Source organism: Opisthocomus hoazin, chromosome 3 (assembly GCF_030867145.1).
Source record: "Opisthocomus hoazin isolate bOpiHoa1 chromosome 3, bOpiHoa1.hap1, whole genome shotgun sequence".
In the NCBI taxonomy this organism is placed as follows: Eukaryota; Metazoa; Chordata; class Aves; order Opisthocomiformes; family Opisthocomidae; genus Opisthocomus; species Opisthocomus hoazin.
This window is the reverse complement of record NC_134416.1, coordinates 1,698,209-1,833,565: the sequence shown is the minus strand read 5'-3', so window position 1 is coordinate 1,833,565 and position 135,357 is coordinate 1,698,209. Positions and strand designations below refer to the sequence as shown.

The following is a 135,357-nucleotide window of genomic DNA, read 5'->3' as shown; positions in this document are numbered from 1 at the left end:
GCGACCCACGTGTAATTAGTTTTCCTGAACTTCGGAGCTTTACTGGAGACTGGTGTTGAGGCAGCTCTTGGAACACCAGGAGCTTTAGGGACTACGGAAAACCTGCTCTTCGTTAGAGTCATCCCAGCCCCCAAAGTCGCAGCCTGAGCAGGTCGAGAGCACGTCTCACCATTTCCAAACAGCTTCGGCTCTCTGAGAGCATCCCTGACTTGCTCACAACCAGACTGCCCTGGCGGTTCAGCCTTCCTCCGTACCAAGTGCCGAGCCGGCTCGCGATCTGGCAACGCCGAAGGCTGCTGCGGCTCCGATCTCAGCGCGACGGCGCTTTCGCCCGTGCTTCGGCGGGCGGCGAGGGAGCTCCCGGCCACGTCGTCGGCCAGACGCACCGTTCTGGGCTTATCCGACACGCTCACGTACGCTGAGCTCACGAGCCGGTGAGATGAACTAAACGAAACGGAGAGAGAGGGTCTTCTTTCTTCGTTTCGGTTCGCGTACGGAGATTTCTGCACATTTTTACTGTCACCCGCAGCAGCGACCACCGAAAACTCACAGTAAGAATCCACATCAGCAAAACCTTTTGTATCTACGAACGGGCCAGCCCTCTGCGGCAGCTGGATCCCCACAACTATGTTACCATCTGTGGTTAAGTCCACATGTCTCTCCGGGGAGGAATCCGGTGGCTCGGGTGCCTGGCTGTCCCCATGGCTTCCAAAAGCCTGAGACGTGCTGGCACTTCCACCGCGTCCATCGTCGCACGCCGATCCCGGCCGCCGGTTGACGAGGGAATATTTTTTTCTCCAGGAGTGGCCCTGGCGCAGCTGGAAATCCCTGGGAGGCTGCTGGGGGTACCTGGCCGAAAATGTCCCCCTCCTGCTGAAGGGAGGCTGGCGGGGGTTGTTCCACCTCGGCGGCGTGGATGGCAGCGGCCGCGGCGCGTCCCCATGCGCGTTTTTATGGTCATTTATGAGACCTAAGGAGAAGAAGACAGCGTCTGTCAATCACAGGTCCCACGGGAGTTTGACAGCATCACAACGCTGGTTTTCCTCGCGCTGCAACGAGGACGATCGCTCCACGCAGGCTCGCGCGGGTCACATTTCAGATTGATTGGTGCTGGAAGGAAAAACTCAGAACGAGCATCTCCCTCAATCCTCAGGAAAGTCAGTAAAAAAAACAATTTCACAGGACAGCTCAACACAGGTCTGAACCACGGACTCACCAACAGACCCTTAACACATCACACTAGTGCCGTCAGCCACGTTTTGCCTCTTTAGGCCCTTTTTTTATGTGCCAAAATGGACGCTCAAATTACTGGTTTTGGAGCTTAATTTTTAAAAGATGGTAATTTTTATTTCCAGATTATCTTTTCAGAGCAGTCTCTGAGGGTCTGCTCATGCACGTAGCCCAGCACAGCCACCACCAGCCCTAAACATAAAGCACAGAACCATTTAGGTCGGAAAAGACCTTTAAGATCATCAAGTCCAACCGTCAACCTAACACTGTCGAGTCCATCATTAAACCACATCCCTAAGCCGTCTTTCACAGAATCACAGAATGGTCAGGGTTGGAAGGGACCTCTGGGGATCATCTACTCCATCTCCCTCGCCAAAACAGGGTCACCCAGAGCAGGCTGCACAGGACCACATCCAGGTGGGTCTTGAATATCTCCAGAGAAGGAGACTCCACAAACCCCACAGGCAGCCTGTTCCAATGCTCCGTTACCCTCAGGGTGAAGAAGTTCTTCCTCATGTTCAGATGGAGCTTCCTCTGCTTCAGTTTGTGCCCGTTACCCCTTGTCCTGTCGCTGGGCACCACTGAAAAGAGTTTGGCCCCGTCCTCCTGACACCCACCCTTCAGATATTTATAGGCATTTCGAAGGTCCCCTCTCAGCCTTCTCTTCTCCAGGCTGAACAAGTCCAGCTCCCTCAGCCTTTCCTCACAGGAGAGATGCTCCAGTCCATTCCTCATCTTTGTAGCCCTATGAGGCTTCAAATACCTCCTGGGATGGGGACTCCACCACTTCCCTGAGCAGCCTGTTCCAGTGCTTGATAACCCTTTCAGTGAAGAAATTTTTCCCAATATCCAATCTAAACCTCCCCTGGTGCAACCTGAGGCCATTTCCTCTCATGCTATTGTTTGTTAATAGGGAGAAGAAACCAACCCCCACCTCGCTACACCCTCATTTCACATAGTTGTAGAGAGCAATAACATCTCCCCTCAGCCTCCTCTCCTCCAGGCTAAACAACCCCAGTTCCCTCAGCTGCTCCTCAAAGAACTTGTGCTCCAGAGCCTTCACCAGCTTTGAGGCTCTTCTCCTTTAAAGCAGCAGGCTCCCAGACGGCCCCAGCTTCGCTGTTGAGTCACTGCACATCCCTCTGCCAAGCCTCCACACCTGCCCGGTGCTTTGATCTGCTAACGAAGCCATTTGCATAACAAATACGTGTCAATTAGGGAGGGTCTGCGCTTGTTAAGCCTGGGTGTTTGGAAAACCTTTCCAATAAAAGGGATTACCAAAGGATTTTTTAGCCTTCTTCACTCTGAGGGTGACGGAGCCCTGGAACAGGCTGCCCAGGGAGGCTGTGGAGTCTCCTTCTCTGGAGATGTTCAAGCCCCGCCTGGACGCGGTGCTGTGCAGCCTGCTCTGGGTGACCCTGCTTCGGCAGGGGGTTGGACTGGGTGACCCCCAGAGGTCCCTTCCAACCCCGACCATTCTGTGATTTTAGGCATGTGTCAGCCTAGAAAAGCTTTTCCTGCACGAGGGGTCACAGAGCTGCCGGAAGCACAGCGTCAGCAGATCCTGCCTGGACTGCCTGGAGGAGTTGAGGACCACGTTCTCCTCCCTCTCATCACACCCTCGCCACGTAGGAGCTCCTGGACAGAGGCAGATCCCCCCCCTTCAAGGGCCAAGCAGAGTTTGTGGCCTTATTAATGCGGAAAAATTACCTTAGAGGGGGCTATAAATAGTGGTTAGTGCTACGAATAAGCACTGATTCTCTCCAGAGCTAGGAAAGGGCACGCAAATATATCATCCCTGCCATGCTGAGGGGTCAAGGGATGGAGGACGAGGGGCACAGCCCACCCCTGTGCCACCAGCCCCGGGGGCTGCGGAGCAGGGGACCCCTCCCTTCCGCCAAGCCAGGGGGATCAAGGCCCAGCAGCGCGGGGAATTCCCCCACACACACACCGTGGGGACACCTAAACCTCCCCCAGGGCGCTCTGCCCTCGGTTCCCTCCCTGCCTTGGCCCACCCAGGACTCCTGGGTCCTCTCCCGAGCACTCCCGGGTCCCCTTCAACTCCTCCTCGGGCCCTTCCCAGGCCTCGGGCCCCTCCCAGGCCTCAGGCTTCCCACCTCCCCCATCCCCTCCCCCCCCGCCATCCCCGGGCTCGCGGGTCCCCTCACAACCCGTCCTCCCCGGTCCCCGAGGAGCCGCCACCCCAGGCCCCGGTCTCCCGGCCCGACCGTACCCTGCAGCAGGCGGATCTGCCGCCACAGCCTCTCCCTCTCCTCCATCCCCGCAGCGGCCCCCGCACCCGCCCCGCGCTTTGACGTCATCACTCGGCGCCGGCCCGTTGGCCCGGTCACGTGAGCGCCCCGCCGTCACGTGGGCGGGCGCCGTCGCTTAGCAACCGAGGGCGGTTGCGGCCTGCGGGGCCCGGCGGAGCCTGAGGTCGGGTCCGGGGCCTGAGGCCGGGTCGGGGTCTGCGCTGAGCCCGGGTCGACCTGGGCTCCCTCCGCCCCTGTGCCCAGGCCGGGTTAGCCCGGCTGTTCCCTGGCCCCAGCCCAGACCGGTCCAGCTGTTCCCAGCCTTACCCATCCCCGCTGTCCCTTGTCCCTTGTCCCCAGCCCAGCCTGGCCCAGCTGTCCCCACCCCCGTCATAGAATCACGGAATGGGTTGGGTTGGAAGAGACTTTATAGATTATCCAGTTCCAACCCCCCTGCCATGCGCAGGGACCCCTTCCACCAGCCCAGGGTGCTCCAAGCTCCGTCCAACCCGTCCTTGAACACTGCCAGGGAGGGGGCAGCCGCAGCTTCTCTGGGCAACCTGGGCCAGGGCCTCACCACCCTCACCAGGAGGAATTTCTTCCTTAGATCCAGTCTAAATCTCCCCTCTTTCAGTTTAAAGCCGTTCCCCCTTGTCTTATCGCTCCATGCCCTTGTCACAGCCCCTCTCTAGCTCTCTTGCAGCATTCTTCAGGCACCGGCAGCTACTCTAAGGTCTCCCTTATATGCTTATAAATATCTGCAGGGTGGGTGTCAGGAGGACAGGGCCAGACTCCTTTCAGTGGTGCCCAGCGACAGGACAAGGGGCAACGGGCACAAACTGAAGCAGAGGAAGCTCCAGCTGAACATGAGGAAGAACTTCTTCCCTCTGAGGGTGACAGAGCCCTGGAACAGGCTGCCCAGGGAGGTTGTGGAGTCTCCTTCTCTGGAGATATCCAAGACCTGCCTGGACAAGGTCCTGTGCAGCCTGCTCTGGGTGACCCTGCTTCTGCAGGGGGTTGGACTGGGTGACCCACAGAGGTCCCTTCCAACCCCGAACATTCTGTGATTCTGTGATTCCCCGCAGCCGTCTCTTCCCCAGGCTGAGCAGCCCCAGCACTCCCAGCCTTTCCTCCCAGCAGAGGGGTTCCAGCCCTCGGATCGTTGCTGGGGCCTCCTCCGGCCCCACTCCACCAGCTCCAGCTCTGTCCTGTGCTGAGGGCTCCAGAGCTGGACGCAGGACTCCCGGGGGGGTCTCAGCAGAGCGGGGCAGAGGGGCAGAATCTCCTCCCTCGCCCTGTGCCCACGCTGCTGGGGATGCAGCCCAGGGTACCATTGGCTTTCTGGGCTGCAAGCACACACCAACAGGTCATGTTGGCCTTCTCGTCAACCAACACCCTGAAGTCCTTCTCCTCAGGGCTGCTCTCAGGCTGTCCCCAGCCTGCAGTATCCCAGCTATGCCCTGCCCAGCCTTATCCAGCTCTTCCTCTGTCCCCATCCCTTGTCGCCTGCCCAGCCAGATCCCCGTGCCCATCTCTGCCCTCTCCCACCCCCAGGGTCTGCCCACAGCCCACCACCACCCCAGCCTGCGCTTGCAGGCACGAGGGGAGGGATATCTTGGTGACCCTGGAGGACCATCTCCAGCAAGAAATCTTTAATTTCACACATCAGCCTTGAAAGCCCTTATTTCTCATACTTTGACTGCAATTGCTTAAAGCATTTTGCTGGAGGACCAGTCCTGAAGCTGAGCTGCAAAGGTTACTTCTGCTAGTGGAGAACACTGTAGATGTTTTCAGCTTCCTGCAAGAATGGGCAAGTTTCGCTCCTAATTTAACGTCTTTGTTCTGCGTTAGATGTGCTGGCAAGGCTTCAGCAGCAGCAGAGCAAAATAGCTGCTGCAGTCAGGGTAATTTTGAGACATCCTCCGAGCATGGGAACTTGCACCTTCTAATTAAGCAAGAGGAGGGGGTAAGCGGCTCTGCAAGTCGCGTTTTGTGACACATTTCATTGGCAGCTCTCAGAGCAGTTCATGTTCCTCCCAGTTTCCTGATTCCTCCTAGACACCAGGGGCAAATCTGGGAGCAAAAGGCAGTTTTCTTGGTCCGAGTCCCTAAAAAGACTCTCTTGGGGCCAAGCTCTTTTCAGTGGTGCCCAGCGACAGGACAAGGGGCAACGGGCACAAACTGAAGCAGAGGAAGTTCCGTCTGAACATGAGGAAGAACTTCTTCCCTCTGAGGGTGGCGGAGCACTGGAACAGGCTGTCCAGGGAGGTTGTGGAGTCTCCTTCTCTGGAGATATTCAAGACCTGCCTGGACAAGGTCCTCTACAGTCTACTGTAGGTGACCCTGCTTCGGCAGGAGGGTTGGACTGGGTGACCCACAGAGGTCCCTTCCAACCCCCACCATTCTGTGATTCTGTGAATCTGTGTGTGATCTGAACTGTACCACCGGAGCACGTCTCCCACGTCAGACGGCCTCGTGTTAGCAGCATAAATCAGGAGTATCCACGACGTGTATCCATCCAATTGAGAGCACAATCAGAGAACATAATTTATACAGACGTTATCCTTAAGGAGTTTGTTTTCTGAATACTTTCTTTCTTCCCTAAGAGAATAAAACCTGTAACTTTAAACAAAGCCCTAACAGAACTTCAAATCTGCAAAAGAGATAAAAAAATCTGAACTAAAATTATTTTTTAAACAATTTGGGGGAAAAAAAAGCTAAGCCAAGTAGCTGTAGCAGCACAACGCTGTTTCCTTCTGAACACTCCTATGATGGGAACTTTAAAAAAACAACCGAACATCAACCTCAAATCGTTCAAAACAGAAGCTGTCCCTTGGGACATGTGGCTTCCCGTCGCAGTTCGGGAGCTCTGCCTGTCCCAGCTCTGATCAAATAACGTCCCCGGGGCAAGGCCACGATTTGCCTGCTCAGAAAGGTAGATTTAGTAAATTATTTACGACGTCTTTAGTGGCTTTTTAAAGCCGTTCAGCGGTGGAATATGGGGAAGAGCCAGCCCGTAGGAATAAACCGCTTTGTGTGGATGGTAGGAAAGGCTTCAAAATACAAAGCAGACAGGGAGTCTGGCCCTCATCAGCCTCCCCTGAAGCCCTAAGACTGTAAAAAACCCCTCGCAGCCTCTCTTTTTGTGAACTCCTGCACCTATGGGAACAGGCTGGGGACCTATGGGAACAGGCTGGGGTCCAGGCGGGCAGAGATGGCAGATCTCCTCCCTTTCCAGGGCCTCAGATCAGCTTCGATCGATCATGAAGCCCCACCCAGAGTTTTGTAACCGCTTTAAACTGGCAGGAATTGGCACTTCTGCCAAAAGAAGCCTCCTCCGCTCCCAGCTGCTTGCTCCCTCCCTTGTGCTGGCACAAGGATTCGAGTGGCTTGCATAAGTGAGCTAGAACGGGCTGCTCTGAATTAAAATTAATTCAACGCACGCAGAGGAAAAGCTAATTTTTAACATAGGGAAGCCATGTATCCATCACTCCCACAAAACCCAACCTCAGGAAAGAGTGAGCTGAAAGCGGTGGGCCCTGTTTTGTCAATCTACGCCAAAATACGTAACAAGAAAATGCAAAGTACGGGGCAAGGCAGTGCTGGAGGGTCTTAAGCCACTTAGGATCTTCCTTGGATGCTCCTTGGGTGCTCCCCATTAGGAGAGCTTTGGTGGGGTGGGGGCATCCAGAGGAACAAGGGCACCATTTTAAGCATAAACTGGATCTTCTCCAGGGATAGGAGAGGAGGATCTTGCCTTGGGGCACAAAGTACTTGCACAGATCTCCCCTGAGATGCGTGCAGAGGGCAAAGGGGAGACAAAAATGCTGCATCACTAAAATAAATGCTTTTTTTTTCTTTTCAGCCCACTGTGAGGGAGCACTACCCATTCACAGAATCACAGAATAGTAGGGGTTGGAAGGGACCTCTGTGGGTCATCTAGTCCAACCCTCCTGCCCAAGCAGGGTCACCTACAGCAGGCTGCACAGGACCTTGTCCAGGCGGGTCTTGAATATCTCCAGAGAAGGAGACTCCACAACCTCCCTGGGCAGCCTGTTGCAGGGCTCCATCACCCTCAGAGGGAAGAAGTTCTTCCTCATGTTCAGACGGAACTTCCTCTGCTTCGGTTTGTGCCCATTGCCCCTTGTCCTGTCGCTGGGCACCACTGGAAAGAGCTTGGCCCCATCCTCCTGACACCCACCCTTCAGATATTTATAAGCATTTCTAAGGTCCCCTCTCAGCCTTTTCTTCTCCAGGCTGAACAAGCCCAGCTCCCTCAGCCTCTCCTAGTAGGGGAGATGTTCTAGTCCCCTCGCCATCCTTGTAGCCCTCCGCTGGACTCTCTCCAGTAGCTTTAGCTGCCTCACCGCTCTCGATGCCCTTTACAAGAAACACATCTGAAAGCTACAGGAATTCAGGGCACTTGTTCTTTGTTCCTAGCACCACGCTTGCAGGACACTTGTTTGTAAGTCTAATTTAATTAAAAAAACAGTAAAAAGCAAGTGCGGGTTTTTGACGCTTCGCTGGCAGGGTGTCTGCATGTGAGAAAACGCCCCAGGGAGGGTAGCACATTTAAGAGAAATTAAATTGTCTCATTCAGCCCAGAATAAACATGGTGCTAATCCCTCTAATGGCCTTAAACATCACCGGAATGGCGGATCCAGTGACAAACATGCAATAGGACCCAATTAAGCCGCTCGCACGTTTGAAATCATGGCCTCATCAGCTTGGGTTTAGTCTGGAGTCTCTCGATGGCTTCCCGTAAACTTGCTGAGACAAGCTAAAAGACCAAACTCCGTTTTAAGCGCTGCACCAGCAGATTGCAGAGACCTGATGACAGGGTGAGTGGGAGGCACTGGTGTTTCTGCCGCCTGCTCCCACGAGCGGGTTTACAAAGGCACAGGGATCTTGTAGGATCCCCGGATCCTCCAGCATTGCCTAAAACACCCTGCACTGCCTGGGGTCCGTTAGCAGGCACAGCATCAGGGCAGCAGAGTAATTATTCTCTCTGGGGACAGCTGTGAGTCTCAGCTGGAGAGTTGCATCAAGCTTTGGGGGAGACACATTAATAAAAACATAGAGAAATTGGCAAGAATCCAGAAGGAAGTGGGAAATCGAAAGAGTAAAGGTTTAAAAAACATCACCTATAAAGAAGCCGAAAGATTTTCAGGTTTTGATTAAAGAAAAAAAAAAAAAAGAAGAGAAATAATATTAGAAATAGGTATCTAATCAAGCATGCTTGATGTTCTCTGGTGGTAGTAAAGGAGGCATTAGCTTCATTTGCAGCAAAAGAGATTCAAGTGACAGCTCAGGAAAAGTTTTCCAGCTGTCCAGAGAAGAGGTTACCTGGTGAAGATGGGAAGCTTTAACGTAAGCGTGTTCCTGGGGTGGTCGAGATGTGCTGAACCCTGCTGGGGGCTCTGATTTAGATGTCCTCCTCAGCTTGTTTCCAGTCTCTGTTTCTACAGTCTTTGTCAGCTCCATGGTGTCTTCTGTGTGTCGTCCCAGTGTCAGTGGTTGTGTCCTGCCTCATTTTGCTGAAGAAAAGAGTCCTGAGCTGAGTGCCCAGTTCCCTCCTGCACCAGCACCGCGCTTGTACAGCCATGGCATGGACTCTTGGGATGTGATCTGGCTGCAGAGCAACTTCTCCTTCTCCTTTTCCTTCTGGTTTAATTTTCAGCTTGATCTGATCTCTAAAGAGGTTCACCACGCGGTCTCAGGAGTGCAAACGATGGGACAGAGGTCCGTGGGGGGACAACAGCATGGGGAGCTCCTTTCTAGGCAGTACCATGGACCTCTAACCCGACCATAAACCCACGCTGTTTCAGAATGCCCACAGCTCTGAGTCCAGCTGATGGCAAGACGTAAGCCCCTCATTTAGAAAGAAGACCTAAATCCAAGCTCCAGGTGCTGAGAAATCTCTGCCTCCCTCTTGGACCAGTCTCATGCCTGTCCAGATGCCTGTTTCTGGGAAATGCGTTGTTCAGGAGGCAGGGGCTCGCCCGGCCGAGGGAGCCAGTGGGAGCTGTGTAGGTGCTTAGGAGAAAGATGAGGCATCTGAATTAGCCGTGGAAGGAGACTAGGAACCAATGCAAAGCTTCAGGAGGAGGCATGACATGGACCAAGCATCAGGCAGAGGCGATAATTTTAGTAGCAGCAGCATCTTGCTGGCTAGACTCAAGTAATATAAAGATTAAAACAAGAAAAAAAAACAAACCACAACACAAAAGGAGAAAATTGACCGCAGAGAGGATTGTAGGACAGGTTTCCATTAGAGAAGAGGAACAAGTAACACCATTGTACAAGATAGTGGTGAAAACTAACACGCAACGGTGTGCAATGATGCCATGGCTGTGTTAGATAAAGAAATTCAGACTGGAAGAGGTGTGGGGAATGGTTGCTGAGATGCTCTGGGGAATGGAGAGCCTCTCACTAGAGGTGCCCAGAACAGCAGAGTTTTCTTAGCCTTGGGCACCAAGAGATGATACGGCTGCTCTTCACAAGCATGTCGGAGGAAGAAGGCAATATTGCAGGAAAAGGAAGACCTATTCAAGTAAGAATTGATGAATCATAGAATGGTTTGCGTTGGAAGGGACCTTCGAAAGTCATCTAGTCCAACTGCCCTACCACAGGCAGGGACATCTTCCACTAGAGCAGGTTGTTCAAAGCCCTGTCCAACCTGGCCTTGAACACTTCCACCAATGGAGCATCTACAACTTCTCTGGACAACCTGTGCCAAGGCCTCACCACCCCCACCCTCAGAGTAAAGAATTTCTTCCTTATATCTAATCTAAATCTCCCCTCTTTGAGTTTAAAGCTACCACCCCTTGTCCTGTCACTCCAGGCCCTGGTAGAAAAATCTCTCTTCATCTCTCTTCTAAGCCCCCTTTAAGTATGGACAGGCTTCAACAAGGTCTCCATGAACCCTTCTCCAGGCTGAGCAGCCCCAGCACTCCCAGCCTTTCCTCCCAGTAGAGGGGTTCCAGCCCTCGGATCGTTGCTGGGGCCTCCTCCGGCCCCACTCCACCAGCTCCAGCTCTGTCCTGTGCTGAGGGCTCCAGAGCTGGACTCAGGACTCCCGGGGGGGTCTCAGCAGAGCGGAGCAGAGCGGCAGAATCCCCTCCCTCACCCCGTGCCCACGCTGCTGGGGATGCAGCCCAGGGTACCATTGGCTTTCTGGGCTGTGAGTGCACAGACCCATCGGTCATATCCAGCTTTTCACCCACCAGCACCCCCAAGTCCTTCTCCTCAGGGCTGCTCTCCATCCCTGCATCCCCCAGTCTGTATTGATACCGGGTGACTGCCTCAACCCACGTGCAGGACTTTGCGACACAAGAAGATAGTATTGGTTGATTACATTTAAGCTTGAAATTAAATAGGCACCTCTCATCATCCTAAGAACCAGAGCACGAACCAAGTGGGCTTCTATGGAAGAGGTGAGCAGAGGACTGAGCTCAGGGTCCAAGGAGGTTGCACCCTGCATCCTGCAGCACCACAACCCTGCCATGCAGTGGAGACCTGACATAGATATAAACGCATGCAAATAAAGCACCTTGCCCATGGTCAAGCAGTTGGGCAGTATTTCCTCCCACGCTCACCATGCGAGAGCTTATTTTGTGTCTTTTTGTGTCCCACCTCGGTTTTTAATTTATTTGGGTGATCAGCTTATCAGTCTCAGCCCTTCCTGCCGTCATCTTGGGCTCTGTGTGCTGCTGCAATTTGGAGCACGAGCCCTGCTCGTACAGCAACCCACGGACACGCTCAACCTCCAGCTGCGAGAGGATCTCAGTGGCTATTTACCGCTGAAGAAAGTTACTTCTTCTCCAAAAAGATTTTCCTATTTGAGCTTGAGAGGAAAAAAAGTGCTTCCCAAGGGCAAACAAAGTAGAATCGCATTTTTGCTGATAATAGCAAGATTCAGGAGCGCGGGCTCGAGGGAAGGAGATGTCTCTTGGGTTGGATGGAAAACAGAGAGGAAAATGTCAGCAACAGGAAAAGAAACTGCTGCACGATCCTAAAGGAAAAGCCGCTGTCATTTATCAAGTGGGTGCTGGTTTTCTCCTGTGATGTCTACTTTTTGGCCCTCTTGCTTGCCTGCAGTCTCGCTGCCGGTGCACGAGTTGCATGCAGACCTAAATACACGCATATGGGGAAGGGGAGATTTCAGAGTGATGATCTGTGTGCTTCCCCGTCACTGTTATTGCCAGTCAGGGCGATTATTTTCGAAGATATTTAAAGTGTGGACAGAGAGCAAAGCCTCTTTTTTCTCCTCCATGTTCATCCACTGAAGTTGGGACGGTTTGACCTTGCATGGAGGTGGCAAGGACCGACCACAAACCATAAGCCTTTCTCAGCAGCAAGAGCAGCTACACCTCAGTTAATCCAATGACATCCCAAGCCCTCCAAGACCTCCCCAAGTTCCTCCTGCGGGCTAATGACACCTCACAGCAAAACGCATTTTTCTTTACGGAGTGAGGAGGTGTTTGTGACCACGCTGACTTGCGAGACTCCACCAGCTCCTGGCTTCCGTGGCCGTTTCCCTTGCAGTGAATGCCTCATTTCCAAGGGGTGCGACCAACCCGGCATGCGATCGTGGTGGCATCTCCACAAATATTTGTTCAGCGTGGAAAAATTCGTACTGGTCCAGCTTCAGTTGTGAAGCGGGGAGGACTTCGCTCCCCAAGCGCTCGGGTGTTGGACTTTTCCCTGCTTGGAAAGGCTAAAAATGAAATCCATACACTGACCACTATAAATATTTGCAGTAGAAACACGGTTTGCCCATTCAGCTTGCACCGCTGACCAACATTGCTTGGTGGAGCTCTGCCAGAGAGCGTGTTCGGCCAGGGATCTGCGCTTATCCCAGTCTAATCCAGTTGCAACACCAGCTGCCATTGCAACATTCCCGGGTTGCACACCCTGCAGCTCAGAGGTTCATTGCTAAAGAACGTTTGCAAATCCTTTCAGCACAACGAGCTTTCAGGAGATCCACGATACCGCCAAAGAGAGGGGAAGGAAACTGTTCCTCACAAATATTGAGTTGTGAGTTAGTGACTGAGCAGTGGCGTTTGGTGAATCTTACAGCAGCTATCAGAGGAAAAGCAGCGTCGCCTGTTCCTTTGCAAGCCCTGGCAGAGAAGAATCACAGAATCACAGAATGGCAGGGGTTGGAAGGGACCTCTGGGGGTCACCCAGTCCAACCCTCCTGCCCAAGCAGGGTCACCCAGAGCAGGCTGCACAGGACCTTGTCCAGGTGGGGTTTGAATATCTCCAGAGAAGGAGACTCCACAACCCCTCTGGGCAGCCTGTTCCAGTGCTCCGTCACCCTCAGAGGGAGGAAGTTCTTCCCCATGTTCAGCTGGAGCTTCCTCTGCTTCAGTTTGTGCCCGTTGCCCCTTGTCCTGTCACTGGGCACCACTGAAAAGAGTCTGGCCCCGTCCTCCTGACCCCCATCCTTAAGATATTTAGAAGCATTGATAAGGTCCCCTCTCAGCCTTCTCTTCTTCAGGCTGAACAAGCCCAGCTCCCTCAGCCTCTCCTAATAGGAGAGATGCTCCAGTCCCCTCATCATCCTCGTAGCCCTCCACTGGACTCTGTCCAGTAGCTCCTCATCTTTCTTGAAGTGGGGAGCCCAGAACTGGACACAGTGCTGCAGATGGGGCCTCACTAGGGCAGAGTAGAGGGGGAGGAGAACCTCCCTCTACTAAGAGCTAATGAAAGATTCTAAGAATCTAAGAGGGAATGAAAGCATCTAAGAAAGGATGCTCAGGAAGAAAGCAGTGAAATTCTGAGACCTTTCTTGGTTTGTTTTGACGTGGCTGCTCTCCTGACAGTGGTTTGGGAGCTCTGTGGGCTGCACCGACCCACTAGAACATCGGAGAGCCGCGAGTGAAGCACGGCCTGAAGCTCACGTCCAGCAGTAACTATCAACCATGGAAAGATGCAGAGCAAATTAAACTTTCTTGATTCCTCCTGGGATCATTTTCTTTCCTGCTGTACACACAAATTACACCCGCTGAAGCTCCTCCGTGTTTTAGGGGGTGGTTTATTGTCACCTCTTGATGGAGCTTTGCTCTTGCAAAATGAAGGTCCTTTGGTGCATTCATGGCTCCTCCTTGAGCCTAGCTCTGCCGTCCCAGCATCAGCACTGGCAGCTCCACGATGTCCCAACACCTCCTCTGACCCGCGTGCATGAGTCACGTCAGGGTTTTTAAGAAGGACACATGGGTTTTGGGTGCTCAGCATCACCAGTTTGGGGAGGGCACCCCAGTACCCCTGGGGACGGCGTGTGGGCGAGCAGGGAGGCTCCAGTTCCTCTGCCCCTTCCAGCCTCCGTAGGGTGCTTTGCTTTGGTAACGGCTTGCTTACAGCTTTGCTCTGGAGAAACTAAAATTAAAACAGTGACTCCATTGCAGTCTGAAAACAGAGCATTCCTTCTCCGCCCGCGTGCTTTGGATGGACATCAGAAGCCAAACCCAGGCTGTTAAATCCCCTGTGTAAAACCGATCTTCTATTCTGATGCTCAGTCCACCGCAGCTCGTTGCGGTCGGGATGTTCAGTTCCCAGACTAGTGTTCAGGGGGCTCTGAAATGGGATTCGCCTGGAAATGGAAAACATAAACACTAGAAGTCTCTATCTCTGCAGCTTATTGCCTTAAACAAAAGCTTATTCTGCTTCGGTGAAGGAGGAAAACAGAAGTTAATTCATGGATAAAGAAATCAAAAAAACCCTTCAGGATTTCATTTTCATCACGTATGTCCCCTAATTCTTTGGGAAAGGAGAGTTTTGCAGTCAGCCAGTGCGAAGATGGAGACCTTTTCCTGCTCCCCAATCAGTCAAGACCCTCAGTGTGGGACCAACCCTCATGGGGCTAAAAGCCTAGATGCCCCAATCCTTGTTGAGCCACTGCCAGGTGGCACAAAGCTGCTCCCCAGATGTCCAGCCCCGCTGAAGTCATAGAATCACAGAATAACAGAATATTTTGGGTTGGAAGGGACCTTTGAAGGTCATCTAGTCCAAACCCCCTGCCATGGGCAGGGACACCTTGCACTAGACCAGTTTGCTCACAGCCCCATCCAACCTGACCTTCAACGCTTCCAATGATGGAGCATCTACAACTTCTTGGTCAACCTGGTCCAATGTCTCACAACCCTCACTGTAGAACATTTCCTTATGTCATATCTAAACCTTCCTCTTCCATTTAAAATCCATCACCCCTTATCCTGTCACCACATGCCCTTTTCAAAAGTCATGGGCACAAACAGAAGCATAGGAAGTTCCGTCAGAACGTGAGGAAGAACTTCTTCCCTCTGAGGGTGACGGAGCACTGGAACAGGCTGCCCAGGGAGGTTGTGGAGTCTCCTTCTCTGGAGATATTCAAGACCCACCTGCACAAGGTCCTGTGCAACCTGCTGTAGGTGACCCTGCTTCGGCAGGGGGGTTGGACTAGATGACCCACAGAGGTCCCTTCCAACCCCGACCATTCTGTGATTCTGTGAAAGTCCCTCTCCAGCTCTCTTGCAGGATTCTTCAGGTACAGGAAGGCTGCTCTAAGGTCTCCCCGCAGCCTTCTCTCCTCCAGGCTGAGCAGCCCCAGCTCTTCCAGCCTTTCCTCCCAGTAGAGGGGTTCCAGCCCTTGCATCATTGCTGGGGCCTCCTCTGGCCCCGCTCCACCAGCTCCAGCTCTGTCCTGCGCTGCGGGCTCCAGAGCTGGACACAGGATTCCAGGGGGCTCTCAGGAGAGCAGGGCAGAATCCCCTCCCTCACCCTGTGCCCACGCTGCTGGGGATGTAGCCCAGGGTATGGTTGGCCTTCGGGGCTGCAAGCGCACACTGCCAGGTCGCGTCCAGCTTTTCACCTGTCAGTATCCCCAAGTCCTTCTCCTCAGGGCTGCTCTCCATCCCTTCATCCCCCAGCCCGTATTGATGCTGGGGATTGCCCCAACCCGGGTGCGGGACCTTGCACTTGGCCTTGTTGAACTTCATGAGGTTTACACAAGCTAAGTCGTGCCAGGGCTGCCAAAATCTCCGTCCCTTCAATGGCAACTGGAGACAGCACTGCCAAAACCCAGCGAGACGGTGCTTTGCTCTGAAGTACCCATCCCACCACTGTATTTTTGGAGGGGTGAAGGTGCAAACTGCTTTAATTTGCAGCCTCTCGTACGTGTGAGTATCAAGATGTGTTGGCACACCCTATGCCATGACACTGGGGACCCAAGTGGTTCCCCGTGGGTCCATACATCCCACCATCATAGGGGCCATTGCTGCTCCTCAGCTCTTGTTGATGCAGTTCGGATGAGTGTGCACGTGGATGGAACATTTCTCCTGACCCTGAATCCCCCCCTCAATGCCAGGACATGTCCCTTGCCTGGTGGCCTTCTCTCCTACGAGGAGGGGCTGAGGGAGCTGGGCTTGTTCAGCCTGAAGAAGAGAGGGCTGAGAGGGGACCTTAGAAATGCTTATAAATATCTCAAGGGTGGGGGTCAGGAGGACGGGGCCAGACTCTTCTCAGTGGTGCCCAGCAACAGGACAAGGGGCAACGGGCACAAACTGAAGCACAGGAAGTTCCGTCTGAACACGAGGAAGAACTTCTTCCCTCTGAGGGTGACGGAGCCCTAGAACAGGCTGCCCAGGGGGGTTGTGGAGTCTCCTTCTCTGGAGATATTCAAGACCCACCTGGACAAGGTCCTGTGCAGCCTGCTGTAGGTGACCCTGCTTCGGCAGGGGGTTGGACTAGATGACCCACAGAAGTCCCTTCCAACACCTACTGTTCTGTGATTCTGTGATTCTGTGTGGCTCCTACTTTGCTGCGGGGCTCTGAGCTTGTCTGGGACAAGAAGACTGGATATGGCTGGAGGAGAGCAAGGGGAAAGGCAGCATTTCCAGCAAGTTGAGAGCTAAAATAAAGGTAAGACTTCTCCATGGAGGACAGAAATTAATGGATCCCATAAGCAGGGGGTGAAACCACAAGCCAGGAGGATCTTGGCAGCCTCGGGAAAGGAATAAGGGTTTCAGAGGTCTCAGACCAGCTCTAAATGTGTCCCATATTTAATGAATAAAATGTTTTTTCAGGGATTTTAGGCCTAAAATGGGCTGCACAGCTCCCCATTCACAGCAGCTCCTGTGTCCTCTCTCCCACTAGGGCTGGTGGCAAGCCCTGGCTTTGCTGACCCTCCATCACCAGGAACCTCCAGTTGCCTGAGCCTCCATCACCGGGATGCTCCCAGAGTCTCAGAGCACCAGCACCGCAAGATCCCCTCCCGGACCAAATCCGTGAAGCGTGGGGCTGGGGAGGAAATCCCTGCCCACCCCCTGCACCCCTGGTCCCACCTCGCACCCCTGCCTCTCCCGAATCCTTGCACAAAGCATCTACCCCCACAGCACCCGGTGGGTCTTTGCCCATCCAGCACCCATCAGACGGCCAAAACAGGGGCTGTGGCACCAAGCCCTGTCCCTCGCTGCCTTCCCCCCTCTGTGTTTCTTTCCCCCCCCTCCACTGCAGTCCCCAGCCCCTTTCTTCCCATAGATTTGAGGCAGGACAAAACTCATCACAGCAGTGACTCCACTCACGGTCACTCACGGGGCTTCAGGACAGCCAGGAGCTCAACTCACCGCAAGCCGCTTTCCTTCTCTTTAACCCTTTTTTGCCAACCAACCCCATTTCCACCCAGACGACCCCATCCCCGTCCCGGGGTGCTCCCCAGCCAGCAGCGAGGCCTGGGGTACCCCCATAAAGCCGATCCCCATCTTGAGTTCCTCTAGATGTCACCCTCAACCGTTTTTTCCCTCGCTCGCATTTTCCTTTCCCCAAGATCCTGCCTTTTTTTTTTTTTTTAAATTCCTTTCTGATCTCTTTCCGGCCATGTGTGATTGCAGTTTCCTCTGGGCGTCCATTTCATCAGCCTGAAAATTAAGGAGCGGAGGAGAGGGGCGGCGGGCGGCTGGCTAGAGCCCCCCTTCCCCCCCTCCTTCCCACCCGCCACCACCCCAACCCCGCATCCCGCATCTCGCCCCGCCGCTCCCGGGCTTGGCTGAGCAACCCCTCGGCACCCCCTCAGCGCACCCCTCTTCCAACCCCGGCCCCGCTTGGCCCAGAGGCCGGGGTGGGATCCACCGCTTAACGCAGCCACCATCAGCTTCGGGGTGACTTTGCGGTTTTTTTCGGCTGGGGTTTCCCCCCCAACGCCACCTTCTTCCCCCCCAAACGTGTCCCCGCCATCCTTCAGTGGCCGGATGATTTTTCTTCCCCCCAGCTCTGAACCGCAAGGCCGTCTCCACCGGCGCTGCCCATCTTCTCCCACCACTGCTGGATGCCAACGCCGGGGCCAGATTCAGCCTTGGCGAGAAGGTCACGGTACCTCCAGCCCACCGTCTTCCTCCCCACCGCGGCCAAGCGCAGCTCCGTGCCGTGGCCGTGGTGCAACGAAGGGGACGTCGGTCGTAGAGGAAACCCGTGCCCGGGGCGAGCGGAGAAAATCCCTGGGGAGGTTTCGGCTCTTTGGTTCATCCTCTCCTGCATGAGACAACCCCGGCTCTGCGGCTCCGCCGGGCGATGGCCGCGCAGTGAAGATGTCTGTGGCCAGGCTCAACAGCGTCAATGGCTTTCTGGAGGACGGCAGGATGGAGGCAGGGGACATGGGCAGGATCCTCCGCTGCCTGGAGATGGGCACCGTCCTCACCTTGTTCTATCAGAAGAAGTCACAGAGGCCAGAGCGAAGGACCTTCCAGGTGAAGTTGGAGACCCGGCAGATCATCTGGAGTCGGACGCCCGAGAAGGTGGAGGGGGACAGTGAGTATCGGTGGCAGTGGCGCTGGGGGCTGGGGATGTGCCGGTGGGATGCCCACTCACGGTGGGGTGCCTAGCTGTGGGGTGCCCAGACGTGGTGGAGTGCCCTGCTGTGGTCAGATGTCCAGCTGCAGTGGGGTGCCTGGCTATGGGGTGCCCAGCCATGATGGGGTGCCTGGCTGTGGTGGGATGCCATACTGTGGTGGGGTGCCTGGCTGTGGGGTGCCATACTGTGGTGGGATGCCCTACCATGGTGGGGTGACTGGTTGTGGGGTGCCTGGTCATGGTAGAGTGCACGGATGTGGGGTTCCTGGCTGTGGTGGGATGTCCTACTGTGGTGGGGTGACTGGTTTTGGGGTGCCCAGTCATGGTAGAGTGCACGGATGTGGGGCCCCTGGCTGTGGTGGGATGTCTTACCATGGTGGGGTGACTGTTTGTGGGGTGCCCGGTCATGGTAGAGTGCCCGGGTGTGGGGTTCCTGGTTGTGGTGGGATGTTCTACTGTGGTGGGGTGACTGGTTGTGGGGTGCCCAGACGTGGTGGAGTGCCCTACTGTGGTCGGATGTCCAGCTGCAGTGGGATGCCTGGCTACGGGGTGCCCAGCCATGATGGGGTGCCTGGCAGTGAAGGTGCCTGGCTGTGGTGGGATGCCATACTGTGGTGGGGTGCCTGGCTGTGGGGTGCCTGGCTGTGGTGGGATGCCCTACCATGGTGGGGTGACTGGTTTTGGGGTACCTGGTCATGGTAGAGTACACGGATGTGGGGCCCCTGGCTGTGGTGGGATGTCCTACCATGGTGGGGTGACTGGTTGTGGGGTGCCCAGTCATGGTAGAGTGCCCGGGTGTGGGGTTCCTGGCTGTGGTGGGATGCCATACTGTGGTGGGGTGACTGTTTGTGGGGTGCCCGGTCATGGTAGAGTGCCCGGGTGTGGGGTTCCTGGTTGTGGTGGGATGTTCTACTGTGGTGGGGTGACTGGTTGTGAGGTGCCCAGACGTGGTGGAGTGCCCTACTGTGGTCGGATGTCCAGCTGCAGTGGGGTGCCTGGCTATGGGGTGCCCAGCCATGATGAGGTGCCTGGCAGTGGGATGCCTGGTTGTGGTGGGATGTCCTACTGTGGTGGGGTGCCTGGATGTGGGGTACCCGGTCGTGGTGGGATGTCCTACTGTGGTGGGGTGCCTGATTGTGGTATGCCCGGTCGTGGTAGAGAGGCCGGATGTGGGGTGCCTGGCTGTGGTGGGAGGTCCTACTGTGATGGGGTGACTGGTTGTGGGGTGCCCAGACGTTTTGGAGTGCTCTGCTGTGGTCGGATGTCCAGCTGCAGTGGGGTGCCTGGCTATGGGGTGCCCAGCCATGATGGGGTGCCTGGCAATGGGGTGCCTGGCTGTGGTGGGATGCCATACTGTGGTGGGATGTGTGGCCATGGTGGAGCACCTAGCCACAGCGAGGTGCCCAGCCGTAGTGGGGTTCCTGGCCATGATGGGGTGCCTGGAAATAGTGGGGTGCTTGGACACAGTGGGGTGCCTGGCTGCAGTGGGATGTCTCACCACAGTGGGGTGCCCAGCGATGGCAGGCAGTCTGGCCATAGTGAGGTCCTGGCCATATTTGCATGCCCTACCATGGTGGGATAACTGACCACGATGGAGTGCCCAGCCTTGGAGAGGCACGCAGCCATGGTTGGGTGCCCAGATGCAGTGGGGTGCCTGGAAATAGTAGGGTGCCCAGCTGCAGTGGGGTGCCCTACCATGGTGGGGTTTCTGGCCATGGCAGTGTGCCCAGATGCGGTGGGGTGCCCTGCCGTGGTGGAATACCCAGCCGTGGTGGAATACCCTGCCGTGGTGGGATGCCCTTCTGCGGTAGAATGCCCAGCCGTGGTGGGGGTTTGTGTGGCCCATAAGTTGCTGTGGGGTTCAAGCTGCTGCCATTTCATCCCCAGGGTTTTATACCCTCCCTGGCAAGGAGGTAAAGGAGCCAACCACCACCTTACCTGCTTGCAGTGCTTTTAACCCCAAAAATGGGGTGCTGAGGCTGCCAGGGCAGGCAACAGCATGGGGTGGAGCGTGGTGGTGGCCCCACGCAGCCCAGAGAGGACTTGGCCAGCTGGGCTCTGCCCCACATGCATTAATGACATCAATGCAAAGTTTGGACGGCACCTGAACTGGTGGGAACTGGTTGGCACTGGGGTCCGGCACAGGAGATGTTCCCACTGGAGCATCCATAAAAATCACCCTGCCTTATGGATTCGCTGATGGCTAATATGCTGTTGGGTCACACTCCTGCTGTTGGGCATCAGTGTGGCTCCATGCCTTCGTGCTCGTTACCTGATTGCTCATTACCTCAAGATTTGCACCTCTTCTTAAATTTAGCAACAGCCAATGCATGAAAACATGGGGATGGGGTGACACAGAGCCATACCCTCAGCTCACCCCGCAGCCCCACACAGTGAGGAACTCAGTTGTGGTGTATCATCCCACCTGGATGATGGCAAAGCCCACGCTGGACGTTTGGGAGATGACAGGTGCCTTTTGCCTAGGAGGGCTCAGGGGATGTCCTTAAAAATCACCCAGTTACTCACCCCAAAATCACCACCCATTGCTAATTTTGCACAAGATCACAGAATCACAGAATCACAGAATGGTAGGGGTTGGAAGGGACCTCTGTGGGTCATCTAGTCCAACCCCCCTGCCGAAGCAGGGTCACCCAGAACAGGCTGCACAGGACCTTGTCCAGGCGGGTCTTGAATATCTCCAGAGAAGGAGACTCCACAACCAGCCTGGGCCAGGGCTCCGTCACCCTCAGAGGGAAGAAGTTCTTCCTCATGTTCAGACAGAACTTCCTCTGCTTCAGTTTGTGCCCATTGCCCCTTGTCCTGTCACTGGGCACCACTGAAAAGAGTCTGGCCCCATCCTCCTGACACCCACCCTGCAGATATTTAGAGGCATTTCTAAGGTCCTCTCTCAGCCTTCTTCAGGCTGAACAAGCCCAGCTCCCTCAGCCTTTCCTCCTAGGAGAGATGCTCCAGTCCCCTCACCATCCTCGTAGCCCTCCGCTGGACTCTCTCCAGTAGCTCCTCATCTTTCTTGAACTGGGGAGCCCAGAACTGGACAGTGTACTCCAGATGGGGCCTTACTAGGGCAGAGCAGAGAGCAAGGAGAACCTCCCTCGACCTGCTGGCCACACTCCTCGTAATGCACCCCAGGATCCCATTGGCTTTCTTGGCACCCAGGGCAGACTGCTGGCTCATGGTCAACCTGTCGTCCACCAGGACACCCAGATGCCTCTCCACAGAGCTGCTCTCCAATAGGTCCACCCCAAGCCTGTACTGGATGGAGCAAAATCCCCAGGAGGGTTCAGCTCCCACTCAGAGAGGCCAACTCCGAGCTGGACTGCTGGCCATAGCAAGGCTTTGAGCCAGGAAGGAGGGTGGCACCCGGAGATGAGCATCAGCGCAACCAAGATCTGTGCTTGTCCGGTGCAGGAGCAGATTTATGGGAGAAGGAGGAGGAGCGATGAGCAAGGGGAGCAAGGGCACCCATTTTTGGAGAGGTGGTTTTGGTCCTCACGGGGAAGAGCTCATTCTCTGCTCAAGGAAATAATGACTTTCTGGCTCCTTGGGATTTTTTGGGAGCATCACGTGCCACCAGGTCGGGGTCTCAGTTTCCCCACTTGTGCCTTGGGATCTGGCTTCTCCCATGCAACGGCCCAAAATCCACCATGGGAATGAGTGGACATCCTCTGAGGTCATCCAGAACAGGGGAAAAAAATGGAAAATCCCTCTGGAAACGGTACAACCCTGCCATCCAACCCCACCACCCGCTTCCCCCAGCCCTGGGTGGGAGCAATCCCGCTCTTGGTGCTGGGCTGGAGCATCTTCACCCCCTGGTCCAGCCCTGCTCTGTGCTCGCACATCCTCCCACTCGCCGTGTTTTTATGGAAGCACCAGGATCTCCTGTTCATCCCTGGGGTCTCGCCCCCACCCCACGCTTGACCTCACGCCTGCCCGGGCCATTTTAAATCCCCTTTTCAACCAGGCTCCCCGCTTGCCGGGGGATTAGCTGGGACAACTGACAGCACTGATGTCTCTGTTATGGACTGGCAGGGCCAGGACACGGATCCTGGCTCTCCCCGAGATGCCTCACGCCATGTAGGCTAATCACACGCTTCGTTAAGCAGCCAATGGATGTGTGTCCACGCCGATGGGGTCGCCTGTAGCATCGCCTCCAAAATTAACCTCGTCCTGGAGGGTTTCCAGCTCATCGCCCTCGGCAGACCCCAGTCCCCAGCGCAAGGATGAAATCGAGCAGTGAACAGCACAAAAAGGGATCTTTGTAAGAAATGTAAAGAAATATGGGTGAAGGCAGCTTGGCAAACCCAAGAGCATTTTGGAGGGGTTGGTTTGCCACGACAACGGCTCGTCAGGATCACACCTTCGTTAGCCTCTCTAATGCCAAATAATTCAAAATAGGACCGTTTGGGGAGGAGAAAATCCAGATGGGGCTTAACGTCGCTAGACCGGCAGTAAACCTTTTATTTCAGGTTTTAAAACAGCTTCACAACAGCATGAGGAGCCCTGGGGGATGTGGCCACCTGGTTCTCCCCATCCAGGAGGGTCTGAGCTGCCCCATTGTCCTGTGAGAAGGAAGGACCAAGGCAAACACGAGGGGACACAACCTGTGCCACCACAGCTCTGCCCATGCCAGAAGGATTTCCCAGCACATCCATCTCCTCCGACCGTTTCGCTTTGTTTTTCTCCTAATGCATTAAGAAAACTCCCAGGCTCTCTGCATCCCTAAAAGTCAGACCCAGGTCCTACATCATATTCCCACCATTCCTATATTTAAAACCTTCCTTATACCACGCTGCTCGTTTTGCATTACAAAAGAAAAGGGATTTTCGCAGCTGGAACCGACTTCCAGAGTGTTTTAATCGCCCGGGACCCCTGAGACAATGCAGGGAGGAGTTTGGAGACATAGTTCTGACATGATCGCTGCAAATCCGCTGCAGATGTGGTTTCCAGGAAGCCGCCGGCTGCGTATGCATTGTGCAGCGCCGCGCCACTCCCTGTTCCCTCGGCTCTTTGCGGGGTCGGGCTGTTTGCCCTGCGGAGAAGGACTTGGGGGTGCTGGTGGGTGAAAAGCTGGACATGACCCATCAGTGTGTGCTCACAACCCAGAAAGCCAACCATGCCCTGGGCTGCATCCCCAGCAGCGTGGGCACAGGGTGAGGGAGGGGATTCTGCCCCTCTGCCCCACTCTGCTGAGACCCCCCTGGGAGTCCTGCATCCAGCTCTGGAGCCCTCAGCACAGGGCAGAGCTGGAGCTGTGGGAGCGGGGCCGGAGGAGGCCCCAGCAATGATGCGAGGGCTGGAACCCCTCTGCTGGGAGGAAAGGCTGGGGGAGATGGGGCTGCTCAGCCTGGGGAGGAGAAGGCTGCGGGGACACCTTACAGCAGCCTGCCAGTACTTAAAGGCGGCTTGGGGTGGACGTGCTGGAGAGCAGCTCTGCGGAGAGGGACGTGGGTGTCCTGGTGGATGACAGGTTAACCATGAGCCAGCAGTGTGCCCTGGGTGCCCAGAAAGCCAATGGGATCCTGGGATGCATCAAGAAGAGTGTGGACAGCAGGTCGAGGGAGGTTCTCCTTCCCTTCTACACTGCCCTAGTGAGGCTCCATCTGGAGTCCTGTGTCCAGTTCTGGGCTCCCCAGTTCAAGAAAGATGAGGAGCTACTGGAGAGAGTCCAGCGGAGGGCTACAAGGATGGTGAGGGGACTGGAACATCTCTCCTACAAGGAGAGGCTGAGGGAGCTGGGCTTGTTCAGCCTGGAGGAGAGAAGGCTGCGAGGGGACCTAATATATACTTACAAATATGTGAAGGGTGGGTGTCAGGCGGATGGGGCCAAGCTCTTTTCAGTGGTGCCCAGTGACAGGACAAGGGGCAATGGGCACAAACTGAAGCAGAGGAAGCTCCAGCTGAACATGAGGAAGAACTTCTTCCCTCTGAGGGTGACAGAGCACTGGAACAGGCTGCCCAGGGAGGTTGTGGAGTCTCCTTCTCTGGAGATATTCAAGACCCGCCTGGACAAGGTCCTGTGCAGCCTGCTCTGGGTGACCCTGCTTCGGCGGGGAGGTTGGACTGGGTGACCCACAGAGGTCCCTTCCAACCCCTACCGTTCTGTGATTCTGTGATTCTATGAGAAAGATGGGTGCAGGCTGTAGCAATAGAGCAAGGGGCAGCAGTTTTAAACTAAAGAAGGGTAGATTCAGCCTAGAAATAAGGACGAGATTTTCTGTGATCAGGGTGGTGAAACACTGGCCTGGGTTTTCCAGACAGGTGGTCGATGCCCCATCCCTGGAAACATTCCAGGCCAGGATGGACGGGGCTCTGAGCAACCTGATCCAGCTGAAGATGTCCCTGCCCATGGCAGAGGGGTTGGACTAGATGACCTTTGAAGGTCCCTTCCAACCCAGACCATTCTGTGATTCTATGATTGTCAGTGCCTGGACGTCAGGTCCAAGGCCGGATCCTGGAGGCTTTGAATCGCGGGGTTGGCTACACTGTGACTTGTTGGCAAAGCCCTGGTAGCCACCGGCTTCTTGCCCTTCTCTGGCACCCAGATGATCAGCAGGTTTGGGGATGAGAAGTTGGCTTTTAACCTGTTAACCCATTTTTACCCCGTTAACCCATTTTTACCCCCAAATATCTGCCTGTTTGTACCAAAGTAGGTTTTCTCCGAGCCATGGGGGCTGCACAGACCCAGCAACGGGGTTTCATTTCTTGAGATCTAGTCACAAAACAAAGCACATGCAGCGGTGCAGACCACCCCCTGCATCACTTGTGCCACAATTCCACCACCGTCCGTGAAATCTGCCTTGCAGTCATCCAGCGAGGGAAGGCTGGATAAAGCCTCCAGTGTTTTCCAGAGCTTTTCCGCCAAGAAAAACTATTCTGCATCTCTTTTCTTGCTTAATCAGCCCGATTTCTCCCTCATCCCCTATTCCTCCTTCCACTTGGCTTTTCTTTTCCCACTTTGGATTAGACTGAGGGTTTCTGTCGAGGCATCAGCACGTCTGCACCCTTCCCCACCGCTGCATCGGAAACGTGGCCGGGCTGGAAATTGGCCGGGCTGGAAATTCTCCGGGAAATGACCCATTTCCTCGGCAGGACAATACCCCGGCGCGGTGGTCCGGCCGCACAAAGCTCTTTCCGGTGGCCCCAGATGGCAAAGCTGCCCAGAGGTGATGCTCATGGTATCAAGAACAACTTTGGGTGTTATTACTAATATCATCATATTATTATATTTCTGCTCCTGACAGGACGTGTCCACTCGGCAAAACCAGGGCTTGGAAATCCCCCCCCCCCCCACCCCCAGCAGCATAGTAGTGAGGAAGACTGCGGTCCGGAAACCCAGCCCTCCCGCCGCCGGCGGGGCTTTATATAGTGAGATAATGAGAGAGCAGCGTGGCAGGAAAGAAACGCCCTGTGGTCTGGGCTGCCAGGGCTCCAAATTGCCACCTTTGGGCAGACATCTTCAATTAAAAGATGAGCTCAGCCTGCCCCAGATCAGGGTCCGTCTTGGGGAGGAGATGGCAGGGGAGAGGTGGCTGGAGATGTGCTGGCTGGGATGGGGCTGGTGGAGCCCGGAGGACACGTGGCACCCACAAAGCAGGGAAACGTGTGGGGATGCCTTGTCTTGGGGACATGGGCCTCTGGAGGACACACAGCAGTGGGGTGCCATCACACACTCAGGGGCAGAGCTGAAAAGACCTGGGGATGTGGCTCCCTGGAGGACACATGGCCATGACACCCATGGTGCTGTCACACAGCTGCAGCAGCGCTGCAGGAGCACCCTGTCTTGGGGACACGGCTCCCTGGAGGACACATGGCCAGGGTACTCATGGTGCTGTCACACAGCTGCAGCAGCGCTGCAGGAGCACCCTGTCTTGGGGACACGGCTCCCTGGAGGACACATGGCCAGGGTACTCATGGTGCTGTCACACAGCTGCAGCAGCGCTGCAGGAGCACCCTGTCTTGGGGACACGGCTCCCTGGAGGACACATGGCCAGGGTACTCATGGTGCTGTCACACAGCTGCAGCAGCGCTGCAGGAGCACCCTGCCTTGGGGGCACGGCTCCCTGGAGGACACATGGCCATGGCACCCATGATGCTGTCACACAGCTGCAACAGTGGTTCAGGGACACTCTGTCCTGGGGGTATGGATCCCTGTAGGACACATGGCCATGGCACCTATGACACCACCATGCACCACCAGGCAGTGCCTCAGAGGGACAAGGCTCCCCAGAGGACATGTGATCTCCTGGCAGTCCCACCTCCTACAGCCTTGCTGAGACCCACACTTGGGTCTGTGGTAGCAGGGTGGCTGGGGACAGTCCCATGCCCCTCTCTCCCCGCAGTCGACATTCGGGAGATCAAGGAGATTCGCCTGGGGAAGAACTCGCGGGACTTCGAGCGCTACCCCGAGGATGCTCGCAAGCTCGACTTCACCATGTGCTTCATCATCCTCTATGGGATGGACTTCAGGTTGCGGACACTCAGTGTGGCTGGTACGTGGGGTCCTTCCCCGCTCCCCCGGCCGCTCTTGGGCTCTCACCCCCTCCCCAGCATCCCATCTCCCCTATCCCAATCTCACCATCCTCCTCTTCCTCCTCCAGCTTTCTGTGAGGAGGACATCAACCTGTGGATAACAGGCCTCAACTGGCTGGTGGCGGACACCCAGAAAGCCCAGACCCCGCTGCAGATCGAGAGGTGAGGAAGGACCAGCGAATCCCATTTCTCAGTCCTCATTGAGAGTCAGGGGGAGAAAATCCCCCTGGGTTTGGTCCCCCTCTGGGGCTGAGCATCATCTGTCCGTCCCTCCTTCCCAGGTGGCTGCGGAAACAGTTTGATGGGATGGACAGGTCACGGGAAGGCAGGTGAGCACCGGCATGGCCCCATGCCGGGAAGTGGCCGGCGAGTTTGACTGGACAGAGCCGTATCCCCCTCAGCTGCACCCCAAATCTGGAGGCTGAGCCAGGCTGGGAGCAGGGTTTGTGGGACAGGGCAGTACCAGGTTATTTGGGGTTCCTGAAGGCACCAAAACCCAGAGACTTAAGTACAAGTCCCCTCCTCGATGCTGTAGGAACCATGGGGACCCCGATGCCCCCATGCCTGCTACTGCATTGCCACCAGCGCCAGGAGGGGCTGGGCTGTTGATGCAGCTCATAAATATCTCAAGAAGACAGGAAAAACCCCAAATCAAGTTAATTTGGACATAAACAATTATGGAGATGGGGATGGGGATCACGTCCAGATGGGATGATGGCTTAGAGTGTCCAATTGGTTCTTGGACACGTTCCCTCTCCTCAACCCTCTGCTCACACTCATGCCAGACCCTGTGCAAATAGGGGTCCTGTGCCACTGCAGGGGTCCACAGCCCGGTAGGGTGGGAGTCCCACACCAGAGATTATGCTGGCACCAGGATTTGGGGTGGGACCCTCGGTGTCAGGCGCTGAGACCCATCTGGGTGTTGTCCATTCTCTGTGGGGTCTGGCCAGTGCCCTGACGCTGGCTTGACCTCCTGCAGCATCACAGTGAAGGACCTGAAGGCCATGCTGCCCCAGGTGAACTACCGTGTCCCAAACATGAGGTTCCTAAGGGACAAGCTCGTGGTAAGGATCACCTGGGCACCCCAACTATGCAGGGAGAGGGTCTTCAAACCCCTGCACCTGGGCCGGAGCCGGTCCTGGTATCACTGGCTCCACCGGTTGGGTGGCCCTGCTCTCATTCATCACCATCTCCCACAGGAGGTGGAAGCCAGGAACGAGATGACTTTCTCCCACTTCATCCAGTTCTACAAAAACCTGATGTTTGACGCACAGAAGTCGGTAAGAGCCATGGCTTGTCCTCCCAAGCATCCCCTGCCCAGTGCGGTGTGTCCCCGGCCACCTAAACCTGGTCTCCTCCTTCACCTTGCAGGTCATCGAGCAGCTGGAGCTCTCCTTCCCCTTGCGGTGAGTACCCAGAAGCCCCCCAGCTCCCATCCCAGCCAAGCCTCCGAGGGTCGGATCCATTGGGTGGGCAATGCAGCTGGGCTGTGGGGCAGAGCCAGGAGAGAGAGGAGGGTCCGGGTGGTGAGCGTGGCCCGAGAGCATCTCCCAGTGTCAGGGTGGGCATGGAGCGGAGGGGGTGGTGAGGACAGCAAGGGTGATCTGAGGGGCAGTGATGGGAGAGGGAGTAGGAGCAGGGATGGGAGAAGGGATGAGCAAGGATGGGAGAGGGGTTGGTAGTGGGGATGGGACAGGGGATGGGAACATGGATGGGAGTGGAGATGGGAGCAGGGATGGCCTCCATCCCTGGAGACATTCAAGGTCAGGATGGATGGGGGTCTGAACAAACTGATCCAGTTGAAGATATCCCTGCTTATTGCAGGGGGCTTGGACTAGATGGCCTTCAAAGGTCCCTTCCAACCCAAACAATTGGATGATTCTGTGGTTGTGTGGCGGTAGGGATGGGAGCAGAGATGAGCAGGGATGGGAGCGGGAATGGGAGCGGGAATGGGAGCAGGGATCAGAGCAGGGATAGGAGCCAGGAAGGGAGCAGGGATGAGCAGAAATGAGCAAGGATGGGAGTGGGAATGGGAGCAGGGATGGGTGCGGGGATGGGTGCGGGGACAGGAGCACGGATGGGTGCCTGGGACACAGGGACATGTCGCACTGCCCTCCTTCCCACATCCTTGGGCAATGCTTCATGCTATGGCTGGGTGCCTGCCCTCTCCCAGGTCACAGGGTGACGCTTGGAGTGCGTTCTCTAGCAGCACCCAGCAGCTAGAGGTGCCCCTTGCGCCCCCGTAGCCTGTGCTTTCCCCAAGCCCCTTGCCAGCTCCCCCCAACCAGGGGGCTGAACCACAGGTGGACACTGGTGGCCTCAGCTCCCCCATGGGGTCTACCCAAACTCCTGCTCCCAATCCTCACTGATGGCTGCTCCATGTCTCAGGAACGTGGACCGCCCCGAGCTGTGCCAAGTCTCCCTTTATGACTTCCAGAAGTTCCTGCTGCACGACCAGAAGGTGGGTGCCCTTAGAGACACCTGTGGCATCCCTCTCAGCCCCAACCTCAGGAACTCCTATGGGATGCCCCAACCCGGTTCGCCCGGTAACAGCAGCCATGTTTGTACCACAGGAACCCTGGGCCAGCGACGTGGGCGTGGTGCGGGACTACATGTGCACTTACCTCAAAGAGGGCTCCAATGAGGCGGTGGACCCCTCCTTCCAGCTGGATGAGGTGGGTGGCCCCATGTGGCACCCACCCAGGGGTGTGTCCCCAGCCCTGGCAGGCTCTGACCTCTCTTCTTCCCCTCTAGTTCCTCACGTACCTCTTCTCGAAGGAGAACGTGCTGATGGATGCCAAGTATGAGCGTGTGGTGCCTGAGGAGATGAACCACCCTCTGTCCCAGTACTGGATATCCTCCTCCCACAACACGTAAGGACAGGGTGGGGTCTCCTCAGGGACCTCTGTGAGCATCCCATCACCCCGGCTGGGGCAGCCCTGGCTGCTGATGGTCCTTCTTGTTCTCCACAGGTACCTGACAGGGGACCAGTTCTCCAGTGAGTCTTCCTTGGAGGCGTATGCCCGTTGCTTGCGCATGGGCTGCCGCTGCATTGAGTGTGAGTCCCCCCAGCACCTCACAAAGATGCTGAGCGCCCCCCAGCACCCTGTGTCATGTCAGATGACCATCCCATGTACCCATCCCATGGCACTGGGGTGTGGGGATCTTCCATGTCCTTTGGGGACTCAAAAACATGGTCCTTGGTGCACAGTTGATGACCAGCATGTGTTAATCAAGGTATCTCCCCACTCAGTGGACTGCTGGGATGGCCCAGACGATCTCCCTATCATCTACCATGGCCACACACTCACCTCCAAGATCAAGTTCCTGGATGTGCTGCACACCATCAAGGAGCATGCATTCATCACCTCCGAGTAAGACCCAGCCCCGCAACGACACCCCAGTTCTGAGCCAGGCAGGCAACCTTTCCTTTGTCTTCATCCCAAGTCACCATTCCCACCTGCTTCCTCTAGGTTCCCCATCATCCTCTCCATCGAAGACCACTGCAGCATTGTCCAGCAGAGGAACATGGCCTCCCACTTCAAGAAGGTCTTTGGGGACATGCTACTCACCAAGCCAGTGGACATCAATGCTGATGAGTTGCCCTCACCCACCCAGCTCAAGAAGAAGATCCTAATCAAGGTGCAGAATGGGCACCACCCCAAAGCCCCTCTTTGCAGGAGGGACAAAGACCATGTTGGGCTGGGAGGGATGGTGATTCTCTCAAATCATGGACTCAGCAGCAATATCCCTCCATGCACAAGCAGTGTCCTACTGCAAGAGACAGGCAAGGGGAACGGGGTGGTGGAGAGGGGCCTGCAGGAACCCAAGCATGGCCTGAGGGCTGGGAGCTCAGGGTGATGGGGACACCATGCCCACTGCTGAGCACCCCTCCCTGGACTGTCCCCAGCACAAGAAACTGGTCGAAGGGAACCTGTACGAGGAGGTCTCCACTGCCAGTTACTCAGAGAATGACATCAGCAACTCCATCAAGAATGGCATCCTCTACCTCGAAGACCCCATCGACCACGTAAGAGTCTCCCTGTCACTGGTGGCTGGGGAACAAGCAGGGTCTGTCAGAATGGGATGAGTGTCAGGGTTTGGGTTGGTAATGGGGCATGGGCTCTCCTAGACCATTGCAATGCCATGAGGGGACAGGGAAGGGGCAGAAGCAGAGGTCTCAAAGCCCCGTTCCTCCATGCCACCATGCTGCCCACCTTGGTGATATTCTTTTTCCCTCCTAGACCTGGAGCCCCCATTATTTCGTCCTGACGAGCAACAAGATCTACTACTCGGAGGAGACATCCCGCTACCAGTTCAATGAGGATGAGGAGGAGGCGGAACAGAAGGAGGTGTGTGAGGGGCAGGATGCATCCACAGGGTAGGGGGATTTAGGGAGGACTCTGTGGGGAAGGTGAGAGGGTGGCAATGCCCATTTCGGGGTGAACTTGCAGGAATTCAACAACAACGAGCTGCACTTCACGGAGAAGTGGTTCCACGGGAAGCTGGGAGGTGGCCGCGATGGACGGCAGATAGCCGAGAAGCTTCTGCATGAGTACTGCACCGAGACAGGTGGCAAGGACGGCACCTTCCTGGTGCGCGAGAGCGAGACCTTCGTGGGTGACTACACCCTCTCCTTCTGGTAGGAGCCCTGAGGGGAAGGCAGGATCCCACCCTCCCTGAGCCAGTCTGGGTGTCCCACTAGGGGTCCAGCTGAACCCCAGTCTGGTGGCTGGAACGGTGTTTTGGGGGGGAAATGCCACCTTTTTGCATGGCACGTGGACCCCCGAACATGGGATGGTGGGGATGTGGACCTGAATTGTCTCACTCCTGCCTTCTTCCCACCACCATGGCAGGAGGTCAAGCCGGGTGCAGCACTGCCGGATCCACTCGCGGCAGGAGGCCGGTGCCACCAAGTTCTACTTGACGGACAACCTGGTCTTTGACAGCCTCTACAGCCTCATTTGCCACTACCGTGAGGTGCCGCTCCGCTGCAACGAGTTCGAGATGCGCCTCACCGACCCTGTCCCTCAACCAAACGCCCATGAGAGCAAAGAGTGAGAATGGTCCCCATCCCCTTGGTCCCTTGGGTCCACCAGCCTCTTCCATCCTTGGTGTGAGGTCTTGGGTGCTTCCCGGGGTGTGGGGATGCCAGCACCAGCCCACCACCTTTGTTCTCTACCTGGCCAGGTGGTACCACGCCAGCTTGACGCGCCTGCAGGCCGAGCACATGTTGATGCGGGTCCCACGGGACGGAGCCTTTCTGGTGCGCAAGCGCAGTGAACCCAGCTCCTACGCCATCTCCTTCCGGTGAGTGTGGCCACCCTGGTGCCCCGAGGCCGGTCAGGCTCAGCCATGGTGCCCCCCAACTGACCAAGCTGAGAACTACCTGGTTCATGTCTGTTGTGACTGCACCGGCTGGCAAGGATTTGCTCTAGGTTGGTAGGGTGACACGGTGGGACACAAGATGCTGTCATGAGGAGGCGGTGGTGATCAGAAAGCCACATCCTCAGGACAGTCACCCCAGTGGCATCCCTGCCAGGGCAGGGTATCACCTCCTGCCCGTCCCTATCATGGATCCAGGGGCCGGCTGTCCCTCATGGTTTACCCCTGGCTCTCTTGGCCCCAGGGCGGAGGGGAAGATCAAGCACTGCCGCATCCAGCAGGAAGGTCGGCTCTTCATGCTGGGCAGCTCGGCTGAGTTCGAAAGCCTCGTGGACCTCGTCAGCTACTACGAGAAGCACCCGCTCTACCGCAAGATGAAGTTGCGCTACCCCATCAACGAGGAGACCCTGGAGAAGATGGGCACCACCGTGAGTGCTCCTGGTAGTGGGGATGGTGGAGATGGGGGTTCTGTGCCACGGGCAACCAAGCCCCTCCCTAGCTCCACCTTGGTGGGAAGGTCTCCTCCAGACTCTTTGTTGAAGCCCAGCCAGAACCGGCCAAGCTCACTCTGCAGCCACTGCCCACGATTATAGCTCCACCGTAATTCCCTTCCGAGAAGTTACAAAGGGATATTAGGTCCCTCTCAACCTCCGCTTTGTCACACATGGTGGCCTGGCTCCCACCACATCCCCTTGTAGCCCCTGCCCGCATCCAGATGACCCACTCAAGCATCTCTCCTTGCAGGAGCTGGACTATGGAGCCCTGTATGAGGTGCGGACACCCCACTTCTATGTAGAGGCCAACAAGATGCCAATGGCCAGGGTAAGGTGCTGAGCTGATGTCCCTGGGAGGTGGAGGGAGGTGGGATGTGGCAATTCTAGTGCTGGGGCTCTTGGGCAGTGTCCCCCCAGACCCAGCACATCTCCCACCACTGACCTGAGAAATCATGAAATTTTGCTGCATTTTTCTGACCCTCGAGTGATGCTGGAGCTGGTGGGAACTTTCCCACCTCCCCATCACTTGGGGACAGTCCGAGTTCCAGCAATAACATTGTTACGGCATTGTGGGAAAGGTCTGGAGAGAGCCCAGCCTGGAGCAAGGACCTGGCACAAGTTTGCCCCAACAGTGAGGAAACCCCCATGGATCCCTTTGCACTGAGGAACCCCAAAAGACCAGGTTTAGGCTCAGTTCCCAAGTGGTGCAGTCTGCACCCTTGGAGGTTTTTGGGATCGGGCTGGTCTTGGAGCTGACCCGGTCTCCAACCTCAAAGGTTTTTGGTACAGGGCTCATCTTGAAGCTGACCCAGCTGGTCTCGGAGCTGGCTCAGTCTCCATCCTCGGAGGTTTTTTGGACCAGGCTGGTCTCAGAACTGACCCAGTCTCCATCTTCAGAGGTTTTTGGGACTGGGCTGGTCTCAGAGCTGACCCAGCCTCCTTCTTGGAGAATTTTGGGACTTGGCTGTTCTTGGAGCTGACCTAGTCTCTATCCTCAGAGTATTTTCAGGACCAGGATGGTCTTTGAGGCTGAACTGGAGCCCCAAGATTCCTTTCCTGTAATCCTACAGTCTCATGGTCCAGCACTGCTGTGCCTTAAAGGTCCCTTTGCAGCAGAGCAGCTCTCAGGCTAAAACCAGACACAGGAAAGCTTAACCCAAACGAGTTTTTTCCAGGGAGTGTGGGAATTTCAGGGGATTAACCCCTTCAGCCCACCTGGAGAAACCACTGGGGTAACCAGAAAAGGAACCCGCTTTGCACTGAACGTGGTGGTCCTACAGGACCACGGGTGCCTCCATCCCTCCTGTCCCCTCTAAGATGTCTCACTGCTGGCGTGGGCAATTTGGGGGCATCACTTGGGGTGTCGGACTCCCCCATGCTCCACCGTGAGGGCTCGAGGAGCTGGGCTGAGTGGGGTGCACTGCCCACCAGCGTTCCCAGGAGCTGGGTGGTGACACATGTCCCTCTCCCCGGTGGTCCAGTGCACAGTGAAGGCTCTCTACGACTACAAAGCACAGCGGGAGGACGAGCTGTCATTCTGCAAGCAGGCCATCATCCACAACGTCGACAAGCAGGACGGCGGCTGGTGAGGGCGGTTGGGTGGCCCCTGGGTGGTGGGGGTGGAGGGGACACCCCGGGTTTTCCCGCAGGTCGTCCCGTGGTGGGTTTTAACTGCCTCCTTTTCTGTCCCCCTACCCCTTCTCCGACCGCTCCCCGACATTGCATGCAGCATGAACACCCCTGTCTCCCCCAGAATCGGTCCGCTTGCCTTGATCCTCTCACCCCTTGCAGGTGGCGGGGGGACTACGGGGGCAAGAAGCAACTGTGGTTCCCGGCCAACTACGTGGAGGAGATCGTCAGCACGCAAGCGCAGGAGCAGGATGAGGCCGTGAGTGCCATGTCCCCATGCAACTAAGGCTGCCTGAGATGCTTCCAGCCTTGCACCAGCATGGACCCTTACCCAGATGCTGGGGGATGCTCCTGACCCCATGCCAGACCAGACCCTTATCCAGAGGCTGGGGATGCTCGGTCGCAGAGCAGAGCATGCCAAGAGGGTGTTTTTTCTCTGCTTTTCATACAATCATAGAATCACAGAATGCTAAGGGTTGGAAGGGACCTTAAAGATCATCTGGTTCCAACCCCCTGCCATGAGCAGGGACATCTGCCACTAGACCAGGTTGCTCAGAGCTTCATCCAACCTGGCCTTCAACACCTCCAGGGAGGGGGCAGCCACAGCTTCTCTGGGCAACCTGGGCCAGTGTTTCACTGCCCTCATGGTGAAGAATTTCTTCCTAATATCCAATCTAAATCTGCCCTCTTTTAGCTTAGAGCCGTTCCCCCTTGTCCTATCCCTACACACCCTTGTGAAAAGTCCCTCTCCATCCTTCCTGTAGGCCCCTTCAGGTACTGGCAGGCTACCATAAGGTCACCCCGGAGCCTTCTCTTCTCCAGGTTGAACAGCCCCAACTCTCTTAGTCTGTCCTCATAGGAGAGGTACTCCAGCCCTCTGGTCATCTTGGTGGCCCTCCTCTGGCCCCGCTCCAACATATCCATGTCCTTGTTATGCTGGGGGCTCCAGAGCTGGACGCGGGACTCCTCGGACTTGGTGGATTTGCCAGGCTGGAGGGAGGCTGCCAAATGGAGCGGGTGCCAGGCTCGGCCCCTCATGCCTCCCTCAACGCCCCCTCTTCCTTCCTCTCTTGCAGTCGTCAGAAAACAGCCCGCTGGGGAACTTCTTGAAGGGCTTCATCGACGTGCCGTCCTGCCACGTCGGTGAGTGACCTCACCACGGCTGTAGGAGCCTGCTGGGACAGCATGCACCCCACAGTGAAGCTCAGTGCCATGAGCTGAGGGTCCCCAAACTCTTCACACAATTTCCAGCCAGGATCATGCTTGGCACAACGTGCCAGGGGAGCAATGTGGGGCTGGGTTCGGGGGTATTTTGCTGATTTTGGGGGGATTCAGAGGAATTTGGAGGTCTGGATGATTCAGGGGATATTTTGCTCTGGCTGAAAGGAAAATGCATTTCGGGGTGGAAGGCTGAAACAATTAATTAGAAAAACAGGACCCTCACAAGAGGAGGACCCCAACGGGTGGTGGGGGCCTGGGAGTGGGACTGCTGAGGTTTCGTTTGCTCCACAGAGCCATCCGTTGGGAATGTCTTCAAGTAAAGCCCCCCTCTGATGTCCTTATAGTTATCTCCAAAGACGGGAGGAGCTCCAAACCATTTGTCTTCACCATCCATTCCCAGCAGATGTCCCACGCAGCCCAGTCGCTGGATGTGGCCGCGGACACGCAGGAGGAACTCAGCGAGTGGGTGGCTAAGATCCGAGAGGCCACGCAGAACGCCGACGCCAGGGTGAGGGGCACCGGGGTGCAGAGGATGGGGGCGGACAGTCCCATCCCCCAGTGGATGGTCCCCAGTGTCTCCAAAGGAGGAGGCTGGGAAGAGACATTTAGCTCCTGCTTTCCATTGTGCAGATGCAAGAGGGGAAGATCATGGAGCGGAGGAAGAAGATCGCGCTGGAGCTCTCTGAGCTAGTTGTATATTGCCGGCCGGTGCCATTCGATGAGGACAGTAAGAGCTGGAGAAGGGGGGTCATGGGATAAGCATGGGAAGAGATAGGTTGGGGTAACCAAGTGGTCACAGCGGGTCACCACTGAGCCACCAGAGACCCCTGTGTCCTCTGCTCATGGCCACCTCGGTGCTTTCAGAGATTGGCACGGACAAGGCATGCTACCGGGACATGTCCTCCTTCCCGGAGACCAAGGCAGAGAAGTACGCCAACCGCAGCAAGGGCAAGAAGTTCCTGCAGTACAACCGGCGCCAGCTCAGCCGCATCTACCCCAAAGGGCAGCGCTTGGACTCCTCCAACTATGACCCGTTGCCCATGTGGATCTGTGGTAGCCAGCTTGTGGCCCTCAACTTCCAGACGCCCGGTAAATCTTGCTGCTGGGGTGGTTGCTGGACTCATCCCCGCAGGCCACCCCAAAATCCCCACCCCTGCTGGCTTTGCCCTGGGTCCCTTTGCGGAGGTGGTTTGGATGATCTCTTCAATTTTTGTCCTCACCCTGATGGGGACATCGCCATGCAGTTCTTGGGTGCTTCATGCAACACCCAGCTGTACCCCTTCTCCAGCCAGGGTTGGGGGCTCTTAGCCGGGGGTTTGCCAAGGCAGGACCTTCTGCCCAAGGACCTCAGGGAGGTTCCTGAGCCCCATGACTCAGAGCTGCTCTGTCCCCATGGCCACAGACAAGCCAATGCAGCTGAACCAGGCGCTCTTCATGCTCGGTGGCCGCAGCGGCTACGTCCTGCAGCCTGACATCATGAGGGACGAGACATTTGACCCCTTCGACAAGAACAGCTTGAAGATTGTGGAGCCCATCACAGTGCAGCTGCAGGCAAGTGGCTGAGGACAGCAAGTCCACCCCGAGGTGGTCACCATCAAGATGGGGACTTGCTTCTTCCTCTGTTTTGGGTCAACTGGGAGTGGTTTTTACAAGTTTCAGCCCCATACTTGCTCCATGGAGATCACTACCCCATGATCTCTTCTGTTTGTTGGTCGTTCTCCGCTTGCAGCATAATTTTTCCCAGGGGAGAACCCCACAATTGCACAGAGCTGAGCCCAACCTGAGTGAGAGCAAGGCGGAGGGTAAAGTAGATAAAACAAGCCCAGAAGCACCTTACCCAGCCTCTGGGTCATTTCAGTGTTAGAGCTGGGACGGGCTGGTTTGTAGGCATTTGACTCTTGAGCATGACAAGAATTCAGCAAAGGTTTTTTTTGTATAATTTGGTGGATATGGCTCAAATCAAGCTAAAACCAGTCCAAGGACATAAATAAGGTGTGCTGTGGCTAATTACAGCCACGAAACTTTTGGCAAGCCCAAAACACCCCAAATTTTTTATGATGAGGGTGGTGAAACATTGAAAAGCGTTGCCCGGAGAGACGGGAGATGCCCCATCCCTGGAGACATTCAAGGTCAGGATGGATGGGGCTCTGAGCAACCTAATCCAGTTGAAGATGTCCCTGCTCGTGGCAGGGGGGTTGGACTAGGTGGCCTTCAAAGGTCCCTTCCAACCCAAACCATTCTACGATTCTATGATTCTAAAAGAGCCAAGCCATGGGGTTGCCTCAAGAGTCCTTCCTCATCTGACGTAACCTCACCCTCCTCTTCCTCTTGCAGATCCTCGGTGCCCGGCACTTACCCAAGAATGGGAGGAGCATTGTGTGCCCCTTCGTGGAGGTGGAGGTGTGTGGCTCCGAGTACGACAACAGCAAGAACAAGACAGACGTTGTAGGTAAGGGTCCACGTGGGTGACACTCCCAACCAGCCCGTGCGCCCCAGGGACATGCAGGGACACTGGGACAACCCTAACTGTGATCTTTGGGGTCCTCTTGGACATGTGGGTGATGGGGCTGGGTTTTGTGGAGGAGCGAGGTGGACAGACATCTCCCACTAATGTGCTGATGCCATGCTGGTGATGTCCATGTGTCCAGCCCTCCGCTGACCCTCCTCACTCTCTCCTCGCCCCCCAGCCGACAACGGTTTAAACCCCGTCTGGCTCTTCAAGCAGTTCGTATTCGACATCAACAACCCCGAGTTCGCCTTCCTCCGCTTTGTGGTGTATGAGGAGGACATGTTCAGCGACCCCAACTTCTTGGCACAAGCCACTTTCCCCGTCAAGGGCCTCAAAACAGGTATGCTCCTTCCATCTGCACCATCATCATCATCATCATCACCATCACAGAATCATAAAATCATAGAATGGTTTGGGTTACCAGGGACCTTTAAAGATCGTCTTGTCCAACCCCCCTGCAATCATCATCATCATCATCATCACCTCCTTGGGGATGTGGCCATGGCGAGGGGCTTGGACCCTGCCATGGGGCTGAGCTCATGTCGTGGTATTGCGTCCAGGCTATCGGTCGGTGCCGTTGAAGAACAGCTACACCGAGGACCTGGAGCTTGCCGCCCTCCTCATCCACATTGAGATCATCAATGCCAAGGCAGGTGGCCCAAGCACCTCGGGGAACCCAGTGCCTCAGTTTCCCCAGCCGGAGTGAGGGGAAACAGCACCCTGGGGTGTCCTGTCCACCCCACCATCCTCATAACCTTGTGTCGGAGCAGGAGGAAGACGAGGAGAACCTCTACTCATCCATCCAGCAGCTACGGGACCGTGCCAGCGAGCTCTCCAGCCAGGTCTCCAGCTACGAGCGCACCAATGGCTGTGACTTCCGCTACCAGCAGCGCCTGGACGAGCTACGGGCAGCCCAGGAGAGGCTCATGGAGCTCACTGAAGTCCGCAACCGCAAGTGAGTATCTCCTCCCCGTGGCTTCAGGAGGTCCCTTTCAGGATGGTCCCTAAGGCCACCACCTTGCTCCCCACCAGGTTAATGGAGAAGAAGAAGAGGGACCGGCAAATGGTCACCAAACGCAGCTGAGCTGGATGGACGCGAGCCCACCAGCCTGCTGCGGATCCCTTCCCCCGCCACCTCCTCTCCTGCTTCGTCCCATGTTCCCTGGGGCTGGTGGCCATGTCCCTGTCCCCAGGGGGTGGCCAGCACAGCTCCTCTTCACCCCACGTCCTCCGTGTCCCATGGTGAGGAGCCCCACAACCGATGGGGAAACTGAGGCATGGATGCCCAGCCAGCCCAGGATGGGGCAGGACGGGTCACCTCCATCCTGGGGACAGGGGACAGGACTGGTGACACTTTGGGGGGGGGGGGTTAAGGGAGGCATTTTGCCCTCCTGCTATAAATATCTGTATTTTCTTCTTTTATCCAGCGTGTAAATACGGCACGGGGCCGGGGAGGGGGGGAGGTCTGTACCAGTCACAGTATTAGGGCAGGGGGGGGACCCCAAAATGTCCGGAGATGGCCCTGGGATGGGCACGAGGGAGCAGGGGACCAGGTCTGGGGGTGCCCTGCGGCGCAGGGTGGCTGGTGACAGAGTGCCCCGAGCAGGCACTGGGCAGACGCAAGCACCAAGGTGGCCCCAGAGGGGACAGGGATGTCCCCAAGGTGACACCAGTGTTGGCACCAAACCCTGGGAACAGGGACAGATCCTGCTGATACAGCCAACGGAGATGGTGCTCGGTGGGGCGGTGGCTGGGGACATCTCGGGGTGTCCCCTGGGGTCGGGGTGTCCCGGCAGGGGGTTCTGTGTATTCTTTGTATGAAAATAAATCTATTTAGCCAATATTTATACCCCGCTGCTGTGGTCTGGTCCCCCCCTGCTACAGCTCTGCCCCCAGCACCGATGTCCCTGGGGTGGGTGATGTCCCCAGAGCGGTGGCTCAGTGGTCCTGGACCTCTGATCTCAGTGTGTCACCCTTGTCCCTGTGACGTGTCCCGGTGGCAGTGGGGACACCCGGGTGGTGTGTGGTTTTGGGGCTGGGATGTGCGTGCTGTGATGGTCACCCCGGGTGGGGACACAGGACGCAGGACATGGGACACGGGGCATAGGAGCAGGGGGACACAGGGCACAGGGGTGTGGGGACACAGGGACAATGGATACAGAGCTGTGGGAACATGAGGCACAGAGCCGTGGGCACACAGGACCTCGGGGACACACAGCTATGGGGACACAGGGGCACGGGGACACAGAGCCATTGGGACAGAGGGATATGGGGACACAGGGACACATGGTTACGGGGATAGAGGGCTATGGGACGTAGGGCACGGGACTGTGGGGACACAGGAACACATGGCCATGGGCGCAGATGGCTACGGGGACACAGGGACATGGGGCCAGGGGGATAGACAGCGACGAGCATGCGAGGACACAGAACCATGAGGACATGTGGCCACGGGGACACAGGGCCGTTGAGACAGAGGGCTATGGGGACACGGCGCCATGGGGACACAGGGCCATGAGGACATGAGACACAGGCCCTTGGGGACACAGGGACACAGGGTCTTGGGGACACAGGGCCATTGGGACAGAGGGATATGAGGACATAGGACACAGAGCTGTAGGGACACACGGCCACGGGGACACAGGGCTATGGGGATATGGGACAGAGGGCTGTGAGGACACAGGGCCATGGGGACATGACACAGGGCCCAGGGCCATAGGGACAGAGGGCTATGGGGACACAGGGCTATGGGGACACAGGGCTATGGGGACACAGGGACATGGGGCCAGGGGGACAGACAGCGATGAGGATGCAGGGACACAGAACTATGGGGACATACAGCCACGGGGACACAGGGCCATTGAGACAGAGGGCTATGGGGACACGGTGCCATGGGGACACAGGGCCATGAGGACATGAGACACAGAGCTATGGGGACACAGAGCCATGGGGACATGAGACACAGGGCCTTGGGGACACAGGACACAGGGCCATGGGGACACAAGGCCACGGGGCACAGGGCCATGGGGACACGGGACACACAGCCATGGGGACACAGCGCTATGGGGACACACGGCCATGGGGACACAGAGCTATGGGGACACGGGACACATGGCTATGGGGACACACGGCCAGGGGGACACAGGACACAGGGCCATGGGGACACACGGCCAGGGGGACACAGGACACAGGGCCATGGGGACACAAGGCCAGGGGGACATGGGACACAGGGCCATGGGGACACAGGGCCAGGGCCAGGGGGACACAGGGCACAGGGCCAGAGGGACATGGGACACACGGCTATGGGGACACAGGGCCATGGGGACACAAGGCCACGGGGCACAGGGCCATGGGGACACGGGACACACAGCCATGGGGACACAGCGCTATGGGGACACACGGCTATGGGGACACAGAGCTATGGGGACACGGGACACATGGCTATGGGGACACATGGCCAGGGGGACACAGGACACAGGGCTATGGGGACACGAGGCCATGGGGACACAGGGCCATGGCGACACAAGGCCACGGGGTACAGGACCATGGGGACACGGGACACACAGCCATGGGGACACATGGCTATGGGGACACACAGCCAGGGGGACACAGGACACAGGGACATGGGGACATACGGCCACGGGGACACAGGTCTATGGGGACAGCAGTGACCAGCCTCGACCCCGCGGGGACCCTCCCAACCCCTCTACTGCTCAGCAGGAGGCGGGGCGGTACTGCGGCAAGACCCGCCCTCTCCTCCTTCATTGGCTACCTGCCGTGCGCCCCGCCTCTCCCCATTGGCTGGCGAGCGGGGCGGCCCGGAAGCGCCGAGGCGTGTGCGGTGCCGCTCTGGGCCGCAGTCCCCGAGGCTCTGTGGTGGCGGCTCCGGAGGCGGAAGAACGGGGGCGGCGGGAGACGGTGAGAGCGGGGGGGGGAGGTTTGTAAGCTTTAATTTCGCTTAAATTTTAATTACCTGGCGCTTTCCAGGGTCCCCTCGGTCAGGATTCAGCCACGTTTAAAGCACCACAAGCCCGAATATCGCACGTCGGCCTGGATGCGCCCGTATCTCGGTTTAGCCGGGGAGGGAGTTGCAGACGCTCCGTTGCTGAAGGGATGGTTTGCTCTGGACTGTGAGGAGGGAAAGGGTTTGTTCCTGGTTTTGAGGAGGAAAATTATTTATTGTTGGGTTTTAATGAGGAAAAGGGTTTATTCTGGGGAGTTCTGATCAGGAAAGGGGTTTATTCTTGGGGGGTTTGACGAGGAAAAGCGATCATTCTGGGGGTTTTGATGAGGGAAGGGGTTTGTTCTTGGAGTTTTGATGAGGAAAAATGTTTATTTTTAGAGTATGACGAGGAAAAGGGTTCATTCTTGGGGTTTCAATGAGGAAAAAGGTTTATTCTTGAGGGTTTTGATGAGGAAAGGGGCTTATTCTTGGGGGTTTGGCAAGGAAAAGGGTTTATTCTTGGGGGTTTTGACGAGGAAAAGTGTTCATTCTGGTGGTTTTGATGACGGAAAGATTCTTGTGGTTTTGATGAGGAAAAAGGTTGATTCTTGGGGTTTTTGACAAGGAAAAGTGTTCATTCTGGGGGTTTTGACGAGGAAAAAGGTTTATTCTTGGGAGTTTGATGAGGAAAAGGGTTGATTCTTGGGGGTTTTGACGAGGAAAAGTGCATTCTTGGGCTTCTGATGAGGAAAAAGGGTTTATTCTTGGGGGTTTGACAAGAAAAAGGGTTTATTCTTGGGGGTTTTGACGAGGAAAAGCATTCATTCTGCAGGTTTTGATGAGGAAAAGGGGTTATTGATGAGGAAAAAGGTTTATTCATGGGAGTTTTGACGAGGAAAGGGGTTTATTCTTGGGGTTTTGATGAGGAAAAATGTTCATTCTTAGGAGTTTGACAAGGAAAAGAGTTCATTCTTGAGGGTTTTGATGACAAAAGGGGTTTATTCTTGGGGCTTTGACAAGGAAAAGAGTTCATTCTGGGGCTTCTGATGAGGAAAAAGGTTTATCTTGGGGGCTTTGATGAGGAAAAGGGTTTATCTTGGGGGCTTTGATGAGGAAAAATGTTTATTCTTAGGAGTTTCATGAGGAAAAGGGTTCATTCTTGGGTTTTTTGACAAGGAAAATGGTTTATTCATGGGGTTTTGACAGGGAAAAGGGTTTACTCTGGGTTTGCTCTTTTGCCAGCATTTGAAGCACAGTGGGATTTATTGTATTCCTTGTGGAGAGAAGGCTTTTAAAAAGAAAAAAAATAAAAGTAAACCGAGGTCCTGAAAACAGAAGATTGAATCAGGGGGTTTGGGACACAGAATCTTATTCTTTATTTCTGTCCCTTAAAAGTCACAGAATTTTGAGCCGTTGTGCTGCCAGCAGAGTTACAAAACGTCGGCAGTGAGTTGCGTGGATGGGAAATAAGGGAACTGCTGCCCGCAATGGGATTTCTTCCGCTTCCACAACCTGCTGTCGCCTCCCAAACTACTTATTGCGATGCAGGGGGGCTCGCCCTGGCACGGCCGCCCCCGTGTACCCCTGTAGTGCCCCCCGACCTTGAGGTGATGGCCCTAAAGCACTACAGCAACATTTGGGTCAGGTCTCCGAGCCACCTTCCCTCCCGCTAAGGTTGAAAAAAAAGAGGGAAAGGGAGATGGCTCCTGTAGGAAGCTGCCACAATGATCCCAAACGCAAGGAAAGCTCCAGGATCTGATCAGACATCGGGTGATTTTTTCCCCAACACCAACAGCAATTTATCTTTTCCTAATAAAAATCAGCTCTCTTGATACTAATCTGCAGTGAAGTCCCCAGTAACGCTGCCCTCCTCCTTGCTGAGCTCTGTGCAGCCTTTCTGTCGCAGCTCAGCCTACCTTTTCTTCCCAGCCCACCCATTTATTTTCTTTGCGAGCAGCTGCATTGCTGCTTCCTGCCGCAATGCCCCGAGCGTGTTTCTACTTCCCTTAATTGCATCTGCTCAATTCCTCCTTTCTCCACTTCAGACTTTTAAGAAGCTTCTACTTTGTGGGCTGGATGAGTGGTCGGTGAAGTGGATTGAGAACTGGCCGAATGGCAGAACTCAGAGCGTTGTCATCAGCGGCGCTGAGTCTAGTTGGAGGCTGGTAACTAGTGGTGTCCCTCAGGGGTCAGTACTGGGCCCAGTCTTGTTTAACTTCTTCATCAATGACCTGGATGAAGAGTTAGAATGTACCCTCAGCAAGTTTGCTGATGACACCAGACTGGGAGGTGTGGTAGACACACCAAAAGGCTGTGCTGCCATTCAGCGTGACCTGGATAGGCTGGAAAGTTGGGCAGAGAGGAACCTGATGAGATTCAACAAAGGCAAATGCAGGGTCCTGCACCTGGGGAGGAACAACCCCATGCACCAGTACAGGCTTGGGGTGGATCTGCTGGAGAGCAGCTCTGCGGAGAGGGACCTGGGTGTCCTGGTGGACGACAGGTTAACGATGAGCCAGCAGTGTGCCCTGGCTGCCAAGAAAGCCAATGGGATCCTGGGGTGCATTGAGAAGAGTGTGGCCAGCAGGTCGAGGGAGGTTCTCCTTCCCCTCTACACTGCCCTGGTGAGGCCTCATCTGGAGTCCTGTGTCCAGTTCTGGGCTCCCCAGTTCAAGAAAGATGAAGAGCTACTGGAGAGAGTCCAGCGGAGGGCTATGAGGGTGATGAGGGGACTGGAGCATCTCTCGTACAAGGAGAGACTGAGGGAGCTGGTCTTGTTCAGCCTGAAGAAGAGAAGGCTGAGAGGGCACCTAATAAATGCTTCTAAATATCTGCAGGGTGGGTGTCAGGAGGATGGGGCCAAGCTCTTTTCAGTGGTGCCCAGCGACAGGACAAGGGGCAACGGGCACAAACTGAAGCAGAGGAAGTTCCAGCTGAACATGAGGAAGAACTTCTTCCCTCTGAGGGTGACGGAGCCCTGGAACAGGCTGCCCAGGGAGGTTGTGGAGTCTCCTTCTCTGGAGATATTCAAGACCCGCCTGGACAAGGTCCTGTGCAGCCTGCTGTAGGTGACCCTGCTTCGGCAGGAGGGTTGGACTAGATGACCCACAGAGGCCCCTTCCAACCCCTACCATTCTGTGATTCTGTGATTCTACTAGGTAGCCCACAGTGGAGACATCTTTTTTCTTCCTTGATTTCCTCCATGGCCTAGAAATGGGCACCTCTCTTATTTTCTCTGTATTGGCCAGGTTGGGTTCAGTCCACCTGCAGGAAGAAGTTTCTATATTCATCCCCTTTTTTATGTTGTAACAAAAAGTCTGGATCCTGGCTGGGCGTGGTATCATCAAAAGTGAGATGCGGAGGGGTAAAGTGAGTGAGAATTTAGCTAGAAGAATTTCACAAAAATATACTTCTGACTCCAGATATTTGAATTTCTTTCAATATGGTTGCTCTGAAAGATGCTGATCTTTAGTGCCTCAGCATAGTAACGCGGTAGGTGCTGTGCTTTGCGTACGTTTTGACTATTAACATGCTTTAATACAACATCAAGGAGCTCTACTCGCAGACTAAGACTCCCTTTTTAGGGAATTTTTAAAAGGCAGAATTTAGCCTTTGCCTCAGTCCTGCAAATAAGTAGGAAAAGAAAGCAGGAGGTGGAATTTAATGAGGCCATTCTGGTTGTACGGTGTCGCAGAGAACAGGACGGACGAGACGCTGCCCTGTGCAACTCCTTACTAGGAGGGTTTAGTGGAGAAGACGGAGCCAGGCTTGTCCCATGGATGCACCATGAAGGGACAAGAGGCAACAGGGACAAGCAGGAACATGGGTGAACTTGGTTAGATGGAATTTTTTGCTTTCCACCGTGAGGGTGATGAAACACTGGGACAAGGCACCAGGGAGGCTGTGGGATCTCTGTCACTGGAGATGCTCAAAACTCAACTGGGTGAGGCTTTGAGCAACCTGCTTTGAGCGCGGGGTTGGGCTCAAGACCTCTTCCAACCTGAATTCTTCTGCAATATCATGCATGTATCTTTACTGGCGTGACTATTAGGGGACCTAATATATACTTACAAATATCTGAAGGGTGGGTGTCAGGAGGATGGGGCCAGACTCTTTTCAGTGGTGCCCAGTGACAGGACAAGGGGCAATGGGCACAAACTGAAGCAGAGGAAGTTCTGTCTGAACCCGAGGAAGAACTTCTTCCCTCTGAGGGTAACGGAGCACTGGAACAGGCTGCCCAGGGAGGTTGTGGAGTCTCCTTCTCTGGAGGTATTCAGGACCCGCCTGGACAAGGTCCTGTGCAGCCTGCTGTAGGTGACCCTGCTTGGGCGGGGGGGTTGGACTAGGTGACCCACAGAGGTCCCTTCCAACCCCTACCATTCTGTGATTCTGTGACTCTGTCCTTTCTCACAACCCAGGGGAATGACGATGACCAGCCTCCTGCCTTCAGCAGGGGACGGAAACTGCTATTACATCCTGACAGAAGACTGCGCCTATGGCAGCAAGTACTTCGAAGCTGGGAACATGTGCTTCTGCAGCGAGAGAAGTTACCTGCGCAACTTCTCCGATGACAGGCCCCCGGCTTGCTTCTTGAAAGTCATCATGCTGGATGACAGCTCCACCGTCACCATAAACATAGAAATCCTTCAGCCTGTGCGCGAGGAGACGGCTGTCTTCCTCCTGGCCATCAGCAGCCACAACGAACGCTTGAACTACTTCTTGGAGAGGCTGAGCCTTGAAGCAGCTCTGCGGGCCGTGCCAGGCCAAAAAGTAATGGTGGAAGTCGACCGGCAATATTTCCCTGGCACCATCCGCTACATCGGGAGCATTTACAAAAACACTTCGTCTGTGCTGTCTCCGTTTTTCTTCGGGGTGGAGTTACAGGTAAAGTGGCCTAGGAAGTAAGTTGCTTGTTTTCCTTTAATGTTTCTGTACGTAAAGCACCTTTCTGGCATGTTTTCAGGGTGAGGGTGAAAACAGAGGGCGCAGCGATGGATCGTATCACGGCACAGAGTATTTCAAGTGTAAGCGGAACAGCGGGGTCTTCCTGCCGTTTAGCAGAGTCCAGTTTACTCCCACGCCAGACGATGACTATGTGAAACAGAAGCCAAAACTGGACACGGAGGAGGTGGTTCCTGTGAAAGTGGGAGATGCGGTTAGCTTCTACGTGGAGGAGGTCCTCACAAAAGGAATAGCTATGGCTGTTTACCGGGAGGGAACCCAATGGTTCGTTAAAGTTTGTCCGGTAAGAGCAGCCTCGCTGCCTTTTCTTGGGTTTTTTTGGGGATTTTTTAAAAACTATGTTATGGTGGGACATGAAAGAGAAGTGGAAAGAACATCCGAAAGGGATGTGAGGTTGCATGCTTGTTTAACATCTTTATCAATGATCTGGTTGAGGGGATTGAGTGCTCCCTCAGTCAGTTTGCAGGTGACACCAAGTTGGGTGGGAGTGTCAATCTGCTTAAGGGCAGGAAGGCTCTGCAGAGGGATCTGGACAGTCTGGATCGATGGGCCAAAGCCAACTGTAGGAGTTTCAACAAGGCCATGTGCCGGGTCCTGCACTTCAGTCACAACACCACGCAATGCTACAGACTTGGGGAAGAATGGCTGGAAAGCTGCCTGGTGGAAAAGGATCTTGGGGTGTTGGTTGACAGCCGGCTGAACAGGAGCCAGCAGTGTGCCCAGGTGGCCGAGAAGGCCAACGGCATCCTGGCTTGGGTCAGGAAAAGCATGGCCAGCAGGACTAGGGAGGTGATCGTGCCCCTGTACTTGGCGCTGGTGAGGCCGCACCTGGAGTACTGTGTTCAGTTTTGGGCCCCTCACTCCAAGAAGGACATTGAGGGGCTGGAGCGTGTCCAGAGAAGAGCAATGAGGCTGGGGTGGGGTCTGGAGAACAAGTCTGCTGAGGAGCGGCTGAGGGAGCTGCGACTGTTCAGTCTGGAGAAGAGGAGGCTGAGGGGAGACCTTCTCACTCTCTGCAACTACCTGACAGGAGGGTGTAGTGAGGTGGGGGTTGGTCTCTTCTCCCAAGTAACCAGCGATAGGATGAGAGGCAATGGCCTCAAGTTGCGTTAGGGAAGGTTTTGATTGGATATTATGAAAAATTTCTTTCCTGCAAGAGTGGTCAGGCATTGGAACAGGCTGCCCAGGGAGGTGGTGGATTCACCATCCCTGGAGGGGTTCAAAAAAAGTGTAGATGTGGCACTTTGGGATATGGTTTAGCAGGCATGGTGGTGTTGGGTTGACGGTTGGACTTGATGATCTTACAGGTCTTTTCCAACCTATGATTGTGTGATTCTATGCCAACTTTCCAGGCCTGTTTGAAAAATTGGTTCATATTCCAGGAATTCCTTATGTTTAATAAAGCATTTAGTTGACAGATTTTTCTCTCCTTTCAGGAAGAAGAAGGAACAACTGACATTTTCAGAGAAATCCCTATGGACTCTGTCGTGAAGGAAAGCTTGCAAAGTAGGTTATCATCAGATGTGTCTGCCCTGTGTACCTTCTTGGGGATTTAGCAGTTAGTTCTTCTCTGCAGGCTGCTGATGAGCTGAAATTCCACCAAAAGCTTCAGCTAGTCCCAACATAGTTGATCAGGAGGCAGAGAAGGTCTGTGGAAAAGGCTCAAGTTCTGGATGAAATCCTTTGCATGAGGCAACTAAAGCTGAGTCTACCCATTTGTCTGGATGAAGAAGAGAGTCTGATTGCAGTGCAGAAATATTTCCTGGGGGAGGAGGCACCACTGGTTAAAGAGTCTTTAATTTAGCTGTAGGAGATGAAGCAGGAGCCTCATCCTGATGCCAGACAGACTCGGAAAGGCACAGATGCCAGCGGCGATGTTGTGAGTCATTGGACAAGAGAAGAAATTAGTGGAACCTCTCTATTACCGTCAGAAGACAAGGTGCAGTGCCAACCTGAGGAGAACCATCATTAGACTCCTCACTGAGCTGATTTAGCTCACTAAAGGCAGAAAAAGAATTTGGAAATAACCCCCTTCCCGCCGTTTCAGTAGTCCGAAATGGCTCTGCGAAGGGCTGGATTAGCTCCGGAGCCAGCGAGAGGCTGGGGCGTTGCAGCCTTGAGCGGGGAAACAAAGAGCAGGATCGTCCCCTTTCAGCCTGTTAGACCAGCTTGGCCATATCACTGGGAATTACACCTTGTGGCGCTGGTGCTCAGCTTCACGCTTGTTCCTGTGGTCTTTAATTTCAAAAGAGACCTGGCATTAGGTGAGAGCCAGAGATGTCTGTCATTAGGCGTTGACTTCCTACCTCACCTGATATTTTGCATTGCCCACTAGGTTTATTTTCACCGTTCGAGTCTGACATGGGCTTGGGACACCCAAACCAGATGAAACGAGAGATAAGCGAGAGTGGTGAGGAGTGTGAAAGTGGGAATTCATCCCTGGAGGTGAACTCCATGGTCCAGATCACCTTGGACAAGGGAAATCAGGTTTCAGGAATCATCCGCTGGTTGGGCTACCTGCCCCAGATTAAGCACAAAATGGCAGGAGTTGAACTGGTAAGGAGCAAAATATTTCGTGTTGTGAGATTGTGTATCAGAACGGGCAGATCTTGCTTGCTGAAGACCTTCAGGTTGTGGCTGCGTATCTTGCAGCTTGTCCCGGGCCTCTGACATGTCAGAGTGTGAACTGTGAGGGCAAGCACACAATTGTGCCCTCCCTTAGGCTGGGGAGGAGAGCCTGTGGAATGATTACAGGGGTTGGTTTGCTCTCTTCTACAGCAGTGATACTGGAATGTGGGACGGAATAGTCATGAATTCTACGAGTGGCATGAATAGGTTCAAAACCTAACCAGAATATATGAAAACAATCAAGAAAACGGGATGAAACTTGTACACAGCTCTTAAGATATTAAATGGCCATATGGGGGATCGTGCCTTGCTCGTGGAAGGCCTGCTCTCACGTTATTCCTCAATGCTCTTTTCCTAGGATGAAGATAAGGGGGTCACTGCTGGCGAATGGCTGGGAAAGTTCTACTTCCGCTGCGCTCCAAAGCGCGGCCTCTTCGTGAAGCTGCAGTCCTGCCAGCCCGACGTTCGCTTCCAGTGCTCGCACAACAGCGATTTGAACCTCGTGGATTACGGTGAGTCCTCTGGGGAGAGGGGAGACGGGGCTGTGCTGGGACAAGGCACTCTGCGGAGAAGCCTCATGCGCAGCGTCCTAACTGGTGGTTTAATATTCTTCGCTTTCTTTGAGCGTTCCAAAAGATGCTCTAAAAATGAGGCCTCGGTGGCATGGATGTGTTGGAGAAGGGGAAGCTGGCAGGAAAAGTTGGTGGGTAACAGAGGGTAGAATTCCAGAGCAGCAGTCTTTGCAAGGTGTTGTGAATGCTGCAAGCAAGACAGGGCTCTTCTGCCTCTGGTTTTCAGGGCAGGAGAAAAGGTCTTGTGTAACTCAGACGTGAATACGGACAAGTGTTTTAGCTGTAGAGCCTGGCCTAGCTACTGTATGTGAAACGTAGACCACACACGTGGCTCTGGAGAAGTGGAGTGGGTAACTCAGGCCCACGGCCAAGATGTCAGGTGATCACAGTGTTGCACCTGGGGACTGAGAAATAAGAGAGAGCTTGGAAAGGGAGAGAGGATGAAATCAATTTTAACGTAGAGCTTGATGTGATGAGAAGACATTCACAAGAAGATGCGGGGAAGAACAGGTCAGTATTTTCATTTGAGGAGGAAGAAACTCACAGAATCACAGAATGTTCAGGGTTGGAAGGGAACTCTGTGGGTCATCTAGTGCAACCCCCTACCGAAGCAGGGTCACCCAGAGCAGGCTGCACAGGACCGTGTCCAGGCAGGTCTTGAATATCTCCAGAGAAGGAGACTCCACAGCCCCTCTGGGCAGCCTGGGCCAGGGCTCCGTCACCCTCAGAGGGAAGAAGTTCTTCCTCGGGTTCAGCTGGAGCTTCCTGTGCTTCAGTTTGTGCCCATTGCCCCTTGTCCTGTCACTGGGCACCACTGAAAAGAGTCTGGCCCCATCCTCCTGACACCCACCCTTCAGATATTTATAAGCATTTATTAGGTCCCCAAAAATTCCTCCAGAGCAGAGAAGACAGTGTAAGTGTTTAGAAACTGAGACCGCTGTAACAAGAAGACAGGACTCCTGTAGGCACTGCCCAAAAACTGAGAGCAGGGACAAGGAAGAATGTCTAAAGGATGTGCTGAAGAGAGGGGGTTGAATTACAAGGGAAGGATGCTGAAGAAACCCGGAAAGACCAGACCGAGAAAGCCACCTTTGAAGCTTAAGGAGACGACAGGCCAGCGGGATGAGGCTGTTAAAGTACAGTTGCCTTTTTGTCCCCTTGCTACTGGGGTCACAGGTCTTTCAACAGAGAGACCTCCAGCTTGAATATAACACAGCACCAGTGTAGCTCTTTTTGTCTTCGTTATACTTGGCCTAACGAGGGCAGAGGCGGCATGGATTGCTGGGTCGTTATCTCTGGGGAAGAAGAGATGGTCTGGTTTTGTCTCCATTTCCAGCAGATGAATTGCTGAAGGGACAAATTTTCATCCCAGCATGGTTGAGTCCCAGCAGGAGCAGCGCGGAAGAGCGCGGCGCTGACTTCTGAGCGGAGCAGACCTCTGGGGCGTCGGGGAAGGGCGGAGCTGACCCAGATGAGATGGGAAACTAAAGGGAGTTGCTTCTGTTCCTTCTCTTGCAGGAGGGCAGGAAGTTCTTCCACAGGCTCCAGAGAATTTTCCTCCGCTCAGGAACGAAGCAGCAGTGCATGTCCTACGAGGACGGATGAAGGGGATCCAAGGCCACTGTAATTCTTGCTATATGGACGTAGCTCTCTTCAGGTAAAGACCTGCTTGGGTGGTGCTGTTTCATTAAATGAGTGCTTTTTTAATTGGGCAAAGCCCTGAACTGCAGCGCTTCCCTGGATTTCCAAGGTGGCTGGAAATTTACCCAGTATAGAGCAGAATAGAACTGTGTGGAGATGCAGCCTCGATGCTTGCTGCTTTTCTTATCTCCTTCCTAGTCTGGTAGGTTCTCAGGCCCTGAAGTGCCCCTCATGAGTACCTGAGGCACTCCTGTGTCTGTCATGCAGGGCGGTGAGAGATCGTAGTTCTCTGGACTTGGACCGTGCTGACTCTGTCACTGGAGGTAATGGCTGGAAACATTTCAAAGCAAGCGCCCAGGAGGTCCCAGCTTCACTGTGCAGCACTGTTTGGAGAGGAAAAGACTCAGTGGTGCCCCCCATGAGCAGTTTTGGCTGCAAAGTATGAGATTTCATTCTCTCTGAGCTGTTTCCTTGCTTATTACCAGTGTTCATTAAACCAGATGTGGTTTCTCTCACCGCAGAAATGCGCTGTCACTCACCTTTCTATAATTGCATGCATGGACTGTTGAAAATAAAAGCCACCGACTGTCACCAGGCACAACAGTTTGGTTCTAACTACTGCTGCCAACCCATCAGAGTTACAAAGCATTCTCTTTTCACAGCCTCTTCTCCTGTACATCCGTGCTGGACTGCATGCTCTTCAAGCCCTTCCCACTGTGTGACCGGAACGTCCAGGGCATTCTGCGGGATGAGATTGTTAATCCCCTTCGAAAGTGAGTAGAGCATGTGGGAATCCTGGAAGTTGTCTGTCCGCCTTTATACCTTCTCTGCTGCGCTGTCAGACGATACCTGTCACTGAGGGAAGGGGTTACCTGGAGGGGTTTCTCTTGTCGGCCACATCCAAAGGTCTTAACATCAGGTTTCTTTTCCAGTTCGTCCCTTCCCCAGGTTGGGAGACTTTCATGACTCCTGATGCATGTCCGTGAGTTTCCCCTGCTTAGACTGAAGCCTTGTGAGCTGCAGTTCTCAGTGAGAGGACAAAAAGGGGATTCCTGGGGTTCAGACCATCTCTGGGGGGGAACCCTGCAGCTGATGAAGCAGTGGCATTGCCTTCATCAGCAGTTAGTCCCAAAGGCAGCATGCAGTGCCAGGCTGGATGAGAGCAGATCATGGCATGAGAGCTAAATTCTCTGGACTTTGTATCAAAGATAGCAGGTTCTTTCCTCATCCTCGCTAGAGAGGTGTGGAAGAGGGGTATGGAGAGCTGACTGAACATAAGACATGAGCATCTTCCTTGAGGAGCAGTGTCCTGGCACTGGCTTGCAGAAATACAACCCTGGGGTGTTCTGTGATGCTGAGATTCAATTGAGAGCAGCCCTGCCGAGGACTTGGGGGTGCTGGTGGATGAAAAGCTGGACATGAGCAACCAGTGTGCGCTCACAGCCCAGGAAGCCAGCCATGCCCTGGGCTGCATCTCCAGCAGCGTGGGCACAGGGCGAGGGAGGGGATTCTGCCCCTCTGCCCCACTCTGCTGAGACCCCCCCCCCCGGGAGTCCTGAGTCCAGCTCTGGAGCCCTCAGCACAGGGCAGACCTGGAGCTGTGGGAGCAGGGCCAGAGGAGGCCCCAACAATGATCCAAGGGCTGGAACCCCTCTGCTGGGAGGAAAGGCTGGGAGAGCTGGGGCTGTTCAGCCTGGAGAAGAGAAGGCTTCAGGGACACCTTCTTGTGGCCTTTCAATTTAGAAAGGGGGCTTAAAAGAAAGATGAGAGTTTTTTTCACCAGGGCATGTAGTGACAGGACAAGGTACATTGGTTTTAAACTGAAAGTTTAGATTTGGATTGGACATGAGGAAGAAATTCTTTATTGTGGGGGTGGTGAGACACTGGACCAGGTTGCCCAGAGAAGTTGTAGATGCTCCATCATTGGAAGTGTTCAAGGCCAGGTTAGATGGGGCTTGGAGGAACCATCTGGCCGGAGATGTCCCTGCCCATGGCAGGGGGATTGGACTAGATGATCTTTAAATGTCCCTTCCAACCCAACCCAAATGATTCTATGATTACACTGGAGAGATCATCTGCAGCTGCTTCTTGTTTCTAGGACTGGCTTCGTCAGGGCTGGGAGCGTGATGCATCTTAGGGAGCAGCTAACTGAAAAGGGCCAGTGTTCCAGCTTCACCAACGCTGAGAAAGGTAACGTGCTCTCTGGGGCCTTCCCCGAGCTGCTTCGCTGTGTGCTGTCTCATCCAGGCACCAGGCTGACAACTTAATTGTACGCTTTTCCCAAGCACGTGTATTAATATGCCTGCTGCGCTGTTCACTGATGTCAAAATGCAGATGTAAAACACTTTCAGCTTTTAAAACTCTACAAGCTTTTCAACTGAAATTTGTGGTCAATTTTTATGATAAGACAAGAATTGCTGGGTCTCTAACCTGGTGGCAGCTGTTGCCAGGAGGGGAGAGGAAGATGTAACAGAACAGGATTTGAAAAAGGGAAATTTCATTGACCTTTATACTTTTGAGTTATGCCCTGATAAGTCCATCCCTGATGTCCCCGCTAGAATCCAGCTGGATTTATCATTTTGCCAAGATCAACTTGTCTTTGAGTTCTGATAAGTTGTTTGGGGTTCCTCAAAGACTGCAGTCTGCTTAAAATAAGACAGAAAACACCGACAGCCGAAACCCACCGTTCTCTGGTTGCGATCGCCACGTTCCCATCCGTGCACAGCAAGGCCGCGTTGTAGTTTACAACAAGGAAACGGATTACACCAACCCCAAACGTCACTGCAGCAACTTCTAAGTACCTGGTTGCTAAACGAGTGGCATTGATTCTTCCAGAAACAGCAGGTATCATCTCTGTGAACGGCCCTTGTGTTTTCTGCTATCGTATATTTATTTTAGCCAGGGATAGCTGAACTGTTCAGTTGCTTGAATTTCCGTAGCTGTCCCTGATTTCACTTTGAGTTTATACTTTTTTGGAGTTAGTAACTGTCTGGTAAGGTCTCTGAGACAGCGTTGCTGCCATGGCCTGGCTTGTAAGAGTGCAGTATCTGAGGGCTAGTTTGTTAGGGGCTTTTTTTTTTCACATTGCATTAACTAAGCGCTCTCAGCTTTTAGCCCAGTTGTCCCCTTACGCAGAGTAAAAGGAGATGCCAGGTTCATGAAACGCTGGCTCGAGTTTCACTGCCAGCTTTTGCCTTCTGGATGCAGTGGGGCAAGGCAGCGTTCCTGGCGTGGCGTGACCCGTGCTCTTCTCTGACTTTCTAGATCCCGAGGAGTTCCTTAATCTCATAATGCATCAGATCCTGGGAATAGAGCCACTCTTGAAACTGCAGTAAGTTTTCATATCTAAGCGACACAATTTACCCAGGCCAGGCTCATTGGGTACCCACCTCACGATCACTGGGTGTTACTGGCCACCTTTTCATCAAGGCTTTGCAGACACAGCTCAGTGAGTCGTGTGCAGCTCCTCTCTGCTGTCCGTGTGATCTTGCTGCTTGTGATCTTGTCCCAGGTGACGCGTCCAGGAAAAGACACTTCGAAGCTCTCCCTGGAGGTGCCTCCTTCAGAAAATTGCGATAAAAACCTTCTGTCATCCTTAGGGAGAGCCAGCAGTGGTTTCAGAAATGTAGTGTCCCAGCTTGACTGCAGAGCCAGCGCTGTCTGACAGCGTTTGGATGCAACTGGGATGTGTCCAGACTCTGGAGCTGGCTCAGGTCCTGCAGCCTCTCAAACAGGCAGTCCATGGATGCAGTCCCAGTTTTTCAGGACTCTACAAAGAGGATGAGAGGCTGAAGGAAGCCAAAAATAACTGTGCTGTTCGGGAGCATAGAAGGGGATTGTTCGGGTTCTGTGCTCCTTTGTTGAGATGTCAGTCAAGCCGTAGATCGTGGAGTACTCGGAGAGGCTGAGCACAAAGATGGCTCTGTACTGCAGCTCCCCTGCAGAGGGTCATCTGAAGGAGATCCTTTTTCTGCTGGCTCAGGGAGGGATCTTCTGCCCACAGCTCACCTTTGAACGCACCAAATTTTGCTCTCTGGCTTTTGTGTGTGCCATTATAAAGAGATCTTTCATCTGAGAAGGCGTTTGCTGATTGGGCCGTAGTGCAGTTGATTTAAAAAATGTTGAAGTGCCTTTTAATATTTACATTGGTGAGGGGAAATTGAGTTTTGCCTATAGGAGCAGGATGTGATGCTATGGAGGGATCATGAGACCGAAGATGCTACTTGTGTCCTCCTCTCATGGCATGTATTTAGTATTTCTGGGTGGCAAAAGTGCTTCGTGTCAGTGTTGCGCCAAGAAGCCCTTGGTGCCTTGGGCCCCAGAAGCTCTTGCAGGACAAAACCGGTATGTCCTCTGGGAGCTCAAGACGTTTGTAGGACCATGTAAACAAGCCCCGTGACCACTCCTTGCAGGTCAGGAGGCCAGAAGGAGCAGGACTGTTACTGTTACCAGATATTTATGGACAAACAGGAGGATCTGGTGGTTCCCGACGTGCAGCAGTTAGTGGAACGCTCCTTCCTGTCCTCCGATCTGAAGCTAGTGGAGGTGAGCCCAGCTACCTTCCGCCTACACTGCTGTCTGCTCCCTCTTTCTTGCTTCCTCTGACGTACCCATGCCTGCCAGTGAGTCTGTGATGGGTCTAGTACATCTTCTATCCAACACTGCAAAGCAGCAGGATACGTGGCCACAACCTGAAAGAGCTCTTGGGGAATCTGAGCGTGACCTGGGAAGAGGGCTATGCTTTCCCATCTTGTCTTGTGGATATCCAGAGAAGAAAGTTTTTACTCCCAGCAGCAATATGGAGAGAAGAGCCTCTGAGACTTGTCTCTTCTGGCCTGGTGACTCATTTGCTTTTCTTTTCCCAGATCCCGTCTTGCTTCATTATCCAAATGCCACGTTTTGGGAAGGAATATAAAATGTTCAGCAAAATTATTCCTTCGTTGGAGCTGGATGTAACAGATCTGCTTCTGGACAGTAAGTTGCTAGGCAATGGCAAAGCTGCTGGCTGGGAGTGCTAGCAGCTGGGTGACAGGTCTCGCCTCTTGGGGTTGTGAGCAGATGTAAGGTGGGATTATGGTGTGATTCTTCTTCCCTGAACTCCAGTTTTGGCAGGACAAGTTGGATTTCAGGTGAGATCATAGAATCAGAATCATTAAGGTTGGAAAAGACCTCTAAGATCATCGAGTCCAACCGTCACCCCAACACCACCATGCCTGCTAAACCATGTCACGAAGTGCCATGTCTACATGTTTTCTGAACCCCTCCAGGGATGAGGACTCCACCACTTCCCTGGGCAGCCTGCTCCAATGCCTGACCACTCTTTCAGTAAAGAAATTTTTCCCAACATCCAATCTAAACCTCCCCTGACACAACTTGAGGCCGTTTCCTCTCGTCCTATCGCTGTTTACTTGGGAGAAGAGACCAAGATCTGGAGAAGACACATCTTGCCCCTGTTGCCTCTGCAGGTCCCAGGGAGTGCTGCGTGTGCGGCAACGTCGCCACCCTGGAGTGTTCAGAGTGTTTCAAAGACAAGGTATTCGCAGCTACGGGCCTGAAGCAGTTCTGCAGCTCCTGCTCCAGACAGGTACTCAGTTCCTTTGGGTTCTTGTGAAGTCTGCCTTGGTGGCTGCCAGCAGACTGAACCCCCCAAAATACCCGCGTTTCCCTTGCAGCCGTTCAGGTTGGGCACAGAGGGGCCCCTTTCTGAGCATCAGTCCTCCATCAGCTGCATGAGCGGGGTTAGGTGCCACATGTTCCTGAACCTGGATAGGCTGGAAAGCTGGGCAGAGAGGAACCTGATGAGGTTCAACAAAGGCAAATGCAGGGTCCTGCACCTGGGGAGGAACAACCTCATGCACCAGTACAGGCTTGGGACGGACCTGCTGGAGTGCAGCTCTGCGGAGAGGGACCTGGGTGTCCTGGTGGATGACAGGTTAACCATGAGCCAGCAGTGTGCCCTGGCTGCCAAGAAAGCCAATGGAATCCTGGGGTGCATCAAGAAGAGTGTGGCCAGCAGGACGAGGGAGGTTCTCCTTCCCCTCTACACTGCCCTGGTGAGGCCTCATCTGGAGTGCTGTGTCCAGTTCTGGGCTCCCCAGTTCAAGACAGATGAGGAGCTACTGGAGAGAGTCCAGCGGAGGGCTACAAGGATGGTGAGGGGACTGGAACATCTCCCCTACGAGGAGAGGCTGAGGGAGCTGGGCTTGTTCAGCCTGAAGAAGAGAAGGCTGCGAGGGGACCTAATAAATGCTTATAAATATCTGCAGGGTGGGTGTCAGGAGGATGGGGCCAAGTTCTTTCCAGTGGTGCCCAGCAACAGGACAAGGGGCAATGGGCACAAACTGAAGCAGAGGAAGTTCCATCTGAACCCGAGGAAGAACTTCTTCCCTCTGAGGGTGACGGAGCCCTGGCACAGGCTGCCCAGGGAGGTTGTGAAGTCTCCTTCTCTGGAGATGAATTTCAAGACCCGCCTGGACGCGGTCCTGTGCAGCCTGCTGTGGGTGACCCTGCTTCGGCAGGGGGTTGGACTGGGTGACCCACAGAGGTCCCTTCCAACCCCAACCATTCTGTGATTCTGTGTAAGCAGAGGGTTACAGAATCACAGAATCACAGAATGGTCAGGGTTGGAAGGGACCTCTGTGGGTCATCTAGTCCAACCCTCCTGCTGAAGCAGGGTCACCTACAGCAGGCTGCACAGGACCTTGTCCAGGCGGGTCTTGACTATCTCCAGAGAAGGAGACTCCACAACCTCCCTGGGCAGTCTGATCTTGCGCAGACCTGAGTGTTGGGCCCTCCACGCTGTCCCACCAGGAGCATTCCTACAGCTTTCTGGCCTTTCTTGGAGGGTGGCAAGCTCCCGTCTCAGCTTCTCGCTGCCAGCCTGTTGACACAATGCCATCCCTTGGCACGCGGGGACCACGGGAGTCAGATCAGTGGGGAATAAACTGGGGGCCTGACCCCTGCACACTCCTCTTTCTGGCAGGCCAGGCTCAGTTCTGCCCGCTCAGCAGTGCCACCCCATCATCTCTCCTCAGGTTCACTCCCACTACCGACGCAAAACTCACAAGCCGACTAGGCTGCACGTCCCAGAAGAGTTTCACAGCCGGAGCCCCCGGGGCAGCCAGCAGGTCCCTCGCGAGAAGATGGAGCTCTTCGCAGTGCTCTGCATCGAGACCAGTCATTACGTCTCCTTTGTGAAATACGGCCCCGAGAACGAACACTGGATGTTTTTTGACAGCATGGCTGACAGGCACGGTGAGGACGTGGTGGTGGGCTCGGAGCTTTGATCGCAGCCGGGCGCTGCGCGGTGGGCAGCTGCGAGTGTCCGCGGCACTCGTTGCGTAGGCGCTGGTCGGTCTGCCTTCTCCTCTGAAGCCCCCTACACGATTTAGGCTCTCTCTGGACCTGGCTTCCAACAGTGACCATTTAAGTAGACCCCAGAGGAGAGTATGGCCAGGCCAAGCACGTGTGAGTTCCTCCCAGTGCTTTCATCTTCTGGCTGTGTTCATACAAGGGACTTGTGGAGCCAGCTGTGTGGGCAAGGATTGTTCTCCTGTCCTTCCCCACTTTGTTGTCAGCTTCCAGACCTCTCCACTAAGGCACTACATTGCTGTTGAGTGTGATGGTATCTGCCTGAGCTGTAGGTACTCATCCCTTGGGACCTGGTTTGAACTTTTCTCCTTCTTTCTGGGTTAGGTGATGAGAACGGCTTCAACATTCCCACTGTAACGCTGTGCCCGGAAGTTGCCAAATACCTGGACTTGCCACTGGCTGTGCTGGCGTTGGAGCAACCTCGGGACATGGACGGAGTGGCCAAGCGTCTCTTCTGCGACGCCTACATGTACATGTACCAGAGCAAGAAGATGGCGCTTTACAAATGACGCTGCCTTGGGTTGGTGCCGCAGAGCAGCGAGGCGTCGGGAACGTGAGCTTGGATTGGCCCTGCAGCTCGTCGTCGGTGAAAGCGGCCAAGTCTGGGTGCACCGAGCTTGCACTTCTGCCTCTTCTTACCTCTTCCAGTGTCTGGTTATCAAGCTATCCACGTCAGCCTGTATGGCTTTGTTAAAATCTGTACTTGGGCTTACCGAGTGATAGTTTGTGCTTCCTGCAGACCTGGACTCTGAATTATTTACACTCAAATTCATTCTCATTTCCTACCTTCCCTTTCCACTCTCCTTTCTCCCCAGGTACTCTGCAGCTCTGCCCTACCTCAGAGTCCTCTCCAACATCCTTTTCTCCCTGCCAACCCTTCCTTCCAAAGCTGAGGACCAGCACCTAACCAAAACACGAGCGCTTATCCTCAGGTTTGCAAAGGGCACAAGAAAACCACAGCCTCGCCCTGCGTAAAGCATCCTCACGTGGACTTGTGGAGCGAGAAAACCAGGTGTGAGCTGCACCGGTGTGGTTAAGAGATGGGTCAGAACGAGGGGTTTTATGCAAGGTCTGGGATGTGACCCCACACCTAAAGCTGGGTCCCCGAACTGTCTGCACTGTCCCCTTACCCAGCACTAATACTTTGGCACTTTAACCCACCATCCATTATTTCAGACCATGAGATTAATTGGATATCTTGAGCTGCAAATCCGCCTTACAAAAATATGTATTTTTAAGAACAAAACTGGAAGAAAGATGGAGGAACAGCATTATGCTTACTCATTTTTTCCAAACTCTGCACTATTGCTACATGATCGGGTGCTTTAACCTCACTTTTAGCACTTACTGTCCCATCTTTGCATCCACTTCTGTGCCAAAGACCAGGAACAGAATTCCAAGGGCAAAAATCGGAAAACAAAGAGCACTTCTGGATTTTCTGCCGTGACTGCAGTAAGCTTTAGGGTCTCTGGGTGGGAAATGGTATTCCTTAAATTAAATAACTTAGATCTGCAGACTGGGGGTTCTCTGCCATTAAGCACGTGCTGTCACGGCAGCGGGAAGCTGTGACGGGCGTCAGTGCTATGAACTGGGTTGCCCAGATTCCAGATCGCACTGAGAAGGCACCAAAACCTTGCGGGAAGCATCCAGGAGCCCCAGATGTGCAGCTGTCATCGCCCTCCTGCTCTTTTCTTTCCTCTTCAACACAGGGCGCGGTAATTGTAACCTGCCTGTAGCTTTGTTATTGCTCCTGTTGGCTTGGGCCATGCAGTCCACGTGGTTTAGGATCTTTTTCTGCTGACAGCAGGGTTGTGATGCTAACCAGGACCTCGACAGCTTGATGGCTGCATCGGCTTTCCGGCGTGTCCCTTGTTTCTGTACGCGGTGGGTACAAAGGACAGCTGGCGTGTAACGAACCCAGATTGTTAATGCACAGTTAATTTTTTGAGAGCACCGCTGTCCCAATTCAGCTTCCACATGAGCTTGCTGAGCATCTGGACCTCAACACCATGTTGACCACGAGGGAGCAATGTGTCCTCAAGGTGGAGAAAGCCAACGATGTCCTGGGCTGCATTCAATGTGTTGCCAGCAGGTCAAGCGAGGGGATCCTTCCCCTCTGCTCAGCACTGACAAGGCCACACGTGGAGTACTGGATCCAGTTCTGAGCTCCCCAGTACAAGAGAGATTGAAGAGAGGCCGACGAAGGACCACGAAGATGATGAAGGGCCTGGAGCATCTCTGCTATGAGGAAGGGCTGAGAGAGCTGGGACTGTTTCACCTGGAGAAGAGAAGGCTCCAGGGGAACGTAAGGTTCTGCTGCAAAGAGGATGGAGCCAGGCTCTTCTCGGTGGTGCCCAGTGCCAGCACCAGAGGCTGTGGGCGCAAACTGAAACACAAGAGGTTCCCTCTGAACACCAGCAAACACTTCTTCACCGTGAAGGTGACAAGTCCTGGCACAGAGAAGTGGTGGAGTCTCCATCTTTTGAGATACTCAGAGCGGCCCTACACAAAGCCAAAGCACCAGGAGTGGAAGAGTTTGTTTAGGAGTAGGAGAGATGGTGGCAGATCTGGCAACGGAGCCTCCAGAGGATGGGTTTACCATGCTCCTGCTTGTAGAACTGACTTGCAGGCCTCTGGCTGATCCTCTGTGGCCGTGGAGAAGGCTGAGGGGCTGGAGGGTGCTGCTGTCTCACTGTCTTTTGTCTACTTGAGGTTGCTCTTCATTCCTTCTCCCCTAAGAACTCAGGACAGTCACTGCTCAGGTATGCTGAGGGTTGGGTTCTTACAGCTCTGGTGCTTCTGCTCTAAAAATGTTAAGTTTTAATTACAAATTGCTCTTGGTTTTCCTGGAGTTTTTCTTCTCTTAAAATGCTAAGCGTGATACGGTGCCCGCAGCTGGAGCATTGCAACAGGGAGCTCCAAGCTCTTGGGTCTTTTAGAAACAAGAGACCATCAGGCCATGCTTCGTTAAGCTCTTTGAAATTTGTTTTTTCCCCATCAACATGTGTTGCAAAGAGTTAAACGAGATCCAAACCATGGCTGCTCCTGGGAGGGTGTGCTCTCAGGGGTCGGCATTTGCTTTTCACTCCAACTTTATTCAGTCATAAACCATGAAGTGAAGGATATTGACTTAAAACATTCAAGCTGAAGGCAACACGTGTTTGGAAAGACCAGTGTGGCCATAGCCGTGGTGGGTCAAGGCCTTTATTTTGTTTTATTGCTTAGGATGAAGTTAATTGCAGGGATTAGAGCTGTGTTTCCTCTATGAACATCAGGTTAGAGAGTGCCGGTGTCAACCGGGAGCTGGTGTCCATGCCCCAAGGAACACGTACAAAATGGAAAGAGATAAAATGTGTCCACAGAACCAAAGCCTGGAATAGGAAGGGCAAAGTGCATCTGCCACAGATGTCTCTTAGGACATACGTGGGCTGTAAAAGGCTCGCTCTTCCCATGGTGGACCTCCTTGTGCACTCAAGCCTCGTCTTCAGTGCCACCAAGGAGCTTTGGCATGGATTCTCACCACAGAAGGCACAGGGTTTGGCAAGGCCACCAAGGCAAGCAGCACTGCCACGGCAGAAGGTGCAGGGTTGGCAGGGCCACCAAGGCAAGCAGCACTGCCGTGGCAGAAGGTGCAGGGTTGGCAGGGCCACCAAGCCAAGCAGCACTGTCATGGCAGAAGGTGCAGGGCTTGTAGGGCCACCAAGGCAAGCAGCACTGCCATGGCAGAAGGTGCAGGGTTGGCAAGGCCACCAAGGCAAGCAGCACTGCCACGGCAGAAGGTGCAGGGTTGGCAGGGCCACCAAGCCAAGCAGCACTGTCATGGCAGAAGGTGCAGGGTTGGCAGGGCCACCAAGCCAAGCAGCACTGTCATGGCAGAAGGTGCAGGGCTTGTAGGGCCACCAAGGCAAGCAGCACTGCCACGGCAGAAGGTGCAGGGTTGGCAAGGCCACCAAGGTGAGCAGCACTGTCATGGCAGAAGGTGCACAGTTGGCAGGGGAACCAAGGTGAGCAGCACTGCCATGGCAGAAGGTGCAGGGCTGGTAGGGCCACCAAGGCAAGCAGCACTGTCATGGCAGAAGGTGCAGGACTGGCAGGGCCACCAAGCCAAGCAGCACTGTCATGGCAGAAGGTGCAGGGCTTGTAGGGCCACCAAGGCAAGCAGCACTGTCATGGCAGAAGGTGCAGGGCTGGTAGGGCCACCAAGGCAAGCAGCACTGCCATGGTAGAAGGTGCACAGTTGGCAGGGCCACCAAGGCAAGCAGCACTGCCATGGCAGAAGATGTAGGGTTGGCAGGGCCACCAAGGCAAGCAGCACTGCCATAGTAGAAGGTGCAGGGCTGGTAGGGCTACTGAGGAAGACGTGGAAGAACTGCTGCTTCCAGAAGATGTAGGGGGAGCTGCTTTCCAGCTCTGCCTGCCCAATCCCTCTGTGCCCAGCTTTGCTACTTGGACCCCAGGCAGCGCTTCCAGATCCTGCAGGGTCCCCGGATCACCACCATGCAGCAGCACCATCATTAGAACCATTATTTCCCAATTAGTCACTTGGTCTTCAAAAGATCGTGGAGAAAGAGTCGGCCCCAGGCAGGGGCTGTGCTTGGCCTGGGCTGGCAGAGCGTGGGGGGCGAGCGGGGACCCCCTCACTGGCTGGCCTGCCGCAGATCAGCGAGGAGACAGTGCAGCCTCTCCGTCACAGCCACCTGGCACCGGAGCGAGAGAGGACAGTGAGCGCGCGCTGCCTGAGAGGACTGCAGCCCTGTGTCCTGCATCCACCCACCACTGCAGCTCCACAGTGGAGCCACACTGGCTTTGCCCAGGCCACCAACGCCGAGCAGGGTTCCTGGGTGTCTACTGATGGTGTCCGGCAAGAGGTCAACGTACCGGGTATGGCTGGGGCTCATGGAGCCGGCGGTGAGCAGGGCTGAGCAGGCTGAGAGACACCTGCGCATGGTTCCTCACCTCTGGCAGGCTGGGCAGCGGCTCACACACCTGTGGGGATGGAGATGGAGGACCATGTCCATGTGGGGTGCTGGTCATCCAGCCTCAATCCCCAACGAGCCAGCTCTAGGCTGGACTCTGATGCCACCACCTCCAGGGTGGCACCTGGGTTGTTGGGGCAGGGACCATCTCAGAGGCAAGGAACCCAAGGTTCAACCCTAACCCTTTGATCCTGACATTACTGCTAAGACACCACCACCCTGACTTGGTCCTTCACCCAGTGTGAGGGAGGACAACCCAGCACCAGAAGGCAGAGCCACCTCTGACCTGGCCGTCTCTGAAGTACGTGCGATGGAGGGGCTCCACGGTGGTAGGCACAACCTTGCTGGTCTCACCAAGCTGCCCCAGGACACGGATCTCCAGCTCCTGCCCTGCGCTGGGCGATGGCTCCTCCTCCAGAGCCATGAGGTCCATGAAGGGGTGACCTGCGGGGGTGCCAAGTTAGGGGCCAGCGCGTCCACGGGATATTGGGGACAGGGTTATGGAGCAGGAGAGGAGCACAGGTCAATGGGGCAACACCATGACAAGAGTGTCCCAACTCACCAGCAGGGTCGTAGAGCCGATAGATCATCTTAGTTCCTGGGATGGTCATCTTCTCCTCATCTTCTGTGACCTTCAGGCATGGGGAGCCATTGACCTCCACCAGCTGTAGGAGAAAGTTAAGGAGATGAGCATCCTTTTTTTTGTCACACCACCAGCTCATGCCAGTGCTGGGGACCATGTTGAGCTCTGTCCCCTCTGTGTGTGTCCCTGCATGGTGGGGAGACCACGGATACAAACCAGCTGAATAAATCATCAAGAAAATCCTCAAAACCACCCCAAAGTTGGACATCCTACCTGCAACCTTGTTGTTAGTGGTCTTATGACCCTTGTTTCCAAGGTGGAATTGAGTGCACTCTCAGCAAGTTTGCAGATGACATCAGGCTGAGTGGTGCGGTTGACATGCTTGAGGGACAGGATGTCATCCAGAGGGACCTGGACAAGCTCCAGAAGCGGGTCTGTGTGTGAACCTCATGAGGTTCAACAAGGCCAAGTGCAAGGTCCTGCACATGGGCTGAGGCAAGTCCCAGTATCAATACAGGCTGGGGGATGAAGGGATGGAGAACAGCTCTGCCAAGAAGGACTTGGGGGGTGCTGGTGGGTGAAAAGCTGGACATGAAGTGACAATGTGTGCTCACAGCCCACAAAGCCAACCGTGCCCTGGGCTGCATCCCCAGCAGTGTGGGCACAGGGCGAGGGAGGGGATTCTGCCCCTCTGCCCCGCTCTGGTGAGACCCTCCTGGGAGTCCTGCATCCAGCTCTGGAGCTGGTGGAGCGGGGCCAGAGGAGGCCCCAGCAGTGATCCAAGGGCTGGAACCCCTCTGCTGGGACGAAAGGCTGGGAGAGCTGGGGCTGGTCAGCCTGGAGAAGAGGAAGCTCCAGGAAGACCTTATTGTGACCTTTGAGTAGCTGGAGGGGACAGCGACAGAGCTGGAGAGGGGCTTGTGACAAGGGCATGGGGTGATGGGACAAGGGGGGAGGGCTCTAAACTAAAAGAGGGCAGATTTAGATTAGATATTAGGAAGAACTTCTTCACCATGAGGGTGGTGAGGCCCTGGCCGAGGTTGCCCAGAGAAGCTGTGGCTGCCCCCTCCCTGGCAGGGTTCAAGGCCAGGCTGGACAGGGCTTGGAGCACCCTGGGCTGGTGGAAGGGGTCCCTGCCCATGGCAGGGGGTTGGAACGAGATGATCTTTGAAGGTCCCTTCCAACCCAACCCATTCTGGGCCTCGATGATGTTGGCCTCACAGCAGTGTCCCTGGAATAAACCAGAGAGCCCCACGCGCCAAGCAGGGCAGAGAGCTGCTGCCACCCCTACCTTGTAAACGCAGCCCAGCGATGGCTGCAGGGGACACGTCACCAGGTTCGTCCCGACGCCGACCACGTCAATCTCACTCCCCTGGGGCAGCAGAGAAGACGGTGGCCATCAACAACCCAACCCTGCCACTGGTTTTTTTAAGCCCGTGCCAAAAACCAGAGCCACAGGGCAGGTCAGAGGATGTTCTGCCCGCAGGTTCCCGGTGTCTGTCTGTCCATCTGTCCCACCCAGAAGCTATTTTTTCCCCCATCCTAAAAACTCTTCTCCATTCTCACCCAGGGAGAAAGTCCCAGGTGATTCTCATGTCCACCCCCCACCCCCGGAAACCTCAATGGATCCAGCAGAAGCCAAGGTGATGTCCCAGCTCCGACCGCGGCTGCCTCACCTCCCGGCTGAACTCCTCCAGGCTCTGCTCGCTGATGTCGTTGCTGACGGCGATGGGGATGGTCTCAAACCAGGGCACCTGGAAGCTGGAGAAGGGGCAGGGGAGCGAGCGAGGGAGGGGGCGCAGAGTTTTGGGGGGGGGGACACCCCCAGCTCTGCTCTTGGCACCCCCTTAAGCAAGGAGGTTCCCACTCTGGTGGGGAAGCCGGCGACCGGTGGCACCCACCCCAGGCTTGGTGGGGGACTCACTGAGCACCGCAGGCTCGCAGCACCCGGCGCGTCTCCTTGGCCTGGTGGGCCAGGTCCCCGCTGTCCAGCCGCACCCCGATGGCCCGGTACCCGAGCTGGTGCAGCGCCAACGCCACGGCGCAGAAGTTCGGCAAGCCGCTCCTGGCGTGGGCGAGGAGAAGGGTTAGCGTCCCTTGCCTGGTGGGACCAGGACAGGTCCAAGCCCTGCATCCAGCAATGGCGGTTGCTGTGGTGGCAACGTCCCTGCTTCAAGGCCACCAAGCAATGAGGGACGTGTCTGGACATTGACCTGGACAGGCTGGAGGGTTGGGCAGAGAGGAACCTGATGAGATTTAACAAATGCAAATGCAGGGTCCTGCACCTGGGGAGGAACAACCCCATGCACCAGTACAGGCTGGGGCTGACCGGCTGGAGAGCAGCTCTGTGGAGAGGGACCTGGGTGTCCTGGGGGACGACAGGGTGACCATGAGCCAGCAGTGTGCCCTGGCTGCCAAGAAGGCCAATGGGATCCTGGGATGCATTAAGAAGAGTGTGGCCAGCAGGTCGAGGGAGGTTCTCCTCCCCCTCTACTCTGCCCTGGGGAGGCCCCATCTGCAGTACTGGGTCCAGTTCTGGGCTCCCCAGTTCAAGAAAGATGAGGAGCTACTGGAGAGAGTCCAGAGGAGGGCTACGAGGATGAGGAGGGGACTGGAGCATCTCTCCTGCGAGGAGAGGCTGAGGGAGCTGGGCTTGTTCAGCCTGAAGAAGAGAAGGCTGAGAGGGGACCTTAGAAATGCTTCTAAATACCAAACTCTTCTCAGTGGTGCCCAGCGACAGGACAAGGGGCAATGGGCACAAACTGGAGCAGAGGAAGCTCCAGCTGAAGACAAAGAAGAACTTCTTCACTCTGAGGGTGACGGAGCCCTGGAACAGGCTGCCCAGGGAGGTTGTGGAGTCTCCTTCTCTGGAGATATTCAAGACCCTCCTGGACAAGGTCCTGTGCAGCCTGCTCTGGGTGACCCTGCTTGGGCAGGAGGGTTGGACTGGTGACCCCCAGAGGTCCCTTCCAACCCCCACCATTCTGTGATTCTGTCTGTCCCCCTCCACCATGTCGGCAAAGCCTCGGTGTCCTCACCTCCTGACGCAGTACGTGTCCAGCAGCCCCTGGAAGTCCCGTGGGAAGCTGATGGCGTAGGAGACGAAGGCGGCCAGCTCGCCCCGGTTGGCCTTCTCCGGGGAGGTCTGCAGCACCTCGCACACCTGCCCCAGCCACGACTCGGCCAAGGCTGGAAGATCCACTGGCTCTCCTCCGGCCAGCGGCAGCAGCTCCTGCCCGGGGTGACATGGACATTGGCATCTCCCACGGCCGCGGGCAGAGCACCCCATCCCCTGCCCATGGCGACGCTCACCCGGGGCTTCACCTCCTCCAGCGAGGTGAAGGACACGATGAAGGAATGGGCGATGGTGCCGCGCACCGGGATGCCGTAGAGCTTCCCCGCCAGGATGTTGCTGGTGAAGTCGAAGCCTGCGAGGAGGGATGGAGGACACACGGGTGACGGCGTGGCCACAAGGCCGTGGGGTGCCGTGGGGCAGCACTCACCCCCGATGTAGGAGTACTTGGAGGCCGAAAGGGCACCGTCCGGCCCCTGAGCGCGCCGGAGCCCCATCTCCATCAGCTTCACGTCCGGGCCAGCAAGGAGTCGGAAGCGAGCGGCGTTCGTGGCCACCAAACTGGGAGAGAGGAAAGGAACCGGTCCCACCAAGCCAGGCTGAGCACGGAGCCGGCGCCCAGCCGAGGTGGGACCTTCTCTGCCAATGCGTGGGGAGACGGCAGGGACCGCAGCGGGTCGGAGGGTTTGGGACAGCGGTGACAGCTGAGGAACCAAGAGCAGGATGTGTCCCTTACCTGGCATAATTAACCAGGCACAGCAACATGGTCTCCAGCAGCTGCACCACCAGCAGCGGTCCCTTCACCTGGAGGAACGGGACCTGCGGGACAACCGGGTGGTGACATCTCCATCCTCCCTGGGGACACGGATGCTGATGGCCCCCCCAAACCCCCTGTGAAGAAGAGGAGGGTACCGAGCGTATCCCACCCTGCCAAAGACGACGGAGCCCTCCGGCACGGCGGTGACGGTCACCTCCGAGGCGTCCAAGGTGGCCAGGTAATCGAAGAAGGCGTCTTCCATGGTGCCGGGCAGGACGGAGCGCAGGTAGGCGACGTCTGCGGGGACAGAGCTCAGCGGGCCACCGGGACGGGCGCTCCCCCGAGCCGCGGTCCTGTGGCGCAGGGCGGGCTGGAGATGCTGAACGGGGGCAGGGGGGTCCCCAACCCCTTGGAGGACACCACGGCCCTCCCCAAGTCCCCTCTGAGGGACTCTCCAGGGGAGCAGTGTCCTCCTGCAGGGTGTCCCAGTGTCCCACAAGTGTCACTGAGGGCTGTCCATGGGTGTGTGTAACCCCCCCGCCCGCTCCCAGTTCTCTCTGAGGGCCTTCCCAGTCCCTCCAGATCCTCCTGAGAAGTCGACTGGTCCTTCTGTGCCCACTCCACGTCCTTCTGAGGGCTGGCCCTGTCCCCAGCAGGTCCCCATGAGGGGTTTCCTGGTTTCTCTGAGGGCCATCCCTGACCTCCTGAGGTCCCCCAGGTCCCTCTGTGAGCCGTCTGTCCTGCCCCAGGTCCATCTGAGGGATGTCCATGTCCCCACCAGGTCCCCGTGAGGGGTCTCCTGGTCCCTCTGTGGGCTGTCCCTGTCCCCACCAGGTCCCCATGAGGTGTCCCCATCCCTCATAAGTTGTCCCTGTCCCCTTGAGGGTCTCCCCTGTCCCCCCCCAGGTCCCACCGGAGGCTTCCCCTGTCCCCACGTCCCCCCCGAGCGTTGTCCCTCGTCCCCCAGGTCCCCCCCGAAGGACTCCCCGGGGGAAGGGGGGGGGGGGGGTCCCTTGTCCCGGTCCCCCCCTCCCTCCCCAGCCCCGCGCACCGGCGGCGGAGAAGCGGAAGGCTCGGAGGCAGCGCAGCCCCTCGGCCAGGCCGGCGCCCAGCGCGAAGGCCCCGCGGAAGGGCCCGCGGCGGAAGAAGAGCTCGGCGGCGGCGGGGAGGCGGTGGCGGCCGGCCCGCCAGTGCCCGTAGGCCATGGTCAGGTGGTAGAGATCGGCCAGCGGCGCCATGGCCCGGCCGCGGGGCAGCCTGGGAGCGGCGGGGACGCGCGGGGGGCGGGGCACAGCGGGGGGGTGGGGCCTAGAGGGAGGCGGGGCACAGCGGGGGGCGGGACCGGGAGGGAGGCGGGGCACTCCGGGGACAGGGAGGGAGGTGGGGCACAGAGGGGGGCGGGGCCGGGAGGGAAGGGGGGCACAGCGGGGGGGCGGGGACGCGTGGAGGGGCGGGGCTGGGAGGGAGGCGGGGCACAGCGGGGGGGCGGGGACGCGTGGGGGGGGCGAGGCACTACGGGGGGGCGGGGCCGGGAGGGAGGCGGGGCACAGCGGGGGGGCGGGGCTTGGAGGGAGGCGGGGCACCGCGGGAGACGGGGCCTGGAGGGAGGCGGGGCACAGCGGGGGGGCGGGGCTTGGAGGGAGGCGGGGCACCGCGGGAGGCGGGGCCTGGAGGGAGGCGGGGCACAGCGGGGGGGCGGGGACGCGCGGGAGGGGCGAGGCATTGCGGGGGGCGGGGCCGGGAGGGAGGCGGGGCACAGAGGGGGCGGGGCCGGGAGGGAGGCGGGGCACCTCGGGGGGCGGGGCCTGGAGGGAGTGGGAGGGGCACGGGTGACACGGGGCGCGCAGGGTACACAGGGCACTGGGGATGGCAGGGCACAGGGGACACAGGCACACAGGGCTGGAAGCACACAGGGCACCCAGGAGACACAGGGATGACAGCACACAGGGCACACGGGACACAGGGATGGCAGCATGCAGGGCACACATGGCACTGGGGATGGCAGCACAGAGGGGACACAGGGATGGACACACACAGGAAACAGGCACGGCAGCACGCAGGGGACACGGGGAACACACGGCACTGGGGATGGCAGCACACAGGGGACACGGGACACAGGGATGGCAGGGCACAGAGCACACGTGGCACTGGGGATGGGAGCACACAGTGAACACAGGGCACACCCAGCGCTGGGGATGGCAGCTCACAGGGGACATGGGACAGGGATGACAGCACACAGGGCACACGGGTGACCACGGGTGAGCCAACATTGACCAACGAGGTGTTCCATGCCATGCACCTCACACTCAGTTTAAAGCTGGGGGACCACGAGGGTCTCGCTCTCTTCATCCATGGCTGGCTTCTGAAGAGGACCCTGCTCCTTGTCCTGCCTGCGATCCTGATCCAGATTCCGATCCGTGCGTTCCTGAGTGCAGTTCCCATCTACTGCTGAGGTCACAGAATGGTCAGAGTTGGAAGGGACCTCTGGGGGTCACCCAGCCCAACCCCCTGCCGAAGCAGGGTCACCCAGAGCAGGCTGCACAGGACCTTGTCCAGGCGGGTCTTGAATATCTCCACAGAAGGAGACTCCACAACCTCCCTGGGCAGCCTGTTCCAGGGCTCCATCACCCTCAGAGGGAAGAAGTTCTTCCTCATGTTCAGCTGGAACTTCCTGTGCTTCAGTTTGTGCCCATTGCCCCTTGTCCTGTCACTGGGCACCACTGCAAAGAGTTTGGCCCCATTCTCCTGACACCCACACTTCAGATATTTTGAAGCATTTCTAAGGTCCCCTCGCAGCCTTCTCTTCTCCAGGCTGAACAAGCCCAGCTCCCTCAGCCTTTCCTCGTAGGAGAGATGCTCCAGTGCCCTCATCATCCTCGTAGCCCTCCGCTGGACTCTCTCCAGTAGCTCCTCATCTTTCTTGAAGTGGGGAGCCCAGAACTGGACACAGTACTCCAGATGGGGCCTCACCAGGGCAGAGCAGATGGGGAGGAGAACCTCCCTCGACCTGCTGCCCACACTGCTCCTAATGCACCCCAGGATCCCATTGGCCTTCTTGGCAGCCAGTGCCAACTCCAGGAAACTCAGTATCAGTCTTGTACATTTTATTTCTCTTATTATGTTTATTAGAAATGCTGTTTTAATATTCCATCTGTAAGTCTCTCTCCCTTTTCCTCCTTTTTCCCTTCCCAAGGTGGGAGGTCAGGGGTTCACAGAGAGCGTCGGCCACTCAGTTTATTGCCACCCTGCTCTAAAAGGTGACACAATGCTGGAATCTTACGAGTTGACACCAACCCCAAGGCACAGAGCATCCCAGCACACACCAGGCACCAAGCAGCCAGGCCCCAGCCGTACCCACGCGCAGGGGACACGTCACACCCCCGTCACCCGCACATCACGAACAGGGCACTGCGCACAGCCGGGAAAGCTGGCACCAGAGTCATCGTCACTCGGCTGTTGCATACAGCTCAGGCTGGCTGCGGCTTTTATGGCCTCAAGTTGCATCAGGGGAGGTTTAGATTAGACATTAGGAGAAGTTTCTTTCCTGAAAGAGTGGTCAGGCATTGGACCAGGCTGCCCAGGGCAGTGGTGGAGTCCTCATCCCTGGAGGGGTTCAAAAAAAGTGTAGATGTGGCACTTCAGGACATGGTTTAGCAGGCAGGGTGGTGTTGGGTTGATGGTTGGACTTGATCTTACATGTTTTCCAACCTCCATGACTTGAGGAGGACGTTCTAAGAGGAGGACGTTCTAGGAGGAGGACGTTCTAGGAGGAGGACGTTCTAGGAGGACGACGTTCTAGGAGGACGACGTTCTAGGAGGACGACGTTCTAGGAGGACGACGTTCTAGGAGGACGACGTTCTAGGAGGACGACGTTCTAGGAGGACGACGTTCTAGGAGGTTCTATGACTCACCTGGTGCTTGCAGCGCAACCTCACGGTCCCTCCCATTTGCTCGGCGCTGACACTGCGCGCCTTGAGCCGGGACCTTGGACTCCGGCACTGCAACGCACCACGTGTAGCTATGGTTGGAAATGCCACCTCCCCTTTGCGCAGGCCACGCTCCGCCAGGCCTCCTAACGAGCCAAGCGATCAGATGAAGTGACCCACACAGGGTATCAAGAGTGGAAGGGGAAATGAGGGAGGAAATTCAGCCCCAATCCAACAGTTCCTGAACTCTTCCTGGTGATTCATCTTGGGGTTTTTTTCGTATAGGGACTGACTGGGGCCTCTACCTTGGGACAGGGGAGTGCAAACACCCTTAGCACAGGCTACGCGGACAGGAGGCCGCTTCATTCCAACCCAGAAACGTGAGTCACCCCCATCTTCAAGGCATTCCCTTTTACGAAGGGGAGAAGGGAAATATCCCCAGGTCTCACAACAAATCACTCCGGAGAAGTTGTACTTGGCAGAGAAAAAAATACCACGATCCAATCTGCACTCCCAACCTTGATTTTTATTAGTGAACAGTTTCAGAGGGGATACAGTTTTGCTTCTAGATCTTGTTGAAAGCAGCAATGTCAACGCTCTGCACCTGAAACGGAACAAAAGCAGCAGCTGAAGGTCACCAAGGTGTTTTCAGACATTCACAACGAAGAAAGCACTCGTGTCAGGGATTTCTTCACAGCAAAGCTCAACCAGGTCAAGCACAGCCCAGGTCTCTCAGGCCAGCTCCCCGGTGCGGGAAGAGGATCTTTAGGGACTTATTTAATATTCCTTGCAACACCAGTCACAGCAGGACACTGCACCGTGCTAATTACCGCATGAATCTTGAGACAGTCCAGCTGACGAACATCCTATTAAGAGTTTCTAGGAACGTTAAGATTAAAGTTCCTGATTTACTCTGAATATAAGCAGAAGAGCAGGCAAAGAAGATCAATAAAAAGAGGTTATTTGGCCCTGCTGCTCTCCCAGCGAGACTGGGAGCGTTACTGGAGCCTGGGAGCGTTACTGGAGCCTGCATATTACCTGGCACAGGGCTGGAGCTCCTGCTACCATAGGAGGAGGAAGGATGGGGCTGGAGACATCTCCTCTAGCCCCAGCCACCAAGGTTTAAACGTTTGTGCGTTCACCCTGGTGTTGCCCAGCTATGTGTAAAAGCAGGGGTTCCTCAAAGTAACACTTGGTGGGGGATGGATGAGCAGCGAGAGCCTGCAAAATGGCTCTACAAAACATCTGCAAGATACTGCCAGCTTTAATGAAAAAAAATATATATATTTGAATATACAAGCGTCTCAGCAGGCAGAGAGCATCCATTCCATGTCGTTTTCTTTTTAAAAAAAAACCCCAAGTTTTCCAAAATCTGCAAATGAACCTTAGTTAAAACTGACCCCGCGGGTCAGGCATCACCCAGCTCGCTGAAAAGACTTACGTAGTCTTCAAACTTGGTGATCTCCTCCTCCAGGATGTCCGTCCCGACTTTGTCATCCTCCACCACGCACTGGATTTGGAGTTTCTTAATGCCGTAGCCTACCGGGACCAGCTTGGAGGCTCCCCACACCAGCCCGTCCATGCAGATGGAGCGGACGCACTCCTCCATCTTCGCCATGTCAGTCTCGTCGTCCCACTGGAAAAGCGGGAAGGGTGAACTTGAGCGTTTTCCTAGAGATCACCGTTAGCCCCAAGAGGTATCCAGCGACTTCAAATTCAACGCTGCTCTTTCTCAGGACGTTTCAGGTGATCCAGGCCACCCTTTCTCGGCTCCTAATAGCTGATGGGGTTAGCCAAGCTAAATCTGACTTTGCAGCTATGCTGCGTAGCGTGTTGTTTCGATTCTACCTACAGGCACCGCAGATGCCAGGGGGATTCTTCCCGCAGCTTATGACCCTGCTTTGGCAAGGGGTTGGACTAGATGACCCACAGAGGTCCCTTCCAACCCTGAACATTCTGTGATTCCGAGTGCTCGCTTTAAAGTGACTTTTACAAAGGGAGCGCTATCCAGCCCAGGAGTTTTTGTTCTACCATGAGAACTTCACAAAGACAGGTTTAATCCCAGCTTTAGGGTATTTATTATCTGTCTTTTTGTCAAAGAAAAGGGTTAGTCCCAGTCAGGGGAACCTCGGATAACAGCCTGAGCTTGCCGAGGAACCGGGCAGCGGCGCAAAGGCTGCAAGATCCCACCTCACTCTGACCCCTTTGTCTGGAAACCTGCAGGTCCTATCTTCACCAGTCCACGTGGACGTGGAAGTGAGATGATTTACGGCCTCCTGCAGCAGAAGACACACGTCCTCACCCAGGAGCTCCCCCCGCTTCCGTTACTCACCGGCTTCACATCCAGAAGGATTGAAGACTTGGCAATCAGACCCGGTTTCTTGGCCTTCTTCTCTGCGTACTGACGCAGTCTCTCCTCGCGGACTTTGGCAGCCTCTTGGTCTTCCTCTTCATCGTCACTACCAAAAAGGTCGATGTCATCGTCATCGTCTTCCTCTGCAGCAGCTGGCTCAACTTTCTTTGCCGGTGAAGCGGACGGGAGCTCCACTTTCTTGGAGGGAACACTGAATGGTTCCACTTTCTTCGTTGGGGTGACGTGCATTCAAGTTTACATTAAGGAAAAAGGGGAGATGATTAACCTGAAGCTGAATCATATCAGCACTGAAGATGCTCAAGTCTACACTGCTCAAGACAGAGAACATGGCCCACACTATGTGACTTGTGTGAAGAATCAGCTATCGGCCATCAAAATAGGACATTTGACCAGATGGACCTTTGAACTGCTCCAGCATGGCCGTACTTATAGAGCAAAAACCACCACGTAGCCAAGAGCTGATCCAGCTCCTACAGGCTCAGGGTTTCTGGACCATAAGAGGCTGAGCAGGACAGCAGCTGGGAACGCAACCAAGCGTCTTCCCATAGCATGAGGAGGGGCCTACACATTCTGTAGGCTTAGTCCAGAGGCCACCAGCCAATGGGATCCTGGGGTGCATTCAGAGGACTGTGGCCAGCAGGTCGAAAAGGTTCTCCTCCCCCTCTACTCTGCCCTAGTGAGGCCCCATCTGGAGTCCTGTGTCCAGTTCTGGGCTCCCCAGTTCAAGAAAGATGAGGAGCTACTGGAGAGAGTCCAGCGGAGGGCTACGAGGATGATGGGGGGACTGGAGCATCTCTCCTATGAGGAAAGGCTGAGGGAGCTGGGCTTGTTCAGCCTGGACAAGAGAAGGCTGAGAGAGGACCTTACAAATGCCTCTAAATATCTGCAGGGTGGGTGTCAGGAGGACGGGGCCAGGCTCTTTTCAGTGGTGCCCAGCGACAGGACAAGGGGCAATGGGCACAAACTGAAGCAGAGGAAGTTCCAGCTGAACAGGAGGAAGAACTTCTTCCCTCTGAGGGTGACGGAGCCCTGGCACAGTCTGCCTAGGGAGGTTGTGGAGTCTCCTTCTCTTGGAGATATTCAAGACCCACCTGGACAAGGTCCTGTGCAGCCTGCTCTGGGTGACCCTGCTTTGGCAGGGGGGTTGGACTGGATTATCCCCAGAGGTCACTTCCAACCCTGACCATGCTGTGATTCTGTGTGATTCTGTAATTCTGCTTATCTACTGTAACGCAGTGGCATTTTACCTGGTGCGTGCTAAGAAACTCACAGCACCATGGGCTCAAAGCTAATCAAGTGTCTGTTAACCCCAAACTTCCACGGATCTGCACCAGCTTTCCCTAGCTGATATCTCTAACATAGCTTCTTTGGTGTTCTTAGGGCACAACAGTCCTCTCTACACCTACATTTTGGGAAAGATGACGAGGCAGCTGCCAAAACTCTGGGAAAAGCTGCAAAAAACTCATCCTAACTATGAGCATCCCTCCATCCTCAGACAGCCAGGAGACCTCAGAAATAACCTGGGCACTTTGTGATGGCAAAGCATTCCAGAACAGCACTTTGCCAAGGCTCACCTGGGTTGGAGGAACTGGTGAGGGCTGGTGGGAGGTAGATGACTTTTCCAAAGCATTCAGGCGGCTTTCCAACTTGAAGATGGCCATCTGAAGGTCTGCAACAACTGCGAGAAGGGAGGGGAAAAACAAGAATCATTAAGGTTGGAAAACACCTCTAAGATCATCAAGTCCAAACGTCAACCCAACACCACCAAGCCTGCTAAACCATGTCCTGAAGTGCCACATCTACAGGTTTTTGAACTGCTCCAGGGATGGGGACTCCACCACTTCCCTGGGCAACCTGGTCCAATGCCTGACCACTCTTTCAGTAAAGACGTTTTCCCTAATATCCAATCTAAACCTCCCCTGATGCAACTTGAGGCCATTGCCTCTTGTCCTATCACTGGTTACTTGGGAGAAGAGACCAACCTCCATCTTACTACAACCTCCTGTCAGGTAGTTGTAGAGAGCGAGAAGGTCTCCCCTCAGCCTCCTCTTCTCCAGACTAAACAGCCCCAGCTCCCTCAGCAGCTCCTCACCAGACTTGTTCTCCAGACCCCTCCCCAGCCTCGCTGCCCTTCTCTGGACACGCTCCAGCCCCTCAATGTCCTTCTTGTAGTGAGAGGCCCAAAACTGAACACAGTACTCGAGGTGTGGCCTCACCAGTGCTGAGCACAGGGGCACAATCACCTCCCTGCTCCTGCTGGCCACACTATTCCTGATCCAAGCCAGGATGCCGTTGGCCTTCTTGGCCACCTGGGAAAACAGCTGGCTCCTGTTCAGCCGGCTGTCGACCAGCACCCCAAGATCCTTTTCCGCCAGGCAGTTTTCCAGCCGCTCTTCCCCAAGCCTGTAGCGTTGCATGGGGTAACCATGAAAGAAAAAGAACCTTATCTTGTAGGCTCTGGATCAGCTCTTAAGCTGGGACAAACTTACTTCTGGTAAAAGTGGGCTTATGAAAACCACCAGTTGCCCCAGTCAGAGGGAAAGCTGCAACGCTCTGGATCAAGACACTGGCACGTGCTCACCTGACGACAGGCAAACTCAGTAATGGATCCACCCCACAGAGCAGGACCCCATCCAGTTTTGCTTTCATGCCAGAAGATTCTCCTACTTACCACTGTGAAGGTTTTGATTTTCTACCTCCAGGTGAGAAATTCTGGAAAGGAGTTCATTTTGGTCACCGGGAGGCCCCGAAGAGGTTGTGCTCGCGCTCTGCAACAAGGAAAACCAAGCTGAAACCAATCTGTTCACCCACTCCCAAGCTCGGTGGTTCAGTGAAGCAAAGCAGAGTCATGCCTTCAGGGAAGGAGAACATTGGAGAGCTAATCTAAGAACAAGGACGTTTCCTCTAAAGGTTTTATAAAAAGAATACACTAGTTCTACAGAATGAAGCATGAAACGTATCTCAAGAAATTTCAGCTGGCACTGGTGAGCAAAGGGTAAAATTCTTCGCAGTCTCGGATCACAGCTTGCCACTGAGCACGCAGAAGGTTTTGAAAGTTTCAGGCTAAAGCCCCTTAGAAGGGGCAGCTGCTCTCCTCTCCCAGGCGAACTGAGGCACAGAAGCGACCTGCCTAACGTCACACCGCGAGTCACCGTGGAAGCTGGGAAGAGATCCGGCGTTTCTACACTCCCACCTTCCCCCGTCCAGCCTTTGATCCCTCTCAAAACAACTGAGAACTACTTTAACACATCCTGAGTGAGCAAATATACCAACCCAGCTTCAAAAGTATTTGTTTTAACAGCAAAAAAGAGCTTACATTTTCCTTTTTAAGGAGGCCATTATCTATAAATTCATATCAAAGGGAAAGAAAATACCAGGCCTTCATGCTTCGCTTGAAATGTCATTTATAACTGAATATAATAATAGAGAAAATAATTTGTCGTCTTTCAAGCGCACCCTGCGTATAATTATGAAGTGGCTCTCGGTTGCAGTTGCCATGCTTCTCAGATCTCAGCAGTCACGTAAGATGGAGAGAGGGAAGTACCGGGGTTAAGAGGAGGAACGTGTGGCACACGGAGAGCTGGGCTGGGAGATGCCTGGCCCTGGGAAACGGATGGAGCAGTGCAAGAAGAAACCCTTCTTCACCCACCCAAAAAAGGGGCAGGGAGCTGCAAAAGCACCACGGAATCAACCTCCGACGCAGCCTTTGCAGGGGATGCAGGCTCAGGAACACGCGTGCAGATCTGCAGTCCCCAGACACCAAGCTGGGAGAACTTGAATGCCCTGCTAGAAGATCCTGTTGTACGGGGTGAGCTATGACCGGGTGCTGAAGGACAAACGCTTCTCAGCGTAAGGAAAGAGAACGTGGTCCATCTCGCCAAGGCAGGGGTGTCCTCGCCCTACAACGTCCTCTCAAATCACACAACCAGCTCCATCCGTGCGCAGGTGACTTACAGTTGAGCGGCCTGACTGCCTCTTGTGACGGGCAGAAGGAGCTTCTTTACTACGAGGAACTGTCTTCTGCTGCGAAGGGCAAAAGGGTTGGGGGACGTTTGATTCAACACGAAAGAGAAGAAGGATTTCACTCATGCCACAAGAGGCAGTTCAAGTACAAGAAGCAGATCCGCATGCAGGACAAACCGTCAAGCAACAAGATGCGGCCTCACACCGACTACACACCGAACCAAGCCTGCACGGAAACGTTCATCCATGAACTCTGCCATCTTCTTGTTAAACCTCTCAGTGCCTGCAAAAAGGTCACGCAGCTGGGTGGCACAACGAGGCCGAGATGTCTAGAGCGTGGTCTCAGTCATCTCCCCATCTGAGAAATCCAAAGGTCACGCAGCTGGGTGGCACAACGAGGCTGAGATGTCTAGAGCGTGGTCTCAGTCATCTCCCCATCTGAGAAATCCAAAGGTCACGCAGCTGGGTGGCACAACTAGGCTGAGATGTCTAGAGCGTGGTCTCAGTCATCTCACCATCTGAGAAATCCAAGGCGCGTGCACGACCATAGCGGACTCCGCTAGCTCTCCTGTCGTTAGATAAAATCTAATCCCGACAGAAGAAGAAACACAAAAAGAGGCCGCTAGCCACAGTGGGCTCATCACACCAGGCTAGCTCTAGCCTGGTACACCAAGGCCAAAAATTAAAGCTCAGGTGAACTCGTTGCCTGACCTCTTCCTGTTCTAGTCACACCATCAGAGCCAAGGTCTAAGTTACTTCAGTGAAAACTTCTTCATTCTGAAGGTGATGGAGCCCTGGCCCAGGCTGCCCAGAGGGGCTGTGGAGTGTCCTTCTCTGGAGATGAATATTCAAGACCCGCCTGGACAAGGTCCTGTGCAGCCTGCTGTAGGTGACCTTGCTTCGGCAGGGGGGTTGGACTAGATGATCCCTAGAGGTCCCTTCCAACCCCTGCCATTCTGTGATTCTATGAAAAGTGAACCCTGGCAATAGTCACCCTCCACCCCCATGCCCCTGAAAAAGCACTTCTTGTTTGGACTCGTGACCAAACACAGGAGCGTTGTCACCTGCAAGAGATACACAACTGTTGGGGTTTTTTTCCCCCAAAAAAGCAGTCTGCTGATTCAGCTCAGCACCAAGCACCGCTGATATTGGGCAGTTTGAAGCCCTGGTAACATTTCCAAGCCAAATGCTGAAGCAGTTCTGCAGGCTCCGTGTCTGCCCTGGCGACTGGCTACCCCATGCACGACCGTGGATGTTCAGTGTGCTGCAAGATGGCTCCACCTATCCGGTGCTGGAGAAGGCCCACTTTTAAAGAAGCAACAAGGCTGGTGAAGGGTCTGGAGAACAAGTCTGATGAGGAGCAGCTGAGGGAGCTGGGGCTGTTCAGTCTGGAGAAGAGGAGGCTGAGGGGGGACCTCATCGCTCTCCACAACTACCTGAAAGGAGCGTGTGAGGCAGGTGTTGGTCTCTTCTCCCAAGTAACCAGCGATAGGACGAGAGGCAATGGCCTCAGGTTGCGTCAGGGGAGGTTTAGATTGGATATTAGGAAAAATTTCTTTGCTGAAAGAGTGGTCAGATATTGGCATAGGCTGCTCAGGGCAGTGGTGGAGTCCCCATCCCTGGAGTGGTTCAAAAAACGTGTAGATGTGGCACTTCGGGACATGGTTTAGCAGACATGGTGGTGTTGGGTTGATGGTTGGACTTGATGATCTTAGAGGTCTTTACCAGCCTTAATGATTCTATAAACCCTGGCATTCAGGTTTAGTGGAAGCATTTGCCACAGAAGCCAGCTGTGCCTCCACATTTCTCCTCCTTGTTAGTAACAACTCCTCAAAGATGAGAAATCTACATTGAGGCAGCACCATCTACCTTTCTACTCATCAGCTGCCATCCCAGTGCCTCACACAGAAGAGGTCAGCACTGCTTCTCCCTGCAGCCCTGCAGGAAAACCATCTACAGCTTGGCAAGACACCTCCAGCTTGAATCAAACCTGCCAGTCTTGTGTGGTTGCGTCATTTAGGGGAAGAGCTTGAGAAAATCAGGGTCGTTCCCCACCCCCCCCCAAAAAAAAAAAAAAGGGCCACAGCAATGATGCAAGGGCTGGAACCCCTCTGCTGGGAGGAAAGGCTGGGAGAGCTGGGGCTGGTCAGCCTGGGGAAGAGGAGGTTCCGGGGAGACCTTAGAGCAGCCTGCCAGTACCTGAAGGGGCCGACAGGAAGGATGGAGAGGGGCTTTTCACAAGGATGTGTAGATAGGACAAGGGGGAAAGGCTCTAAGCTAAAAGAGGCAGATTTACATTAGATATTAGGAAGAAATTCTTCACCATGAGGGTGGTGAAACACTGGAACAGGTCGCCCAGAGAAGCTGTGGCTGCCCCCTCCCTGGCAGTGTTTGAGGCCAGGTTGGACAGGGCTCTGAGCACCCTGGTCTGGTGGAAGGGGTCCCTGCCCATGGCAGGGGGCTGGAGCTGGATGATCTATAAGGTCCCTTCCAACCCAAACCATTCTACGATTCTATGAAAAATGGGTGTAGCTGTGGCTTGCAAGAGCAAGATGAGAGGACTCCGAAACACTCTGCTCCGCTGTTCTCAACAAGTAAGCACAGGGAAATACGCCGTTGCGTTACTGCAACGCATCTTCCGAGTAGTGTAAAATCCTAGGCACAAACCTAGCTGTGTATTGCTGCCAGGTGCTATTTGCAGAGCACCCTGTAGCACCCAGGGAACTGCGCAGAGCGAGGCAGAGCTCTGCAACGCACAAATTCCTTCCCTTTTCACCCTTCCTTTGCCACCTTACACCCAGCCTGCGAGCAAGACGACATTAAGGTTGCAAATACAGACAACGAAACCCAGAGGAGAGGCAGCACTCGTTTAAGGTACGCGCCTGCCCATCAGTAATGCGGTAACGGGCGCTGGAGATGCTGCAGCACAGGTATCTGGGTGGCTCCACGGGGAGTCATCCAACCTCTGGGACTTCCGAGCTGCAAGTTGGTACCAAGGCCTCTGGAGAAATCGCAAGATTATTTAACAACCTGGGTACGCTTACGGGTTGAACAGCCGCAAAATTAAATTCTTTAGTCCCGAGGAAACCCAGGGCAGGGTAAGCCTGAACACAGCCATCTCCTGCTGGCAAGAAGACAGGGCTGCCTGCCCCAAGCTCAAGAGATTAAAGGTGTTCACAAACCGGGCCAGCCGTCCCTTGGGAACCCGTAACCTGCATAAAGCAGGGTGTAAGGGGCACAACGCTGAACCAGGTTCCCAATTCTGCGAGGTGGTGAAGCCACACGTTCAGAAATCGTGGAAAAGTCGCTTCTGTGAGCCTGCGGGCTTTCCCCTGGGGTGAGGCTGCTTTAAGCTGTTGGAGATGTGGTCACCAACCTGAGCTGCGCACTGCTTACCGTGCATTTTCCTACATACAACCGAGCGTTATTTCCTCTTCTGATTTAACTGTCCCAAGAGGAAGCTCGACACAACTGTTCGTGAATTTTATCAAGGACAAGAATTCAAAATCTCAAAGGTGGGGAGTTCCAGAGCATCACTTCAGTCACTTCCTCCGCGTTGTCTCGTGGACGGAGCTCTTAAAACCTTCCTTTTGTCTAAGCTCAAGCCATAGTTTTTGCGCTGAACCCACAGTAGCGATAACACTGACCAGAGCTGCAACCTGCTCAACACATTTTGCGTGGCAGAAGCACACAGCAAGCCTGGAACCACGCCAAGGACTGCACATAAATGTAATTACCCAAGCAAATTAAACCCCTAGGATTTCTTGCTTATGGAGGGTAGAAAAGGTTAACCATGAGCCAGCAGTGTGCCCTGGCTGCCAAGAAAGCCAATGGAATCCTGGGGTGCATCAAGAAGAGTGTGGTCAGCAGGATGAGGGAGGTTCTCCTTCCCCTCTACACTGCCCTGGTGAGGCCCCATCTGGAGTGCTGTGTCCAGTTCTGGGCTCCCCAGTTCAAGAAAGATGAAGAGCTACTGGAGAGAGTCCAGAGGAGGGCTACAAGGATGATGAGGGGACTGGAACATTTCCCCTACAAGGAGAGGCTGATGGAGCTGGGCTTGTTCAGCCTGAAGAAGAGAAGGCTGCGAGGGGACCTAATAAATGCTTATAAATATCTGCAGGGTGGGTGTCAGGAGGATGGGGCCAAGCTCTTTTCAGTGGTGCCCAGTGACAGGACAAGGGGCAATGGGCACAAACTGAGGCACAAGAAGTTCCATCTGAATATGAGGAAGAACTTCTTCCCTCTGAGGGTGACGGAGCACTGGAACAGGCTGCCCAGGGAGGTTGTGGAGTCTCCTTCTCTGGAGATATTCAAGACCCGCCTGGACATGGTCCTGTGCAGCCTGCTGTAGGCGACCCTGCTTCGGCAGGAGGGTTGGACTAGATGACCCACAGAGGTCCCTTCCAGCCCCTACTATTCTGTGATTCTGTGAAAACAGAATCTAGCGTCAGCCCCAAAGGGCTTTCAACATCTGGCCCTCTCTGGAGTTTGACACTCTAGAACATACTTTAAATATCAGAGACAAGAACACTGACTAATAAACTCAGCAAAGGGTACATTTCTACATATCAGAAGAAAGAAATCTGTCCAGAAAACTACAGCTAAGAGCTCTTCCCTCGCTACGTCAGGTCTAACTGACGCACACAGCTGGAAAGCTGGCACTTCCCCCATGACGAGAAGTATCTGGAGTTATCAACCCTTCTCCTTTCATTCGAGTTGACCAGTTACAAAGAAGAGCGCGTAGATTTTACGAGCTCGGTTCCAGATGTGATGTGTAGGTTTTCAAATCCAGAGCCCACAAAGCACTCGCACCTTTATCCAAAAAATAAAGCTATTTTGTGCATGCAGAGATATAACAGCCTTCCTTCTCAGCTTGGTCTCCCTAAGCTCTGGAAACATGGAAAGTTTCACCTTGGTCAGATACACAAACTGTGGGGAAATGATGTTCAAGAACTAAAAGAGCCTTTCCCGAACCCAAGATCAGCAGGATGGATCCTGGCTGGTTTCTTGCAGAAGGTGTGACCGCTCCCTGCACAAAGATGTGTTTTAGAACATGGTCTCCAAACACTTCTGCAAGATCATAGAATCATTAAGGTTGGAAAAGACCTCTAAGATCAAGTCCAACCGTTAACCCAACACCACCATGCCTGCTAAACCATGTCCCAAAGTGCCACATCCACAGGTTTTTTGAACCCCTCCAATGGGGATGGGGACTCCACCACTTCTCTGGGCAGCCTGGTCCAAGGCCTGACCACTCTTTCAGCAAAGAATTTTTTCCTAATATCCAATCTAAACCTCCCCTGACATGACTTGAGGCCATTGCCTCTTGTCCTATTACTGGTTACTTGGGAGGAGACACCAACACCCACTTCACTACACCCTCCTTTCAGGTAGTTGTAGAGAGCGCTAAGGTCTCCCCTTAGCCTCCTCTTCTCCAGAATAAACAACCCCAGTTCCCTCAGCCGGCTCCTCGTAAGACTCCTTCTCCAGACCCCTGGAAGCTTTTCTTGTTTGAAACCCACACGCAGGGAAACACCCAAGTGCAGAGGCTTTGTAAGAGGGAGCTTGGGCAGAGAACAGAGCTTCAGACTCCCACACCAGCTGCCTACCCAGCGTCACCCCTTTCGTCACAGCCCCCAGGGACGGGGTAGGAACCACAAGTTCAGCCACCTGCTGTCAGACTTGCTTATGATCTCAGGCAAGTCAATGCTTTCCGTGCCTCAGGTCCCCAGCTGTAAGATTTCTCATCACCTGCGGTCTCAATGCCACCAGCTGCAACACTGCACACATTTAGAAACTTTTATCTCTAGGAAAGCATTAGTGATCGAGCAGATGTCAACCGGAGAGAGCGGTGAAAGCAGAGATGACCATGCAAAGCGGGATGAAAGGTATGTGCAAACAAATGTTTCCGGCATCAGAACTTCGTACCCTCCTTCGGGAGGTACAGACCACCGCCCTTAACCCTTCTAATGCCCCGTTCACACGTTTCAGAACACCGCTATCCAGCTGAAGCAGGTCTGAAACCAGCCTTGGCTGAATTTCACAGCAAAAGAGAGGCACTCATCTTCCATCTTCCCATCTTACAAACGCCAGCTCTTCACTTGCTCCATCTTTAGACTCCTGACAATAACTCTGCATGTTCAGGTGGGAAGAAAAGACTCAATCCTGACTATAAAAACATGCTTCGCTATTGTTCTGCAGATCAGACACTACAAATTGGGCTTTTTGAAAAGTAAAAACCAAGTTTAAGCATGGTCTGAAGTCAAGCCCGCTTTACGCCACGGCTGTCCGAGATCAACGACGATTCCTCAGAAACACAAGCGAGAAAAAGTTGATGTTTCAGACCTGTTTCTCAACCAGCTCAGCCTTTCCAACTCACACGCCAACGCAGAAGCTCCGACCGCGGATCACCGCTTCAGGTTCCAGGGCAGAAACGTGGCAAAGTGTGAAAAACCAAAAAAATGCGATCTCCGAGGTATCGTATAAGCCAGGGTAAGGCAGTAAAATGGGATTAGAAAACAGCAAGGAGGTCACTGTTGCCGTGTGCTCTGCTGATCCAAGCAACTGCATACTGTGAGAGCAGAATGGCAGCTACAGGTCAAATCACTACAGCACGGCCTGACGGCAACGCAGCTCAGGGCGCACAGTGCTTTCCTAACAGTCCACACAACCCCTTTCCTTCAAGTCTTCACTGAAGAGTCTCAGTCCACTTTTTGCAATACCCCAGATTCCAGTTTTAAGGCCCTACGGCTCGGTCCTGATCTTAAATGCTGAAGCCCGCCAAGCTTTCTTCACAGAACAAAAAAAAAAAAAAATCCAGCAGATGAATTTTTCTGTATTCAGCACTAAACCAAACAAGCGCCACAGGGGTGCAAGGGACTTTATATTCTCAAATTTCCATTCAGGCTTTGCTGCTTTGCCAGTTTTCCCACTCTCAGAATCACAGAATTGTTTGGGATGGAAGGGACCTTACAGAGCATCTCGTTCCAACCCCCTGCTATGGACAATGACACCTTCTGATAGACCAGGTTGCTCCAATCATAGAATCATTAAGGTTGGCAAAGACCTCCAAGATCATCAAGTCCAACCATCAACGCAGCACCACCATGACTGCTAAACCATGTCCCAAAGTGCCACATCTACACGTTTTTTTGAACCCTTCCAAGGATGGTGACTCCACCGCTTCCTTGGGCAGCATGTTCCAGTGCCTGACCACTCTTTCAGTAAAGACATTTTTCCTAATATCCAGTCTAAACCTCCCCTGACACAACTTGAGGCCAATCCCCTTCAAATCTGTCCTTGCACACTGCCACGGAGGGGGCATCCACAACTTCTGCAACCCGTTCCCGTGCCTCACCACCCTCACAGTGAATAATTTCTTCCTTTTATCTGATCTAAATTCTCCCTTCTCTCAGTTTAAAGCCATCACTCCTTGTCCCATCACTCCATGCCCTTGTCAAATGTCCCTCTCCAGCTCTCACAGCCCCCTTCAGGTACTGGAAGGCCGCAATAAGGTCTCCCCAAAGCCTTCTCTTCCCCAGGCTGAGCAGCCCCAGCTCTCCCAGCCTTTACTCCCAGCAGAGGGGTTCCAGCCCTCGCATCATTGCTGTGGGTCTCCTCTGGCCCCGCTCCCACAGCTCCAGCTCTGTCCTGGGCTGAGGGCTCCAGAGCTGGACTCAGGACTCCCAGTGGGGTTACATCAGACCAGAGGTCTTCCCTGTGACAGGACCTGGACAATCCAAACTTAGACGCTTCTCGTATAAAGAAGCTCTCTAACAGTAGTCATAGGCGAGGGCAAGAAATTCCTCATCTTTGGCAAGCCACACACCATTCCAGAAGATGAGAAGATGCCTTCAGAGCAGACCAGCAGTGCTGCCAGGTGATTTGTGTTTAGGTTTCCTGCTCCTGCTCACCACATCCAGCCTCTGCTCCTGGAGGAGGCAGATCCTGGAGGAAGCAGCAACCTTGCCCAGCCTGGTAAGGTCTTTCCAAACGTATTTAACACTAAGAGTTCTTCAACCCTGTTTGGGATGGGGGCTCACTTCCCCCACATATTTGCCTTACTGAAGTCCAAACAAAGTCTTCGACAGCGGCTGACAGTCTCTGCTGAAAGCCCAAACATGTATTTCAGATCTGAACTTAACTGAGCCAGTCCAGAAAAACGTTCCCTAAGCTGTTGGCTGAAATATGGACGCTGAAGAAAGAAACTAGCATTAGAAAACTTGCAAGTATTTTCCTCCTCAACGTGTTTTGGTTTGGTTTTAATATTATTGAGATGGGTTTTAAAATTATTGAGATGTCCCAACTTTCCAATACGATTCCCATATTTGGGACCACTGCATCCAACTAAATTGTAATCCTTTCCCACCATCCTTTCATCAAATTTGCCCTGCTCTTCCTGCATCTGCATCCAAGTTTCCAGCGCAGTACCGAGTACCTCGGATCGCTCGCGGGAGCGGTTGCAGAAGTTGCTTCTGCTGTATTGAGTTCAACCAGCACAGTGAGGTCACCATGGGGAAAGCAATTAGCCTAACTCCTTCGCATTCACCCCAGACACATGGCTCCTTTCTGCTTGTGTTAAGGAGGAATAGGAAATATTCCCCTTGAGAAAGGTGATTCCCTGTTATTGTACTGGTCTAGGTAAAAACTGAGGGCCTTAAATACTTCAAGAGGGAGTTATGGGGCCAAATCAATGTAGAAAAAGGATGGACACCCTCAGATGGAAGATATATGCAGGTACATAGTAGTCCCACCGCAGAGGTAAGAAATGAAGACACGTGGGCTGTATTCGGTGAATTTTCTTCACTCGTGAAACCAGTCCACTTATTAGTTTAAGATGTCAGCTTCCTACTGAAAAATTAAAGAGTTTAATGGTGCTGTCTGCACGTAACAGCACAAAAACACCTCCAGAAAGGATGTGACTGAACTTCTTCTGAACTCCAGAGTCAGAGCTAGTAGCCAAGCTGAATTTCCTAGATGCAGCAGATGGAAGATACCATTTCTTTGCACATACCCTAACCGAAAGCAAAACAGGAAAGAGAAGGTGGCAGCTCAGTGTACCCCAAGAGAGACATACATACTCCAGCTGGCAGCTCAGTGCTTTGCTACCCAGCAAGGTTATTTTAACAATTAACTTGTTAGATAAGACTTCTGGGAACATCCCACCAGGAAAAAAAGAAGAGAAATGCACAGCTGAAGAGTTTTAACCCAAATCCAGTTAGTTTTAAAAAGCACTGCAGGCTAGCAAGCAGGTAAGCAGCATGCACTCTAGTAGGAAGGGTGCTCTTGATCGGATGGAGCTACGCTGGCGGTACACAGCGCTGCACACCTTAGTCTTCTCCTCTAACTTCAAAATCAGAAGCCACACAATCTATGAAGTGGTCACAGCCGAGTTCTGTGAGATGCATCACAGCTAAAAATGGTTGCGGGTAGCCAGCTGGTGAGAGAGCTTGGGTACTCACTCCGGCCAGCGATTTCTGGATATTCTCCCTGGCTCTGGCAATGTCGCGTAGGATCGTGCTGGCTCCGTTCTCCTGCAAACAGCGCAGAAAGAACCAAGATTTTTTTTAAAAAAAAAAAAAAGGAAACATGGGAAACTGGTCAGGGAAGCTTCAAAAGCAAAAAAAATAAAAAGAGGGTAAGAGTAGGGGAGGGTTCCTTCCAATGATTCAGCAAGTATTGCAAAATTAGCTGCAAGGAGGATTGGTTCTAAGTCAAGCAGCACCGACCGCAATCGCTGGTCACGTCAGGCCACACGTCCAGAAGATCATCCAGTCAAGAGCTTTCCAAATTCTCTATTATTACCCTGCATGGTTTGGACGGCTGCCATCCTGGCAGAGGGTTGGAGTCACTTCAAGTACTCCTCAGAGATCTTAGGCAGCTCTTTTTCATAGTTATTACCCATCATTGTATTCAGGCATGAAGTGACAGCCCTAACTGAAGTCTTTTATCCAGAGAGGTACGACCCAGGGTCCAGCAGCTCAAGTTTCCCTCCCCCCCCCATCCTCCCTGCTGCCTGAATTTGAAGACTCCCTTCTTAGGGCACAAATTCAGTTTCCATGACCCGTTCACTCCGTGCCTCTCCCAGTCTGTCACCCCATAAGCAGCACCGGAGACATGAAACTGCCCACAAGCCCAACACCCTGTGTCAGATAAACCACAGAAGAGCAACAGCCTGGACACATTCAGGTGGACACCGCTTCCAGGGTGTAGGAAGCATTTGAGGAACGTGGATCTTTTTCCTTAGCAGGGAACTGGCTGATAAACTGCTGCAGAATCTCCCCCAGAGCCTTCACACCACATCTCACAGGCAGAACTTCTTCACTGGAAGATCCTTATGTGGTCTAACTGTTCTAAGAGCACTGCAGAGGTTCGCTCTTGAACACCTACTTCAAGCAGTTCTAATTTTTATGCAGGGGTCCTAGGAGCTGTGCCACCACTGCACTAGCATGGGCAGCAGGAATGGACAGAGTGTGCCTAGAAGCTACTACTTAAGCAAGAAGCTTCCCCTTAAAAATACTGCAAGACAGCCATTTAAAACTCTAAGCAGCTTTCTACGTAACTAATCAAATGCACAGGCAACAGCTCTTTACGTGGCAGGAAGAGGTAACGATAGCTCTGTACCATTAAAAAGTAGTAATTCCAGGCCAATATTTAAGCTGGAACACAGTGGAGGTGTGCTGCAGCGGCACCATGTTCCCCCTTGAGCTGCTCCCCCCAACTCACCAGTACTGGGATGCAGCCTTCTGCGGGAGCACGCTGAATATTGCAGCGGGGATAAAGAGAGGAACGAAATTCCTGGTGTCTCTGGAGCCATGGTGCCTCTCTTCAAACACCGAGCATCTCACATACACCCAGTATAACCATTGCCAAGGGAAGCTGAGCTGCTCCAAAACAGCATCATCCCTGGCTGAATGGGGACAGGTCAATTCTTCACCCAGCCGACAACCACAGCGCTTGGGGCTTGCGGCTCAAGCTGTGCCCCCCCATTAGATCACAGATAGCATTCGTGCCATCACAGCAGCCTGAAAAAAATTAGGAGTAACTGCTGCAACCCGTAACTGGTTCACCTGTGGCTACAAGGGCATCTGATCTTCCAGCACGCTGGTGGTACTGGAGAAATTCTTCACAGAAAAATGGTCTTTCAAAAGGCAAATGGGGTCATAACTGGGGGTAGGCTTGGAGAGCTCCAGAGAAGACACCACACGAGGAAAAAGCAGCACCCAGAGTGGAAATAACGTTGAACACCGAGTAATTTGGATAATGAAGAAGTTCCTGCCCAGGTGGATCGTGTCCTTTCGTCCCGCTCTGTAGCAGCTCCAGCACTCTGCTAAACCCCATCTGAGAACAAGCGTTACCTGCTGGTGCGAAGAGCTGCTGACCGGCCCGTTCATCTGCTCGTAGTATCGTCGTTCAGCATCGTCGTACTTGTATTTGTCAAACCAGATCTTCTCATGCGTAAAGAAGTTGACTGCCATTTTTCTGCAGAAAGGAATGAGGAAAAAAAAACACCCAAAGTGAGTGCCAAGAAATACTTCAGGTTAGCAGCTTGCAATGAGCTTGCCAGAAGAGTGTTTTCTTCCCCCCCCCCCGAGCTGTGCCTGCAGCTCTTTGCTCGATGGTTTCCCCTCCAGTGGAAAGCTTTAAGTAAACAGGATCCTATTAAGAAAGCAGGGCAGTCTAATCACCCACCCGTCTGCCTGACCCGCATTTAGTGACAGGGTACCAAGCAGGGACAGAATAAATCAGCTGATCTGTACCTCCTTCCACAAAACAAATAGCTTCCAGAGCAGGATCTTCTAGACCGTGGGAATCTGCTGCTAAGGAAGAGATCTTGTGTACGAGAATCAAAAAGGGAACGATGCTTTTAATTCTTAAAGCCACCCGGCCGCGGCGAAACCAAAGAGGGACGAATATGGAGCTCCAAGCAGCTCATGCCACAGTACAGCGTGCCAACGAAGGGAGCACTCGCTGTGCGAGAACTCCTGACACTCCAGCTCACAGATTTAAATGCATTTCAGAGTGCCCTGGGTGCCAAGAAGGCCAATGGGATCCTGGGGTACATCAAGAGGAGTGTGGCCAGCAGGTCGAGGGAGGTTCTCCTCCCCCTCTACACTGCCCTAGTGAGGCCCCATCTGCAGTGCTGTGTCCAGTTCTGGGCTCCCCAGTTCAAGTAAGATGAGGAGCTACTGGAGAGAGTCCAGCGGAGGGCTACAAGGATGATGAGGGGATTGGAGCATCTCTCCTATGAGGAAAGGCTGAGGGAGCTGGGCTTGTTCAGCCTGAAGAAAAGAAGGTTAAGAAGGAACCTTATAAATGGTTATAAATATCTGCAGGGTGGGTGTCAGGAGGATGGGGCCAGACTCTTTCCAGTGGTGCCCAGCAACAGGACAAGGGGCAACGGGCACAAACTGAAGCAGAGGAAGTTCCACCTGAACATCAGGAAGAACTTCATTCCTCTGAGGGTGATGGAGCCCTGGCCCAGGTTGCCCAGGGAGGTTGTGGAGTCTCCTTCTCTGGAGATAGTCAAGACCCACCTGGACGTGGTCCTGTGCAGCCTGCTCTGGGTGACCCTGCTTCGGCAGGGGGTTGGACTAGGTGACCCACAGAGGTCCCTTCCAACCCCTAACATTCTGTGATTGTGTGAACACGACTCAACAGCAGCTGTTGGACTAGCACACATCTCTACCTGGCCATGCCATGCTTCACGTGGCGCGCCACCAAATCCTGCTGTAAGGAACCTGACAGCGACCGGCCTCTGAAAATCCAGATACGCAATTTACAGCATCACCACAGGTAACAGAAGCCGCTGCAACCGTTTAGAAATTAAAATCATCAGCAACGCGACACTTGCAAGGGACAGACACCTGTACGAGGAGGAACAGCACAAAACATCCTCACGCTGCTGTGAAATAGTGCTGTTTTTCTTCAGCACAGCAGCTTCCAAAGGTTGTTTGACTTCTTGAAGGCAAATAACAGAGCCCTTGCAACACTAAGAGCAGAGGATGTGCCCGTATTTTGAGCCAAGCAACAGCTACAGAGCCAACGTCAGTTTGAGGAGGTGGCGAGAGCAGGGACAGAGCATCACAAGGAAACTGCACCGCTACCAGGTTCCACCACGCAACGTGGAGAAAGCGACTAACAGCAACCCGCAAACCCTCTCCCTATCAGCTCAAGACCCCACAAGCTTTCCAGTAAAACACTTCCACGGAAGCCAACGGATGAGTTTTTTCACAAAACAAGCAACCCTTCTCATCTACCCATTCAGCAGGGACCAGTAGCCACCGTACTATACAGGTCCTCCACACCGAAGCCATTCCCAGCACTCAGACCTCCAAGACCCTGCTTGAGCTGCCAACCAGTATTATTAATAGAGAATCCCAGTTACAAACTTCTGCCGCATATTTTACAATGGGGAAGGGTGAAAGGTGTGACCAAATATCCAGTTCTGTCCAACTAAAGAGAAAATTATGCCAAACAGGAGAGGGTGACAGGCACGCACGCTCCCAAGCTTGCCCGCAGCCCCCTACATCACTCCATCCATGTAAAGATCTTAAAACCTTTCCAAATCCTAACAAACACCAGGATCAGAAGTGTCAGAAATAAGGAGTGATGCTCCAAGATGAACATCACTCTTGACCTTAGCGCTATGAAATAACATCTAAGCACCTGCCTTCAGACAGGCTCCCAGGGAGTCGCAGCCCTCTGTTCAGCCGGTCGTATCTAAAAGCACGTATTTAACCCAGAAAGCATGGTATCATACCTCACCTCATTCAGGACTTTAAAAGGAAGTCTTGCAGTATTTCTGTCTGTAAACTGATTTTATACCTGCAAGTTACAACCACAACGGTCATCTACAACTCGAGAAGGAGCTCCTCCTGCCCAGCGACATACGCACACATCGAACGAGCTGTCGCCCGGTAGCCCTGTCCCAAAATTAACAGCAGCTTCCAGACCCAACAGTCTAACCTTCTCCCTCCACGAAACAAATACAGCAACGTGCTCCCACCAGACCAATGCCCTAAATCACGTTGCGCCGTCAGCCTTCTTCCGGCTGGATACCGGCAGCGATGCTCGGACGCAGTCACCTCTCGCACGGAGCTCCACGACCACATGCTCTGCAGGAGAATGGGGGGAAACCGCTTCTCGGCAAGACCTCGTGGGATTTGAACAAAAAAATCACACAGCAAATAACCATCAATTTCACATCACAAAGATGAAACGCTGCGTCTTCTGCCGTCTCAGCAGACCTGTTTAAAACACGCGACTGCTCCCTCCGACTCCTCACTTTTATGGCTTTTTGTACGTAAAAGCAGCACAGAAAGGGGCACAGCTCACTTCCCAGCCCTGACTTTAAAACGCTTGCTCTGGGTTTGCGTGGCAAGGTTTTGGCAGCAGGGGGGCTACAGGGGTGGCTTCTGTGAGAAGCTGCGAGAAGCTTCCCCTATGTTTGATAAAGCCAGTGCCAGCTGGCTCTAAGACGGACCTTCTGCTTGCCAAGGCCAAGCCAATCAGCGATGGTGGGAGCACCTCTATGACAACATATTTAATAAAGGAATGAACAAAAAAACCTCTGGGTGAGACGGCAGTTAGAGCAAGGAGTGAGATTATGCGAGAGAAACCACTCTGCAGACACCAAGGTCAGGGAAGAAGGAGGGGTGAGGAGATGCTGAAGATGTCGGAGCAGAGAGCCTTCCATTGCAACTCGTGATGAAGACCATGGTGAGGCAGGTTGTCCCCCTGCAGCCCATGGAGGTCCACAGTGGAGCAGATCTCCACCCGTAGCCCGTGGAAGGGACCCACACCGGAGCAGGTGGATGCCTGAAGGAAGCTGTGACTCCAGGGGGAGCTCCATGGGGAGCCCGTGCTGGAGCAGGCTCCTGCCAGGACCTGCAGACCCATGGGGAGGAGCCCAGGCCAGAGCAGGTTTGCTGGCAGGGCTTGTGACCCCATAGAAGGAACCCACGCTGGAGCAGCCTGTTCCTGAAGGACTGCACCCCGTGGGAAGGACCCACGCCAGGGCAGTTCGTGAAGAGCTGCAGCCCGTGGGAAGGACTCGCGTCAGAGAAGTTTGTGGAGAACTGTCCTCCATGAGAGGGACCTTCATGCTGGAGTGGGGAAGAGTATGAGGAGTCCTCCCCTGAAGAGGAAGGAGCAGCAGAGACATCATGTGATGAACTGAGCAGAACCCCCATTCCCCATCCCCCTGCACTGCTCAGGGCAGGAGAAGGGAGAGAAACGGGATTGAAGCTGAGCCCGGGAAGACGGGAGGGGTGGGGGAAAGGTGTTTTAAGATCTGGATTTATTTTCTCATTATCCTCTGATTTGATTGGTGATGAATTATACTCCCTTTTCTCCCCAGGTTCAGCCAGTTTTGTCTGTGACAGTAATCACTGAGTGATCTCTCCCTTGTCCTTATCTCGACTCTCGAGCCTTCCATCATATTTCCTCTCCCCTGTCCAGTTGAGGAGGGGGAGTGACAGAGCTGTTCTGGTGGGCACCTGGCATTTTATCCAGGCCAAACCAAAACAACACTTAACCTCTGGCACCACACAAATACTACCTTTGGTCAGGAGAAAGAGTTTCCCCCCCATTTACCCCAGCCCACGAACTCAAAACTGGCTCAGGAGCAGCGTCTCCCTACAGACACCAAGGCCACCCATCTTCCACATGGGGCAAATTCTTTCAGCTCAGTCCTGACCCAGTGGTTTTGCCTGTGCGAGTGTTACCCCAGAATAAACTTCTCCTACTTCGTTTCTGGCGCAGGCACGCTCGAAGCGTAAGCAGCTGGCTGGGAGGGTTTTACTGCTGCGGATTCCTGCATCCCTGTACTCTCTCTTGACATCTTCAGAGCCTCGGCTGCGTAGTATCGTGACTCGGCACGGTCATACGTCGGCTTATTAAGCCACACAGTTTCGCTGTCCTCATGCAGAAAATAGCAGGTAGGCGGAGGTTGCTCAGCAGCGCTGGGAAGCGGAGAGTCGGCGGCGATCACGCGCTCGACGTCCGCTTGCTTTCCAACATTGTGGTCCTTCCCTTCCTCGCGGTCCTTCTCCACCGCTTCGGGGCAGCCGCGTTGCTGCTGTCCGACTTTGCCCGACGGATGACCATCGAACATATTCTCGTAGAAGCTCTTCTCGGCATCATCGTAGAGAGGTTTCTCTAACCACACCTCCGACATGAGAGCTTGCAAGCTTGAAATCTGCGGCTTACCATTTACCGTCTGGTCTACAGAGCCAGGCAAGCCGGCAACGAAGGAAGAAGCAGATTCAGCAACGGCGTCTGGAGCTAAGCTTGGCGTAGCAGGAGTGGGCAGGGCTGTAACGTAGCCCTCATCCGGCGTTCTCAGCCCAACGTTGACAGCGTTCGACGGGATGGTTAGGACATTTGGAGGAATAAAGAACTGAGATCTTTCAACAAACCTCTCCTCGGCCTTATCAAAGTCAAACTTGTTGACCCAGACACCCTCAACGACGTGGTGACATGCAGACAGGTTGCCATGGGAGCAGGGCAGGGCTGCTGAAAGCACCCTTGGCTTAGGAACATCTCGGACAGCTTTGGACCTGGCCACTAACGGGGACTGCTCAGCAGTTAGCTCGGTCTCAGGCGTCTCCTCGTTCTGACAATCCGCTATTTTTTTCCTGTACACGTTCTCCGCGTGATCGTAGAATGGCTTGTCGAACCACACGCGGTCAGCTAACAAACCGGTCAGAACGGAGTCTAACTTGGAGGCCACACTTCGGGGTTTCGGAGAACGCTTCCGTTTCCTCTGTTTCTTTCCGTTCCTTGCTCTCTTCAGCTCTCCCTTGAATTCACTTTCCGCAGAGTCGTCATTGCAGACCCCGTTTACGGCCTCCACCTCCCGGCTCTCGTCGGGGGCCGCAGCGGCTAGCGTCGCTTCTCGTTCGTAATGCAGCCTCTCTGCTTCATCGTACTTGTGCTTGTCTACCCACACTTTCTCTACAGGGCAGGGAGGCTTCCTCGTCCTCATCTTCCAAAGAGTGGCAGCGTTAAAAGATAAGCACAACAATTGTAGTTGCAGCAAAACTAAATCAAGCAAGGGCATGCATCAGACTTTAGAGATTTCAGTAATACAAGAGTGTCAAAAGCTATCACCGTGCCGTTATTATTCATGGTAAAGAGCCTAAGCATTTAGCTGGATTTTTCCTTTATTATTAATTTCAATTCAAAGAAATTAAATTGCCTAAACATGCCCAGTTTCCGAAGCCAAAACAAGCTTCCTCCTAAAATACTTTTGCTGTTCTGACAAGCACTCTGCACATTACTATTTAATAATAAAATTTAAATTTAATACTTAAAATTTCACTTTTGGAGACAACTGGCATGAAAAAACCCGATGAGGTTTGGTTTAAATCCTCAGTAATGTAGAAGATATTTTTCCAAGCGATTAACCCTTAATTACTTGTTAGGTATTTCCAGCTAGGCACTGATTTGGGAAGGCAGGCTAAAAAAAAGGAAAGGTGCCCTAATTCTGGAGTGTATTTAGAGGTCACTGCTTACACTTGCATTTGTGTTTTGCCACCAGGAAGCCAGCAGAGGGAGCTGACTGAAAAGCTATGACTCCATTTTAACTTAAAACCCCACTTACTGGCAAATTAAAATCTACCAAGAGCTGGAGATCTCATGATTAATTTTGCTTAACAAAAAATCTCCTACCGAAATGAAAAATACTTCGTGTTTTCCTGCCCTACTCCTACCTTACTAGGAAAAAAATCAAGCAGTTTCAAGTATGTGTAGATAGGAAATGATACAAAACTTCCTTTCCAAGGACAGAATTTATTGTACTGCTCAAATATCTAAGGAGTAGGTAACTACCCCTCTGCCAAACACTACGTGGAGTTAAAAAAGAAAAGGGGTCTGAAATGAAGTACTTGTAAGCCAGCTCTCCCTTTTAGCTACCTACAGCTCCAGGTTTTACAGCTAGAAATTTATCTGCGACAGGCTGCCAAATAAAATTCACATACAGCTGAAATACCCTCCAGACTTGGGCTGATGGCTTGCAGCTCCGACCATTCCCAGAAGATTTTATAAGCCTGAAGCTCAGCGCTTGATAGACCAGTAAAAAAAATAAACTATTCTAAGTAAACACTTCTGCCTTTTTAAATTTTCAATTTAAATTTAGAGTTTAAAATAGTGAAGCAATGTAATACTATATTTCAATTACAACAATTACTAGGAGAAGCAGATCTTTCTTTTTCTGACTCAAGTTGCGAAACTGCTCCTCCGCCAGCTGGAAACACTATGATACAGCTAAAACCATTTAAAAATATCTAAACTGAAACTTATTTTGAAGCCTTTGCTTTACTTTACACTCTTCTCTTGCATTTTACACTAGTTATAGAGCAGGGAAACGCTTCCTACTATAGAAAACTAGAAATCAAGCAGTGCTTTCAATAAACATTATTTGTTACCATCAACATCAAAAGCACCCCAGCTGGCAGCAAACATTGCAAGGTAGGAGCAGTGCTATGAGCAAGCAGTAACTAAGGTTTTACTCCTCGGGGTACGTTCTGTTACTACAGCTTCCACAGCATTATTATCAAGCAGTGAAAAAGGGCACCACGTACGTCACGCGGACCGCAGACACGCCAGTGCCACTAAAGAGCCTGCACAGGTTTTGAGGTACAAGGGTATGTTCTTGCTGTACAAAATAAAAAATAAAAACCACTGAGGGGGCCTCGTACGCCTGATTGTCTCAGCTGCCGGACAAATAATTTAAGATATTTTTATATTCTTACATGGCAAACAGCATCCCTCTAAAAAAAAATAATCTTGACAGGTGATGCCAGTTTAAACGGGATTCTTGGAGGGTAACATCAAAGACAAGGCAACATCTGCTACAGCAACACGAGTCATTTGGCAGACTGGAAGAGGATTAAATGCTGCAAATTAAACGTGTTGCACACACAGGCTCTGCTCCGCAGCGCTCACGTTCCAAAACGGAGGCCATCTGGATCTAGCGGAGCAACCCGTCAGCACAAAATCCACGGGAAAAGCAAAACGCGCTGCTCAAACCGCACCGCGAGGCCGATACATCTGAATTTTTAGGTTACTTCGGTCGGTCAGGACTTCGAAACGGAACGTCGGATTTCTGCGTTTGCCTGGCATGCTCTGCTCGGTTCTACATTCACGTTTATTTGAGTCCTCCCAAGGAAAAATCACAGTTACAGCCTCCAAGGAGAGAGCCTTCATTGAGAATTCTTCATTAACCCAACGCAGGTGGTGTTCTCAGAGGTCACTAATTAAACTACTTCAGGAAAAATGTCTAGTGGGTGTAAGAATAAACCCAGACACAACTCAGTACAGCTCAAACTGTCACACCTTTAAATATTTAATTTGCATTACAACGATTAACATTTCCTATAGAAAGAGCATGACCATTTCACAAACACAAACTAAAATTTGGAGTTTGTTTTATTTTTTTAAATTATAGGTGATTTTGCTCTGGTCCTTGAGCAAACAGCTTCAAGCATCGGAACTGCAGCCCCCACATCGCCCATCTCAAGGGTGAGGTGCATTATTGAGGACTCCAGTTACCTGCAGGTTCTCTCTAATCACTGAACTGTGTTGAATCAAAGGGAGACAGAGGTGAATTTAACAAATAAACCTGTCAAGGTACGCTTATTTCCAGTGGAAAGCAGAAAACTGTGCAATAATCCCTCTAGTAAGAAGTAGCAGATCAGTACCTATATTCCCCTAATTTTCCAGAAAGTGCAAAACTCACACAACAGCTACAGAGTACTTACTTTTTTAGCTCCTATGATAGCATTAAGAAAAAAAAAAAGATACAAGTTAGAGAAAGTTTCCAGTTCTAGAGATGCAGCAGCTGGTCAGCAAGGACACCGCATGACAACAGCCACAGGTTATTATCCTATAGTTAACTTCCCCCATACATAATACATTTAATTAAACTTACAGCTAGTTAACTCTCTAGAACTACATTATCTTCGTGAACCAACGCCACGGACACTCTTCATTTAAATTGTTAATTTTAAATAACAAGCAATCAAAAAGCCACATATATCCAAAAGGATCCACCCATCACGACAAGGAACCAGGGAGGCTCCCACCCTGCCAACTGCCAGCTGGTGCAAAAGCGAAGCTCAGGTCCCTCGGTTTCCGGTAACTAAAACACCAACAGCAAATACTTGAAAGAATTCTGAAAACATTAACAATTATAATGTCAAATAGTGAATTCACATGATTGTAGTTATTTCTACCAGAAGTTAGCAATCCGTACAGCATTCTGTGAATGAGTTAGAAATAAAACACTGGCGCCAACACTCAGCCCACTGATTTTTCAGGAAAAGCATCGATACAACATGTGAACGTCTGCAGAAGCACTGAAGACTTTAAAAATTTAACCCATGAGGCTACACTTAAAGCCTGGCAAGACACAGCTCCTCATTTCACCAACATTACATATGAAAAAGGGTATTTCTGCAAGAAAGCAACACAAACCCCCAAGCCAAAGCAACCGCAAAGGTTCCCCCATCAAACCTGGCTCAGAGGAATTCAAATAATATTTTTTTTATGAAAACTATTACCAGGGAAAATATTCATAAAGGGAATTTACCACAACAAGCAGTAACACCATTTTCCAAAGCCAAGTCCAAGGTACTCGCAGCACCGTTTTGTTTCCACGAGGGACCAAACCTTAGGTTCAGTTATGATGAAGACCAGATTTACAATGAAGTTTACGAATAGAAGCAAAAAAAAACTGAAAAAAATAAATGTCATTTCCACTCAGCGTGCCTAAGTTTTCCCCAGAGGAACCTGTGAGAAGTCATCTACAAGGATTTTAATTACCCAAACCATCACCTGAGAGCCGGTGCAGACAGCCTGACGAGAGATGAGCTGCAGACCATTAATACCAGACCAGAGCACTCCCATTTCTCCCAGCACACAAATTTACTCCAGACGAGACACAAGTTCACAATCCTGCTTCAGCCAAGTCTGCTAAATCACAGTACGCCGAGCGAAGGGAGGATACCTGATCTGACAAAGTCTGGAGGGACAAACTTACCTCTTCAAAGGTTCTGGAAGAAATTTAAGCTGCCTTGGACTTCTTGGGAGCCTGCACCGCATTCACACCGCTCGCAGTCTGGACTGGGGCAGCTAACATCGACCACCCCACCAAACCGTAGCCTTGCGTGGCTGTTTCGACGCTTTCCACCTGGTATTTTTATCCACTGCCCAGTAACATTGTTCAGAAATTAAGCAGTTTTTCATTTAACTGGCAGTCTTTTAGCACTAAGATAAAGGAATAGTTGGAAGCAGAGGCAGCAAACTTTAAAGAAGTGTTTAAGAAACAAACCTGTGAGTGGAGTGGAAAAATTTAAGTGCTCTTACTGCACGCACCAGAGACCGGCTCCTGCGTAGCCAGGACAATTTGCTTTTCCAGTGACAGTGCAAATAACCTATTAAAGGTTTTACAAAGCATCAAGCCACTGGAAAGGCAAATGCTATTATCAATATTTACCGATGCTAAATAATCAAACATTCCCAAGTGACAAAAAAAAAAAATAATGACAGATCAATGTTTAGACCTCGCATGGACCATTAAAGAGGGCTTACAAAAACACAAAAGACGACTTTTTAATTATAGCTACTGCTTCAGAGCTTTGGGCTTGGTGCTGTCTCATCACGACGTCCTGGGTATTTCAAGCCAGAACAAATCCATGCTGTACTTCCAGCGCCGCAGGGAAACGCAGCAAGTTAAAAATAGGCAATAAAAAGGTCTCTATTGTTGTACTGTAAATCCAAAATCAGCTTTGGACTCCAGCTATTTGACTATATTATCCCCCGAAGTCTAGCCACTTTTTAAAAAAGTCAGCGAAACAAAAAGCATACGATGCAATACCCGAAGGTTGTAGCCAAAAAAAGAAAGTTAAGCCAACTCCATTTATTGGTTTAATGAAAGCCACTCTTTCTCTTCTGTCCATGAGAAAGCTAGATTTCTCCTGAATTGAGAGGCCTACAAAATAAACGTGTTTTTCTGGGGGGGGAAGGTCTATAAATAAGCTGGTCACAGCCTCCCAGAGATCTGAATTCCATCGGGCCCTGCACAATTTCTTGCACTGGAACCGAACGGTGATTTTAATTTCGGCTGCGTGCCAGGCCGACCTGTCAGCTCCCAACCAGGCACAGCAGGTCAGGCAGCGCCACGATTTGAAACCAGCTCTCCCAGGAATAATTTAACAGTTTGATGTGGTTTAAAATATTTCCGACAGCCTTGAAAAAGTATCTTCAGACGAGCATGAGCAGCAAATCTCACCCGTGACTGATTTCTGGAGGTACGTGACAGCTGCTTTCTGCAAGCCATAACCAAGAGGGCAAGATTACAGTCATTGTTCAGCTCCCTTCTTCAGGAAAAAAGCATCAAAAACGGGCATCAGGTGGCACGGGATGATGGAGCTTGCTGTGGTTTGACCCCAAAACCACCCCATGGACACAGCCCCAAAAAGCTGGGCAGGAAAGTCTTGATTTTTGCAGCTTCAAGCAGCAATCAAAGCAACACCGGTCGCTCTTGCCCCAGACCAGCACTGATGGGTTCTCACTACAGGAGTTTCCATCCCAATCCTCCATCTGCGTATTTGCTTACATGCCCCTGGCACAGCTGACACTGACCATGGTTATATATTTAGCGCTCGTGTCCTATCGCATGTCACACCAGTCTCCCCATCAGAAGCTCCTGAACACTCACCCCAGCAGCAGTCAGAAAAATAAAGGCAAGAAAACCCAGAAAGGGCCCATTTGATTTCGGAGACAGAGCAGAGAGAGGAGCAAGAAGGTCCACGGGCACCAGTCTGTTGCATTCTCAGCCTCAGAGCAGCACCTGGGCTATGCCACGCTCGAGACGTCCGCACTGCCCATGCTTTCCTAGCGAAATGCTTCTCCTCTTCCCAAAACTGCTCCTGTTGCAGTTCTGCACAAAAGCCAGAGCCATTTCAGCTGGGCATTTAGGCACCAGACACAGCTGCCTCGTACCTACCTGCTCTACAGCAAAGGAAAGGCATCAACCCTGCCCTGCTTCCCGCTTTTTATCATTTTTGGTGATTTAGAGTTAAAAGAACCGAGACTGGTTTCACATCAGAGGGTCTGATGGCCTCTTGCAGTGGAAGGGAACAAATCCACCCCCCTCCTCAGTGCTGGCGCTGAGTCAATACAGGCAGCTAAAGCAAAAGAAAATATTAACACTTGTGTAGTGTTGCTCTACTGCCGGTTTAACTCCCTCAGTTGGCTCTCCCCTGACTCGCCAGCAGCAGAGCTGGCAGCTCAAAGCAGCAGGACAGAGTCAGGAGAGGGACTGCCCTCATCACCTTCGTTATAACATGAAGCTCCACACTGACCTTTAGCCAGGGAAGCAACGACTCCCAGCCTCCATCACCTAAAAACGCGACTCTTCGCTTCCAGCAACGACGCTGGTGATTGCTAACGAGGAGATAATCAAGGACATGGGAAATCAGCAGTAGGGAAAGACAGGAAAGAAGTCACCTTCGCAAGGAAAAAGCAAAACAGTTGAAAACAAGCAGAGAAAAAAAGGCATACCTGCAAGGTCAGGGAGAGAGAGGACACACCTAGAAAAGGAGAGGAAAGAATTACAACTGTACGGCCAGGCAAAGTTATTTTCTCCTCCATACAGAGCACGATGGGAGTGTGAACATCAGATTACAATCAATTCCAAAACATCATGATCTAGACGTAAAAGAACAAAACCATTTTGATTTTGGTGAACACCTGGAGGAGGGGAGGAATGACAGATCACAGAAGCCTCAGCAACTTCAGCTACTGCCGTAATCCTTCACAACCCCTCAGAGAGCACGCACATCAGCGGCCTCGGCACAGCCACTCCTCCTTGGCTCTGTCCATTCCCCAAATATAGTTTTGAAACAGGTATTTCCTGAGCAACAAAAAGGAAAAGCAGAAAGAGCAGGACAGGCTGCCAGAGGCACTGCCAAGGTTACAGAGGGGTTGGGAACACCAGGACAAGGAGAGGGAGAGGCGAGATGAGCAGAACCCACGGAACAAGGGCAGGATGACATTACGGGGCTTCCAGCTCCAAACCAAGTTTGAAGAGCCAGCTAAGGGTGCTGGGCCATGGGCTGGATCAGGCCGCTGCTTCAGTTACAGGGAGCTGCCAGCTGCTCTGTGCCAGGACAGGGCAGCAGCTCGAGTCTCCCTTTGCAGCAGGCAAGTCAACAAGAAACCCTTGCCAAGATCATAGAAGGGTTTGGGTTGGAAAGGACCTGAAAGATCATCCAGTTCCAACCCCCCTGCCACAGGCAGGGACACCTTCCACCAGATCAGGGTGCTCCAAGCGCCGTCCAACCTGGCCTTGAACACTGCCAGGGATGAGGAACCGGTAGAACAGATCCCCCGAGTCACCCAGAAACGCTGTGGACTGGGGCAAAGTCCCCTAAACTCCCCTCCCTGCCAAGACAGGAAACACACTGATCCCCCAAACCTGAAGGGGTGAAGCTCCAGGCAGCAGGGGTATCCCCCAAACCAGCACCCCATCTTTTCACCCCTCCAGCTGTGCACCTTTGAACAGCTTTAGGCAGACCTCCATCACCAGCCCAACCTGCCTTTACACCAGTAACGGGGTGCTGCTGCAACCACCTACCCAGAGCCTGTGAAGGGACCCCACAGAGAGGGGAAAACCCTACATGATCCCCTTCCCTGGGTCTGGGAGGCGAAGAAGGTCCTCACAGATAACGAGCCACCCCACCCCCAGACCTCCTTTCCTGGAGTATGAGGGGAAAAGAAACCCCACAGGGAATAGGGGTGGGTCCCCCACAACCCCCTTCCCAGATCTATTAAGGAAAGGGATCTAGGAGACTGTGGGGGGCAGGGGGGTGTATCACCACACTAATCCCTGGGATTTTCCGTAGTGAAAAAGTAATTTTGAAGGGCAAGAGCACCCTAAGCTCTCTTCCTCAGGACTACGGGAGGGGGAAAGGTACCCCACAAATAATGGGCTGAGGAGGTCATGAATCATAGAATGGTAAGGGTTGGAAGGGGATCTTAAAGATCATCTGGTTCCAGCCCCCCTGCCATAAGCAGGGACATCTTCCACCACACCAGGTTGCTCAGAGCTCCATCCAACCCGGCCTTGAACACTGCCAGGGAGGGGGCAGCCACAGCTTCTCTGGGCAACCTGGGCCAGTGCCTCACCACTCTCAAGGTGAAGAATTTCTTCCTAAAATCTAATCTAAATCTGCCCTCTTTTAGTTTACAGCCATTTCCCCTTGTCCTATCACTACACACTCTTGTGAAAAATCCCTCCCCATCCTTCCTGTAGGCCCCTTCAGGCACTGGAGGGCTGCTCTAAGGTCACCCCGCAGCCTTCTCTTCTCCAGGCTGAACAGCCCCAACTCCCTCAGCCTGTCCTCGTAGGACAGGTACTCCAGCCCTCTGATCATCTTGGTGGCCCTCCTTTGGACCCGCTCCCAACACAGCCATGTCCTTCTTGTATTGGGGGCTCCAGAGCTGGACGCAGGACTCCAGGTGGGGTCTCACGAGAGCGGAGTAAAGGGGCAGAATCCCCTCCCTTAAGAAGGTGAGGAAGCCCCACAGACGATGGCGGAAGCCCACAACCTCCCTTCTCTGAGACTGTAACGGGAGAAGAGACTCCTACGTATGATCAGCCTCCCCCCCCCATGAGGGAAAGGGCCCCAGCGACAATGAGGGACCCCCAGGCCCCCCTTTCATGGCTCACGAGCGGCAAAAGGCCCCGTAGGTAACAAAGGGACGATCACAGCCTTCTCCCTGGGGACTCTGAGAGGAAAACAGGGACGCAAAGGACCGTGAGGAGCCCTCTCGACCCCTTCTCTGGGCCCCTGAGGGGGAAAGCCCCCCCACAGCTCGTGAGGGGCTCCCGCGTTTCCCCCTCCCCGGGGCTGCGAGAAAAGCAACGGACCCCAGAGACCCCCGAAAGCCGTATTACCGAGGCCCACGGCGGGGATGAAGGACCCCCACGCCCCAAAGGGAGCGGGGAGCCCCGGGGGAGGGGGGCAGCACTCACCGGCAGCACTGGGCCCGGGCCAGGCCTCAGGCGCCTCCGCTCCGCTCGGCCTCCACCGGGCAAAGGGAGGCGGTGCGCGGCGCGCGGGGGGTTGTGGGGGCGGCGCGCACCACCCGCGGCGGGGGGGGGGTCGGGGGGGGAACGGGCTCTCGGAGGGAGACAACGCGCCGCGCTCACAGCGCGGGCTGCCTCCCCCGCGTCACGTTTATCACGGTAGAACGGGCGGGTAGCGCGGGGGGGGGAAGCGGGGTGTGGGAGGGAAGCGGGGAGGCACTCACCCCCCGTCAGCGCAGAGTGGTACAACCCAAAAGCAGTGGCGGAGCTGCGGGGGAGAGTCCAACACGGCAAGGGGGGGGGGGGGGGAGCGGCGCAACCGAATCACTGGAGGGGGGGCGGCGCATGCGCGCTGCGCTCCGCCCCGCCTTACCGGCCGGCTCGGGGCCGGAGCGCAGACAAAGGCGCCGCACCCCCCCCTCCCCCTCCCCGGTTATAACGCGCACCCCCCCCCCTCCCCCCCCCCGGTACCAGCCCATGGCTGCGGCGGCTGCTCCATGCCCGGGGGGGAGCCGGAACCGGAGGGTGGTGGCGAGGGGGGTCCGGCCGTTATGGCGGGTGGTCGACGAGGAGGCAACGGCACCTCGGGCGGGGGGGTGTCGGTGAAGATGGCGCTTCGCCGGGCCTACTCCATCAAAGACAAGCTGCAGGCCATCGAGCGGGTGAAGAAAGGCGAGCGGCAGGCATCGGTGTGCCGGGCTTTCGGGGTGCCGGGGGGCACGCTGAGGGGTTGGCTGAAGGACGAAGCCAAGCTGCGGTGGTTCCTGGAGCAGCTGGGGGGTGAGGTGGGCACCCAACGCAAGAAGATGCGCTTGGCCAACGAGGAGGAGATCGACCGCGCCGTCTACGCCTGGTTCCTCGCTCTCCGGCAGCATGGCGTCCCCCTCTCCGGGCCGCTCATCCAAGCTCAAGCCGAAGCCTTCGCCCGGCAGATCTACGATCCCGAGTGTACCTTCAAAGCCAGCCACGGTTGGTTCTGGCGTTGGCAGAAACGTCACGGCATCTCCAGCCAACGCATCTACGGCGAGGGCGGCCTCCCCGCCGAGCCCGAGCGGGCTCCCGCCGCCTGCCCTGAGACCTTGCCGACGCCGGTGGCCGACGCCGGAGGTTACGGCGACGAGCAGATCTACAACGCCAACGTCACCAGGCTCTACTGGAAGCTGTTGCCGGGGCAGGCCGGCGGGACGACGACACGGCGACGGCTGGCTCCCCGTGAACGTGTCACCGTGCTGCTGGCTGCCAACTTGACCGGCTCCCACAAGCTCAAGCCGCTGGTGGTCGGGGGGCTTCGCGATCCCCAAAGCCTCCGCCATCACAACCAGGACAAATTCCCCGCTTGCTACCGCTACAGCCGCAAAGCCAGGTTGGAACCAGCCCTTCTCCGGGCTTGGTTCTTTGAGGACTTCGTGCCGGGCGTCAAACGTTACTTGCGACGGAGCTGCCTGCAGCAAAAGGCCGTGTTGCTGCTCAGCTCCCCGCCACCCCCCTCCGGGAAGGGCCCCGAGGAATCGCCCCCGCTGCAGACGCCCGACGGCTCCATCCGTGCCCTCTTCCTCTCCAAGGGTCCTGCCGGGAGCGGATCGGCCGGAGGAGGAGGAGGCCGAATCCCAGCCCCGCTGGAGCAGGGGGTAGTGTCCGCCTTCAAGCAGCTTTATAAGCGGGAATTGCTGCGCCTGGCCGTCTCGTGTGCGGCCGGCAGCGGCGGCGGCGGCTCCGGTGGCCCCATGGACTTTGTGCGGTCCTTCTTCCTCAAGGACATGTTGTACCTGGCCGGCCTCTCCTGGGACCTCATCCCCCCCGGCTCCATCGAGAAATGCTGGCTGCTGGGGTTGCGTGCCGCCTTCGAGCCCCAGCCCGGGGAGGAAGAGCACGGAGACCCCCCGCGTGGGGAGGAAGGTGGCGGGGACAGCAAAGTCTTTAGCGACTTGACCCACCTGGCCGCATTGGCCTACAAGCGCTTGGCTCCCGAGGAGGTGGCCGACTGGTTGCACTTGGACGACGCGGCCCCGGGTACGGAGGAGGACGATGGGGAAGAGGACCCTGAGGAGGAAGGCCCCGGAGGCTGTGGGACGGAGGAGGATGAGGAGGAGGCAGCTACCGGAGATGAGGGTGGCAGAAGGGGTGGGGAAGGAGGGGACCCCTTGTTGCCCACCGCTTGGGAAGCCATCAAGGGTCTGGAGACGGCGCTGCGCTGGCTGGAGGGTCAGGACCCCCGGCAAGTGGGGCCGCTGAAGCTGGTGCAGCTCCGCTCCCTCCTCAGCATGGCCCAGCGGCTGCACCGCGGCGGCAGCCCTGATTCCTAGGGCGAGGCCACCTGAGACCTCTCGGCTACCAACCGCCCCGCTTGGGGCTGGGGTGGAGGGGATGGACACGGGGCTGGGGACACCCCGGTTGTGCCAGGGGGCTGGCGGCGGAGGTGCCAGCTCCCCTCACCCCTCCGTCACGGGCGGTCCCCGGGGTTCAGGAGGCCCAAAGACCCCCGAGTTACCCTGGCTAAGGGAGGGGTTTACAATTTAGGGCTAACAAGAGGGGTTTTTTTTGTACAACCACCCCTCCGTACGTTGCGTATTCGAGGGTTGTTCCTCACCCTAAGTCTACTGAGGTGGTGCTATTTTTTATATCCCGTGAGACTGAGCAAGGGTGGCACCTCTAGAAGGGAGTGGAAGCCCCCACCGCGCTGCCTGGTCTCCGGGAGAAGAGGCGAGGGAAGGGGACCTGCTCGGCGTCACCGCAAGGAGCCAGGACGATGAGGGAAGTTACGCCGAGTAATCGCCCCGCATCTCGGAGTGGGGCTGAGGTGGGCACGACCGCCCGGACAGGGACCACTCCTGGGGTGCTGTAGGGCAAACGTCCTGCCCTGGAAGAAGCTGGTGAGACCCATCCCGCTGCCAAAATGAAGTCCTGTTAAACTGGGGAGGTTTGGGACTGGTTTAAGACAGCTTTCTTCATGCACTGGATTAGGAAAGGGACACTTGCGTGGCATCCAAGAAACTGCCGCGCCCCGGAGGGGGTCACCTCCGTGGTGAAGGCTCCCGGCACTGCATTGAAATATCGGAGGCATCTGATGTGAATTTCGCAGCTCTCGACCTGATTTTGGATTCAATTTTAGCCCGCTTAGCCAAATTATTGAAATGAAGTAAAAAAAAAAAATAACAAAACCCAACTCATCAGTGCTGCCGTACCCCGTGTCAGCAAGGCAAGGTGGGTGTTTCTACCTGTCGGGTCTTTGTCTCCTAACTTCAGAGTTTATGAAAATTAAATGGATTTTTATTCCCACTTCGGGGTTGTCGTCTGTAAATGGTCACGCGGAGCCATCCCAGTGGGGTGGGAGGGGGTGACAAAATGGGGACATCCGTGCGGTTGTGTCCTCTTCGTGTGGTCTTCTCCATCATGTTCCTCGCCGCTCCGCAGCCCATTTAACGTGGCAGGACCAGGCAGGTGCCCGAGCTGCTGCGACTGCTCCCTAAATTTACTTTTTTTCCCTTTATTGATAGGGTTCAGTTGCCAATAAACAAGGCTGCTGGGGAATTTGGGCAGCAGCAAGGAAAAAAACCCACACAAAAAGTCAAAGTTGGAGCTGAAGGTTTGTCCTTTCCGATCCTGAAGCTCCACTACAGAACCAACATCAAGAAATGCTTCAGATTAGGGAAGAAATGCAGTTTTTTTCCCACCTTGCAAACCCAACCAGCTTCAATTTCTGGTGTTCATCTTCTGCCACGTTCACGGCCAACGTGCTGGGTGGCTTCTCACCCATTTCATGCTTCTCACACAGAATCACAGAATGTTTGGGGTTAGAAGGTACTTCTGGGGATCATCCAGTCCAACCCCCCTGCCCAAGCAGGGTCACCCAGAGCAGGATGCACAGGACCTTGTCCAGGTGGGTCTTGAATGTCTCCAGAGAAGGAGACTCCACAACCTCCCTGGGCAACCTGTGCCAGTGCTCCGTCACCCTCAGAGGGAAGAAGTTCTTCCTCATGTTCAGCTGGAGCTTCCTCTGCTTCAATTTGTGCCTGTTGCCCCTTGTCCTGTCGCTGGGCACCACTGAAAAGAGTCTGGCCCCATCCCCCTGACACCCACCCTGAAGAAATTTAGAAGCATGTATTACGTCCCCTCTCAGCCTTCTCTTCTTCAGGCTGAACAAGCCCAGCTCCCTCAGCCTTTCCTTGTAGGAGAGATGCTCCAGGCCCCTCATCATCCTCATAGCCCTCCACTGGACTCTCCAGTAGCTCCTCATCTTTCTTGAGCTGGGGAGCCCAGAACTGGACACAGCACTGCAGATGGGGCCTCTCCAGGGCAGAGTAGAGGGGAAGGAGAACCTCCCTTGACCTCCTCTTGATGCATCCCAGGAGACCGTTGGCCTTCTTGGCACTCAGGACACGCTGCTGGCTCACGGTCAACCTGTTGTCCCCCAGCACTCCCAGGTCCCTCTCCACAGAGCTGCTCTCCAGCAGGTCCGCCCCAGCCTGTACTGGTGCCTGGGGTTGTTCCTCCCCAGGTGCAGGACCCTGCACTTGCCCTTGTTGAACCTCATCAGGTTCCCCTCTGCCCAACTTTCCAGCCTGTCCAGGTTTGGTTTCCCAATGGTGCGTGTTTGGGGCTCAACGCTGCTGTGCTTGAATGGAGACTTCTGTTCACCAACAGGATGGAATCGTGTAGAACCAGAATTCTATTTATTTTCATAAGCTTCTGCACCCAAAAAAACCCTTGCGAAAACATCTGAGAGCTTGGGATGCGGCTCACTTCAAGCAGTAGTTTGTGAATTAAAGGACTCTTCAGTTGTCTGAGAGAAATGTTGCCAAGCTCAGCAGAAGGTACCGGGCTGGAGGTCTTCGCTTCTCCTGTAGGTCAGCCTGGGTGCACTTGTGGCACCATTTGGGCCTGGTTTGGGGAGGTGAGAACATCGAAGCATGGAATGATTTGGGTTCAAAGGGACCTTCAAAGATCGTTTAGCCCAACCCTCCTGTCTTGGGCAGGGACATCTTTCACTAGATCCGGTTGCTCAGAGCCCCATCCAACCTGACCTTGAATGCTTCCAATGATGGGGCATCCTCTGGGCAACCTGCTCCAGTGTCTCACCACCCTCATCAGAAAAGAGTTCTTCTTTATGTCTAATCTAAATCTACCTTCTTGCAGTTCAAAACCGTTGTTCCATCTTTCTTGTAAGCCCCCTTTAAGTACTGATAGGCCACAAGAAGGTCTCCCTGGACCTTCTCCAGGCTGAACAACCCCAAGTCTCTCAGCCTTTCCTCCCAGCAGAGGGGTTCCAGCCCTCGCATCATTGCTGGGGCCTCCTCTGGCCCCGCTCCAGCAGCTCCAGGTCTGCCCTGTGCTGAGGGCTCCAGAGCTGGATGCAGGACTCCCGGGGGGGTCTCAGCAGAGCAGGGCAGAGGGGCAGAATCCCCTCCCTCACCCTGTGCCCACGCTGCTGGGGATGCAGCCCAGGGTACCGTTGGCTTTCTGAGCTGTGAGCACACATTGATGGGTCATGTCCAGCTTTTCATCCACCAGCATCCCCAAGTCCTTCTCCTCAGGGCCACTCTCAATCCGTTCATCCCCCAGTCTGTCCTGATACTGGGGAATGCCCCAACCTAAGTTGAGGACCTCGGACTTGGCCTTGTTGAACTTCATGAGGTTCTCATGGGCCCACTCCTCCAGCCTGTCAGGGTCCCTCTGGATGGCATCCCATCCCTCAAGCAAATCAACCACACCACCCAGCTCAGTGTCATCTGCAAACTTGCATGATGGGGTACTCAATCCCACTATATGTCATTGATGAAGTTACTGAATAGTGTTGCTCCCAGTATGGACCCTTGAGGGACTTACTGGTTTCCACTTGGACATTGAGCCATTGACTGTAACTCACTGGATGTGGCCATCCAGCCAATTCCTGAGCCATCTAACAGTCCATCCATTGAACCCACATCTCTCCAATTTAGCACCAGGAGTATTGTGTGGGACCATATCAAAGGCCTTACAGAAGTCTAGGTAGATGACACCTGTAGCTCTTCCCTTGTCCACCAATGCAGTCCCTCCACCGTAGAAGGCCACTACCTTTGTCAGGCCCTTGATGAAGCCATGTTGCCTGTCTAATCGCGTTCCACGTGTTTTGACATGCCTTCCAGGAGGACCCCAGTCTTATTCAAATTACTCATCAATGACCTGGATGAAGAGTTAGAATGTACCCTCAGCAAGTTTGCTGATGACACAAAACCAGGAGGAGTGGTGGATACACCGGTACAGGCTGTGCTGCCATCCAGCGAGACCTGGGCAGGCTGGAGAGTTGGGCGCAGAGGAACCTGATGAAGTTCAACAAGGGCATGTGCAGGGTCCTGCACCTGGGGACGAACAACGCCATGCACCAGTACAGGCTGGGGCAGACCTGCTGGAGAGCAGCTCTGCGGAGAGGGACCTGGGAGTGCTAGGGGACAACAGGTTGACCATGAGCCAGGAGTGTGCCCTGGTTGCCAAGAAGGCCAATGGGATCCTGGGATGCATCAAGAAGAGTGTGGCCAGCAGGTCGAGGGAGGTTCTCCTTCCCCTCTACTCTGCCCCAGTGAGGCCCCATCTGGAGTCCTGTGTCCAGTTCTGGGCTCCCCAGTTCAAGAAAGATGAGGAGCTACTGGAGAGAGTCCAGCGGAGGGCTACAAGGATGAGGAGGGGACTGGAGCATCTCTCCTACGAGGAGAGGCTGAGGGAGCTGGGCTGTTCAGCCTGAAGAAAAGGCTGAGAGGGGATCTCATAAATGCTTCTAAATTTCTTCAGGGTGGGGGTCAGGAGGATGGGGCCAGAATCTTTTCAGTGGTGCCCAGCGACAGGACAAGGGGCAATGGGCACAAACTGAAGCAGAGGAAGTTCCGTCTGAACATGAGGAAGAACTTCTTCCCTCTGAGGGTGACGGAGCCCTGGAACAGGCTGCCCAGGGAGGTTGTGGAGTCTCCTTCTCTGGAGATATTCAAGACCCGCCTGGGCGCGGTCCTGTGCAGCCTGCTCTGAGTGACCCTGCTTCGGCAGAGGGGTTGGACTAGATGATCCACAGAGGTCCCTTCCAACCCCTACCATGCTGGGATTCTGCAGTTCTGTGGTGGAGCTGGATTTAGCCGAAGATTTTCAACCAGATCTGTTGAAGACTGGTGCGGAGGACGCAGAAGAGATGGAGATGCCCAAGGATGAAATCCAAAGGCTGCATGTTGCAGAGAGATCGGCAAAATCACCTTGGGGGGCACCTGGGGACAGGGCAGGGATAAAAGCAGGCAGAAGAAGGACAAAGGGGCTACCAGGTGGCTTGGAAACCTTGAGGACCGCTGCTTCCTCGCGCCGCGTAGTTGCCACGAGCCCCTCCCCTGGCGACACGGCGAAGCGTAGAGATGGGCAGGAGAGACTGGCAAGCTCGAGCTCCTTCTCCAGCTTTTCTGGAGCGTTGCTAATTAATTAGGTGCCTTGAGGTGCCCAAAGGAGGTCATGCCTTGGCCATAGGGCTGCAGCATCTCTCTTGGCTTGGTGCCACTGGCATCTGGGGTGATGGCATCCCTGGGGACGGGGTCAAAGCCGTAGGAGCTCAGCATCCAGCTGTTTCACCAGCGATGTTTTGCCCGGAAAAAGCCTTTCATCTTCAAAGCGGTTCGCAAACCATCACTAATTGCATCCATGCAGGTGCCGGGAGGCAAACGAAGCTTAATTAGGGTGCGCAGAAGGCTCGGATCCTCTCCAGATAGGCAAGCTTTGAGTTTCTCCTGCCTTGATGTGCAGCACCTCGGGGCTGAGAAGTGGGTCTGGGCTTCCACCCCACCGCCTCGCTGCCGGAGCAAGACCCGTCTGCAGGACCGCGGTCTGATGCTGGTGCCTGGCCAGGGTGGGAGGTGGAGGTTTCTCGGCTGGTTGACTTCTCGCCCGCGGTTCTGGGATGCGGAGAGCACCTCCAAGTTCGCATCTCCAGAGCTTGAGCAGAGGAGCGGGCATCGGTGCCCACGGGTAACCCAAGCACCCCTGCTCGGCATCGAGTTGGGAAATCAAAGCCTTGCTCCGTGCTGGCCCCCAGAGCATCGTCCTGCCAGCTCCCCACTTCTCAAGGTCCCTCAGCATCCTCACGGCACCTGCGATGGTCCTTGTCTCCTGCCACAGGGTTGCAGCCGCTCTGCCCAGCCCCAGCAGCCTTGATTTGAGATCACCACATCCCTGAAAACCCATCCCTGTCCCCAAAACCCCAACCCTGTCCACAGCGTAGAGCCAGGGTGGCATCAGCTCCATCCCTGCTGGCCTAGGGACCCATGGCCATCACCTCCCCACGGAGGTGACCCCGTGCCAGGTGCAGTAGCCCCCAGAAGATTGAAGGGACCAGAAAGAGCCAAGCCTACCATCGTGCTGCCCATGTTTATTTGGTCCTAGCCCTGCAGAGGTAGCCCGCGGAGTGGACACGGGTCCACACCATCTCCCACCCCCAGCCAGGGTCTCCTGGGGGGTGTCCTGCTCCCTGAAAGGGTTCGGTCTGGTCCCCATCACCCCTCCTGCCCCATGGGGGATGGGACAGAGGGGGCTCATCCGCAGCCAGGCCACTAGTCCTTGGCCATGTCGCGTGCCCGGTTGGTGGCCACCTCCACGGCGTCCATGACGGTGGCTCGCAGCGCACCCTTCTCCAGCTGGTGGAGTGCATGGATGGTGGTGCCCCCAGGGGTGCAGACATCTCCTCGCAGCTTCGCCGGGTGCTCCCCCGTCTCCAGCATCATCTTCGCTGCACCCTATGGGAGACCAGGGTGGGTCAGAGAGAAGGGGACCTCCCAAACGCCTCCCCTCACCATGCCAGGGTTTGAATGGCGGCATCCTACCATCGCCTACGCCCCTGCGGCAGGGGACAACGCGCCAAAGCACCTGTCCCACCGCCATGCCCTTTGCTGTCTCCTGGTGGCTTCATCTTCGGTTTCAAGAGGGGAAACTGAGGCAGGAGGACATTGAGCATGTCCTCCCTTGCTCGGGTGCCACAAAGCCCAGGGCAGCGACGGTGACAAGGTGCCCGAGCCTGGTGGGAGCTGTGGGACAGGAGTGACGGCACCGACTCACCAGCAACGTCTGAGCCGCGATCCTGCTGGCTAAGCCGCCCGGCATCCCCATCTTCACTGCTCCCTCGGCCAAAGCTTCGGCAAACAGGTAGACCTGGGCGAGAAGAGCATCGGGAGTGAGGAGCTACTGGAGAGAGTCCAGCGCAGGGCTACGAGGATGAGGAGGGGACTGGAGCATCTCTCCTACAAGGAAAGGCTGAGGGAGCTGGGCTTGTTCAGCCTGGAGAAGAGAAGGCTGAGAGGGGACCTTAGAAATGCCTCTCAATATCTGCAGGGTGGGGGGCAGGAGGACGGGGCCAGGCTCTTTGCAGTGGTGCCCAGTGACAGGACAAGGGGCAACGGGCACAAACTGAAGCAGAGGAAGCTCCAGCTGAACATGAGGAAGAACTTCTTCCCTCTGAGGGTGACGGAGCCCTGGCCCAGGCTGCCCAGGGAGGTTGTGGAGTCTCCTTCTGTGGAGATATTCAAGACCCGCCTGGACGCAGTCCTGTGCAGCCTGCTGTAGGTGACCCTGCTTCGGCAGGGGGTTGGACTGGGTGACCCACAGAGGTCTCTTCCAACCCCCACCATTCTGGGATTCTGTGAGCGTGGCAAAAGGGGGGGACCCCCAAACCCCAACCCATCATGGGTGGGCTTTTTCCTGGCATCCCGTGTCCCGCGAGCGCTTACGTAGGCCACCCCGCTGCCGCTGAGACCGGTGTGGATGTCGATGTGGGATTCAAGGACCTCCTCGCACAGCCCGCAGGAGGACAGCAGGTTCTTCAGCAGGGCGGCTTCTCCATCACCGGCACTGCTGCCCCGGGCGAAGACCATCGCCCCTGCCTGCACCACGCACGGCAGGTTGGGCATGAGCCGCAGCACCTTGGTCCCAACAGGGAGAAGCTGGGAAGAGACGGAGATGGGAGAGGGGTGCCAGCTCCGGGCAGCACCCAAGGGTGTCCTGAGACCTGTTTGGGGCTGGCAGAGAAGCTCGGTCCGTGAGAAATGAGCTGGGGACACAACCCGGGTGGGGACAGAGCCACAGTGGCGTGTCCTTCTCCACGGGTCCGGGTGGAAGTTGGGAGGAGAAGGAAGAGGAGGAAGAGGAAGAAGAAGAGGTCCTTCTCCACAGGTCTGGGTGCAAGTGGGAGGAGAAGGAAGAGGAGGAGGAAGAAGACAAAGAGGTCCTTCTCCACGGGTCCGGGTGGAAGTGGGAGGAGAAGGAAGAGGAGGAGGAAGAAGAAGAAGAGGTCCTTCTCCACAGGTCTGGGTGGAAGTTGGGAGGAGAAGGAAGAGGAGGAGGAAGAAGAAGAGGTTCTTCTCCACAGGTCTGGGTGCAAATGGGAGAAGAAGGAAGAGGAGGAGGAGGAAGAAGAAGAGGTCGAGGTCCTTCTCCACGGGTCTGGGTGGAAGTTGGAGAAGGAAAAGGAGGAGGAGGAAGAAGAAGAGGTCTTTCTCCATGGGTCCAGGTGCAAGTGGGAGGAGAAGGAAGAGGAGGAGGAGGAAGAAGAGGAGGAGGCTCACCCGCTGCAGCGTCTGGAGGGTGACGCCGGCCACCAGCGAGACGACGACGTGGTGGGATCCCACAGCAGGACGGATCTCCTGCAGGACGCCCGGCAGGACGTGGGGTTTGGTGGCCAGGAAGACCAGGGTGCTCTCCTGCAGCACCTCAAGGTTGCAGTGCGTGGTCCGGCAGCCCGACTCCTGCTCACAGCCAGGGAGGGGGTGTCACAACCCGGCACCCCTCACCCCCAGCACCCACCCACCCCCCACGCAGGGACAAAGCCTGGGGACCCGCTCCAGTCGCAAAGCCACCGAGGACCTCCCTGGATTTCACCCAGACCTGGGAAGGACGAGGCAAAACCCAGCGCTGGGGTCAAAGGGTGCCCCGAAATCATAGCGAGGCGCACCCCAACATGCCACCAACCGAGCAGAGTGGCTTGTCACCCCACCACGTCCCCACTCACCCGCCAAGCTGCCAGGTTTTTGTCCGAGGGAGCGCTGGCCAGGATGCTGCTGGCTGGCACCTTCCCTTGGGGAAGACGAGGATCGAGGTGAGGGGATCAGGGTGAGCGGTTGGGGTGACCCCGGGGTGGCGGTGGGGACACCCCGGCGCAGCCCGGGGACCCGGATCTCAGCGGGGATGTGCTCCTCTCCTCAGAGCACCCAGGGAGGGGGCCAGGACAGGGCTGTCCCCATGTCCCCACACCACTCTCTGGGGCAGGGAACCCCATGGAAGGGGCCAGGACAGGGCTGTCCCCATGTCCCCACATTGGGCTATGGGGCAGAAACCCCATGGAAGGGGCCAGGACAGGGCTGTCCCCGTGTCCCCACACCATTCTATGGGGCAGAGACCCCATGGAAGGGGCCAGGACAGGGCTGTCCCCATGTCCCCACACCACTCTCTGGGGCAGGGAACCCATGGAAGGGGCCAGGACAGGGCTGTCCCCATGTCCCCACACCACTCTATGGGGCAGGGACCCCATGGAAGGGGTCAGGACAGGGCTGTCCCCGTGTCCCCCCATCACTCTATGGGGCAGGGACCCCGGGGAGGGCAGGGACCCCATGGAAGGGGCCAGGACAGGGCTGTCTGTCCCCGTGTCCCCACACCACTCTGTGGGGCTGGGACCCCAGGGAGGGGGATGGGACAGGGCTGTCTCCGTGTCCCCCCATCACTCTATGGGGCAGGGACCCCGGGGAGGGTAGGGACCCCAGGGAGGGGGATGGGACAGGGCTGTCCCCATGTCCCCACTCCATTCTATGGGGCAGGGACCCCATGGAAGGGGCCAGGATAGGGCTGTCCCCATGTCTCCACACCACTCTATGGGGCAGGGACCCCGAGGAGGGCAGGGACCCCTGGGAGGGGGATGGGACAGGGGCGTCCCCGTGTCCCCACCCCGCTCTATTGGGCAGGGACCCCAGGGAGGGGGACGGGACAGGGCTGTCCCCGTGTCCCCCCATCACTTTCTGGGGCAGGAACCCCGGGGAGGGCAGGGACCCCACGGAGGGGGCCAGGACAAGGCTGTCCCCATGTCCCCACCCCGCTCTGTGGGTCAGGCCCCCTCCCTGCCCGTACCTGCCCGCAGCAGCCCCCGGCCGAGGCCTCCCGCCATCCGCCCGGCGCCCACAAACCCGACCCGCAGCTCCACCGCCTCCTCCATGGCGCCGGCCGCCCCCAGGCCACGCCCCCTCCGGACCACGCCTCCTCTCCGGGCCACGCCTCCCCCTCCGCGCCCATCGGCTGCGCACGACCCGCCCCCTCCCCATTGCTATAAGGGGCGGGGCCTGGGGTAGGGGGCGGGCACTGCGCAGGTGCGGGGAGGGGCGAGGGTTGGTTGGAGAGCTCTACGCGTGGGGGGATGCCGGGAAAAGGGGGGTGTCGGGGGGAGGACACAAGACCCCCACCGCCCCTGGGTCTATTGGGGGGGTCCCCTCAATGGGATGGATCTTTTGGGGAGGGGGGGGTACCTTCAACGGGATGGGTCTAGTGGGGGGGGGTCCCCTCAACGGGATGGGTCTGTTGGGGGAGGGGGTCCCCTCAACGGGATGGGTCTATTGGGGGGGTCCCCCTCTAATGGGATGGGTCTATCGGGGGGGGTCCCCACAGTGGGATGGGTCTACTGGAGGAGGGGGTCCCCTCAACGGGATGGGTCTATTGGGGGGGTCCCCTCAACGGGATGGGTTTACTGGGGGTTGTCCCCACAATGGGATGGGTCTATTGATGGGGGGGTCCCCACAGTGGGATGGGTCTATTGCGGGAGGGGGTCCCCCTCTAATGGGATGTATCTATTGGGGGGGGTCTCCTCATTGGGATGGGACTACTGAGGGGGTCCCCACAACGGGATGGGTCTATGGGGGGGGGTCCCTCTCTAATGGGATGTGTCTATTGGGGGGGGGTCCCCCTCAACGGGATGGGTCTACTGGGGGGGGTCCCCTCAATGGGATGGGTCTATTGGGGGAGCAAACCCCCTCTATGGATTTGGGGGTCTGCTCACAGCCTCGGGGTGCTCCCCACCCACATTTTCACTGCAGGACCCCCCCTCACCCCTCTTCCACCATCATGCTACCCTGGACTTGGTGGGCTCTGCTGCTCCTCTACGCCGCCGGAAGGTTATTTGGGTGCTTGGGACCCCCCCCGCAGGAGTTGCGGAACCCCCCAGAGGTGGGGACCTCCCCATGGGTCCCCTTGGAGATGACCACGGGTGATGAGAGGTTCCGGGCTGAAGCCACGTGCTGCAAGATGTCACCCCAGGACTCCTGCCATGGTCAGGTGGGGGGGTCCCCACTGCCTGGGAAACTGGGGGGTGTCCTGGGGACCCCCCACCCTGGGCAGCCGCTTTGCCGGGCGTGGGGTGCCCCACGTCCACGTGGGATGGTTTTGAGGGGGTGAAGGCCAAGTGCTGGGGTGGACTCACACCTTTCTCCTCAATTGACCACCCAAACCCCCACCCTCTGCGGTGAGGGTCCCTGGACGTACCCCTGCACCCCGAACCCTGTAACATCCCGGGACAGGGCACCCCAAACCCTGATTTCTCCAATTCCACCCCAAATCCTATATCAATCCCACGCGATTCCACCCCAAAATCCCAAACTTCGTAGCCGCGGAGCCTGAGCTGCACCCGGCCACCTCTGCCTGAGCCTCTCATCCTCATTTTGGGGTGAAACCAGCCCTTTTTAGACCATTTCCCTCGTGTCAGACGGGTGTTTTCATCCCTGACCCCCTTCCCACCCCCCAGCCTTGCTCGCTTCTGAAGGCTTTTCCGAAGTTTCTTCCCCCAGCACCGTGGGATGGAGGTGAAACCCTGGTGGGGGGCTCATTTTGGGTGCCCGTGGGGAGATGCCAGCATCACCTTGGTGGGCATCACCGTGGGGTGGTGGTTTGAGGGGGGGCTGTGGGGTCACCACCTCGACCTTCACCCCAGGAGGAGCTGCAGGAGCGGCCGAAACCGGGGACCCCCATCCACCGGAGCCTGCGGCGGCCGGCGCTGGACGAGCCCCTCATCGCCGGTGGGCAACGCCGCGTGGCCGAGCTCGTGGGTGAGAGCCACCACGCCAGGATGCTGCTACGTCCCCCTGTCCTGGTGCAGAGCTGGGATCTGGGGTGCAGGAGGAGATATGGGGTGCAGAGCTGGGGTGCAGGGAGAGGTGTGAGGTACAAACCTGGGTGCAGACCTGGGATGTGAAGTGCAAACCTGGGGCTTGGGGTACAGGAGGAGATATGGGGTGCAGAGCTGCGATTTTGGGTGCAGGAGGAGCTCTGGGGAGCAGACCTGGGGTGCAGAGCTGAGATTTGGGGTGCAGGAGGAGATCTAGGGTGCAGGGATCGGTGTGGGGTGCTGACCTGGATGCAGACCTGGGATTTGGGGTGCAGGGGGAGACCTGGGGTGCAGAGCTAGGATCTGGGGTGCAGGAGGTCATCTGGGGTGCAGACCTGGGGTGCAGATCTGGGATTTGGCGTTTAGGGGGTGACATGGGGTGCAGACCTGGGATCTGGGGTGCAGGAGGAGATCTGGGGTGCAGGGAGAGGTGTGGGTACAGACCTGGGTGCAGACCTGGGATCTGGGGTGCAAACCTGGGGCTTGGGGTGCAGGACGACATCTGGGGTGCAGACCTGGATGCAGACCTGGGATCTGGGGTGCAGGAGGAGATCTGGGGTGGAGACCTGGGACTCGGGGTTTAGGGGGCAGCATGGGGTGCAGACCTGGGATTTGGGACCCAACCTCTTGTGCCTCTCTACAGGGAACGTGAGCAGCCGTGGGGCCACAGGACCCCGGGTTGTCCCATCTGACCTCCTCCACACGCAGGAAGGAGCTCGAGAAATCTATTCCCAACTAGGTAGGAACACAGCACACCCCATTCCCAGCTTTTTTTCCACCGGGACACCCCTGGGTGCAGCTTCCCCAGCTCATCCCAACACCGTGTCCATCTCCTCTGCGTGCAGAGAGCGACCTGGCCCTTCTCCTGGCCCAGCAGCGCCGGATGGAGGAGGTGATGGAGAAGCTGCAGCACATCAGCCGGAGCCTGGAGCTGATGCTGGCGGCCATGGAGGGTGCAAGAAGCCAGCTGGAGAAACATCTGCAGAACCTCCATGCCGTCCTCGACTCGGCCGGTGAGCTGGGGATGGGTGCTGGAGGGCGGCTGGGTGCTGGTGGGTGCGGACACCAGGATCTTGGTCCTTGTCCAGCAGGTAGCAGCCCAGGTGCCATCTCCACCCTCCATGGCTCCTACTTCATCTTGCTGTCTGCGTTCCTGGTGCCCACGTGGCCCCGTGCAGCCATCCTCCTCCTCCTCTTCCTCGCCTCGAGCACCCTCGGCATCCCGGCACTCTCCGCTCTCCTGGCCCTTGCCATGGCAGGTGGGGACGGGTGTGGGGGGACCTGGTTGGGGACACACCGCCCTGGGGGTGCTACGGGGGTGGGCTGTGAGGGGGCTTTTGCCCTCTCCCACCCTTTGGCCTCTCCACAGGGCAGTGGCTGGTGGAGGTGGCCCGCCGCGGTGCTCAGGAAGCCAGGTCAGCGTTTCCCCGCCACCAGCTCACCTCCACCCCGGACAGGTAGGAGATGGTTGTGGGGCGGGGGATGGGCACAGCGCCCTTGGGAGCTCCTAAGACCCAACCTGGGCGCCCATCCTGGATGTCATCTCCCGTTGCCACCTGGCAGAGGTCCCCAGGGTGGGTTGCCAGTCCCCGGGAGGGTGCAGGACACATCTTGATGGCTTGCCTGCAGCTTTTGGGTACCTCATCCCAGCTGCCTGCCCTATTTCTGCCCGGAGGAGGGTGTGGGGAGGCTGGAGAGGGGGCTGCCACCATGATGGGAGTCAAGAAGGAGCCACCAAAGCGATGGAGCTCCGGGTTTCCTTCCTCCCACGTAGAGAGCACGAAGTGGAGCTGTTGCAGGAGGAGCTGGGCAGGATGGAGATGAGCTGCCTGCAAGGTGAGAGCTGGCCGGGCAGGGGGACATGGGAGGGATGACCATGGGATGGGAGGTGTGGTGGCTGTAGGACAGAGGTCTGAAGCCCCAGCGTGTCCCCATCCTGTGCTGGGACATGGGTGTTACCCCAGAATGTCCCCAAGGTATGTTGGGGTATGCGCACCACCCCAAGGTGTCCCCATCCAACACCTGGGGACAGCAGCGCTGGGAGCATGTCACCACCCATGCCGTGTTCCTGCAGAGCTCTCAAGTCTGGAGCAGCCCCCAGCGATGGCAGGGGACCTCCACGGGTTAGCAGGGCGAGAGTCACCCATCCCCAACAGTTGGAGGACAAAGCTGAGCTCATGTGGGGTAAGCCTGAGCTTGGGTGGGAGGATCTGGGTGGAATGTCCCTAGGTTGGGGATAGGATCTGGGTGGAATGTCCCCAGGTTAGGCCAGACCCTGCTTTTGGTCAGCTGCGTCCCCCAAGAGTCAGGTCCTCTAGGGTTGGGGTATCATCATCTCCTCATCGTGGCTGCACCTCTGGGTGCTGGACACCTTGTTGGGAGAGGGGCTGGGGCTGGTTCCACAGCGCTTGCCATGATGCCCGAGGAGGACTTTTGGGTGGAGGGGGGGTGTCCTCCAAGGATGGATGGCCAAGGCACTCATCCTGTAGCACCCACATGTCCCCAGGGGACAAGAAACATCTCCTGCAGGACAGGAGGGTCACCAGGGACAGAGGGTGCCCTGTCAAACCTCTCCTTCCCCAACCAGGTGATGCTGGAGCCAGCCCTGGGTGGTGGGAAGCGTTTGGAGATCAAACCCTACGGCCCAAGCCAGTCTCCAGCCAGTGACGTGTGAGTCCGACCGTAGGGGACATTCCTGCTCCAGGGACATGTTGGGGCTGGTGTCACCTCGGCATGCAACCAGTGACCCGACAGTGGGGCGGACAGCCCTACTGGGGGCTTCTTGGGCTGCTGATGGGTCTCTCCTCTGTAGGTCCTTGCTGTCCCCACGGTCCCCGTGCCAGGGGCTCACCAGGGTTGGGAAGCGGTGCTGGAAGAAAGCCATCTCCGGGCAGGACTTCTGCCATGTCCATGCCACCGGTCGAGCCTCATGTGGTGGCTTGGCCATGGACTCGTCCCTCCATATCTGACCCCTTACCCTCTTCTGAGGGGTTTTTAACTCTTTTTTTTGGTTCTTCTAGATCCTGGTGGAGGAGAGCACATGGTGGTACTCGGGACCCTATGGGTCCAGCATGGGTACAGGACTGTGCTCCTCATTATCACCAGTTTTATACAATTTCCACATATTTTAATAAACACCAGATTTACAGCTGGAGCCTTCCCCCTTCTGGTCCCCCCCCCAGTCCTGATCCTTTGGGACCATCCCCAGGTGACACTCAGCCGCCATTCTCGCACCAGAGAAATAACCCTGATCACCTTCCCTTTATTACAGCCTAATTACAGGTAATTAGCAGTGTAGCCCATTAGAGCTCAGCAGGAGCCACCAGCTTCTTGCATCTGGCTAAAGCAGCAGCAGTGGTGGCTCCAGTTGGTGGCTACCACCTGGTCTGGGGTGCCAGCACCTTTGGGGTGCCCCAACCTTCCTCCCTGCCGTGGGCATCCCGTGCCGCTCCCAGCAACGGGCAGGAATGTGGGAGCTGCTCGCTGGGCTCTGGCCCCCTTTTACTTTGGAAATGTCGCTGTCAACCCCCAGCCCCGTCCTCTGCCCCAGCAAAGGACAACCCTGAGATGAAGAGGATGACGCCGGTCCCGGTGTTGGCCTGTCACTTCCTAGCGTTGGCATAGTTGGTGCTGAACCAGGCGCAGGTCTCCTTCACGGCTGGGGAGGGAGAAGATGGGCTTGGTTTTGGGATCATCAAATGGTTTGGGTTGGAAGGGGATCTGGGAAGGTCATCTAGTCCAACCCCCATGCCATGAGCAGGGACATCTTCCATGGGATCAGGTTGCTCAGAGCCCCGTCCAACCTGACCTTGAACGGTTCCAGGGATGGGGCATCTGGGCAACCTGTGCCGGTGTTTCGCCATCCCCATCATAAAAATTTCTTCCTTCAATCCAGTCTGAATTTCCCCTCTTTTAGTTTAAAACCATTATCTCTTGTCCTACAACTAGAGATAAATAGTCCATCCCCATCCTTCTTACAAGCCCCCGCTAGATACTGAAAGGATGGACCATCCTGATGCCACCAGGCTAACTGCAGTGGGTGGAAGCTGGGTTGGACCTGCTGGAGAGCAGCTCTGTGGAGAGGGACCTGGGTGTCCTGGTGGATGACAGGTTGACCATGAGCCAGCAGTGTGCCCTGGCTGCCAAGAAGGCCAATGGCATCCTGGGGTGCATTAGGAGGAGTATGGCCAGCAGGTCGAGGGAGGTTCTCCTTCCCCTCTACACTGCCCTGGTGAGGCCCCATCTGGAGTACTCTGTCCAGTTCTGGGCTCCCCAGTTCAAGAAAGATGAAGAGCTACTGGAGAGAGTCCAGCGGACTGGATGGTGAGGGGACGGGAACATCTCCCCTACGAGGGGAGGCTGAGGGAGCTGGGCTTGTTCAGCCTGAAGAAGAGAAGGCTGCGAGGGGACCTAATAAATGCTTCTAAATATCTGCAGGGTGGGTGTCAGGAGGATGGGGCCAGACTCTTTTCAGTGGTGCCCAGTGACAGGACAAGGGGCAATGGGCACAAACTGAGGCACAGGAAGTTCCGTCTGAATCCGAGGAAGAACTTCTTCCCTCTGAGGGTGACGGAGCCCTGGCCCAGGCTGCCCAGGGAGGTTCTGGAGTCTCCTTCTCTGGAGATACTCAAGACCCGCCTGGACAAGGTCCTCTACAGCCTACTGTAGGTGACCCTGCTTTGGCAGGGGGGTTGGACTAGATGACCCACAGAGGTCCCTTCCAACCCCGACCATTCTGTGATTCTGTGAAGACTCCCCCCCTTTTCCTGGAGCCCCTCATCTCACCTTGCTGGAAAGGTGTGAACTGGAAGCCGGGCAGGTAGCGCCGTAGCTTGGCATTGCTGGCCGTCTTCTTGAACTGCCCGTCCGCTTTGGTGGTGTCAAACTGGGTTGGGGAGGGATTAAGGGAAACCAAAGGAGGGGAAACCAGGTCTCGCTCTGCCCCACTGTGTCCTGGCTGGGGCAGTGGGAGGGATGCTCTGGACCATGGCATCTCCCCTGGAGCCCTACGGCTGCTGGTGGAAAGTGGGGTGCTCTCCATGCCGCAGCAGCCTTGTGAGCAAGGTCGGGGGGGTCAGCCCACAGCGAAGGATACAACAAGCTCTCCCCTGAAGTCCATGGCCTCCATGATTGCCTCTGCTGCGTCCCTGATGGAGACTTCATCTTCTTCTCCCACTGTGAAGGACACGATCGTGGCCATTCCTCCTCTTCCAAGAAAGGGGGTTGTAGGGGCCCGACTGGGGCTTACCTGACAAAATGATGGGCTCCACCTCGTCGTATTCCCGCAAGACCCAAAGAAAGAGCCGGGCCAGGTCCTGTGGAAGGGCAGATGGCTCCTGGGGGGTGGCTGCTGTCCCCCAGCCCTCCCATCGCAAGGGAACCCAACCCTAAGGATGGCCAACCCTGCCCCAGGACAACCCAAGTGGGCTCAGAACTTGCTGTGGTCCAGGCATCGACCCCTCCAGCCCCAGACGCTGCCCTCCCCAAGCCCTGGGAGGCCAGCGCTCCCCAAGGCCATGCATACCAGGGAGTAGATGAACTGTCTCCTGGGCTTGCCCGTGCCCCAGACGGTCAGAGCAGAGCCAGTCTCTGCGGAAGCAAGGAAAGCATGTCCATGAGCATCAGAGCCACCTCCACTGACCCTGCTACTCTGCAGAGCTCATGGAGCAGGGAGAAAAATCAAAAAAACCAACCCCCAACCCTCTCCAAAAAAAGTCATAAGGAGTCCTGCCGAGCTCACGTTTGGCCAGGTAGACCTTATGGATGAGCCCCGGCAAGACGTGGCCGTCCTCGATGTTGAAGTTGTCGTGCGGCCCGAAGACGTTGGTGGGGATGACGGCGGTGAAGCGGCAGCCGTGCTGCTCGAAGTAGCCCCTGGGTGAGAGCAGGGGAGGTGCAGGTGGGTTGTCAGCCAGCCACAGTCACCCACCCCTCCAGCACCGAGCTGCCCCCCAGAAGACCCCAACCACCAGCAGCTCAGTCTGCTGAGCCCAGGTATCTCCCCAGCTTCATGTAATTCCTGGGAGCTCCAGGGGCTTCCCTTTGCCCGGATAACCGGAGGGTGCTTGCAGCCCGCACGGGCTCTCCCGTGTCCTTCCCGCACCTATTCTGGATGTCGATCATCCTCTTGGCGTAGGAGTAGCCAAAGTTGGAGCTATGCGGCGGCCCGTTGTGAATCTGGGGACAGGAGACCAGAGGGTTAAGCAGGGCACGGACCCCTCCCAAGCTGTGCACGGGGACGGAGATGCTCACCATGGTCTCATCGATGGGGTACGTTGTCTTGTCCGGGAAGATGCAAGTGGAGAGGCAGGAGACCACCTTCTGCACCCCCGTCTCGTACGCCGAGTGCAGGACGTTGTCGTTGATATGGACGTTTCTCCTCTGGGGACAGAGAGATTGGTCAGATCTGTGGGGTGGGGACCTTCCAAACCCTGCACCCTATGGGTAGGAACTCCAGAAATCAGAGGAGCTGTGGTTTGGCCCCGGGAGCAGAGCAAACCACGTCCCCATGTCACAGCTCGGGGAGGGCAAGGGGTTGCAGCATCCACAGGGGCCCCGATACCACCCATTCCCCGGGTGCTCACCCAGAAATCCAGGTTGTAGCGGATATTTTTGAAGAGGCCCCCAACCATGGCGGCCAGGTGGATGACGTGGGTGGGCTTGTGCTGCTCAAACAGGGCTTTGGTCTCCGCGGCATTCCTGGCACGGGAAATTTGGGGGTTCAGCAGCGTCGAGGGAGAAGACCAGGGGGATTTCCAAGCGAAAACCCACACGGACAACTCACGTCAAGTCGGCATCTCTAGAAGACACGAAGATCCACTCCTCGTCCGGCCGCCCCTCTCCATCAGCCACCACCTTCTCGATGGCTCTCCCCACCAAGCCGGTGCCACCCGTCACCAAGACGCGCTTGGCCACCGGCCCCGTCGCCTCCGTCATGGCCAAAACCCTGCAAGGAGTCGGTGAGGGGGGGGAGCTAAACAGGGGTCACCTCAGGGTGCCCCCCGCTACGGACCACCGAGCTCACCCCCCACCCTGGCATGGGTGCCCACGAGCGCTGGCCACACGCCAGGCGGGCAGGACTTCTTTTTTCTTTTTTTTTTTGGTGGGTTTTTACCCACTTCTGCCGGCAAAAGCGAAAAGGAAAAGCGGGAGCGGTGCGTTCGGCGGCGACGCGGCCGGGCCGCGGCAGCAGAAACTCGTCGGCTGTTGTCGCTAATTAACGAAACCGGCGCCTGGGTTGGTGCCAGATCCTGCCACGCGGCACTGCCCGGCTTCCGCAAACGGGGGCTCACCCCGCACCCCCACGTCTCACCTGAGGTCTGCGCCCCAAATCTCCCCCTGCACCCCAGGTTTGCACCACGGATCTCCTCCTCCATCCCAGATCCCAGGTCTGCACCCCACGTTGCCCCTTAAACACCGAGTTCCAGATCTGCACCCCAGGTCTGCACCCCAGATCTTCTCCTGCACCCCAGATCCCAGGTCTGCATCCAGGTCTGCACCCCAGATCTTCTCCTGCACCCCAAGCCCCAGGTCTGCACCCCAGATCCCAGGTCTGCACCCAGGTTTGCACCCCACACCTCTCCCTGCACCCCAGCTCTGCACCCCAGATCTTCTCCTGCACCCCAAATCCCAGCTCTGCATCCAGGTCTGCACCCCAGATCTTCTCCTGCACCCCAAGCCCCAGGTCTGCACCCCAGATCCCAGGTCTGCATCCAGGTCTGTACCCCACGTCTCCCTGCACCCCAGCTCTGCAGCCCAGATCCCCTCCTGCACCCCAGATCCCAGGTCTGCATCCAGGTCTGCACCCCAGATCTGCACCCAGGTCTGTACCCCACACCTCTCCCTGCACCCCAGATCTCCTCCTACACCCCAAATCCCAGCTCTGCACCCCATGTCAGCCCCTAAACCCCGAGTCCCAGGTCTCCACCCCAGATCTCCTCCTGCACCCCAAATCCCAGCTCTGTATCCAGGTCTGCACCCCACATCTCTCCCCGCTCCCCAGGTCTGCACCCCAGATCTAGTCCCACACCCCAGATCCCAGGTCTGTACCCCACACCTCTTCCCTGCACCCCAGATGTCTTCCCGCACCCCAAATCCCTGGTCTGTACCCCAGGTTTGTACCCCACACCTCTCCCTGCACCCCAGGTCTGCACCCCAGATCTCTCCCGCACCCCAGATCCCGGGCCTCACCCTCCTTTTGCCTCCCCTGCACCCCGACTCCCAGCTCCGCACCCCAGCCCCTCCCCCCGCAGCGCCGCCCCGATTCCACCCCCCCGTACGGGTCCCCCCCATCTTTGAGGACCCCACCCCCCCAACTCCCACACACCCCCGAGCACCCCCGCCTAGGTGGGGGGGGGGGGGTCCCGTCTCACCCGGACACGGGGCTCGGCGGGGCTCGGCGGGGTTCGGCAGGGCTCGGCTGGCTTCGGCTCGGCGCTGCCCCGCCCTTGGCTGGCTTCGGCTGGGCTCGGCTGGGTTCGGCTAGCTTCGGCTCGGCTCGGCTGAGCTCGGCGGGGCTCGGCGGGGCTCGGCTGCGTTCGGCTCGGCGCTGCCCCGCCCTCGGCAGGGTTCGGCTCGGCTCGGCTGAGCTCGGCGGGGCTCGGCGGGGCTCGGCTGCGTTCGGCTCGGCGCTGCCCCGCCCTCGGCAGGGTTCGGCTCGGCTCGGCTGAGCTCGGCGGGGCTCGGCGGGGCTCGGCTGCGTTCGGCTCGGCGCTGCCCCGCCCTCGGCAGGGTTCGGCTCGGCTCGGCTGAGCTCGGCGGGGCTCGGACGGGCTCGGCGAGGCTCGGCGGGGCTCGGCTGAGCTCGGCTGCGTTCGGCTCCGCTCGGTTCCTCCCGCCCCGTCGCCGTCACCGGGAGCCCCAGTGCGGGGTACTGGGGGGGGGGGGTGGGGTGCGGGGGGTGCGAGTTCCTCCCCTTCCCCCCTAACACGAAGTGCGGGTCAAAAGAGATTTCGATGAGGAAAGGCTTAATCATCCTTAATACGCTTAAATTGAGATTAAAAATGAGCAGAGCTCTCTGCTGGGCGGTTTCAATTCTCCCCCCCCCCCCCCCCCCAAGTCTCTTTTCCTTCGGGCTTTCTGCGAGGCGAAGGCAGAGCCGCGCACCCCTCTAAATTAAAACGATGATAAAATGGTGGAAAAATGGGATTAAGGGAGACCCAGCAGGAATTCCCACTTTTTTAGCCCCCCCTCAGAAAGAGATAACGACCCCGCCGTCGAGGAGCGGTGGGATGTCACCGCTTTTCCACTCCTTTTCTCCCTTTCTCCTGGATGAGACTGGGAATTGGACCGTGCCCTTCTCCTTCGGGAAAAGCTGAAGAAAAGCTGGATCCTTAGGGACCCCCTTCCTGGGATGGATTGGGGGGGGGAGGGGGGCACATCGAAAGATGTCACCCTGTCCTCGTGCGACCTGCTGTGTCTGTGATGGAATTGTCCAGCCCCTCTCCCAGCTGGGTGAGTCCCAGCATGTCCCCAGCCCTCCCAGGGCTTTCCCGACTCACTCCAAATATCCCTTTTCCACGAGAGATTCCAGCCCTGGTGCTATTTTCCTTCTCGTGATGCAGGATGCCCTGGCTGACGTCACGTGTGGAGCCAGGGATGAAGCGCTAAAGCTCCTTCTCTACCCATCTGCTCTGCAAACAGCATCACCTCTTACATCCTCCATGAGATACCTAGATTTGGCAGGAAGAAAGCTCAGGTTGATGTTTCCTGCATCTCCCACTCCACCTGCACTGGTTCACAGAATCCCAGCATGGCAGGGGTTGGAAGGGACCTCTGTGGGTCACCCAGTCCAACCCCCCTGCTGAAGCAGGGTCACTCAGAGCAGGCTGCACAGGACCTTGTCCAGGTGGGTCTTCAATATCTCCAGAGAAGGAGACTCCACAGCCCCTCTGGGCAGCCTGTTCCAGTGCTCCGTCACCCTCAGAGTGAAGAAGTTCTTCCTCGTCTTCAGCTGGAGCTTCCTCTGCTCCAGTTTGTGCCCGTTGCCCCTTGTCCTGTCGCTGGGCACCGCTGAAAAGAGTCTGGCCCTGTCCTCCTGACCCCCACCCTGCAGATATTTATAAGCATTTCTAAGGTCCCCTCTCAGCCTTCTCTTCTCCAGGCTAAAGGTCGAGGGATGTTCTCTCCCCCTTTACTCTGCCCTGGTGAGGTCCCATCTGCAGTACTGCGTCCAGTTCTGGGCTCCCCAGTTCAAGAAAGATGAGGAGCTACTGGAGACAGTCCGAAGGAGGGCTGCGAAGATGATGAGGGGACTGGCGATTCTCTCTTATGAGGAAAGGCTGAGGGAGCTGGGCTTGTTTAGCTTCTTCACTCTGAGGGTGACGGAGCACTGGGACAGGTTGCCCAGGGAGGTTGTGGATTCTCCTTCTCTGGAGATATTCAAGACCCGCCTGGATGAGGTCCTGTGCAGCCTGCTCTGAGTGACCCTGCTTTGGCAGGGGGTTGGGACGGGTGACCCACAGAGGTCCCTTCCAACCCCTACCATGCTGGGATTCTGTGATTCTGTAAAAAAGCCCAGCTCCCTCAGCCTTTCCTCATAGGAGAGATCCTCCAGTCCCCTCATCATCCTCGTAGGCCTCCGCTGGACTCTCTCCAGTAGGTGCTCATCTTTCTTGAAGTGGGGAGCCCAGAACTGGACACAGGACTCCAGATGGGACCTCACTAGGGCAGAGTAGAGGGGGAAGAAAACCTCCCTCGACCTAGTGGTCACACTCTTCTTAATTCAAGGCAGGCAGATGAACGATAACCACCCCACATCCAGCTGCATCCACAGCTGGATGGTAAAATTCTAGAATAGAAGGTCTTGGGTTGAAAGGGACCTTTAAAGGTCATCTAATCCACCCCCCCCCCTCCCCCCCCCATGGGCAGAGACATCTTTCTTTCAGCAGGCATGGTGGTGATGGGTTGATGTTTGGACTTGAGGATCTTAGAGTTCTTTTCCAACCTTAATTATTCTATGATTCTGGATCAGGTTGCTCAAACCAACTCGACCTTGAACCCTTCCAATGACGGGGCACCCATTATATGAGCCAGGGAAACGCAAAAGGCCAAGGAAGATTTTCCAGGTCCCGGTGGGAGGGTAAAACTTCGTGCTGCATCCCGTGAGCTTCGGACCTGTTCCAGCCGAGGAGTCGCTGGGAGGCTGCACGGACAGAACTGCTGTGGCAGCAGCCGAATAACCGCGGTGCTGGATTTAAATATGGTAATTCTGGAGCTAATTACCAAAGCAACGTTAGAGCGTGAGGGAAGATCACAGGGGAGAGGTGCAAACTTGCAGTGACCGCCTGGGATGGAGCAGGACTCTCTTTTTAATGAAATATCACCCAGGATTTTGATATTATCTAGCAAGATCTTGCGAGTTCAGGACGAAAGCCCGGAGGAGACTCATTAGCTCAACTGGGCAGGTCTCCTGCGTGACACGAACCAGAGGAACAGCCCAGCAGCCTGCAGCGGGTAGGAGAAAGCTTGGGTAGCTTGGGCAGATCCCATCGCCGTCGGAGAACCGCTGCTCCACCTGACGCGTTGTTTCCATAATGAAGCTTCTTTGTGGGTCACCTCTTTCGCTCAAACTGTTCCAGTTTCGGCTCCAGCCCCGATCCCTGCTCTGCCCTCCCCATTCCTCCGAGGAAAGCGGGGCAGACGGGTACGAGCTGCCCACGTGGAGCTCACGCCAGCGTGGAAGCCGGCTCGCGACGCTGCTGTGTCCAAGCTCCAGGAGCCCAGGTGAGACACGCCAGCTCTAAGCACCCCTCTGCCACTCAGATTTCGGTTTGGTGGCTCTTTTTTGTGCTTTTAGGTGGACAGCACACCAGCAGTGAGCCCCTTTCCAGGCAATGTCCTGCAGCACAACCTGTGCCGCCCTCCGGGCATGATTTTGGCCAGCTGAGGACCATTTTGTCCCAAGCAGCCCAGCTCCCACCAGTTTCCCTCTTGCTAATGATGGGAGGTTTCTTAGCACGTGAAATGGGAACCAGGAGCAGCTTGAATGGAAAATTTCTGACTTGGGGTGGGACAGGAACGGATCGGACTCCTTACGGACTCCTGGTTCATGGGATCAGGAAGAGCTGCTGCGCAGTAATGTCTTTGCCATCATCATTTTGCATTTGGCCCTGCCGAGTCCAGTCTTCTGGAAGGGGGGAGACAAGGAGAAAGCCGTACATGGCCGCAAGCAGTGACGGGTCCACGACATCGTTTGGGGATCCTCTGAGAACCTGGTCCTGGCTGGGTGGCTGAGAGTCCCGTTGGGAGTCAGACACTGGGAGAAGTGCCACCCATTTCAGTTGCAGCTCAGGAAGGTGCTGGCAAACACATCCCTCCTGCTGCGTGCCTGGCTTGGGGTCTCCTAAGGATGGGGTGCAGAGAGCTGGGCAGGGGGCAACCAAAATGACCTGGCCCCTGGTTTCCCCAGGGTGGATGAGACAGGCATATGCTGGTCCATCCATCCTCTGGGCAGAGGACAATGTGGCTACGAGCCTCCTCCCACCGCTCCCTTGAACCCGTCTGAGCTGACTGTGCCCGAAACGAGCAGCTCTGGAGCAAGTTTGGGCTGAGACACGCTCTGAAGCATGAGGCAGACATCCCGCCGGGCCTGGCTGCTCGGGCACGTCGCAGGGCTGCGGGGAGGTGAGCTCCTGCACCCATTCCAGTCCAAGGGTTGATGTCAAGCTGGCTGAACTCCAAGGTGAAAAACTGTCGCTCACAAGTGCAGGTATTTCTTGAGTTTCTCTTCTATTGATTAGAAATTATTTTAAGATGAGCAAGGGAGGTGTGCTATTTGCACTAAATCACCGGATTAAAAGGCCAACAGATCCAAACCCGTTTTCCCCTCTCCTTGCCCGTCTCCAAGGCAGGTGATGTTTGGTTTTGCGTTAGGGAATGGCTTTGTTCCTGGGTAAAAGCTCCGTCTTTGAAACGGGGCCGACTCCAGCTGTGCGCAGAGCTCTCCGGCACTCTGGACTCCAGCTGCTTCGGAGGCATTCTCTTAATTGGCTTTTGATGAATATTTCAGTGCTGCCAGTAGCCCTGGAGACTGTGAGCTCCTGTCTGAGTCCAGAGCTCACCTGTTTTCAAAAGCCTTTCGTTTTTCACTTGCAGAGAGCGAAAAATAAAACCAACGAAGAAGGAGTGAGTGGCATTGGTATTAGCAATTTGGGGGGACCAAAGATCTCTGGTACTCAAAGATCTGTGTTTGAGTGCCCAAGGTGGGAACCACAGAGGTAGGAGGGTGGCACAAGGGGATGTTCCCACCCCACCAGCTCCTTGGCCGTGCAGCCCCGCAGGAGCCCTATCTTCACAGCAGAGCAGGCTCACAAGCTTGGTCCTGCCCCCGGTCCCCAGGGCTTCAGGGACCTCACAGTGGGGAATGGTGACTTCACACAGGGTCTTTCTGTGTGACCTCAGAGCATAAGGACGGTGGCTTGTGGTTCCATGCACAGATGGTCCAGGGACCCTGCAGCAGGGAGGATGGTGGTCTAGAGACCCCCTGCATGGGTCACTGTGGGAGCCTGCAGTGAAGATGGGATGGAGGCCTGGGGATCCCTCCCCAGGGGATCACTTAGGGACCCCATAACAAGGTGAGACCATGGCCTGGGGAATCCCACACAGTTGGAATGGGGACCGTGCAGCCAGGCGGACAGTGCAACAGGGACCCCGACTTGGGTCAGCTGAGGACCCCTCAGAAAGGGGGATTGGTGGCCTGGGCACCCTACATGGGGTTTCCCAGGATCCCAGCAGCCAGGTGGGGACAGGGACTCGGGAGCCTGTGTGGGTGTCCCTGGGACCCTGCCATGAGGGAAGATGGTGTCATGGGGACTGCTGGGCAGTTGGGCTTGGGACCACAGCAAGTGGGGCCATGGCAGAGGACCCCGCATGGGAGTCCCTGGCACCCTGCATCACGGGCAAGAAGTGCAGGGTTTGTTGACATATTTAGTGCTTGCAGCTTTTTTGGGGTTGTTACTTAATCAGGGCATCTTCCCTCCATCCGACCCCTCTGAGTCCCCTCACTACTGTTGTGTGAGACATTCGGTTTGGTTTTCAGCAGCATTTCTGCTCATTCGTTGCCTCCCTCATCCCTCCCAGCAGCTGTTTTGGGGTCCCTTTGGTGAAGATTCTCTATTTATTGTGCTGGAGTTGTTGCTTTTGGGGTCCTGACAGGAGCCTTCTGGAAGCTTCTGGGAGCTTCTGCAGCAGGTGGCACTTGTTAGCTGCCCCCTGATTGGCAGGTTGTTATTTGCCCCCCTGATTATCAGGTTGTTATCCACCCCCTGTTTGGCAGGTTCTTATTTGCCTACTGATTGGCTGGTGTCTGAGGGTGAAGAAGAGTTAGAGTGCACCCTCAGCAAGTTTGCTGATGACACAAAACTGGGAGGAGTGGTGGATACACCGGCAGGCTGTGCTGGATCCCGCAAGACCTGGACAGGCTGGAAAGTTGGGCAGAGAGGAACCTGATGGAGTTCAACAAGGGCAGGGTCCTGCACCTGGGGAGGAAAAACCCCGTGCACCAGTACAGGCTGGGGCGGACCTGCTGGAGAGCAGCTCTGTGGAAAGGGACTGGGAGAGCTGGGGGACAACAGGTTAACCATGAGCCAGCAGTGTGCTCTGGTTGCCAAGAAGGCCAGTGGGATCCTGGGGTGCATTAAGAGGACTGTGGCCAGCAGGTCGAGGGAGGTACTCCTCCCCCTCTACACTGCCCTAGTGAGGCCCCATCTGCAGTCCTGTGTCCAGTTCTGGGTTCCTCAGCTCAAGAAAGATGAGGAGCTACTGGAGAGAGCCCAGTGGAAGGCTACAAGGATGATGAGGGTATGGGAGCATCTGTCCTTTGAGGAAAGGTTGAGGGACTCGTGCTTATTTAGCCTGGAGGAGAGAAGGCTGAGAGGGGACCTTCAAAATGCTTCTAAATATCTGCAGGATGGGGGTCAGGAGGACGGGGCCAGACTCTTTTCGGTGGTGCACAGTGACAGGACAAGGGGAAACAGGCACAAACTGAAGGAGAGGAAGTTCTGTCTGAACAGGAGGAAGAACTTCTTCCCTCTGAGGGTGACGGAGCACTGGAACAGGCTGCCCAGGGAGGTTGTGGATTCTCCTTCTCTGGAGATATTGAAGACCTACCTGGATGCAGTCCTGTGCAGCCTGCTCTGGGTGACCCTGCTTTGGCAGGGGGGTTGGACTGGGTGACCCACAGAGGTCCCTTCCAACCCCTGCCATGCTGGGATTCTGATTCTGTGATTCTGTGATGCTGATGGAGTGCCTGGCTGTGGGTGAGGGAAGGCTGCGGCCATGGGGCTGAGGAGCTCTGGGAGAGCTGGTGAGGGCGGTGAGAGGCTCAGATGTATGGGAGGCTGGTGGGTGACTGCCTGTAGGGGCTTCACCTGGGGGGAGAGCCGAGTGGGGAGGTTGTTTCCCTGCACAGTGTTTTTGTGGGTCTGGGGTGGGACTGGAAGGTGTCGAGGTGCAATGGGAGGTGTGTGTGCTGGACCATACATCTGAGAACCTGGAGGTGATGTTCATGAGCCAAGCGGTTGATGAAGCAGCATAGACTAGGCTAGACTAGAACAGCCCAGTTGGAAGGGACCTGGACCTATTTGACAGATGGATCACTCGTTGGATAAGGAACTGGCTCGATGGACACACACAAAGAGTTGCAGTCAATGGCTCGACGTCCAGGTGGAGACCAGCGAGGAGTGGTGTGCCTCAGGGGTTGGTACTGGGGCTGGTGCTGTTCAATATCTTTGTCGGCGACATGGACAGGAGGACTGAGTGCGCCCTCAGCAAGTTTGCCGACGACACCAAGCTGTGTGGTGTGGTTGACACGCTGGAGGGAAGGGATGCCATTAGAGGGACCTTGACAGGCTGGAGAGGTGGGCCTGCGTGAACCACATGAAGTTCAACAAGGCCAAGTGCAAAGTCCTGCATATGGGTCAGGGTAATCCCAAACACAAGTACAGGCTGGGCGGAGAGTTGCTCGACAGCAGCCCTGAGGAGAAGGACTTGGGGGTACTGGAGGATGAGAAGCTCAACATGAGCCGGCAATGTGCGCTTGCAGCCCAGAAAGTATCCTGGGCTGCATCAAGAGAAGCATGGCCAGTAGGGCAAGCGAGGGGATTATGCCCCTTTACTCCGCTCTCGTGAGACCCCGCCTGGAGTCCTGCATCCAGCTCTGGAGCCCCCAACATAAGAAGGACGTGGATGTGTTGGGAGCGGGTCCAGAAGAGGGCCACCAAGATGAGGGCTGGAGTACCTCTCCTACGAGGACAGGCTGTGGGAGT

At 55.3% G+C, this 135,357-nt stretch overlaps 9 protein-coding genes across 19 annotated transcripts in view; 4 read left to right on the top strand and 5 right to left on the bottom strand.

The window, feature by feature from the left end:
* LOC142360792 (zinc finger CCCH domain-containing protein 3-like) overlaps positions 1 to 3,551 on the bottom strand; it is a 7,927-nt gene extending 4,376 nt beyond the window's left edge. Inside the window, exons 1-2 of the mRNA XM_075415342.1 lie at positions 3,464 to 3,551; positions 1 to 970 (exon numbers count right to left, since the gene is read on the bottom strand). The exon at positions 1 to 970 is cut by the window's left edge and continues 423 nt beyond it. Coding sequence (XP_075271457.1) covers positions 1 to 970; positions 3,464 to 3,551 — 1,058 coding nt within the window. The remainder of the gene's footprint in view (positions 971 to 3,463) is intronic.
* Positions 3,552 to 17,358: 13,807 nt separating this feature from the next.
* On the top strand, positions 17,359 to 39,535 carry LOC104335904 (1-phosphatidylinositol 4,5-bisphosphate phosphodiesterase gamma-1-like). Of its 2 annotated transcripts, XM_075415443.1 has the most exons (33): positions 17,359 to 17,620; positions 17,731 to 18,266; positions 26,669 to 26,818; positions 26,927 to 27,020; positions 27,140 to 27,187; positions 27,838 to 27,922; positions 28,058 to 28,138; positions 28,230 to 28,264; positions 29,247 to 29,319; positions 29,432 to 29,533; positions 29,613 to 29,731; positions 29,831 to 29,916; positions 30,112 to 30,232; positions 30,332 to 30,500; positions 30,769 to 30,888; positions 31,103 to 31,210; positions 31,313 to 31,500; positions 31,715 to 31,915; positions 32,049 to 32,168; positions 32,488 to 32,671; positions 32,988 to 33,065; positions 34,219 to 34,322; positions 34,529 to 34,625; positions 35,443 to 35,509; positions 35,932 to 36,095; positions 36,218 to 36,314; positions 36,452 to 36,676; positions 36,990 to 37,138; positions 37,922 to 38,036; positions 38,275 to 38,436; positions 38,657 to 38,745; positions 38,867 to 39,051; positions 39,129 to 39,535. In XM_075415443.1, the coding sequence occupies exons 2-33, from the start codon at positions 18,047 to 18,049 to the stop codon at positions 39,178 to 39,180; spliced, it is 3,888 nt and encodes a 1,295-aa protein (XP_075271558.1). In that variant the 5' UTR covers positions 17,359 to 17,620; positions 17,731 to 18,046; the 3' UTR covers positions 39,181 to 39,535. The 2 variants fall into 2 exon arrangements, with proteins under 2 accessions (XP_075271558.1, XP_009939990.2); XM_009941688.2 differs by having other exon boundaries at positions 17,359 to 18,266.
* A 2,414-nt stretch (positions 39,536 to 41,949) lies between these two features.
* On the top strand, positions 41,950 to 60,208 carry LOC104335905 (ubiquitin carboxyl-terminal hydrolase CYLD). Its single transcript, XM_075415430.1, has 15 exons — positions 41,950 to 42,014; positions 46,458 to 46,923; positions 47,003 to 47,284; positions 48,438 to 48,507; positions 49,337 to 49,557; positions 49,988 to 50,141; positions 51,720 to 51,858; positions 52,505 to 52,615; positions 53,941 to 54,032; positions 55,107 to 55,173; positions 56,255 to 56,387; positions 56,708 to 56,816; positions 57,308 to 57,426; positions 58,877 to 59,096; positions 59,538 to 60,208. Exons 2-15 carry the CDS (start codon positions 46,462 to 46,464, stop codon positions 59,720 to 59,722), a joined length of 2,364 nt encoding a protein of 787 aa, XP_075271545.1. The 5' UTR covers positions 41,950 to 42,014; positions 46,458 to 46,461; the 3' UTR covers positions 59,723 to 60,208.
* Positions 60,209 to 61,933: 1,725 nt separating this feature from the next.
* Positions 61,934 to 69,859, bottom strand: NAPRT (nicotinate phosphoribosyltransferase). 5 transcript variants are annotated; one of them, XM_075415440.1, is made up of 13 exons: positions 69,654 to 69,859; positions 68,772 to 68,899; positions 68,582 to 68,664; positions 68,276 to 68,406; positions 68,085 to 68,200; positions 67,811 to 68,004; positions 66,697 to 66,837; positions 66,449 to 66,533; positions 66,064 to 66,144; positions 64,752 to 64,854; positions 64,476 to 64,633; positions 64,092 to 64,199; positions 61,934 to 62,017 (listed from the first exon to the last, which is right to left on the bottom strand). In XM_075415440.1, exons 1-13 carry the CDS (start codon positions 69,838 to 69,840, stop codon positions 61,934 to 61,936), a joined length of 1,599 nt encoding a protein of 532 aa, XP_075271555.1. In that variant the 5' UTR covers positions 69,841 to 69,859. The 5 variants fall into 5 exon arrangements, with proteins under 5 accessions (XP_075271555.1, XP_075271557.1, XP_075271553.1 ...); XM_075415442.1 differs by having other exon boundaries at positions 68,817 to 68,899; XM_075415441.1 differs by lacking the exon at positions 61,934 to 62,017 and adding an exon at positions 62,372 to 63,910.
* Positions 69,860 to 73,035: 3,176 nt separating this feature from the next.
* Positions 73,036 to 105,013, bottom strand: EEF1D (eukaryotic translation elongation factor 1 delta). 6 transcript variants are annotated; one of them, XM_075415431.1, is made up of 11 exons: positions 104,914 to 105,006; positions 102,438 to 102,466; positions 94,616 to 95,856; positions 90,224 to 90,347; positions 88,328 to 88,399; positions 78,858 to 78,926; positions 77,575 to 77,671; positions 76,478 to 76,581; positions 74,862 to 75,110; positions 73,971 to 74,165; positions 73,036 to 73,133 (listed from the first exon to the last, which is right to left on the bottom strand). In XM_075415431.1, exons 3-11 carry the CDS (start codon positions 95,854 to 95,856, stop codon positions 73,095 to 73,097), a joined length of 2,190 nt encoding a protein of 729 aa, XP_075271546.1. In that variant the 5' UTR covers positions 102,438 to 102,466; positions 104,914 to 105,006; the 3' UTR covers positions 73,036 to 73,094. The 6 variants fall into 6 exon arrangements, with proteins under 6 accessions (XP_075271546.1, XP_075271547.1, XP_075271548.1 ...); XM_075415432.1 differs by having other exon boundaries at positions 78,858 to 78,923; XM_075415433.1 differs by lacking the exon at positions 78,858 to 78,926.
* A 279-nt stretch (positions 105,014 to 105,292) lies between these two features.
* On the top strand, positions 105,293 to 108,222 carry TIGD5 (tigger transposable element derived 5). Its single transcript, XM_075415206.1, has 2 exons — positions 105,293 to 105,445; positions 105,562 to 108,222. Exons 1-2 carry the CDS (start codon positions 105,313 to 105,315, stop codon positions 107,268 to 107,270), a joined length of 1,842 nt encoding a protein of 613 aa, XP_075271321.1. The 5' UTR covers positions 105,293 to 105,312; the 3' UTR covers positions 107,271 to 108,222.
* Positions 108,223 to 113,322: 5,100 nt separating this feature from the next.
* PYCR3 (pyrroline-5-carboxylate reductase 3) lies at positions 113,323 to 117,177 on the bottom strand. Its single transcript, XM_075415429.1, has 6 exons — positions 117,073 to 117,177; positions 115,964 to 116,028; positions 115,521 to 115,700; positions 114,687 to 114,899; positions 114,019 to 114,111; positions 113,323 to 113,699 (listed from the first exon to the last, which is right to left on the bottom strand). Exons 1-6 carry the CDS (start codon positions 117,155 to 117,157, stop codon positions 113,517 to 113,519), a joined length of 819 nt encoding a protein of 272 aa, XP_075271544.1. The 5' UTR covers positions 117,158 to 117,177; the 3' UTR covers positions 113,323 to 113,516.
* Positions 117,178 to 118,024: 847 nt separating this feature from the next.
* LOC142360805 (protein brambleberry-like) lies at positions 118,025 to 122,215 on the top strand. Its single transcript, XM_075415427.1, has 10 exons — positions 118,025 to 118,266; positions 118,919 to 119,033; positions 119,736 to 119,831; positions 119,938 to 120,105; positions 120,184 to 120,351; positions 120,462 to 120,549; positions 120,867 to 120,928; positions 121,167 to 121,276; positions 121,680 to 121,762; positions 121,905 to 122,215. The coding sequence occupies exons 1-10, from the start codon at positions 118,057 to 118,059 to the stop codon at positions 122,059 to 122,061; spliced, it is 1,257 nt and encodes a 418-aa protein (XP_075271542.1). The 5' UTR covers positions 118,025 to 118,056; the 3' UTR covers positions 122,062 to 122,215.
* Positions 122,216 to 122,317: 102 nt separating this feature from the next.
* Positions 122,318 to 127,551, bottom strand: GFUS (GDP-L-fucose synthase). Its single transcript, XM_075415428.1, has 11 exons — positions 127,465 to 127,551; positions 125,877 to 126,038; positions 125,677 to 125,791; positions 125,345 to 125,473; positions 125,196 to 125,269; positions 124,833 to 124,966; positions 124,617 to 124,681; positions 124,341 to 124,407; positions 124,188 to 124,267; positions 123,878 to 123,977; positions 122,318 to 122,750 (listed from the first exon to the last, which is right to left on the bottom strand). The coding sequence occupies exons 2-11, from the start codon at positions 126,026 to 126,028 to the stop codon at positions 122,695 to 122,697; spliced, it is 972 nt and encodes a 323-aa protein (XP_075271543.1). The 5' UTR covers positions 126,029 to 126,038; positions 127,465 to 127,551; the 3' UTR covers positions 122,318 to 122,694.
* Positions 127,552 to 135,357: the final 7,806 nt, after the last annotated feature.

What these genes read in the sequence shown, in the direction of transcription:
- NAPRT (XM_075415438.1), bottom strand. Translation starts at nt 69,444, where the DNA reads ATGGGGACCTGGTGGGGACAGGGACAGCCCACAGAGGGACCAGGAGAC. An exon ending in GGCAGGGTGGGATACGCTCG is followed by an intron (nt 68,665 to 68,757) that starts GTACCCTCCTCT and finishes GTTGTCCCGCAG; the next exon opens with GTCCCGTTCCTCCAGGTGAA. An exon ending in TCGGCTCTACGACCCTGCTG is followed by an intron (nt 64,634 to 64,751) that starts GTGAGTTGGGAC and finishes GCACCCCCGCAG; the next exon opens with GTCACCCCTTCATGGACCTC.
- PYCR3 (XM_075415429.1), bottom strand. Translation starts at nt 117,157, where the DNA reads ATGGAGGAGGCGGTGGAGCTGCGGGTCGGGTTTGTGGGCGCCGGGCGG. An exon ending in GCGGCAGCGGGGTGGCCTAC is followed by an intron (nt 114,112 to 114,686) that starts GTAAGCGCTCGC and finishes CTTCTCGCCCAG; the next exon opens with GTCTACCTGTTTGCCGAAGC. An exon ending in TCGCGGCTCAGACGTTGCTG is followed by an intron (nt 113,700 to 114,018) that starts GTGAGTCGGTGC and finishes GGTCTCCCATAG; the next exon opens with GGTGCAGCGAAGATGATGCT.
- LOC142360805 (XM_075415427.1), top strand. Translation starts at nt 118,057, where the DNA reads ATGCTACCCTGGACTTGGTGGGCTCTGCTGCTCCTCTACGCCGCCGGA. An exon ending in CAAAGCTGAGCTCATGTGGG is followed by an intron (nt 121,277 to 121,679) that starts GTAAGCCTGAGC and finishes TTCCCCAACCAG; the next exon opens with GTGATGCTGGAGCCAGCCCT. An exon ending in CAGTCTCCAGCCAGTGACGT is followed by an intron (nt 121,763 to 121,904) that starts GTGAGTCCGACC and finishes TCTCCTCTGTAG; the next exon opens with GTCCTTGCTGTCCCCACGGT.
- EEF1D (XM_075415431.1), bottom strand. Translation starts at nt 95,856, where the DNA reads ATGAGGACGAGGAAGCCTCCCTGCCCTGTAGAGAAAGTGTGGGTAGAC. An exon ending in GTGCCTGCGCCAGAAACGAA is followed by an intron (nt 90,348 to 94,615) that starts GTAGGAGAAGTT and finishes TCCTTTCTGCAG; the next exon opens with AAAAATGGCAGTCAACTTCT. An exon ending in CACCAGTTCCTCCAACCCAG is followed by an intron (nt 75,111 to 76,477) that starts GTGAGCCTTGGC and finishes ACCCCAACGAAG; the next exon opens with AAAGTGGAACCATTCAGTGT.
- GFUS (XM_075415428.1), bottom strand. Translation starts at nt 126,028, where the DNA reads ATGACGGAGGCGACGGGGCCGGTGGCCAAGCGCGTCTTGGTGACGGGT. An exon ending in ATGATCGACATCCAGAATAG is followed by an intron (nt 124,967 to 125,195) that starts GTGCGGGAAGGA and finishes GCTCTCACCCAG; the next exon opens with GGGCTACTTCGAGCAGCACG. An exon ending in TAAGGTCTACCTGGCCAAAC is followed by an intron (nt 124,682 to 124,832) that starts GTGAGCTCGGCA and finishes TTGCTTCCGCAG; the next exon opens with AGACTGGCTCTGCTCTGACC.
- TIGD5 (XM_075415206.1), top strand. Translation starts at nt 105,313, where the DNA reads ATGCGCGCTGCGCTCCGCCCCGCCTTACCGGCCGGCTCGGGGCCGGAG. An exon ending in CCCCCCCCGGTACCAGCCCA is followed by an intron (nt 105,446 to 105,561) that starts TGGCTGCGGCGG and finishes CCTCGGGCGGGG; the next exon opens with GGGTGTCGGTGAAGATGGCG.
- LOC104335905 (XM_075415430.1), top strand. Translation starts at nt 46,462, where the DNA reads ATGACGATGACCAGCCTCCTGCCTTCAGCAGGGGACGGAAACTGCTAT. An exon ending in TCTTCGGGGTGGAGTTACAG is followed by an intron (nt 46,924 to 47,002) that starts GTAAAGTGGCCT and finishes GCATGTTTTCAG; the next exon opens with GGTGAGGGTGAAAACAGAGG. An exon ending in CAGCATGGCTGACAGGCACG is followed by an intron (nt 59,097 to 59,537) that starts GTGAGGACGTGG and finishes TTTCTGGGTTAG; the next exon opens with GTGATGAGAACGGCTTCAAC.
- LOC104335904 (XM_075415443.1), top strand. Translation starts at nt 18,047, where the DNA reads ATGTCTGTGGCCAGGCTCAACAGCGTCAATGGCTTTCTGGAGGACGGC. An exon ending in AGGAGGCGGAACAGAAGGAG is followed by an intron (nt 31,211 to 31,312) that starts GTGTGTGAGGGG and finishes GTGAACTTGCAG; the next exon opens with GAATTCAACAACAACGAGCT. An exon ending in CCATCACAGTGCAGCTGCAG is followed by an intron (nt 37,139 to 37,921) that starts GCAAGTGGCTGA and finishes TTCCTCTTGCAG; the next exon opens with ATCCTCGGTGCCCGGCACTT.